The 144,179-nt window shown below is 44.3% G+C and overlaps 1 non-coding gene across 1 annotated transcript; it reads right to left on the minus strand.

The window, feature by feature from the left end:
• Positions 1–66,973: 66,973 nt before the first annotated feature.
• Trnap-agg (transfer RNA proline (anticodon AGG)) lies at positions 66,974–67,045 on the minus strand. The gene has a single exon. It is a non-coding gene; the product is annotated as a tRNA-Pro (tRNA).
• Between the last annotated feature and the right edge of the window lie 77,134 nt (positions 67,046–144,179).

The raw sequence follows: 144,179 nt of genomic DNA on the forward strand, positions 1-144,179 counted from the left end.
TGCCCAATCGGGCAGTAAAAGAAGAGGTAATATATTTTATAATTCGAAGTTCGAAGTTATGAAAGCCGGTTTTAACATTGCCTTCACTAAATGTAGTGTAAGTCATTAACTTATACCTCTCTACGTGTGCAGATACTTGAGGGTTAATAGTTTTAGTACTTCTTACCGTACCATGTTTAGGCATGCTAGGATAATCATTGTCAATGAAATCAAACAGTGCCACATTAGGAAAAATCGTCTTAGTGCCCTGGCTCTTTCGATCTAATTTAAGTTGACAAGCTTTTTATTACATGATGTTTTTGATAATACGATCTGCCTTCTTAATAACGCGATAAGGGACAAAAGCTAGTACATGAGTAGATCTCGGGATAACAAATTAATGCGTCTTAGAAAAGAGTATAAGGAAGATGAGAAATTAGGTGAAATGCGCTAGGCACCCAGCTTTCATTTTGCCGAACCATTTCTGAACCTCACTGACATTCAATTTGACAGACATCAAACTAGGTTCCAGGAGTAACGGTCCCAAATATCAAGTTCTACCGGTGTTGAAGGATAAAATAGTGACCTAGCTTTCGGCTGATTTGTAGCTCGCTGTTGATAAAGCCCTCACCGAAAAAGATGAGAAACTTCAACTTCGTGTCAAAGCTAGCGGTATTACACTTAAGGGAATGAATACATCTGTCCCCTCTTTTGAAAACAATGTCCTTAGATCGATCGCAAAAAGCTTAATCAGGATGAAACTATTATGGTACCAACAGACAAAAGGAACACGTTAGTGTTGCTCTATGGAAAGGATTACTTTAACAAACTTTTTTGTGGAAAATGGTATCCATGCACAGATTACGGTAAAGTCCTTGAGGCACAGCTTGACGATTGTCAATAAGTCTTCTGAATGACCTACATAGATTCAAAATGATGAATCCTAGACGCCCCTTTTTGCGTGCACGAGCTAAGACTCACAAACCTGGCCTTCCTGTCCGCGTCATAGTTAACGCAATTATAAAGCCAGGATATCATGCTTCAAAGTTTTTACTCTAAGTGTTGAAAGCTAGAGTTATTTTTACTGACTCATTTTCGTGACACAGAGGAAGCATCTAGTGGTGCTGCTGCAAAATTGTACATTTCCGGACTATTGTGTTCACTTTCACTTGATATAAAAAACCTCTACTAATGTTCCTCTTGCAGAAACGATCGGTACAGTGCGGGACTCCCTGCTCAATAATCCGTCTGTCATCAGTGGGGAAGCGGATGACATAATGTCCCTTCTGGAGTTACTTACTTTATATAACTATTTTTCCTTTGATAACAATATTTATAAGCAAGCGGAAGGCCCGGCTATGGGAAATTGTCTCTCAGGTTTTTCGCCGGTGTATTTTTAAGCAATCTCGAAAACGGGCATTTTTCCCGTCTAGGAGCTTCGGACTTTCAGATGCTTTTTTATAGAAGGTATGTCGATGACATACTGATCGTTGTTAAAGGCTAAGAAGTGGATTTTGATGCCCTTTTATTCGAATATAGCTGTCTTCACCCAGTACTACCTTTTATCCATGAAACCATGGATGAACAGCGTGTATTAAATTACTTAGATTTATACCTCCAATAAGGTATGTTCCGATATTTATAGGAAACCCTACCACTATCTATTCAGTGATTCACGCTACATCAGCCCACCCAAGGCAGTGTAAGTTAAGCTTTTTTAGGCCGGCGATTGCTCAAATATTTGAAGTACCCCTTGGAATCTATTGAAAAAGAAATTGGCAATGGCTCTGAGCACTATGCGACTTAACTTCTGAGGTCATCAGTCACCTAGAACTTAGAACTACTTAAACCTAACTAACCAAAGGACATCACACACATCCATGCCCGAGGCAGGATTCGAACCTGCGACCGTAGAGAAATTGGCAATGTTTCGTAGCATACGAAAATGGTTTTAGTGCGTGATTGGTCCGTCGTTTATACAACAAATAGCAGGAACGAGTGGAGCTTAAGGCAACACTTTCATACCCACAAACAGTTGGCGCAGATGTGCGTTTAGCTATCCTCTTTATGGGCCCCTTTTGTTATGACTTGGCCAAACTGGTTAGGAATACTAAAGTACAAATTGTGTTCTATAGAAATATGGGAACAAAGTTCCTGCTTCCTCATAATGAGAATCCTAAGTCTTCCCCATCTCGAGATCAGGAGTAAACAAAATTAAGTGTCTTAATTGTAACGCACACTATAGCAGCCAAACGGGGAGGTCCTTTCTAGGCCGTTTCAATGAGAACCTTTTAACAAAAAAGGGGCAACTTAAAAAATATTGTCCCCTCAGGAAACGTTTGAAAACTTCTCGCTACTGTCTGCCATCCATAAATGATGTCGGTATTTTGCATATTGTACAAAAAGCAAGAAAATGAACATCCTCGAAGAATCTGAAATTTCGAAAAGCGTATATTTTAAGAGCCAATGCTTGCTCAATCAACAACTGACCTTTCACAACCAGGGCTACATCGTGGTGGATTTGAATTATAAATTAATATTGTTTTGTTGTGCTTTCTTGTTTTTATCTTATACGATGGAACTAAGCTTATCATTTCTCCGTAAACACATTCTCTGTTTTCCCATCTGGCGCCGCCACCCAGTATGACGTCGGTCACTTTGATTTATAGCTCTGCAGTAGGAGACGTAAACGTGTGCCATAAGGATACTTTATTCACCTGGACAATATTGTAAACATAGCCTGCGTTGTGTTAAGAGCGAGTACGCTAAACACCGGTAACGTGGAACGCTTGTACGATTTTATTCATTATATTACTCACATATCCTGTGAGCAAAGGTTTCGTAGCCCTTTTTTTGTCCTTTATCTCCACCCTTATTTACACGGTTTCTTATGTTTGTTCCGCGTATCGCTCTTCGCCTTGAAGCATATTCTTATTTATTTCCTTAGTGGATGCGTCCTGTATATTTTATTGGATGACTGCCATTTCTGGTCATTGCGGGACGTTCTGTACTCTTCCCAGTGATCTTCGATGTTTTTGCCAGCTAGATGTGTCCTGTAAATTTTGTTGGGCGCTGTGCCATTTTTGGTATTTGCGAGACTTTCCGTACATTTGTCAGTGCTCCTCGAGTGTCTTTATCCGGTGAATTTACCTTTGGTTACGCTCTTTTCACAACTCTGGTCGTGGTTTCCCCCAGTTGATTTATTTAACTGACAATGTAGCTTTATAGCTAATTCCTGGCTCATAAATTTGTACTGAGGAATCTTGAATTTCCCCCAGACATCTGACGATGTTCCCATGAGAGTGAAACGCGTCACATATTAAATAAATAGAAAACAATTTGGAAACCGAGACTGCCTATTCTTTCTTGAGTTTACGAAAACGTATTTCTTGATGAAGCTATCGAAATTTCGATAAGGGTGGAACTGTTTTGGCTTAGAAGACAGTAGACAACATTATGCGAACAAACTCTTATAAGAAATCGTATTTTTATCTGCTGCAAACGCGAGCTCCGTCAGTGATTCCTAATACTACATAATTAGAGCCAATGATACGCGTGATGTTCCGCTGGTGCTTCAAGAGCTAATCCGACACCAGTTTAGGTTTATTACGAGAAACATATCACTAGCTTTAAAATTAACATGTTATTACACTGAGGAGCTATAGAAACTGGTACAATTCCTTAATATCGTGTAGGCCCCGCGAGCACGCAGAAGTGCCGCAAGACGACGTGGCATCGACTAGAGTGCTGGAGGGAATTGACACCATGAATCCTGCAGGGCTGTCCATAAATTCGTAAGAGTACGAGGGGGTGGAGATCTCACCTGAACAGCACGTTGCAAGGCATCACAGATAGCTCAATAATGTTCACGTCTGGGAGTCTGGTGGCCAGCGGAGGTGTTAAACTCACAAGAGTGTTCCTGGAGCCACTCAGTAGCAATTCTGGGCGTGTGGGGTGTCAAATTGTCCTGCTGGTATTGTCCAAGTCCGTCGGAATGCACAATGGGCATGAATGGATGCAGGTGATCCGACAGGATGCTTACGTACGTTTCAGCTCTCAGAGTCTTAACTAGACGTATCAGAGGTCCCATATCACTCCAAGTTCACACGCACCACACCATTAAAGAGCCTCCACCAGCTTGAACAGTTCGCTGCTGATATGCTGGGTCCATTGATTCATCAGGATGCCTCCATGCCCGTACACGTCCATCCGCTCGATACAATTTGAAACGAGACTCGTCCGACCAGGCAATATGCTTCCAGTCATCAATAGTCCAGTGTCGGTGTTGACGTGCCCAGGCGAGGCGTAAAGCTTTGTGTCGTGCAGTCAGAAAGGGTACACGAGTGTGCCTTCGGCTCCCAAAGCGCATCTCGATGACGTTTCGTCGAATGGTTCGCGCGCTGACACTTGTTGATGGCCCAGCATTGAAATGTGCAGCAATTTGAGGAAGGGTTGCTTTTCTGTCCCCTTCAACGAGTCTCTTCAGTCGTCGTTGGTCCAGTTCCTGCAGCACATTTTTCTGGTCGCAGGAATGTCGGAGATTTGATGTTTTGCCAGATTCCTGATATTCACAGGACACTCGTGAAACGGTCGTACTGGAAAATCTCCACTTTATTGCTACCTCAGGTATGCTGTGTCACATCGCTCATGCGCCGTCTATAACATAACGTTCAAACTCACCTAAATCTTGATAAGCTGCCATTGTAGCAGCAGTAACCAAATCTAACAACTGCGCCAGACATTTGTTGCTCTGTACAGACGTTGCCGACCGCAGCGCCGTATTCTGCCAGTTCACATATCTCTGTATTTGAATACGCATGTCTATACCAGTTTATTTGGCCCTTCAGTGTATGATACAACAGACATCAATAACCGTTATAATGTATGAAGGAAATGTCCTCAGTGACTAATTCATCATCGCTCAGTCCACACCACCAAGGATTGACGTTGAAATTTGGGGTGGGTGTTATACTGTATACGTCGTTTACGAAGGGAAATTTCATAATTCCACACCTAAGGGTTTCGTTACATTAAAACATATTTAAAGCTAAATCTACGAAAATTAGTATTTGTTGTCGAAAGAAATATATGTTAGCGGATGAAAGTTGTTACGGAAGTATTATTATCACAAGTACTCAAATGTCATAATTAACAAAGATCTCTTACTCAAGCTAACAGAATAACTTTTTGGTCAGAATTAACTTCAGAAAACGCTATACTTCTGTGGCTTGAAAAGTTTAGATGATTTTATAATTTGTGAATAACATAAAAATTCGATTAAAGAAAAACAAATGAAAAATTTTTGCAGACCACACAGTCTACGCTAGTGAAACAGCAAGCGCCAAGCTGGTAACGAACAAAATTACAACTCCTGCAACCGTAAGAAATGAAAAGAAACTTACAGCAAACGGTTTCACAGTACAACAAGCTGCTCGAAACTAAAGCATAGTGTAAGAGGTAAGTGTTATAGTAGTGGGGTTGATGGTTTGGCAATCGTGGAATGTCGCTGCTGCCGCAAGTTTCGGTGGGATTTGCCGGTTTCCGTCGTGCTTCCCGTCACTTTCACTCCACTACTTCCACCGCAGCTAACAATTTTATAGTAATTTTAGGTGGAGTTCAGAAATATCACCGCCTGATATGTATTTCTCCAGACCTCCAGTTACAGATATACATTCCAAATCACCAGCCGAAGTCCTTATTAACGTCTACAGCCAGTGAGTCATCTCACACGCCAGTAAAGGTGTAGTTACTGTTGATTCTTTGAGTGCGTGCGTTTTAAAAGCCGCCCAGGTGGGAGGGAGGAATCTGGTTTTCCGGAAGGAAGTGGAGAGATGGGAGTAGCAGCAGCAGCAGCAGCAGCAGTATGGCCCGTAACGAGGGCGGGCCGCGCCCTCTGCGGCAGCAGCAGGTAGTTTGACAGCCCGACGCCGTTTTTACGAGACGCCCTTATGAGGCCCGGGAACGCCCCCGGGAATTATCCCAGCCATCTCCAGCTCCAGCTCTCCAGAGCGTCAGCGGCTGGAGGCAGCGCAATATGGACGCGTCCCCCAGCAGGGAGGGGCCGCCAGAAATGTGCCACTTTAGCCACGCTTCCAGTGTGAACATCTTGGGGCCATTTTACACGGAAGGACGTACCTCCAGATGCAGATGCGGCTCGCTTTACATTGAATCTTACGGGTCCCATCACACGAGAGGCGCAGAGATTCATTTCCGGCTCACTTTAGCAGCCGTGTAAGTCGCCTAGTGAAGCTCCGCTATAAACTTTACACTGACTAAAATGTGAATCTTGCACATTTAAGCATTCCTTTTAACGTTCCACTACTTTCGCAGACAGTTTAAACTTTCTATCTTCCCGTCCCCCCCCCCCCCTCCCCCCCCCCCTTTCGATGCTGGTGCATGTTGCACCGAACCGAAGGCAAGTCTCGATTCGTGCTTGGAAGCACATACGATGATTACGACGGTACACGAATGTTCCCGATAAATGCCGAAGCCTTAATTCACAGGCGTGCTCTGTAACGGTGATGAAGTCTGCAGCTGTGCACGTCACAGCTCACACAGTGATTTCCAGAAGAATCCAGATAGAGTAAGGCAAGTTGGTGCAAAGAACAAACTACTGTTCTATCTGGGAATATGAACTCAGGCCATGTATTTTTGAATTCAGGAGTGAAGAAACAGACATGAAGAGCACAACAGAAACAGACATGGTATAGCAGTAAGTGAAACATCCTGTACATTACAAGAGCGTAAGCTGTAGACAAGGATAGAGGTAGTAAAGGAAAACGAAAACTCTGCGCTGACAGTACAGCAGTGAAAGAGGAGTCATTGTCATCACGAAGAAGAGTTCCACTGTGGACATTTACGTGCCGAAAATATAGTTTTAGGACATACTTCGATCCACCAGTGCCGTGGAATCTTACTCTAGACAATAACCTCTCTAAGAAATAATTGCTTTCTTCACCACACTGTCGAGCAAGTTAGTTTCTGTTGTATGATGTCCAATTGTGATCGATAATTATCTTCGCTTATCGTCAATTAACTTCGAAACTAATACTTATCCTCTAAAATAAGTTATCTTTGAAGAAATGTCAAGTGTCCTCTTCACTCCAGTCCCTTACCCGTTTTTTCGTCTAAAATGTTAGTTTACATATTTTCGTGTTCACTGCCACAGTATGCAATGCAGCAGACGCAGAGAAAGCAAGAAATACTGGTTTACTTTCACCGGTGGCCGGAGTGGCCGAGCGGTTCTAGGCGCTACGGTCGCAGGTTCGAATCCTGCCTCGTGCATGGATGTGTGTGATGTCCTTAGGTTAGTTAGGTTTAAGTAGTTCTAAGTTCTAGGGGACTGATGACCTCAGAAGTTACGTCCCATAGTTCTAAGAGCCATTTGAATTTACTTTCACCACTGGACGGCATCATAGGTTTCCCTCTATTCATACAGTTTGGTCTATTTATGTGCGGTTCGTGACGCGTCTAGGCACACGCGACTCCCCCCCCCCGACCTTGCTTCAACGTGCGCATTGTTGCCCACTAGGGAGCCTCATGCTGCCGTTGGGTGTGTCAATGCATCGCCCTATCGCCCTTCGTGCGCAGTGTTGGTACACGTTGTCAAGTGGGCAGCTGCATTATTTCTGTCCAATGTTTATTATTAGTGAGCGGCAGGGATGTAAGTTGCTAGGACCGAGGTCTGCAAAAGTTCAGTGTGACCAACGTAAGGATCGCAAGAAAAATTCATTTGTTTTACAAATATTGATTTTATTTAACAAACGAGATGTTATTTTTCATTGTCTAATTTCAAATACTCTATGGATTTCACAATTGCCGTGATGTGTGGCTCGATTTCTGTCGTAGCCAAGCGCAAAATTCCTTCTAAATTGATACTGGTCCACCGGTTCATATTTTTTGCTTTGCTAAAATTCATCGCGGAAAGAGTTTGTTCGCAACAGCATGTTCAATAAAACATATGACGTACAGTCTCTCTCTCTCTCTCTCTCTCCCTGCCCACTTAGAAACACACACACACACACACACACACACACACACACAGACACACACACACACACACATACACACGCACACTCAAAAAAGAGTCACTACAAAAAATGCCTGCACCAGCGCTATTTCCGCCAAAATTCCTATCCTACATATACGAGAAGCACTCTTCACATCATCCCCACGTGTCATGGAACAATGCACATCGTCGTCAGCACATGAAACATATAGCCATTACCGTTTCTTGGTATTTTATAAAGAAATGTCTACTTAAAATCCATATCCGAAAATTGGCGTATTGGTCTGCTACCCACCCAGACTCTCCAGCACTGGCTGAGAGTACGAAATGATAACGAATCGACTAAATGGTGTCATACAATAACTGCGACTTTGAAGGTAAGATTGTATACCTGGTGATCGGAAACAGTCTGAAAAGTTTGTAATGGTGCTGCATTGGAGGTCGTGCTGACAAATAACTGTCAAGGAAAAAATTCTATACGTTGCGCCGTTTCCGGCTTATTTAACATTGACGTTAGCCTATTAAGCCGTTTTGCCCGCAGAATCAACCATCTGCAAGCGCCAAAATGCAGTAATGCACAGACATATGCGGATCCGTGAGCTACCACCTGTTTAAATGCTTACTCATGTCATTTAAATTGTGTCTTTTTCTGAAGTGATAAATTTAACCTAGGCGAGCAAAAGCTACGTTTGTTCGGTTTGAGGAAGCTAAACGAAGACGACGTTTGGGAACACCACCTCTGGCAGGCTGCTTGAATTTGCGCACGGGACGGCCTGATTGGCCAACTTCAATGCTAAATGACTCGGAAACGGCGCAACGGATCGAAACTTTTCTTAATAATTATTTCCGAGTACAACCTCCCCTGCAGCATCCTTTCAAGCTTTTCAGACTGTTTCTGACCACCCTATCTTTATCCCTTTAACTAAAGATCGAACTGGGATTTAGCGACCTTACCTTCATTGATTTCAAATGTTAAAAGAAAAGTTAGGAAATATAGAAAACAAATTTGATTAGTAAATATTTAGAAACAATCACAACGGCCAGCAGCTAAAATTCAGGGGTGAACAGGAGAATATGGGAACCTTGTCGCAAACTGGGACGTATCACATACAGTGTACTACACAGGTACCGGGGAAGATATTTTCTGAATTAAAACGAAGTAGCGCTTGTGATGTTACAAAATAGAAGTGATGTTGCTATTCAATGGAAAGTTGGAAATTGAGATTTAACTAACTGTTTTATCAATCACAATTGGCGTAAGAATCATGGATTGACCATTGTCATAAAATATTGCATTATGAGATGTGAATAGTTTTTACTTGCGGTTTCGCGTGGCTTGAGGCAGTCACAACTAGCGTGCTAGTGATTAAGAAGTTGCGTTATCGTCTTTCTAATTACTTCATGATCGTAGATACGATCATACCCGGTTGTGAAGTTATTGTTATGACAAAAAAATTTCCTAAGGGACCAGAAAGTTCTTAAGGTCGCAAAAACAACTGTAACATCACACAAAGGAGAAATTCAATATTAAAGCTGATGCAAGAAGACGATAAAACAGTTTTCTTTTTATCAAGGTAACACGCACATTGGACTGCTGATCTTGGAGTCTGTAATATTAGCAAAATGCATAATTAAAATGAAAATAATACTGAGGAGATAATAGAAATGAGCACTGCTAAATGATTCAGTATTCCCAGAACAAATATTTATTATAACTAAAACATATATCGTACCTTAAGCTTAATACTACAATGACGGTAGATTTTTATGTCCATATCATGTCCATTGAGCGCTCTTTTATATAGCCATTGTCCTCTTGAGTCGCTCGTGCTTCGTCACGGTAAGTTATAACAGTTCTTTACACTTCACTCAACTCAGACATACACGTTTTTATACATTTAGTAAAAAATAATTAGATCAGACCGCCACAAATCTGCGTCCGTCTTACTCGAGAAAAACAGTAAAAGTCTTTTTAGCGCTCAAGGCTTCATTTGTTCTCCAGCGAACAAAATAGTGAAGGATCGCATATCCATCCGTACTTTTCTGTTTATATTGCCGCCCAAAGACGACGAATTACACTATCTAGAAAATTCCACCGTCGCCATGCGACGCCTTATTATACATTAATCATTCTTTATAAACAAGTATTTGCCTTCTGGCTGAATTTGCTGTTTTAATTAAGCCGAAAATAGCGAATATCACACGCTGTAGTTGGAAATGTCTGGCTACAGTGTTCAAAGATAAGTAGTTACTACACCGACGTAAAAAGAAATTAGTACACCTGGAAAGACAACGTCGATTTTGATCCGATGGCGGTGAATGCCACCTAGACGACAGTAGAGGTACTGATAATAGTTTCAACGTCGTCCGCCAACAGATAGCATAGTGGTATAGCTACCAGAGCACCATCTGTGTCCACCTTTTAACTGGGAATGCTCAGAGCCAGAAGGCTCAATGTGGTGTAAATGTGTGAAGGAGGCAAGCAGGCAGGCAGGCAGCCATGCCACTGGAGCGCAGTCATGATTCATACAGCCAACTGAACGTATTTGAAAGGGCTCAAATTGATGCCTTCCCAATGGCGGAATGGTCATTTTCGAGAATTGCCACACAAGTCGGACGTGTTTCCTCAGATGTGCAACAACGCTGGTATCAGTGGTCACGTGAAGATTCTCACAGCTATAGACGAGGTCCTGGAGGTCCACTGAGCACAGACGCCCGCCTAAATCGTCGTATTATATAGGCAGCAGTGGCGGATCGTACAACTACCACAGCCCACACATGTCAACACGAATTGTTCCGAACCGGTTATTAGCAGTAGGACTACGGGCATGCACACCTCTAGCGCGTTCTCCATTCACTCCACAACATCCACTTGCACGGCTCTACTGGTGCCGACAGAGAATCGCTTGGAAGAAGGAATGGCGCGCAGTGGTCTTCAGCAATGAAATCAGACTCTGCTGCACACTTGTGATGGTCGTACGACATAAACCTGGCGAACGCTGTATGGTCTGGGATGCGATATGCTACAACTCTCTGGAGGGAACACTAACCAATGTTTGGTACGTGCAGAATGCTGTTAGCATCGGTCTTTTGCCATTTTTGTAACAGGAAAGTGATGTGTTGTTCCAAAATGGTAATTCTCGCCCACATACTGCCGGTGAAACTGAACGTGCGCTGCAAGACGTGCAGCAGCTTTTCTAGATTCTAGCACGTGTGGGATATGATGGGATGTGAAAGGACTCGTGTGACTTGTCAGCCAACAACTCTTACAGAACTACGTGAACAGATGGAGAGACATGGCATAACGTATCCCAACACAGTATTCAGCGTCTGTATGATCGATTGGATGCCAGTCAACGGCTGCACCGCCGCCCGTGGAGGCTACTCCACGAACTGATATGGGTGTTTCAGCATGGGTCGATACCTGTTACCTCAGAACCGCTTGTGCTGTTGATCTTTAAATATACTTCATATACTCTATATGAACTATTGCAACAATAAATCTTGAGTGAAGTGGTTGTTGTTTAGTTTGCGGGAGAGGACCAAACAGCGAGGTCATCGGTCCCATAGGACAAGGGAAGGATGGGGAAGGAAGTCGGCCGTGCTCTTTCAAAGCAATCAACTAGGCATTTGCTGGAAGCGATTTTGGGAAATCAAGGAAAACCTAAATCAGGATGCCTGGTAGCGTCCACCCCGAATGAGAAAATTTGGAAATTTCAGCAGAGTTCCTACGGGTCCAAACTGCTGAGGTCATCGGTCCCCAGGTTTACTCACTACTTAATCAAACTAACTTACGCTAAGGACAACACACACACACACACACACACACACACACACACACATATACCCATGCCCAATGGAGGACTCGAACCTCTGATGGGGGAAGTCGCGCGAACCGTGGAAAGGCGTCACTGACCTCATGGCAATCCCGCGTGGGTCCCGAATGCAAGTCCGTTGTTCTAATCAGCTTGAGTGAACTGGGAATCTCTATATTACGCCCAGAAAAGTTGATTATAAAGTAAGTCAGTCCGTGCGCGACAGTGCACTGTACTAACATGCTCATAAAAGCCGCACACGAAAATGCAATTGTGCAGGTCAACAGATCACACAGATAATAGGTCGGCTATTTGCCATAATCCTTGACCTAGCGACAATTTATATACCAATCGGAAGAACGAATACACTGTAGCTATCCTATAGCACAGGATCAAAATTTAAACACTACACTCTTCCTCCAGCCCACGGAAATTTAGCAAATCCCTTAGTTCTTTTGCATTAGGTAAGATACAATGTGGACTTAAGCGGCTTATAAAAGCACCATTTATTCAAGAGTGCTTCCTGAGAAAACCTCGAAAAACCTTGAATTTTGGACACAAAGTACTAAATGTGAAGATGGCCACTTGTATAATTTCTATTCAAGACTCATATTCGAAATTTTTACCATGTATTCTTAAAATGATATTTTCTGAGAACTTCGGAACTTTTTTTATCGTCATTACGCATTACTGAGATCCGGAGCTTCGAATTTACCTCACTTATGCATGTAAAATACGTACGTAATACCCTGTGTAAGGCGTAAATGTAGTGTTAGGTGACGTAGTGAACACATAGTAAGGGTTCTAGGGTCATCGCAAGAGTTTTGAGGTCATAAAACTATGTTTTTAGTCAGCATTCTTTCTTCCTTTATTTTTTCTTTCTTTCTTTCTTTCTTTCTGTAGAATGGGCAGTTCATACCTACACAAATATGCCGAAAATGGTACTTCAGTGATAAAAAAGGGGTCAAAAGGGTCTTAACGTGCCTGAAAAGAGCTTAAAACGAATGCCAAAAATTGCGTCGAACGGGGAAGACTGCAAATACAGATTTCTGATAACATTTTTATTCTTTTAAGATGTGTATTTGAAGCCTGGAGTTTTCGATGAATTGCGATCGATGAGCAAAGTATCTAGAAAAAATGCAAAGCAGACGATTTTGTGTTAACGTTATACTACGCCTCTTTGTTATTGGTGTGTCTCAAAGTATATAAGATGTCGAAGTATATAAGTAAACCGTAACAAATTTTCTGACTTACTAGATAAGTTTTATACAAGCAGCACACCCTGCTGCAGCAGGGAGAAGAAAGGAACCAGCCGAAAAATGATCTTGTCGGAGCACAGAAAAGGCGAATATGTTCCACTTTAAATGACTCTGACAGAAAAGAGGGGCACCAGCTCCATCATTCCGCCTTTCTCACCAAACAGTTTTTCATGCGAATATATTCGCGCTTTTTATCGCGAAAGAGAGTAGCAGAGAGACAGTGTCAGTGGGAGAGAAAGAGAGAAGAGACATTGATGGCGTGATAGAGAACGTGGGAGTGAAGGAGAAAGACAGGTAGAAAAGACATAGCAATTGGAGCCAAAGAGAGAGGAGACATTGATAGTCAGTGAGAGATAATGGAAATAAAAGGGAAAGAGAGATTGATGGAGGTAGAAGCAGAGGGAGCAAAAGAGAGAAGATACAATGGAAATGAAATGAGTGGAGGCCATACAGAGGCTTCGGAGGAGTCTGGACTCTTCCAGCCTGGCGAACTTAAAACACTTGGTGGAGGGCGCATTTGGGGGAGAAATTTTAAACACGTTGGTATAGGGGAAAAGTAGGTTGGACTCAGAATTAAAAGCTACCGAAGTATGGTTGAGACAGTGTAAGGGGACGTGCATTAATTATGTGAGCTCAAAATTTGAGGGTCCGAAAAAATCTCACCAATATCTCTCAAATTCTCATTCCAAATGGGCGGGGGGGGGGGGGGGGGGGGAGGGGGGGGGGGAGGGGAGGCAATGAAAATCTCGCGTCAAGTTTTTAGTTTAGAGAATATATATTATTACAACCGATGAAATTTTGTTTTACATGATTAATCACGAGCACATACTGTATTAAAGTGCCCAATAGTCTTTATAATCTCTCTGAACCGAACTGAACGCTTTACATTTGGCCATGCCTTACATTTCCCGATTTGAACCAAGTTCTCACATGTGCTAAATTTCATTCGGGAAGTTCTTTGCCTCACCGGTCAAAATTGCTATCAGTCAATCAGTCAGTCGGATATTCTATAAAGGGTATAAAGCCGATGTTACTGTGTTCAACTTGAATTTGGGTCAAAATTTTTACAATGTGTATGTTAAGTTGAACGCCGACAAGTCGAAACACACGTGCTAGCGAGAAATTAAGCTAAGCTGAAGTTCACTGACAAGAACTCTCTTAGTGACCATATGCTGTAAATCAAGAGACTTAAAAGCTGTAGAATCATACGGTTGAAAGGAAGTTACAATCAACGTTGTCTTTGATCTATAAATAAAGTATAAGTAAAATGTCATTTAATGCATACACAATATACCAATAAAAAGTCAATTCCTTACGGGTCCATCAAAACGGTTAATACCATTTCCGTGGAGCATCAAATGGTGCAAATGGCTCTAAGCACCATGGGACTTAACATCTGAGGTCATCAGTCCCCTAGACTTGGAACTACTTAAACCTAACTAACCTAAGGACATCACACACATCCATGCCCGAGGCAGGATTCGAACCTGCGACCGTAGCAGCAGCACGGTTCCGAACTGAAGCGCCGAGAACCGTTCGGTTACAGCGGCCGGCGTTTCGTGGAGCCTTTTGATCCGTCTGTCTGCCCGTCCGAGTACTACTCAAAGCTGGCATGTTTGAAATAAATTGTTTTCAATCTCTCTTTCACTCAATTTATAAATAAAAAGGGTTTTAAAGTGTTTTAATCAATGTTAAAAACAAATTTTAAAAAATATTCTTTACCTCTTTCTATCCGACTACGGAGTAAACTTCACGTGAAGGTTAAGGGGGTGGGGAGTGACATCACCAAATTTTACAGGTTCGCAGGTTCGAATCCTGCCTCGGGCATGTATGTGTGTGACGTCCTTAGGTTGGTTAGGTTTAATTAGTTGTAAGTTCTAGGCGACAGATGACCTCAGAAGTTAAGTAGCATAGTGCTCAGAGCCATTTGAACTATTTGCACCAAATTTTACAGAAAACCTCTCACGTAATTAATGGACGTCCACTAGGTGATAGAGGAGGCAGTGGCAGTGGATTGTAGTGTAAATCAATGAGAGAGAAAGGAAGCAACGGGAGAGAGACATACGTAGACAGTGGCAGTGAGGCAGATGGTGAGTATGAGGGCATAGGTACAAAGAGAGACTGGGTAAAGATATTTTGAACGTTCTGTGTTAAAAACGCGAATATGTTCAATGGCCAAAACTGCGAGTGGTTCTTGAACTGAACCGTTCATCTGCATCAGTCAACGAGGCCGATATCTGCAGAGACAGCCATCAACGGAATGGCTCCCCTGCTTGGGCTCTGACGCTGATCTTTTTCGTCTGCCCGAGTGCTGGCGACACGACTCTGCCCCGCTGCAGCCTGCTTATCGCTGTGAGATGGTCGTGACTTCGAAGGCCACCACATGCTTATTAGTTCAGAAGGCCCTCCGCATTCCAGGACCCGCGTCCATACCTGACCGATAACTGCAACAACACAGTTGCTGTACCCGGCGGAATAAATAAACGAATGTGAATTCCACTTCTGTAATTATTCAGAGGATATCTACATGGCACCACGAATCCACCGTCCTGCAAATAACTCACAGAATCACCACAGCCTGTGTAAGCTCTCTATAAAAAAAAGTTGTCTGCGTGTGACGAAACTGAATACATTGATTTCAAAAATCAAGATATCGCAATGATTGTAAACAGTGTTGTCAAATGAAACTTCACACTTCATGAAATACAAAATTTGAAATAAAGGAAACGAATCTAATTAAATGCCAGAAGAAACTAATTATGTGCTCAACGAAACCTATATAACTAAAATTCAGTACCGAAGAACATTAAGGACGTAGGATAATATGAAATGCAATGTTCGACTTGGAATACCCACGAAAATAAATTACTGTTCTACTCGAAAGAAAATAATTGTTTGAAATTTGCAACACTGTTTACTGAAGATTAATCTGCTTGCTAACAAGACACCTGACAATCCTGACCCCACATTGCTTGCTCAAAAATGCAAGGTGAGCTCTACCCTGAATTGAGACTGACTTACCTGCTTTGTGTCTGAAATACTGACATTCTCTAAAGCGAATACAAGCCAGCAGTTGCAGCAGCTAAACGAAAATAAACCACTCATTACTAAAAACTACTCACTACCACTTTTTTCTGGCTTGTCAGAAACAACCTGTGACTTCGTGTGGAGTAAAGTACACTACACACACCACAAAATATTCAAAACTTCATCTCCAATTATGGAAATTGAGTTTACTGTAAAGAAAATCGATCTTGAAAAATCAAACTTTTGATTATTGACAAATAGACTGCACAACATACGAAGATTCTAACAATTACAAAATTATCTCATTACAAAATCTACAAACTTCTCAAACAGTTGCGTTAACTACGACATAATGAAAACAGATGAAATTAACACTAAAACAGAATGTTATTAGTTATCTAAGGGACAAAGACTTCCTTCAGTTAATAGTTCTGACAAACAGATATTTCATTCTTGCGCATGCGTTGGTTACCTTGAAAAATTCCTCCAAAAATCGTCTCCATCAAAAGAAAAGATTACGTTCTTTTACAAACAAGTCTTCATCTTGGTAACAAGGTATTCCAGATATTTTCTTTCAGATTCACATATATCAAATCCCCTTCATTAAAAATTCGACTGCGCTGCACAAGTGACTGACTAGCAGGTCAACCACATCTAAAACTAAACACGGAGTCATGCAGTGCGTTCATTCATCCTTGTCCCAGTACAGTAAAGGAAAATTATTTACAACAGCAGCGTGGTACCTAATTACAGAGTTATCCCCACTACACCGCCGTGAAAGAGGCGTGGAACCTACTCTTCGCACATGGAAAACGTTTTCTCCTCTCCCTCGTCATACTTGCACTTACGCTTAGGTACTATATCAGGAAAAAAGCAAGTATCCGGTCGATTTAATGGCTGTTTATATCTAGATACTCTTCGAAGAACTATACATTAATTTTAAACGACTACTGTCAGGCTTTTAACAACTACTTGAACAAGATGCTTCTGCATGCGGATTTTTTATTCAGTATTTCAATCAGTTACACGCCAATATGGTCTAAAATGTATAACTTGACAATCACAGCACACCCTTTTTAGTTCATATTCAGACGTCCGCAGTTTTCGAATAAAAGTCACCTACACCACATCGTTCACACAGCATCCTAACATCGCACACGGCTCTGTAGAAAGAAAGATTTATCCTGACAGCCTACAACATATTCAAAAACATTACGACGTGTTTTTTTTAGAACAATGGTGGTTTCGTTATAATTGTGCTACACATTTCAGTATTGTATTTCCCATCCACACGTATCTCCGTTTGTGTGATATTCCTCTGACTAGAATAGCATGTTGGAAACCGATTCTTGTCAGCCTTCAGCGCAACCACAATATGAAAATTTTAAACATGTACGTGTAGATGTTCTGAATCAAATTTCTTTTTAGAATTAAGGAATCGTCTCATTGTCTACATCAAGGACATCTAGAGTGTGTAAACGGCACGGAAACAGTTTTCGAGTAATTGCTAAGCTGGAAATCCATGTCCACTGTAATGAGATAGTGCGTTCTACTCAAGACAAGGTATTAAGATCGACACTAAAAGATGTCCTGTATTTCAGCTGTGAAGCAACAACATCAACGACAAGATCCAATGATGGATTTACAACATCGAAACCAGTCATATAGTTATCTTAGCGCCCGAGCTTCGCTCGTGGAGATTGTCCGACCTGGAAAGATTTTTCGTTCTTGTTTTTATTTAATCCAATTTTTAAGTTGTTCAAAATTGCAACACCATACAAGCTTTTCACGCCAATTAGGGCTATGTAAGCATGATATTTTCCGAATGTACTTCTGACCAAAGAGCGATTCTTGTAGCTGGAGTCCAGACTTCTTGTTAATCGCGCCTTCTGAGTCGCTGTAACTATTTCTATAGCATCTCTCACCCCCAACAAACATTTCTTTATATCTAATCGAGAAGTGAAATACCAGTCGACATAAATTAAGCTTTAATTTTTTTTTAATGTAACGAAACATTTTCTTAAAAGTCCGCAGCTAGTGGTCTAGTGGCTAGCGTTGCTCCCTCTGGATCAAGGGGTCCCGGTTTCGATTCCCGGCCGGGTTGGGGATTTTCTCTGCCTGGGGTCTGAATGTGTTGTCCTCCTCACTTCATCATTACCATCATCATTCGTGACAGTGGCTAGACTGGACTGTGTAAAAAATTGGACAGTGAAAAAAATTGGACAGTGAAAAAAATTGGGACTTTTTACGGGAGCCGATGACCGCGCAGTTCAGCGCCCCACAACACCAAACATAATTTTCTTGAAGATTTTCGCCCCTATTGCAACCCCTTAGGGTTTAAATTTCTAGAAACACTGAAGCAACTTTTTTTTTAAATTTCTTATCAAGAAGTCAGCACAAATTATCACAGATGTAGCGTTAAAAATCCTTTAGTAGTTCTTTAGTAATCATTTACATTCAAAAAAATTTTCATGCCCTATTTTATCTCCTTAGTAATTGAATTTTCAAAAATAATGAAACTTGAAACACGTATTTCTTTATTTCTGACCGAGAAACCAAATACCAATTTTCGTAATCTAGCTTCAAAATTCCTTAATAGCGACATTTAAAAGAATCTTAATCCTCTATTTAACTCCGTTACTCCAATAGAGTTGGAATTTAGAAAAATTCCTTCTTAAGCGACGTCTATAGTATAGGATCCACACTGGGTCCGAATTTCAAGTTTCTATCCTTAGCGGTTTGGGCTGGGCGACAATCAGTCAGTTAGGACAATGCCTTATATATATAGAGAGTGTATGTAATTAGGACTGTGGATTAGATTATAGCAGAAGTTAGATCGATAGCTGAGGATATCGCCACAAAGTACATTATGTCGAGTTTCAGAAAAAAGATTGTTACACTTCTTTTTAGGATCAATTCTTCTACTTTCCTTGTTAACTAAGCTCTCTCCCATTTATTAGACTAACATTTTCTCACACATTATGCAATAAGTTATTGCAAGCAGCCCCGATAATTCATCTGCGGATTGGGCAGAAAAATTTACACAGGTACTTATAGAATCTCGTGGAGTTATTTGCTTTTAATATCTTGTCTGTTGTTAGAGATCGACGATTAAGCTGACGAAATGCGTTTCGCATGTAGTCTGAACTAAAACACTTGATAACAGAAGGCAATATTTTGGTAGTCAATTTTACTTTTGTAATTTTTCGGCATCCTTGAATCATATGAACAGAAACTCCGTGTGACTCACTACTTCAACATAGAACAAAGTTTGCTAATTTAAAATACCGCACGATGGGTGCATCCTGCAGAAATGTTCAATTATTATTGCTATCATTACTATTGTGGTTTTCGAAACACATTTCTTTTCTTTACAATGCTTTTAACTTTATACTTACACTGTACTTTGAACTCACTACAGGTAGCACTTTCGTAGATCTTCTTTAGTCTTTCTTTTATGTTCTACATTTGTTATACTTAGGTACACCACTTAATACACATTTTTAGTGATTGTAATAAACAATGCGTCTGAACTGCTGGTGCTGAGCGCATGGTCTATTCTGCACCGACTAATATCTGTTGCATTCCATGAACCACTGTTCGCTGATGAACGGTGTCCCTCTCAGAACTGAGCTAATACATTCGTTAAACGCAATTCGCCTGTGTATTCACTCGTATCCAGGCATAGGCACACTGCTTAAGACTGTTCCGAGAACGGAGTGTCGCTCTCTCTGACACTAAATCCAGTTGACAGCCAGCTGTGCAAAGCATTTCCTGTGAACTTCTATTCATTACAGGCACATGTTGCATCAAAGCATCATATTATTGTTATTATTATTACCTTGTTTACTGCAAATAATTTGAAGGATATACTTATGATAATGGTTACGCTACGCATCAGTATTTGTAAAACCTTGTAATTATTGTTCAGTAGAAGGTTTAGTTATAGGCAAGTGAGTCGTTGGTCAACGGCGTGATTCTCGCTTCAGGTACAAGAGATTCCGCATTCAATTCCCGACGTACCCAACCTTTTTATGAAAAATAATTTCTTGGCAATGATGAACTAACGATGGCTTAATGCGCTGGCCGATAGTGATAACACATTCTATGTTTTTGGTCCAGCCTTATTAGTGAATGTTTCCGTCGTACCAAGTATCTGTCTATATTTTCAGCTGATCTCAAGTGATTGAATTTACTAATACTGCCGACACGAAATGATCTCCTTTTTCGGTTTCTAAACATGGAAACACACGATGATATCAGAAATTCAGGAAAGTTATTCGTCGCGTACGGACAAACTGTAATGCTGGACACCACCTGTGTACATACACAACCGTACCAGTTATGCCTCTTAATTTATCTGCTTTTCACTCCCGATTTCCGACACTCTAAAACTGTGCCTAAGCTAAGGTGTGGCTGTACTAAAAGTTACACTTCTCTGTTTCGGATTGTCCATCTACTGTCATTATATTCTGTGAATTACAAGAAAGAAATACGTAGGCACAAAGTAATCCGAACTGGAGGAAGGTTTTCTCAACAACATCCGATAAACGACGAAAACAACGCAACAATCGTCATTACTTTGAACGATTCACATGAACTCAAATGCGTCCCAAAACGTGTCTATACTGCTGGTTATGTTTATAGATACCTTTTTGGATTTTAATGTAGTTCCATATTTCTTATTCAAGATCTGTTTTCTTCACACATTCAGCTCTTCTTTTTGGCGGACAATCAATCAGTGCATATTTTCTCTTTCGGAAAGAAAGAAGTTTAGCGTTCCAGTAGGGACACGGGCTGAGAAGCAAAACGGACTGTATTTTTTAAAAGATCTGCCTCATCATTTTCATGTAGTTATTTAGAGAACCCACGGAGTCTGATATGCGCTTTGTCTTAGGAAATAAAGAGTCCACTGTCTTAACAACTGCCATACCTCGCTCACGCATAGTATAGCGTTCACGTTACGTTGAGATGCACAAAGGGCATCTTGGAAAACCACTGTAATTCTCACAAAACGTAGATCCGCCCTGCCTTCCCCCGTGTCAATGTTGCCTGGCTATCCATTCGAGCAAAGCTTTGCCGCTCCCTCCAAATTCTTGGCCATGTTTTCCGCATTCGTTTACTTTCCCCCAATTGGATCCTTCACAATTTCATTAAATTTGCACCCCTCATTAGCTATACTGAACATCTGTCTGCAAAATAGATTCCCCCCTACCACCAATTCTGGATAAGCTGCCGCACCTGTACCAACACATCGCACCATCCCTACACAAACAAACAAACAAACATACACACACAACGAGTATATCCTATCCCAAAGGAGCTTCAACCGATTCCTCCTTCCAGACAGCGAAATCCGCTTCGATATTAACCTATCATGTCAACTATAATGAGTCCTACCTATTCCACTCTACATCCTCTCCCCTCTCTGGCACTTCTTCGCTTCATTCTATGTCCCTGTCCACATATCAGACTCCTTCCCCTTTCTGATATCCCACTATCCACCTCAACACTGACCTTCTTTTCGATAGATGGTACCTAGCAGCTCCCTTCAGCCTTACATAACACCCAACACCTAATGTTTCTCCTAGGCAAAGACATATTTTACCCAATGCGAGTCCTTCAACGCCTTTATGAATACACACAATTCCATTTTAAAGGACGTCAGCGTTTCTGCAACGTGTTTTAAACATATATTATGTTTTTATTTTTATCCTTTAGTCTTTTGTTGTAGACAAAAAAGAATATCATCGGATTTATTTTATACAAATAACATTAAAAGTTATAATTTTACAGTTTTAAAAATATTTGTAAATTTCTCAGTTTTTAATAACATCTGTTTCAACTTTTTGTATATTTTAAAGTTTTAGACTTCGCCTTCAAGGCGAAGGGAATAAAATAGCACCGAAAAGAAAAGTAATTACTTGAATAAAAATTAATTTTTAATATAGCAGGTTCTTAAATCGGACTAAAAAGTATAAATTAATTTCAAATCTTTAACCCCATACAGATAGTGCTGCAAATTTTTTATTGTGAGTTTTTAATGGATATGAAAATATTTTACAATTTAAAACGAAAAAGTTTGTGTTTACAACAGATAATAGTAAGGAGATGAACTATTCATGTACCAATTAGTAAATAATACAACAGTAAGGACATAAACTATTCATGCATCAGTTAGGTAGTGCATGCACCCCTCATTTCTTGTTTTAAATCTTACAAGTATTTTCATATTTATTAAAAATTCACACTCACAAATTTTCGTTACTATCTATATACTGTTTTGAAGCTGTATAGGGCTAGGAGCTATTATTTTATACTTTTTAGTATGATTTAGAAACGTGGTACACTAAAAATTTATTTTTCTTTGTATAACAATTTACTGCCTTTTAGTTGTGTGAGTGTGAAATTTTTCAGTGGATTTTGAACATATTGATGAGATTATAAGAGAGACATGACTTAAATTTCAGATATATTTCAGTTTCTGTTCACCTACTAAAATCTGAAATAGAATAGCGTTATACATACCCACTAATAATCCATCAGTCTGTTTAACTGTTGTTTTCCTAAACAAAAAATAAAAAAGCAAGCCAAATTAATCATATATGAATTTTATAGGAATTTCATTTCAGTGCTGTCGTTATACCTGCAGCTTTGCCCCAGTACACATATTGCACCTATCTCTTTCTTCCCCTCTCTCTGTCCCACTGCTCCTTCCCTCTCTCTCCATCTATTTCTGCCTCTCTCTCTCTGTTTGTCCATCTCCTCCTCACACCTCTCTCTCTATCTACCTGCCTATCTTCTTCTTCCCCTTGTATTTGTCCATCTCATCCTCCCCTACCCCACTGCCCACCTCCTCTTCCCCACTCTCTCTGCTCATCTTTGTGCTGCTTCATATATACGACTTCAAATTCTGATACTACCTACATAAGATGCTGGTCATGCAAGGTAGCCTACACATCAAGTGTTACCAACTTTTTTCACCACACCCCCACCCCTGCCGAATAGGCCGACAAGAAAGTGAATTAATATTGCATTGTCATCCAACTATTATCTATGACTAAAACTTTAAGTGCCTAGCTCAGCAGAAAGTTAGTTTAAAATCAGTTGCAAAATTTTATTGAACAGACAAAGACAAGAGAGCAACGTAATAAACATATGGTAAAAAGTATATTTTAGAAAGAGAACTCATGGTTCCAGCTGCTAGTCCAGATTATGAAACAAGGTCGCAACATGGCTACAGCAACTTCAATTTATCACACTTGACACAGCTCATAATCGGAAACAATGTTCTCCTTGTGAAGGACTATACTGATGATATTCACCACGGCTCAATAAAATGTTCTGTTCTGTGGGGTGTAAAGTTTAAATTTCTGCAGTGTGTGACACACCGGTCACAGTTCATGAGCAGAGTTAACAACGTTGAGGTTCTAAATTGTGATACACTTCTTTAAAACAATGGTGATATTTCCCAAAAAACACAGAAAATGACCAGGTGTAATGTATATGTTTAATTATACATTAGGCTGGTTGATGGAAATTTTTCTGTTACGTAGCCTGGTGCATTATTTTGTGAATTTAAACTGGGATTTTATTACAGAAGATATCTCGTGTCACCACCTGAATTGATCTACCACTTAATTAGCCTGAACATTTGCTTGGAAAGAGAGAAGCAGTTGATGGATAGGTTTCAATTCAGGAAAAATTAATGAGATTTTGACATACCTTCATACTCATCGATTAATTTTTTTCGGTAATAGCTTGAGAAATGCTCTTTTATACGGTAAAAACTATACACTTTCTTGTGTAGATGAGCCTCGATAGGAAACTGGATATATACAGGGTGAGATACTGAACATCAGGAATGCCTTTTAATTTATTTCAAGATTAATTCCTTAAAATGGAAGCACATGAATAAAAGTATATGTAAAAGAAAAACCTTAGCGTACCATGAAGTGATGGTACTGAATATTATTGGTAAAAACGGACTGAAATGCATACATGAATAACACGATCATCTGAAATCTGGAGTGGTGTGGGACAGATAGATTGTACACGCACTCATTCAAGCTAACCATTCATTACACAGAAGAAGTTGCTCAATGATTTAATAAACGAAACAAAATCTAAATTGGGTTACTTAGACACCAGCCTTGACGGTCGAATACTTTAACAGAAAATTTATTAAAAAGAATTATGAAGAACTACGCAGGATTAAAATTAAGAGCATAAATATGAACTAAGACCTGTGAATAATTCTTCCGAAATGTAGGAGCCACCGAAAATCACAAGTAACCATGTGGCTACCCACTAAAAAGATACGATAAAATATACAAACAATTACTACAAGAAATATCACAAAATCAACATTAAATTATGGGAATTTATTTAAACAATGAAACTTTTTCATTCGCAAGCATACAATGCCAAGCTACAATCTCACGAGCAAAGTACATGACTACCAACATACGCAAAGAAAACGAGGAGACGAGGTACTGGCAGAAGTAAAGCTGTGAGTACCGGGCGTGAGTCGTGCTTCGGTAGCTCAGTTGGTAGAGCACTTGCCCGCGAAAGGCAAAGGTCCCGAGTTCGAGTCTCGGTCGGGCACACAGTTTTAATCTGCCAGGAAGTTTCAAAACTCACAAAAATTTGTACAAAAGACTGTGGCCTTGTAGTAACATGACTACCTAAAGTTAAAACCATAGGCATTGTCCATAATCAGTTATACCATTTATTTAGCAGTCTAGTCACAGTCACAGACCCACGTGGCCTCATGCCCATAATCCCAAATTTATAAACAAAGAAAACACTGCTATAAATTCCAAAAATCGCAAAATAATTCTCAATTCCTGCCCACGCAAGATATTCAGAGTTATTCCATAAAACCTGAAAACTACTAAGAAATGAATTAAGGACTCAGTTAAGCTGAAACTTACCCGTACAAAATTACTGCACTACGGACTAAGACTAGATGTTACCTCTTCAACGATTCCCAGCGCATTGAGGCAGCTAGCTACTCACCCGCTGTCCCTTCTGCGGAGCCGAAGTTGGCGTACAGACAATATGGACTTTCTAACTGTACCACCTTAACAAACGCAACGGATCATCACTCGCCGTTGCCTCTCTGACCAAGAAGAATTCCCTTTTGCTGTACACATGAGTTGGCTAAGCCGTCTCTACATTCAGAGAAACTTACTCCAAGTCCAAAGACATACAGACACTCCACCAGACTATTAAACACACTTCCAAGCAGACAACCAGATATATGAAACAAGGAAGACATAGCGTGAAAATGCAGTGTATGATGACTGCTTTTCTGTATCAGATTAAACTCTTAATATGTACGAGCTGCGGTGGAAAATGATTTAAATATTAAATACAATTTAGATACGGTAATTTAGACTGAAATCCATCATGGCTGCATGGCTGCCAGGTATACACTATGTGATCAAAAGTATCCGGACACCCCCAAAACATACGTTTTTCATATTAGGTGCATTGTGATGCCAGTTACTCCATATCAGCGACCTCCTAGGTCATTAGATATCGTGAGAGAGCAGAATGGCGCCTCAGCGGAATCATGGACTTCGGATTTGGTCAGGTGATTGGGTGTCACTTGTGTCATACGTCTGTAGGCGAGATTGTCACACTCCTAAACATACCTAGGTCCACTGTTTCCGATGTGATAGTGAAGTGTAAACGTGAAGGGACACGTACAGCACAAAAGCGTACAGGCTGACCTCATCTGTTGAATGACAGAGACCCCTGACAGTTGAAGAGGGTCGTAATATGTAATAGGTATGGGTCTGTCCAGACCATCACACAGGAATTCCAAACTGCATCAAGACCCACTGCAAGTACTATGACAGTTGGACGGGAGGTGAGACAACTTGGAAAACTTGGATTTCATGGTCGAGTGGCTGCTCATAAGCCACACATCATGCCGGTAATTGCCAAACGATGCCGCGTTTGGTGTAAGAAGCGTAAACACTGGACGACTGAACAGTGGAAAAACGTTGTTTGACGTGACGAAACACGGTACACAACGTGGCGATCCGATGGCAATGTGTGAGTGTGGCGAATGTGCAGTGAATGTCATCAACCAGCGTGTGTAGTGCCAACTGTAAAATTCGGAGGCGGTGGTGTTGTGGTGTGGTCGTGTTTTCCATGTAGAGGGCTTGCACCCTTTGTTATTTTGCGTGACACTGCTGCGCTAGTATTAGCCGTAGGAAAGAGGAAATCTTATTAAAAGTCAATGAACGCGCGGTTGGACGATGAAATCTGGGGCCGCTGGTGGAGTGTTCTAAAAGTCGAGAGCTAGTAGGCCAAGCAATGCAAACATGGCACTCGCGAGAGTGGTGCTGCGGCGGCGCTATTGCCTGCACGATTTGCTTTCTGTGAAGCAACAACGAGGCAGCAAACCGCAGCGTTGCTTGAAGTTATTGCGATGTGAGGCCAGAGCCAAGTGGCGATTTGTAGATGGCTGACGTGTGGGAATTTATCCCTGCCATAGTTTCTGTCTCTCTCTGACACTATGTCAGAAGCGAGGGGAAAAGTAGTTTAAATAGTCAGGTACTTTTACCTTGAGGGAAGTGTGCCATGTCGCGCGAGAATCGGGTCGGACCTGTGCTGATCTACGCTTATAGGGGCCAGTCTGGCAGTGATGTTGTAAATGTTCTGTGTAACGTGTTCTTTATTTCTATGTACTTGTTAGGGCTGTATTCCACCTCCGGGGACACATCACTGGGACGGGATGGAATAGCAGCCGGGTACGTGGATAGTGCACAGTCTGCCTGAAGGTTGGCAGTGACAGTGGTCTGCAGTCGGTCCAGGACGGACCATGTTCGTTTCCCACCTGGTGTACTGAGGTCCAGGCAAGGCGCACGCTGCAGGAGGCTCAGCAGCGCTGAACAGCGCTGGAGAAGGCGGTGAGTGTTGCCATCCAGCAAGCACCACTAGCGGCAAGTTGCGGCACTGCATCCAGGAGGGCGCGGGTTCGTGGTCCGTCCTGTCCTGGGAGCAGCGGGAGTCAGTGACCAGTACATCCACCTTCGTCCCATGGTCGGACACAGCACACCAAATAGGGTAAAGGGCAGTGAGGACTGGGGACTGTAACAGTCTCCGAAATCACGGGCACCAGCACGGTACAAGGCACTATGCTCACCGGGCGGCGACCGGACAGAGCACGGCCGACTTACAACTGAGTGGCCATGTTGACACCAACAGCGGCGTTGGCATAGCGTCAGCATACCAGGATTTGCTGATCCGGCTGGACTCGCGGAACAGCGTGCGGGCGGCACACTTCAGCTCCGCTTCACTCATCAAAACACTGTAAATTATTTGAATAAAGAAATGCTACCAAATACCGCTGTATCACTTGGCACTGCCACTTGACGCTATTGAACTTGCTCAGCCGACAGCTGAAGAAGGTCGTAATGTGTAATAGGCAGACATCTATCCAGACCATCACACAGGAATTCCAAACTGCATCAGGATCCACTGCAAGTACTATCACAGTTAGGCAGGAGGTGAGAAAACTTGGATTTTACGATCGAGAGGCTGCTAATAAACCACAGACCATGCCGGTAAACGCCAAACGACGACTCGCTTGGTGTGAGGAGCGTAAACATTGGACGATTGAACAGTGGAAAAACTTTGTGTGGAGTGACGAATCACGGTACAAAATGTGGCGATACGATGGAAGGGTGTGGGTATGGCGAATGACCGCTGAATGTTATCTGCCAGCATGTGCAGTGCCAACAGTAAAATTCGGAGACGATGGTGTTATGGAGAGGTCGTGTTTTTCACAAAGGGGGCTTGCACCCCTTGTTGTTTTGCACGGCACTATCACAGCACAGGTCTACGTTGATGTTTTAAGCGCCATCTTGCTTCCCCCTGTTGAAGAGAAATTCGGGGATGGCGATTGCGTCTTTCAACACGATAGAACACCTGTTCATAATGAACGGCCTGTGGCGGAGTGATTACACGACAATACCATACCTGTAATGGACTGGCCTGCACAGAGTCCTGACCTGAATCCTAAAGAACACCTTCGGGATGTTTTGGAACGCCGACTTATTGCCAGGCCTCATCGACTGACATCGATACCTCTCCTAAGTGCAGCAGTCTGTGAAGAATAGGCTCTCATTCCCAAAGAAACCTTCCATCACCTGACTGATTGTATACCTGCGAGAGTGGAAGCTGTCATCAAATCTAAGAGTGGACCAACGCCATTTTGAATTCCAGCATTACCGATGGAAGGCACCAGGAACTTGTAAGTCATTTTCAGGCAGGTGTCCAGATATTTTTGATTACATAGTGTAAACCCAGTGTTAATAGCAAATGTAATGACCTCCTATGCTAGTTGAAGGGGGTGTTTCATGGAAACACCTCGTTTAATATTAATGAAGGCACGTTCTTAACTAAACGCTTTGCCTTTTTCCGCTGTCCTAGCATTCTCCACTCTTTACGATCCAGGCATGTTTAGAGTGAGACAACCGCGCGCCAGCGTTCGTAATAACTCGACGTAATGCAGACGCTGAAGAGCAACGTTAAGGAATGAACGTGGCGGAAGGCGGAGCTGGCGTCGCGTTCTGCGAGACGCCTCCACAGGAGCAGCTGCCGCTGCTTTTAGCGCCGGCACGCGCAGTGCAGTGGAGTGGCCGCCCACGCAGCTGCTGCTGCTGCGGGCCCGCTCATTATGCGCGATACACATCTCCCTATTGGCGCAGCGCGGTCCCTCCTCTGAACGCCAGCGGAAACAATCTTTTATTCATGCTATTAAGCGTAACTTGAAAAGCGCGGCGACTTTTAGAGCAGTGCAGTGCTGCGACGCCGTGGCATCTGCAAGCGCGCTCTCTGAAGTCTCCAGGACAGAGAAGTGCCTCTAGCAGCAATGGCCCGCCGGAGGGACCGGACTGAGAGATGGCAGCAAGCGAGGCCAGAAGTCTGCCATCAGGTCAGCGCAGGAACGGGATCGGCTGCTATTCTCATACACAGGGTGCAGAAAAACAAGCTGATAATGAGGAAAGAGCAGGATACGTTCCGCCGAATCGAGCAAATTTTTCCAATCAATCATATGAAATTGTGATGTACAAGGAGCTGGCAAAAGTCACGGGATAGTGGTATGCACATATATAGATGGCGGCAGTTTCGCGTACACGCTGTATAAAAGGGCACTGCATTGGCCGTGCTGTCATTTGTACTCAGGTAGCTCATGTGAAAAGGTTTCCGACGTGATTATGACAGCACGACGGGAACTAACGCACTTTGAACGCGGAATGGTAGTTGGTGCCAGATGCATGTGACATTCCATTTCGGAAATCGTTAGAGAATTCAACATTCCTAGATCCACAGTGTCAAGATGGTTCAAATGGCTCCGAGCACTATGGGACTTAACATCTGAGGTCATCAGTCCCCTAGAACTCAGAACTACTGAAACCTAACTAACCTAAGAACATCATACACATCCATGCCCGAGGCAGGATTCGAACCTGCGACCATAGCGGTCGTGCGGTTCCAGACTGAAGCCCCCAGAACCGCTCGGCCACAGCGGCCGGCACAGTGTCAAGAGTGTTCCGAGAATACCAGATTTCAGGCATTTCTTCTCTCCACGGACAACGCAGTGCCCGGCGGCCTTCACTTAACGACGGAGTGCAGCGGCGTTGACGTTCAGTTGTCAGCGTTAACAGAAAAGCAACAATTTGTGAAATAAGAACAGAAATCGATGTGCGAAGTACCGCGAATGTATCTGTTAGGACAGTGCAGAGAAATTTGGCGTTAATGGGCTGTCGCAGCAGGCAATCGAAGCGACTGCCTTTGCTAACAGTACATCGCCTGCAGCGCCACTTCTCGACTTGCGACCGTATCGGTTGGACCCTAGACGATAGGAAAACCGTGGCATAGTCAGGTGAGTTCCGAATTCAGTTGGAAAGAGCTGATGCTAAGGTTCGATTGTGGTGCAGACCCCACGAAGCCATGGACTAAAGTTGTGAACAATCTCGTGGTAGCTCCACAATGGTGTGTTCTGCGTTTACATGGAATGGACTGGGTCCTGTAGACCAACTGAACCGTTCATTGACTGGAAATGGTGATTTTCGGCTACATGGAGGACATTTTCAGCCATGTTCGCAAACATCGATGGGATTTTTGTGCATGACAATGGGCCATGTAAAGGGGCCACAATAATTCGCGGTTGGTTTGAAGGACGTTCTGGAAAATTCGAACAAACTATTTGCCCACCTAGATCGCCCGGCATGAATGCCATCGAACAGTTATGGACCATAATCGAGAGCTCAGTTCATGCACAAAATGTTGCACTGACAACTCTTTTACAATTATGGACGGCTACAGGGGCAGCGTGGCTCAATATTTCTGCACGGGACGACCAACGATTTGTTGAGTCCATGCTGCGTCGAGTTGCTGCACTACGCCGGACAAAAGGGAGTCCGAGACGATATTAGGAGGACTTTTGTCCCTTCAGTATGATTTCATAATCGATTATCTAAGTAAAATCGATCGCAATAGCATACAAAACTCTTCGAACCTAATCAAAAATTTTATATAATGTGGATTTCTATTCTTTACTATGTAATGATTCCATTGATACAATTCAATTCTTCTGGAATTATCTTTTAGGATTCCTGTAAGACATTCAGATTCTGAATGTTTAAAGCAATTTAATTCATTACGCAGTATTTTCCTACCATGAATTAAAATACTTCAACCATTCGTGCTGATTGTTTCATATATGTGTGAGCGCACAACTTCCAGTTCTGCTGTTTCATGCCAAAAAATCACGTACTTCTGGCGCACGGCAGCTCCAACATCTCGTTGCGGGTGGTACTGAAACTTCTTAGTTTGTTTGCGACTACTGAAAGAACAGCGTGCAACTAAACCTACTGTCTCTTACTTATTTTTATCATTACAACACCGACCTACAGAATTTTCCCTGACAAGGACCTCTCAAACTTAACGTATTCATTTATTATCCACAATCTACACTACCGGCCATTAAAATTGCTAAACCAAGAAGAAATGCAGATGATAAAGGGGAATTCATTGGACAAATATATTATACTAGAACTGACATCTGATTACATTTTAACGCAGTTTGGGTGCATAGATCCTGAGAAATTAGTACCCAGAACAAGCACCTCTGGCCGTAATAACCGGCTTGACACGCCTGGGCATTGAGTCAAACAGAGCTTGGATGGCGTGTACAGGTACAGCTGCCCATGCAAGCTTCAACATAATATCACAGTTCATAAAGAGTAGTGTCTGGCGTATTGTGACGAGACAGTTGCTCTTCCACCATTGACCAGAAGTTTTCAATTGGTGAGAGATCTGGAGAATGAGCTGGCCAGGGCAACAGTCTAACATTTTCTGTATCCAGAAAGACCCGTACAGGACCTGCAACATGCGGTCGTGCATTATCCTGCTGAAATGTAGGGTTTCGCAGGGACCGATTAGAGGGTAGAGCCACGGGTCGTAACACATCTGAAATGTAACGTCCATTGTTCAAAGTGCCGTCAATGCGAACAAGAGGTGACCGAGCCGTGTAACCAATGGCACCCCATACCATCACGCCGGGTTATACGCCGGTATGGCGATGACGAATACACGCTTCCAATGTGCGTTCACCGCGATGTCGCCAAACACGGATGCCACCATCATGACGCTGTAAACAGAACCTGGATTCATCCGAAAAAGTGACGTTTTGCCATTCGTGCACCCAGGTTCGTCGTTGAATACACCAGTGCAGACGCTCCTGTCTGTGATGCAGCGTCAAGGGTAAATCTGTTGACTCAGGGATCTAGACGTGGCTGCACGATCCGTTACAGCCATGCGGATAAGATGCCTGTCATCTCGACTGCTACTGATACGAGGCCGTTGGGATCCAGCACGGCGTTGCGTATTACCCTCCTGAACCCACCGATTCCATATTCTGCTAACAGTCATTGGATCTCGACGAACGCGAGCAGCAATGTCGCGATACGATAAAGCGCAATCGCGATAGGCTACAATCCGACGTTTATCAAAGTCGGAAACATGATGGTACGCATTTCTCCTCCTTACACGAGGCATCACAGCAATGTTGTACCAGTCAACGCCGGTCAACTGGTGTTTGTGTATGAGAAATCGGTTGGAAACTTTCCTCATGTCAGCACGCTGTAGGTGTCGCCACCGGCGCCAGCCTTGTGTGAATGCTCTGAAAAGCTAATCATTTGCATATCACAACATCTTCTTCCTGTCGGTTAAATTCTGCGTCTGTAACACGTCATCTTCGTGGTGTAGCAATTCTAATGGCCAATAGTGTACAAGCGCAACGCAATCTGACTGCTCTAAAATGACAACCTGACTTCAAATAATTAACACAAAAGAACTGCCCTAAATTGGAAGAAATCCTAACAATAACCCGTACTTTTTCATAAGTCACTTACCCTACAGAAAATCTTCCTAACACGAACTAGAGCAATTACAGCAAGCAGCAACTACAGCCAGCTGAATAAAAAGATTCTAACTACTGTAGGCTCTAACTACTAATAGGCATATGGTTAGCAAAACAAAGATTTTGTTGCAGAGCAAACAATGTATTTAGTATATTTTACCTTAATCATGTGACATCCAGTTCCAAAAATTATATAATCGTCAATAATTCCACTACCCAAACATTAGCAAATACATCAATCATCATTTAACAATGCAAGTCCTACCAACACTGAATCTCCATGAAGGACACGACCAAACCGTCCGTTCGCTAACTGCAAGTCCGTCGAACCACAGAGACTCATACCGAGGGTGCAGAGACCTGTCAGTGGTATTAATACAATCTATAGTGCTGCCAACATACAAACATCTAAACAGGCTACTTACAGTACGTGTCACGCAGGTCAGAGCGTTGCCACGATCTAGAGTTACGTGAGACACTGTTGAGGCGCAAGTGGCTCTCTGTCTAGTTCGCACTTTCTGAGCTAATAATGGAATGGTCCAATCAATGTCGAAACACACACTGAGATTCTTCATATAGGAAGAATACACCGAAAGAAAGACACTCAAAATTTTTGCTGCTAAGAAGCATTGTAAGTATTTTTTTTAAAAAGAACAACGATGAAAATTACCAAATTCGTAGCTCGCAGGGTGGCTGGAAACTTGTACACTCCTAGCGGAGCAATAGCAGGCTGTGTGTATACTTATACGAGGCAGGAGTATATCCTCGAGGCCCACGAGAAAGACATGCCGTACAGCGTAGGTCACAATATGTGACACTGCAGGTCTGACGAGTGCCAGCAGTGAGTAACAATTTCAGACTAGTTTAATAATTCTTGACTGTTTGTTTCAGTGCATGCAAGTTCTTGATAGTACACTATAAAATTCAGTCCTATAATGTGTACTTTTTCAATTAAATATTGACTCCCAGTGGGCTCTGCACGAAGCCGAGCGATCACGAAGTGTTGCAGATAAGGCAACCAGTGTGACGTCACAAGTTTGTTACAAGGCGCGTTTATCTCGTTGGCCCCGCATATCCTTGATCGACGTGACGTCGGTAAACAGATAACACAGTTTGCGGTGATCGTGATTTGTAAAGCGAATTGCAGTTTCCGTTGGCAGTCTCCCTAAACAATTGTCGACAGCGGCTGTTCGCTCAAATTTGCATCTCATTTAATGTCCCTAATACTTATCAGTTACTTTTGCAGTATCATAAGTTTCAGTGGAGGTAAAACTGAATTACAGTTCTTTGTCTTAATGTTAAGTAGTGTGCAAACACGGTTTTACGTCGTAATATCTAGCTGTGAACTGCATAACTCTACCTTAATAAGAATTACATCTGAAACAGTTAAGTTTTCGATATGAACTGCCTCTTATTAAAACAATTTACAATACGTCACATTTTTTGGATAGCTTAGGTGTTTCAAATCCGCATGTGTTACCTTGGATATCTGAGCTACGCCCGCTACACTCTTTAGTCACGGCCGACAGTGTGCTAGACAGGAAGGACTGTACAAACCGCTGTCATAATCAGTTACCCATGCAACAGAAACGAGTAACTTCCACCATTTTCAAAAAATACTTGCGGTGCATCTTATTAGGTAAAATTTTAGGAGTGCATTTCTTTCGTTGTATTTTACACGCGTAAAAAATTTCATGGTGCCTTTCGACATGTCGGATTGGACCATTTTTTGCGTAAATTTTTGTAGCGTGCGCTGGTCTGCCGTTTCATAATGCTGCTGCACACATATGTGTAAGATCGCTGCATGCTCTCGGCTTGAACATGCTTACCACGTGTGTTTCACTTACGTTTTGTGCTTTCCGTTTTGTTTTGCAAGTCATCTTGAAGCACAGTAAATTCTCCTGCAGTGTGTTTGTTTACATTGTAATGAAACTCAGCAATACTTTGTGATGCGACTGGAAATACGGCCTTACAGGGATAGTAACATCCAGCTGTGCTTCTCAGAGAAGAAGTTTCTTCTATGAGAAGAAATTTCTAGTTGTGATTGAAATCGCAGTCAAATACATTAAAGCTGTTACTGTCAAAACTGTAACTTCTTATCGCGTGATTTCTTACCCCATCCGTACTGTACAAATTCTAAACATTCTGCGTGGTGTCTGTTTGTTCTATATCGTGTCTCCCTACCACTTTCGCGCAACGACGCTCTGAGCGTGTTTTTTAGGGAATTGACTAGTTTGAGCCTGGGACCCGTTGCTGATAAGGAGACGCCAGACCACACGTGACATGTAGAATTCAGAAGAGTTCAGTGAGACTAGCTATGATATAACCAAATAATTAATGATTTCAGCGTCAGCTCCACTGCACTCCCTGTAAAAGAATCTTAGTACTAACTAAATTAAGTGGAAGGGGTTCAAGGCTTTCCTATTTTTAGTTAGCTGGTAAAATAACGTCGAAAAAGCAGTTAAGTTTACCATTGGAAATTTTATTCTACTCACAAAACATTGTTTATAAATTGCACTACCGATAAAAGGAAATGTTTTAGTACAGGATGGTAAAAACCAACTGCGTTCAACAAAATTGTGAACGAATATTCCCTGAGTGGGTTTCCAAGTTCTACAATGGATCGAAGGATGACCTATGCCATATCACATCTATAATCTAGGTTTAAATTAAGTTTCACAAAAGAGAAAACTATCAAAATGGTCTACAGTGACCCTCAATTATCTTTAATTACTTATCTAACTTGTGGTAAATTACAGTGGCTGATGTGGCTTCTCAATAACTATAACAGAAAAATCATCGCGTTTCAGATTTTTACTTCAAGTGGCAAATGTGAACACCATGAGCTTTAATTGACGATCGACACTAGTATTACGCAAAAAGGGGATGTAACAGATGAGACTTCTGCAGTTCTGAGTGAAGCCTTATGCACTCAAAAATGCGGCATCGTGTGCATTCTTACCTTGTCAGTGTTCGTCAGGGGGCGGCGGGCAGCACAGCTCTGCTCACCTCACCGTTTCAGAAGCAACTCTCTCCTAACTTCTCCTTACTACAATTTTCCGAAGTTGGTTTAAAAAAACTGTCTGGCTGTGTTTTCATCTGACCAATCAGGGTCTCAATGTTAACCTTAAGCTCCACCTACAAAAATTCTGTCTATCCAATTAGAAACGTTATACTTTTCGTGGTGAGCAATGTTTTTAAAGTTTGTAACATAACAGAGACGCAAAAAAGTCTCACGCTAAAACTTGCAGCTGGTGTGGTCCTTTTAGCGTTATCGTAAGATCTATACTGTTCTTCTGGAGGGCTCTATCTTTTAACATTGGCTGGGGGTGGTCCTGATGTAACAGAGATGCGAAAAAGTCTCACGCTAAAACTTGCGGATGGTGTGGCCCTTTTCGTGTTATCGTAAGATCTATACTGTTCTTCTGGAGGGCTCTAGCTTTTAACATGTGCTGGGGGGTGGTCCTAACGTAACAGAGATGCGAAAAAGTCTCACGCTAAAACTTGCGGGTGGTGTGTGGTCCTAGCGGTTAGCTGGCGACGTGGGTGTCCGTCCCTTATCGTAGGGCATTCCAGCTTAACACGGTGCTGCTCTCGGCTTCTGTTCTCGTTTCTCCCCTCGGAACTGCGTCTGTCTCACGGTGGGAAGGTATGACATGCATTTAGGCATTCTTGTGTTAGTCTGTGGTATTCCATTTGCTCACTCGTTACTCGTATTACTTTGGTTAATTTAATGTCACGATTTATTCGGAGCTATGTGACATACTACTGGATTTGCTCGTCATGTCAGGGTTTTCATGGAAGGTGTTGGATTTGCCTGACACCTTACAAAATGTATAGCTTATTACTGTAAGTAGCTGACGACATTATTGTAGCCTGCTTTAAGCGTCGTCGATTTAACTGCCAAACTGCATCCAGTAAACATCACGGAAAGGTCGCATCTAATCTAGTCAGCCATGGATAGGGAATTAAATATGCCTAGATATAATCATTACGATCAGGTAATTAGTATCTGTGCTGTTTAGCATTACTAGTGTCAGCTGGAGCAAGTTTGTTTAAACGCACACGTCTCCGCATGCTTGCTGCTGATTGGCTGTCGCTTTATGACCGAAGTTCCACCACGGTGTATTTCCAATCTGCAGTTATCTTAAAATTTTGCTTGATTCATCAACCACTACCCCCTTCCGACTTTACTATAAGGTTGTTTTTCTTCTAAATAACCTATGTAAGTGTTGTATATGGTGCAACATAACGATAAAACGATAGAAAGTGGGTTGTGGACAAATTCAGGCCAGAAACTCCTGTTTGGAACCGTCATCAAACAACGTTACAGATCGGCGAACTTAAAGAGACAAAAGCCTATTGCGAATCTAAGCCTTCGGCAGCAAAAGAAAGTTTGTACACTGACGAATCGCACAGGAACGCAAGACACATTACATTAACAAGGTCTATGGTTAGTTTGCAATGAATTTGTAAACTGTTTTAGTTTGGAACTTGTACATCGTATTTATACTTCCGTAAACATAAGAATACGCTAAGTTCATTTCTAAATTATAGACTAATTTAGTTCCTTCTTTTATCTAATATAAGACTGAATAAACAAGTAATGGGGCAACGCCACGTAATCAGATCGTAATTAACAAGCATACAACAATAATGTCTTCAACGTATGACTGACTTCTTCTGTACCATTGGTATCTCAGTCTTCCTGTTCCCAAACAAATAAAAAACGCAGTGCCCACAGTTCTGCCCATTAAATAGTAAAATACCAGTGATTACATTTAGTAAGCTAAGAGCTGATACTTAACAGAAGTAGTTTTACGTAATCAGATCGTAATTAACAAGCATACAACAATAATGTCTTCAACGTATGACTGACTTCTTCTGTACCATTGGTATCTCAGTCTTCCTGTTCCCAAACAAATAAAAAACGCAGTGCCCACAGTTCTGCCCATTAAATAGTAAAATACCAGTGATTACATTTAGTAAGCTAAGAGCTGATACTTAACAGAAGTAGTTTTACACATACTGGAAGAAGTAATGGGAGGTTGCTTTGTGGGAGGGGGCGGGAAGGTTGGCGTAAGAACGTCTGTCATGGATGGAGGAAGTTAAAATCATTACGTAATGTATTAATTTTATTTGTAATTATACGCAGCTGTCACTAGCATTGAATTTGAGTATGAAATTTTAAAATATCGTAATTACTCTTTGTCACCGGAATCCACGATCTAATATAGGACTGTGATACGAAAAGTGTAGTACGCGTCTACCAGTTGCGGTGGTGGTGTGACTAACGGACGTGACGTGCAGATAAAGTCCGCTGTACTCCGCTGAAGCGCGCGTGTCAGGTACTCAATCTGAATTAATGCCCATCGACTAGTTCTCACTGCCGTTTAGGATCGAGCGCATTTCACATGTCGATGACACTTCGTTTGAAGTCGCTTCCGCTTCACTCGCAGGTGACGGCACAATCACGGGCTGGATAATATTCTTCCTTTTTTATGCTGAATTCTTACTATATTTTGCGAGATGTGAACGTTGTCCGATTTACAGATGATGTATCACGACAAATACGAAATCAAATGTAATTTTAGAAAGAGCTGTTAATGATGTTTCTTTCTTTGGGCCCATTAGTGTTATTAATTTTTTTTTAAATTCTACAATGACGGATAAAATCAGAACACCAAAATGAAAAAAATTAATGTAGAGTAACGAATTCGGGAATACATTTGTCTAGGTAACGTATGTAAGAGATTAACTTTGCAAGAGATAAACCATAGCAAATGTGAAACTCTGGTACATTAATAACCGGTACAACCATCAGAATGTTGAATGCAAGCATGTAAACCTGTATGCATTGTGTTGTACAGGTGCCGGATGTCAGTTTGTGGGATGGAGTTCCACACCTGTTGCACCTGACCGGCCAACACACGGACCGTTAATACTGTTTATGGATGACGCTGGAATTGTCGTCGATGATGACGCATATTTGCTCAATTCGAGACAAATATGGTGATCGAGAAGGCCAAGGCAACATATCGACACTCTGTAGAGCATCTTGAGTTAAAACAGCGGTATGTGGACGAGCGTTATCCTGTTGGAAAACATACAATGGAATGCTGTTCATGAATGGTAGTGTAACAGCTCGAATTACAGAGTGACGTACAAATTTATAGTCAGGGCATGTGGGATAACAACGAGAGTGCTCTTGCTATCATACAAAATCGCAGTCCAGCCCATAACTCAGGTGCAGGTTGTAATGTGACAACGTGCCATTGAGTGAAGGCCAGACATAGTCAAGGCGCAACGGTAGAGAAAGTGGACGCTTATGCCATCTGTGGGCCAGACTCGAAGGCAAAGCGGAAGTGCTTCCGCCTGGTGGCAGCTAAATTAAAGAACGCTATGCGGGAGACCGTGTCTGGCTTGTGCTGCACTCTGACAGCGAAATAACAAAAGAATTAAACTATATAATATTGTTACTTGTAGTAAAAATATAAATGTAATATTACTTTAATATATGAAAATCACTGTAATTGTATAATGTAATGCTATGGTATGTTTAATTGTAAATAGAGAACTTGGCGTAATGTAAGGTGGTTAGGTGTGGGGGGAATCCCCGATCCCCGAGAATGAGAACACTGTACAGGTTGGCGCGTATTATTGGCCGTAGAAGTAAGTTGGCGTAGCTCTGAGGCAGAACAAGTGTTAAGTGGCGTAGAAGTGACTGCTGGTGTGTGCTAAGGTAACGATGCTAACAGACCATTTCGAAGTGAGCTGAAAACAGATATGGAATTCGTTTATCGTATGGCTACAAGCTAAATGGGCACTAAGACTTGTAAGACGCGGTATTTCGACGGAGATGGGCTGTGATCGGCAAAATAGTACGGTTTCCCGCTCTGGGGTACATGGCACTGCATGGTGCAATGCTGCGTGAATTGCGACGAGTTGCTTGTGCCAACGGCGAGGTTTGAATGGACCAGTAGCCGCATCCAACGCTTTATTGTGATCTCAATAACTGATGAGGTCCATTGGTGAGCTCACTTCGGTAGCAACGAACTAGAAGTTATCTTACAGGAGTATTATTATGAACAGTAGTGGTTATACCGACGCCATTACCAGTACATTCATATTCTGTGAATCAGTTTGTGTAATAGTCACACCAAGTTTCTACAGTGTGTAAAGTTTGGAGGCAATAATAATTTTGTGGTTTAAATTGCATTCGCCGAGTGCAATCAATTATATAAAGGAAATGTAGCTCATTATTACCCCATATCCAGTGATTTCTATGTGCTGCAACATCAGTGAAAAGTTATGATGCGTGAGTATCGGCGTAGCTATATTGCAAGAGAAAATAGTCGGAATTGACGCCGAAATTGCCAGCAGACGCCGTTTCATGCAACGGAGGGAAGATGCCAGGTACTGTGCCATCTTAATTACTATCCAGCTCGATGTGGTGGCTCTTCAGTACATTGCCATAGTCAAAAATTGCTCGGTTCCGTCCGAGAAACGTAATTTTCAATTAGTGTTTTCAGTAACTATATTAACAATCAGCTCTATATTGTTCTTTAATTAAGCGTTCATGGAAATTGCTGCCACCACAGTACATATTGTGCCTTCAGCACAATGCAAGCTCAATAACATTAGATTCAGTAATTATAATTTGTGTAGTTTACATTAATCTAAAACAAGTTCAAGTGTTTATCATGTGTGTTTATGTATTGTGAAACGATTTCAGGCTGTGGTAGTGTTTTAAATGAATAATGTTCTCCTGCTAGGCAATATCAAACATAAAGAATTAAATGCTCCCTGTTCAGTCACTTCAAAGAGATTATCAGTGCTACTAATAATCAAATATAGACGTAAAAATAAGTTGGTTACGTGCCATTATCATTATTTATTCCAAAAATTCCGTGTAGTAGTTCGATCACCATAGGGTGTCTATTCAGACATATTACACGCGAGAGCCGCTTTCCGGAAGTCCGATGCCGCAGGGTCTAATAATAATAACACAGTAAATTCGGGTAGTGGCATCGCAAGGTCCAGTGTTGCAGGCCTCAACTGGCCTCCTTCTGACCAACAAACGGCCATCACTGGCACCGAGCAAGAACCAGCTTTCATCAGGGAACGCAACAGACCTCCACCCTGTCCTCCAATGAGCTGTTGCTTGACACCACATAAGTCGCAATTGGCGGTGATTTGGGGTCAGTGGAAAGCATGCTACAGGGCGTCTGGCTCAGAGCTGTCCTCGAAGTGACCGATTTGTAATAGTCGCTGAGTCACTGTGTGGTGTCCTGTGGTGATAATTGCTGCTCAGTTTGTAGTGGAGATGCAATACGATGCGTCAGGGCCATACCTCAGACATGATGGTCTTCCATTTCGCACATCGGTGACAGTCCTGCCAAGTCTTACTGCAGTCTCTCATAAGGAATATCCAGCTTCTCGGAGCCCTATTACATGACTCCATCAAACTCAGTGAGCTGTTTGCATTCTTGACAAACATCAACTCACCACATTCACTCTCAAAGGTAACTAACGCGCACGACCTTTACAGCGAGTAATTTCAAGCAAAGCTGATTTGCATCCTCATAGTGGTTCAAATGGTTCAAATGGCTCTGAGCACTATGGAACTTAACATCTGCGGTCATCAGTTCTCTAGAACTTAGAGCTACTTAAACCTAACTTACCTAAGGACATCACACACATCCATGCCCGAGGCAGGATTCGAACCTGCGATCGCGCGGCCACACCGGCCGGCGTTGAGTTCTGTCCTCTATTTTTCCGTTGTTTGGGAAGAGCAGCGTACAAATTAATACATGTACTTTAGTACTTATACACTGCCCAGTCACATTACTGCAACCACCTATTAGAAGGTTCAACAACCACATCTTTCAGCACGAACAGCTGCACGACGTGCTGGAAGAGAGTCAATGACGTTCTGGAAGACACAGGCGAAGATGTGGATCCATGCCGACTTCAGCGTCGTGGGCAGCAGCGCTAGGTTTCTCGCTCTAGGATCCAAGGCGCGAACAGCCGGATCGAGGTAGTCCCACAGATTCCCGACTGTGGCTTAATACGGGAGTTTGGTGGACAGGGAAGTACAGTAAACTCATCCTTTTGCTCTTCGATCCACTCTCGTACACTGCGAGCTGAGTGACGTGTTGCTGCGTCCTACTCGTAGATGCCATCGTGGCGAGGAAACACGAACTGCATGTAGGGGCTGACATGGTCCCCTAGAATAGATGCATAATTATGTTGATCCATCGTGCGTTCCAGAATGACGTAATCAACAACGGAACATCACGTAAACACCCCCGAGACTGTAATGCATGTAGGGCCGTTTTTTCGATGATGTACGAAATGTGATTAATCTGCAAAGGACGGCTGTCGCCACTCAGTGGACGCCCAGGTGCGGTAGAAACGCGTAAGTTCCAGCCTCCGTCGCTGACGAACAGCGGTCAGCCTGGGAGCAGGAACAAGGTGCTTGTTGCGGAGGCCCATACGCAGCAACGTTTGCTGAACAGTCGTAGGGGAGACACTGTTGGTAACTCCTTGGTTCATCCGGGCGGTCAGTTGCCCAATAGTTGCACGTCGAATCGCCCGTACACATCTCCACAGCTGTTGTTGTCTCCTCTCATCTATGGCTCGTGGTGCACCACAGTTGCATAGGACCCGGATCTGGATAACGCCATTTTGCCAAGACAGCGGGCGAACAGTTTACAAACTTAGGCATCGCCACTCTCGGTACGCAGCCAATGCTCATGTCTTTTTCTAAATCACATAATTGCTCCGTTTCCGAATCACGACAATGTCTGTACTGTTTTCCGCGTCCCCCCGCCACTCTTTGTATTCCCTCGGCTGCTAACATTGCCACCTGCCGTCGGCAAGGGGTTAGCGCACGTCGACGGCGAGCATAGGCGACATGATAATTAAATCAAGAGCCTAAGCTGTCGAAAAACGTAGATATACATCAACGGCAACAGTTGAAAATGTGTGCCCCGACCGGGACTCGAAACCGGCATCTCCTGCTTACATGGGCAGGGGCACTACGAATGTAGTGTGTGGACATTAAATTTGGAATGTTGGTCTCACGGGGAGCGTGCAAGGGATAAATCCCTGCAGTCGCACTATCCTCTGTGTCCACGGTGGCTCAGATGGATAAAGCATCTGCCATACAAGCAGGAGATTCCGGGTTCGAGTCCCGGTCGGGACACACATTTTCAACTGTCCCCGTTGATGTATATCAACACTTGTCGACAGCTTAGGGTCTTGATTTAATTATCATTTCATTCTAGAGAGCTGCATGGTCACCGATGGTATCTGTTCTTTCGGGCATGTCCGAAAGTACAGATAGCACCTTCATATCGGGCATAGGTGGTGGTCACGTTACTGTGCCTGGACCGTGTAGATTGCTAACAAACATTCTTAGTCGAGTACGTTTCTCTTCCTATCATCTGCGTCCGATGTGAAAGGTACAGGGTTTGACGCAGCGATGACGTGTGGTCCTTAGTCGAGCAGCGTCTATCCTTCCATTTGGCCTCAGCACTTTCTTTTCTTTTCTGCGTTCCCTCTTATCAGTCGCTGTTTGTCGTTTGCTTTCTTCAAAGTAGTTGTTTGGAAACATGATTACTGGTCATGCGCCCGGCACTTCATAATTGGCGTCTTAAAACCATCACTTCTACGCTCTTTGTATGTGCCTCTTCAACGATGCTGACATTTGTGAGTGTATTAGGTTTTCTCAGTGCGAGTGATTAATAGAGAGATTTTGGGTGTTCTAACAGGTTGTTGTTTCCATTTTATGCAGAATATTTCGACTAGCGACATAGTCGTCTTCTTCAGGTTCTGCAAGTTTTGCTGTTATGTGTATTCGCTTCCTGGACTCCAACCACTATGTGAACTATTGTTGGCCTCACGCCTCTATTCACATCCGTGTTAGACTCTAGAAGCTCACTGCACCCTTTGGCACTCGTTTGATTTTCAGAGCTTGCGCGAATTCTCTCAGTGTTTTCCAACTTCAGTGGATGTGACAGCCGGTGAGCTCTTAATTAATTGAATGCCGAACCGAAAGGGTTAATTAAATTGAAACCGACGTGCCTATTTATTAGATTTCCAGACGCCTTACTTCGGTAGGCTTCTTAATTAAGCTGGAAACATCAAAACGGCAAAACACCAGGGATCACACTATTAATTTGCCAGTGTATCTTGTCATGGTATAAGCTTAATCCTCCTGAGGGGCCCGCATCTCGTGGTCGTGCGGTAGCGTTCTCGCTTCCCACGCCCGGGTTCCCGGGTTCGATTCCCGGCGGGGTCAGGGATTTTCTCTGCCTCGTGATGGCTGGGTGTTGTGTGATGTCCTTAGGTTAGTTAGGTTTAAGTAGTTCTAAGTTCTAGGGGACTGATGACCATAGATGTTGAGTCCCATAGTGCTCAGAGCCATTTGAACCTCCTGAGGGCATCACTGGCGATATTATCAACGTGCCGTCTATAACGTCTCCACGTTAAAGACCCAAAAAGAGGCGTTGGAGTTACAACTTAATGGTATACGAGGACCTTTGTTGCAGGATTCTAATCGTGCAACTAGAATACTCGAGATTTGGTAGTAAAATACTCCTGATTCTGGAAAAGGATGCTCCAGCATGGTTAAATCTGGATCAAATTTCCAAATAAATATTTGCACCTGATGAGAGGATGCTCCCAAGATAAGGAAATGTCTTAACTACGAGGGTCACTCCAAAAGAAACGCACACTATTTCTTTTTAAATCGATCTTTTATTCTGCATGTTTGAAAGTTTTACAGTGTGTATATACATCCTTTAGGAACAATAATTTCATTTCTCCACATAATTTCCATCCCTCTCAACTGCCTTACGCCATCTTAGGAACAAGTGCCTGTATACCCGCACGGTAAAATTCTGGACCAACCTGTTGGAGCGTGCACAAGGGAACCATCATCTTCGAACCTTGTTCCACGAAGAGAGTCTTTCAGTTTCCCAAAGAGACGATAGTCACATGGAGCCAGGTCAGTACTGTAAGGCGGGTGTTTCAGTGTTGTCCATCCGACTTTTGTGATCGCTTCCATGGTTTTTTGTCTGATATGTGGCCGTGCATTGTCGAGCAACAGCAAAACATCCTGCTTTTGCCAATGTGGTCGAACACGACTTAGTCGAGCTTGAAGTTTCTTCAGTGTCGTCACATATGCATCAGAATTTATGGTGGTTCCACTTGGCATGATGTCCACAAGCAAGAGTCCTTCGGAATCGAAAAACACCGTAGCCATAACTTTTCCAGCAGAAGGTGTGGTTTTGAAAATTTTTTTCTTGGGTGAATTTGCATGATGCCACTCCATTGATTGCCTCTTCGTCTCTCGTGACAAATGATGGAGCCATGTTTCATCACCTGTCACAATTCTTCCAAGAAATTCATCTCCACCATTCTCGTACTGTTCCAAAAGTTTGTTGCATACCGTTTCTCTTGTTTCTTTGTGAGCCACTGTCAACATCCTGGGAACCCACCTGGCACAAACCTTTTTTAATGCCAACACTTTCAGTATTCTGCTAACACTTCCTTCCCCTATCCCAACGTAACATGACAATTCATTCACTGCGATGCGTCTGTCAGCAGTCACCAATTCGTTAACTCTCTGCACATTGTTTGGAGTGTGTGCAGTACGAGGCCTGCCGCTGCGAGGACAATCCTCAATATTGCCGTGCCCACTTTCATCAAGTAACCTACTTGTCCACCGATTAACTGTACTGCGATCGACAGCAGCATCTCCATACACCTTTTTCAACCTCTTGTGGATGTCTCCCACCGTCTAGTTTTCACAGCACAGGAATTCTATGACAACCCGTTGCTTCTGACGAACGTCAAATGTAGCAGCCATCTTGAAGGCATGCTGTGACGGCGCCACTCACGGGAACAGGCTGAATTAAGCGGGAAGGATGTATCTACACACTGTAAAACTTTCACACATGCAGAATGAAAACTGTATTTTTACAAAAATAGTGTGCATTTCTTTTGGACTGACCCTTGTACCTGAAGACTCACGCCTTCGATGGTGACAATGGTTCAAATGGTTCAAATGGCTCTGAGCACTATGGGACTCAACTGCTGTGGTTATCAGTCCCCTAGAACTTAGAACTACTTAAACCTAACTAACCTAAGGACATCACACACATCCATGCCCGAGGCAGGATTCGAACCTGCGACCGTAGCAGTCGCACGGTTCCGGACTGCGCGCCTAGAACGGTGACAATGGCATTTCTTTGTCCTTCCCCAGGTGCTGGCTGGTGATGGATACGTGTTTTGATGGTATTCAGTTTTACACCAATATTTTTGTATGCCGCAGAGAAGGCTTTCAAGATTAACACTGGTTTTTCTTCGTTCTTATCTGCAACTGCATTATGATCAATACACCAGCAGTTCAGCTGAATAAAACGTTGGAGTCTTTGCTTCTAGTTTCCATCCATTCAGTAAGTTACTGTTTACCTGGAGAAAGATCGTCTTTGACTAACTACATGTCAGCGGCAACATACAAGGAAATAAACATGGGGTCAATCACACATCTTTGCTTAACACTGGTACTGACATGGAATGGATGACCAACAGAGTCGTTAAGAAAGCCAGTAGCTGTCATATCTGCGTAGTGTAATTTCAACATAGAAATAAACACCTGTGGAAAAACATAAGATTGTGATAACGTATATATCGATTTGTAAATGAAAATATGTTTAGAATGATCGATACATTTCACACTCTTAGGAGTATTTCAGTTGGGTTCTATGTGGAAGTTCACTGACGTATTTGTTATTTAGTAAACATTAGTGTTATTTTTCTGTGGTGTCCCACATCCTTACGTACTTCCTCTCTATGAGCCTATGGAACAATGAGTGTATGTAATCCAACCCATTCTTATCTTTATGTCTCATCTCTCTGACACTCCATAGACGACATTGCCATCTTCTCTGTTGTATCAATATTTATTATTAGTGATAGGCAAAAATTGACTTTATTGTCGTTATGTTTATCGTACTTGGTTCTTTTCAAGCTTTACATGTAATTTAAGAGACTCTCAAATTTTAAATATCACAATTCCAAAGTGTCACCTATTTGGCAACGCATTCATCATGAACTCATTACGCGTTCTCGTGTCATTTCGTGTATCGGGGAAGGGTAACGGTATTCTCCAACAGGTACCGGTGATAAATGTAGCTAATAGATTAAGCACCAAATATATATATATATATATATATATATATATATATATATATATATATATATATATATATATTTTTTTGCACGTATTACCTTTACTTTCCGAGAAATATACATCGATAGACAAGTCAATTTTCGTAACACAAACTACTTGGAACAACAGGTATGTAAAGATGAAACAGACTACTTACTTCGTTTAACTGATGTGCTACGGAACTATATTCATTAAGAAACCTAGTTTCTAGCGCAGAAAAGCGTACAGTGGTCAAACACATACATGTTGAAGACACCGTTTTAAGGAGTTAGCTCTGTTAAGACGTACAATAATTCCTTTTATCCTTCAAAAAGTGTGTTGTATTTTCATAATTTCTCGACTGCCTGGTGTAATACAATCCTTTTCTCTAGTAGCTGTCCTTGATGTCGGGTCCTACATCTCCACCAAAACTTTACACGCAGCAGGACACTTCCGCTATCTCAGTGTTCATAAAAGTGTTCAAAAAGTGTGTTGTATTTTCATAATTTCTCGACTGCCTGGTGTAATACAATCCTTTTCTCTAATAGCTGTCCTTGATGTCGGGTCCTACATCTCCACCAAAACTTTACACGCAGCAGGACACTTCCGCTATCTCAGTGTTCATAATGAAATGTAAAATACTCGTAAAATAACGAGCTCTGTTGTCTGCCTGTGAACTCATCTGTCCGAAACCGTAACGAATCTGCTTACATGAAACAGCTACAGCTAAACGTAGTGATTGATAACTATTTTTGCAAGACACTAGCATAATTTACTCAGCCGTAAATTCATTTATGTGGGTTGCGCAAGACATTATGTTTCTTGTATTATTAAAATTTATTCGATTTAGTATACATTCGCGAAAGATATAGTGAAAAACTACTAGCTCAACAAGACCAGTGGCATAGTAACAGATGCAGAGGTGGTGTCAAAGTGTGAAAGGACTCCGTTTTTGAACACATGTAGAGATAATCAGAAGCTGACATTGTAGGCTAATGAACACTGGGTGTGTTATAAAGTGTGACAGAAACGATCTCACGTCAAGATACAGCGCCATAAAAAATCTGGGTGAGGTTGCGGAAACCTGCAGACGAAGATCGCACAGATCTACGCGACAAGAATCGTAGGAAGTTGCTGTCTAAATGTTGTCCCGAAATTACAGCGATGGGAAGGAACAACTGGGTATAAAGAATGGCGACTAACCAACATTCCTCCAGACTTACTGTTACCATCAGTGGACATCTGAAGAACAACCATGGGAAGTATACACTGAGGTGACAAAAGTCATGGGATACCTCCTAATATCGTGTCGGACTTCCTTTTGCCCCGAGTAGTACAGTAGCTCGTCGTGACGTGGACTCAACAAGTCGTAGGAAGTCACCTGCATAAATTCTGAGCCATGCTGCCTCCATAGCCGTACATAATTCCGAAAGCGTTGACTGTGCAGGATTTTGTCCCTTCAATGTTATTTAGGATTCTAGTTGGGAGATCTAGCTGAAAATGGTCTCCGAGTACCGAACATAACCATTTCTAGTGAATGATCTGTACAGTTGGACCAGAGGACCCAGTCCATCCCATGGAAACACATCCCACACCATTATGGAGCCACCACCAGCTTGCACAGTGTCTTGTCGACAACTCGGGTCCATGGCTTCGTGGGGTCTGCGCCACTCTCTGAGTATGCCGTCAGGTCTTGCCAACTGAAATTTCGGCTCTTATGACCAGTTTTCTAGGGTCCAACCGATTCACGAGCCAGAAAAGGCGCTGTAGGCGTTGCCTTGACGTTAGCAAAGGCACTCGTATTGGTCGTCTTCTGCCACAGCCTATTAACGCAAAATTTCGCTGCACTGTCCCAACGTATGCGTCCGTCGTACGTTCCACATTGATTTCTGCAGCTATTGCACGCAGTGTCGCTTGTCTGTTAGCACTGACAACTCTACGCAAACACCGCTGCTCTCGGTCGTTAAGTGAAGGCCGTCGGCTGCTGCGTTGTCTGTGGTGAGAGGTAATGCCTGAAATGTGGCATTCTTCGCTAACTCTTACATTGTGGATCTCGGAATATTGAATTCCCTAACGATCTCGGAAATCGAGTGCCCATGTGCCTAGCTCCAACTACCACTCCCCGTTCGAAGTCTGTCAACTCGAGCGGCCATCATGACGTCGGAAACCTTTTCACATGAATCACCTGATAACAAATGACAGCTCCGCCAATACAATGGTCTTTCATACCTTAAATACGAGATACTACCGTCATCTACATACGTTCACATCTCTATCCCATGACCTCGGTCCCCTCAGTGTAGCTTCTTGTCAGAGTAACTTCACTAAACTTTGGCCACCAGAGCGCCTGTGTAGCTCGATGAATTTATAATCGGACATTGTAAAAACTGTGTGAAAGTACCAGCCTATGAGTTTTGTTTGTCCTGAGATATACTAGGGCTATTAGGAAAGTACGGTCCGATTGATCGCGAAATGGAAACCACTTTGAAAATCAGAAGTATTTTATCTGCAACAGTTAGCTACAGCTTCCAGTCACTGCTCTACATAGTCACCACTACGACTTAGACATTTGTCGTAGCGTTGTACCAATTTTCCAATACCGTCGTGAAAGAAGGCAGCCGCCTGTGCTTCCCGCCAATTATCTACGCTCGTCTACAGCTGGTTGTTAGTGCGAAAATTTTGTCTTCATAGCCAGTAGTTTATGTGAGCAGAGATGAAACACGAGGGAGCCAATTACGGACTGTAGTGCAGGTGATCAAACACATCCCATCGAAAACGCTGCAGGAGCATTTTCATTGTCCCTGCAGATTGCGACCGAGTATTGTCACAAAGTAGGAACCGTATGACAGTTCTGTAAAGTGGACTGAATAACATCAGGCGAAATCTCTCAACAGGACCTCATACTTGGCGGGAGACACTATTTTCTACGCATATCTATGTGCTCACCATGCGATCAGAACTGAAAAGAGCGAAGTGATTTAACAGACAGGCGTACTAGAGACGCTGTAGAACACATACGTGCAAAGCTTTATTAGGTTTTCACAGTGGTTTCCATTTCTTGACTGATCGGAACTTACTTTCCGGATATTAAAAAAAAATGGTTCAAATGGCTCTAAGCACTATGGGACTTAACATCTGAGGTCATCAGTCCACTAGACTTAGAACTACTTAAACCTAATTAATCTAAGGACATCACACACATCCATGCCCGGGGCAGGATTCGAACCTGCGACCGTAGCAGCATCGCAGTTCCGGACTGAAGCGCCTAGAACCGTTCGGTCACAACGGTCGGCTACCGGATATCCCTCGTAATCTAAACTTTCAGTTAGGTGATCGGGTAAGTATACTATGTGAAGCACTTGACTGTAACAAATGAAAAATTTCGGATGGCCAGCTGGATTTCTCTAACAGTAATTTTGAGAGCAGTTTTTGTTGAATGCATAGATGGATGATTCATCTACAAGGAACTGAAAGAATGTGTTCCGGCTGTCAACAGCTCGTTCAGTAGTGTAAGTAAGGAGGGAAGGAAGATTAGAGTTTAAGGTCTAGTCGACGACGAGGTCATCAGAAACGGAGCACAAGCTCGTGTTTAGGGAAGATGGGGCAGCATATCGCCCACGTCCTTTACAAACAACCTTCCGGTCGTTTGCCGTGATCTATTTATCGTTGCACGGAAAACAACCTAACTCTGTATGGCAGGGTGGAATTTGAACCTCCATCATCCCAAATGCATCTCCACTGTGCTACCTCACTCAATTATTTTCCCGTGTGTGTGTGTGTGTGTGTGTGTGTGTGTGTGTGTGTATTCATCAAGGACAATCACTAACTAGTATCTTCAGCTATGTTGTCATCTCATAAGAATACAAAAAGCACCTTATTCCGTGTGTACACAGATTATGCACACGTCACAAGAAATGGAAAGAGCGTAATCATTGTGGCTTTATTATTTTGTTTCGTCGCTTTGAGTATGTTTGTTTTTTATCTTTAACTGTACAATAAAGCTATGTAAGCAATCAAGTTTTACAATTATGAGTTCATGTGCATAAGTTCTCCTTGCAGACATAAAATAGCGGGTTGAAAAGCAATGCCTCCGAATTAGTTACTTGAAAACTCTTACATGTTTATAAATGAAAGAAACTTATAAATGTTGTACATATTTGTTTTTCATGTCTACATATTTACTGCCCTCCAAACGAGAAATCAATTTGCTGATGGCGTCACTATAGAATGTTTGACTGCTGTGGAGCAATAACTTCACCTCTACTGCACCGCGTCATCGCTATCAAAATGAAGTAGTCGAAGGTGATCTTTTAAGTTTCGGAAACAGATGAAAATCTGATGGGACTAGGTCGGGACTGGGTGCAGGGATGAATGATGACAGTGAACCCAACGCGTAGGATTAATGCAGATTTCGCAGCGCTCAGTGTGTGGTGAGGCATTGTCATGTTGAAGGAAAGTGTGCTCCATGTATTGAAGTACTCTTCGAACTTGAAACTCGATTGCAGCACGCTGTTTTTCACGCACTGTTATAGTTACGTTACACCCCGTCATGTTATACTCTATAATTCGGAGCCCTCTTGCGGTAGAGGGCTGTAAATATATAGACATAAAGAATAAAGACGCAGAATGTTAATAATATTTGTTTTATTAGAAAATTTTCGTAAGTTTTCCCACAAAAATTTCGGAAGCATTACTTTTAAGCACGTCCTCTTTCATCTAAGTCTACGTGACTACTCTGCAATTCACACTTAAGGTACTGGCACAATGTACATCGAACCACCATCAGACTATTTCTCTACCGTTCCACTTGTGGATCACGAGAATCCAGTAGGAGTTCTCGCTCTCCACAAGAGAGGCGACGAGATGTTGTATTTTCGCACCGCCACATCTCGTCACACAAAACACTGATTTGAGTAACGAAAGAGGCCAAGACCCAGTTATTTGTCAATGTATAATATTAAACTACGCACTGTAATTATGTATTTTGACGATTTACAAGGAGAATGAATCCAGCTATACCGACGCCCCTAAGAAACTATAGACTAATTCAACGCGCATGTAAAAGCCTCGATATTAAAGACAGTCTCTGAAGACATTTGAATATTACAAAAAACAAGCGCGCAACCCATCATCCACTGCTGGGCGATGTCACTCTCTTTTTATCTCCTGTATAATACGGACGCACCATTACGTAGGCGTCATTATTAGACAGATAAATACTTTCATTTTTTGCATGTGGGACTAGCATGTGTGAAAAACGCAGAGTGGTTAATGAATGGACATTTCTACGTGATTTCTAAACTTTTCAAACCACTCAAGCTCTGTCATTGTTATTGACGTAAGAGTTAACATGTTATATGGACTTAATGTCAAGTTCGTAATTATAGTGTCAATTACTCTAAATTTTCTATGTGCCAAGTTATTTTTACGGAGCCAACCGTGCCCAACGTGTCATTGTGCGGACAGAACAGTCGAGGCCGACGTTAACATACTACTTATATTACTCCATTGTAATATTCTTCAAACTCACTTTCAAACTGGCCCTTAGGTACATTTTGCCGGCCGCGGTGGTCTCGCGGTTCTAGGCGCTCAGTCCGGAACCGCGCGACTGCTACGGTAGCCGGTTCGAATCCTGCCGCGAGCATGGATGTGTGTGGTGTCCTTAGGTTAGTTAGGTTTAAGTAGTTATAATTTCTAGGGGACTGATGACCATAGATGTTAAGTCCCATAGTGCTCAGAGCCATTTGAACCATCTTAGGTACATTTTCAGTGCGACTGACGTCTGGGAATTTCTTAGCATACTTTACTTCTCCAACCGCACATCGTTCGCACAAAGCGACACTTTCTAAACGGGAAAGGGAGCCATGAAAGTATATTTTGCTTCCCCTCCTCAATCTGATGCTTAATAATAATAATAATAATAATAATAATAATAATAATTCCTTACATCAGACACTCTCCAACACCGCGCGGACAAAGCAAGCACTTAAATATTTCCGTGCGACCTATGATTTTTTTATTTTATTACAATGATCGTTTCTCCCACTGCATTTGGTTGTCGACAAAATATTATTGCGTTCGGAGTAGAACGTTGGAGACTGAAATTTCGCGAAAAGTCCTTGTCGCGACTTTGGTTTAATGATTGTCACCCCTAATCGCATATCATATCCGCGACACTCTCTCCTCTATTTCACAATGATACAAAACAAATTGCCCTTCACTGGACTTTTTCGACATCCTCCGTCAATACTTTCTGCTTGCTGCACAGTAATACTCTAGCGGAGGACGGACAACCATGGTGTAGACTGTCTCTTTAGTACTTCTGATGCATTTTGTAAGTGTTCTGATATTAAAACGCAGTTTTTTGGTTTGCCTTACCAGTAACAATATCTCTCCGACCGTTAAAATTTAAGTTATTCGTTACTGTAATTCGTAGGTATTTAATTGAACTGACTGCCTTTAGATTTATCTGATGTGTCGTGTGACCGAAATTTAACAGGTTCCACTTAGTACTCCTGTGGATGACCTCACACTTTTCGTGATTTACGGTCCACTGACAAGTTTCGCTCCGTACAGATATTTTGTCTGAAACATTAGGAATTGGTTTTGATTTTCTGATGACTTTAATAGATGGCAAATGACTGTATCATTCGCAAACGACCTTAGGAGTGTGCTCAGATTGTCTCCTAAATCATTTTTGTAGGTCAGGAGGCAATATATTACTTCTGTTTTACACGATGACATTCCGTCAGTTATCGCGAACCTTTCTGACATGACATCACGAATACTGTCGCACAGATGAAGCGATACTCCATAGGCACGCAATTAGATCAGAAGCTGCTAGTGAGGAACGGTATGAAAAGACATTTGGAAATTTGGAAATATGTAATCAGTTTGAGATATGCTGTCGACAGCATTATTACTTCGTAAGAATAAAGAGCTAACTGTGTTTCACAACAACAACATTTTTTTTCAGTCCGTACTGACCGTGTATCGGACAATCTTCATTACCAAAATGTCCGTTCACACACTTTTTAAGAGTCTTTAGGTGCACCAATAAATAATTCAACATCATTTTAGGCAAATATAGTGTGTCACAGATGTAAGAATCTACACTTAAAGAAACAGTAAATTTGCGAAGTTTCACAGAAACTCTCAGCGAAAAGTTGTCCCTTCAAAGATTGTCGTTCTAATTGTGCTCAAATGAGTGCGCATTAAATAAAATGTTTCCCCAGTGTTTCAGTCGTAAGGCAAACCATTTCGGTAAACGAAAGATTAACGAACTGACGTCACAAATCGGCAACTGCATCCCCCTGACCTTCCATTACGGGCGTCTCCTGCTGTCGACGGGTCCCTTCGCTACGTAACCTCTCAGTTATTGCTACTCATATTTCAGTTATAATTCAATAAGCTCTCTGTTTGTCAAGTTTCGCCAGGTTTTCCTTCCCCTTATCCCTCCCGCTGTCGTCTCTGATACAGGGGGCCACCTCAAGTTGTTATTTCATTAGAACAAGTTCGCGCTCAGCAGGGCTGCCAAGTTACCGCAACAAACTTCAGACAGCTCAGTGTTTGCCGCCACTCTTGCCCGAAAGGTGGATGTAGGTAGCTGATAACTCCGCACCGTTTCTTTCACGTATCTCGTGGAAGAAAAATCTCTTCCTGTTTCAACGGGACTGCGAGTAATAGCTTCTAAATATTATTACTAAAGCGCCTAAACGTAGCAGCACTTTAATTGTCTGTCTAGCGTGTCGCGTGAAACATTTAAAAATGGTGCCTTTTTTACATGTACCAAGACATATGACCACGACATATTGATTATTAATTAACTTTTATTTTTGTATTTTCTGCAAATGCGTAAGTAAATATGCACGTCCTGTAAACCAACACGCCCTCGTTTCAGACTAATGCCTTATCAATGAACTCCCGTACTAGCAGTCTATAAGACTGAAATTTCAAATACATAATAATGTTATATTATGTTCATTCACATCAAGTACCCCACTAAAGTGACATTTTACGTTCAGTAATCAGAGGCAATAAGACAGTAACAGAGAAGGCATCATTCGGCACAATCTGCTTGTTCCACGTCGTTTCAAGAAAATTTAAGAAAACGACTGTGATTTGTGTATTTTTCAGTATGGTTTTCATTACAATTTATCTCCAGAACCAAGTTTACTTAAATTGTGCCCTTGAATACACAATAAAAAGGTGAATTATAGGATCATGCACTCTACGAAAATTACCACCATAACGCTTAACATTATGTTTCACATTGTAACGTCGCGAGTCAATCCGCAATAGTGTTTCCATGCAGTACGGGCTAGTAGCTAGGAGCCGGTGGCGGTGACAGCCGCTTGTATCTCGGCGTGATTCACTTGAACCTGTCGTGGGAAGTGCTACATGTGTCAGTTCCAGTGACAGAATATTCAAGCGCCCAAGAATCTAAATAAACGATACTAAATATTATTCAATTTTGATAAAACTTAATATGTAGCCTCTTGTTATTAAAAAGAAGCTGGTTGCAAAATGTCAGCTTTCTGGCTGGGGTATTTTCAGAATTAGAGAAAATTACCTGAAATACCAAAAACACGACACTAGTAAGATTAAAGTCAGTTCGGATGCATAACAGTTTATCCTTTCCTATCAGTTAGAATCATTACTGAAGTTCACAAAATGTTAGGTCAGTATGTTTGAATTTTACTATTTTTCGTTTTCGTAATAGAGAATTCGGTAAGAATTCGTATTCATTTAATAACTATCTGTTTTATTGTGTGAGTAAATGAGAGTAAATAAGAGAGTGTATGCGGGACATACGTAAAGATTCAATATTATCTCCTGTTAAACATTATGTAACTTGGTCATCTGAAAGTGTGCAACAAGCTGTTGCAACGAAAGCTGTTCAAATGGTTCAAATGGCGCTGAGCACTATGGGACTCAACTGCTGAGGTCATTAGTCCCCTAGAACTCAGAACTAGTTAAACCTAACTAACCTAAGGACATCACAAACATCCATGCCCGAGGCAGGATTCGAACCTGCGACCGTGGCGGTCTTCCGGTTCCAGACTGCAGCGCCTTTAACCGCGCGGCCACTTCGGCCGGCTAACGAAAGCTGTAATTCCCCTTATTTGCTGATGACGTGTTTGGTTTTGTAAGAAGGCAGTCAGAATAGTTATTTGTAGAGTGATGTTTTTCTGAAGTCTTTTCAAGACTATTTTATGTTTGGTTTGGTTCGATGGAACATTTTATTAATATTTGCAGCATGAAATGACGTAAATGCATCTGTGAATGTTGACTGGAGTAAAACAGTTTAGGGGCGAATATTGTCTTGAAAGATTGATCTGACTGGCTGTTCATTTGATCAGCCAATCACAGTGAAGTCTTTCCCGTGTCCTGTCAAGTAGTATACACGCTGTGAGCAACGGCATAGAGGCAGTCGTAGGCTCGCTGTCGGACGAGCAGGTCATGTTGGACGTGTCCGGAAAAGTTATATGTAAAATGAAGAATACAGTGTTATTTCGCGTTTGGTTTATAACGCCGTGAAAGCATGTGCATTTATGGACATATCGTGAAATTTTAAGCTTTGTGAAGTAATTTGTTGGTGAGATAAACGCGTGTGAACTCTTGGCCTTTGTGTAGTGAAATTCCGCGTGGCATGGACAGTATTCAATAACGGAACATTTTTGGCGAGCAATTTCTGATAAAGAAATCCACTGAAAAGGACCGAGTGTGAAACTCACATGTTGTAGCGGAGTATTGACTGTAAAATTACGTATAATTCGGCTTGGACTTTAGCACATTTCAGGCAGTCTTGCGTGTGTACTAAATGGTGTGGACTGTGGAAGGAGGACAGTGATATTAGCTGTTAGTTTAAAAGGCCGGCTGTTTAGTTTTGCTTCTAAAGGCAATAAAGAATTCTTTCCCGTATCTTGACATTTTTTCTAAAAAGATGAAGCAGTCGCCCTCCACCCGAATTTTGTTACAAGAGATTACAGGACTTTTAGTTACAGAAATAATGCGGACTGTGCTAACGTAAGTATTGACGATTTCTTTTTTGCGACGCTGCTTTTAACATCGTCTGAATATTATCTACGTTGCAGAGAAGCGGGTTGGTGACTAGACGCTGTGCTAAGGTAGGTGGAATATTTGTAAGTCATTGACAGTACGCCGAGAGTCAGTTACGCAGTACGCAGTTACGAGCCTTTTAACCCGCCACGCCGCAACATGATTTAAATTTATTACATTTTCTCACATGTCAAGTAGACTTCGGATTTTAGAAAGTTACGTCAGATTATGTAAACAACGTAGTTTAAAAATACACTGACGGAAATGGAAAGTTCTACAACCATAAAGTACAAGTTATTAAACTTTGTGGAGAGGTTCATCATGTAACGGACATTATGTATTTAAAGCTCTCTATTCCCTTCGGAACTCGTGTCCGTTTGCTTAGCAGGGTGGTAACGTGGTAACCCTCCCATGCAGCGGGCCCGGGTTCGATTCCTGGTCGGGCTGGAGATTTTTCTCCGATCGTGGACCGTGTGTTGTGTTGACCTTATCATCATTTCAAACTCATCACCGGCGCGCAAGTCGCCCAATGTGGCGTCGACTGAAGTAACACTTGCACTCGGCAGCCGCACTTCTCCGGATGGGGCCTCCAGGCCAACAATGCCATACGCTCATTTCATTTCCTTTCTGAACTGGTGTCTGTCTTCAACATTAGTATGAGGTATATCTTGCACGTACACGATTACTCTTTTCTTCGTTGAGGCATGGAAGTACAAAACATCCTAAAGCCATCTTGAAAAATTTCTTCCGATTTCTGAAACACATGCTGTGTCAGTTTATGATGATTGCTATCCTGAAGCTCGTACAAGAATATACTTACTCTCATCGCAGCCTTGACATGCTCTAAGGGTCAGAAACTATGGAATTGGCCGTGCCATTCAGGGACCCGAACATTCCTAAAGGCATAAGTGGCGACAGTGTCTGTGTTTATGCAGGAACTGCAATAATTGCAATACGTGCCTTCACGCCTGGAGGAACAGAAACTGTCTCTGAAGAATTGCAGCTGTGGAAATCATGAAATGGACTCACATTTTGTGAACATGTATTAGCGTCAGCTACTCGTGACAAATGAAAATTTGTACCGGACTGGGACTCGAACGCGGACTTCCCACTTGTCATCAGCGGTTGCCTTAACCACTTCGGCTATCCGAGCACACACCCTGAACCGTGAATTTACTTTCAAAACCTTTTCTTAAGAATTTACTTTATTTACTAGCGATTCATCAAGAACATTAACACATTTAATCACACTATGTGAGCATGGAAGTAGTTGCCAGAGAGTAACTGATGAAATCAAAATGAAATTGCTTTTAACAAATGGGAATTTCATTCCTAAGGGCTTTTTTTTTTCTTTTTTTTTTTTAAAGCAGATTTAAAATTATAAGCAGAAAGCACCCTCTAAATATCAAGTTACAATTTATTCAGAAGCAGAAAGAAACAAATTTTTGAGTTTATGAGTTTTCGGGCTGAGGACCGCTCACAACATCCTCTGAAAGACTACACAGGTGCAAATCTGCAACACATCAGATTACCTTAAAGTAAAACTTTTAACATTTCACACAAGCACACCAACTATGCACCCTGTAGGAGGGATGGAAATGGTACAAAACACTCAAATTAAAAGATTAACTTGCCACCCAAAGTGCAACTTGATTTTAACTTCTAAGAAAAGTCTTACGGTGGAAGGGTGGCAACTTTGTATACTAAAATGACTATTTAAATAAAAGTCTATGAAATGCAATCTTGAAACTTCCTGCTGATTAAAACTGTGTGCCCGACCGAGACTCGAACTCGGGACCTTTGCCTTTCGCGGGCAAGTGCTCTACCAAATGAGCTACCAAAGCACGACTCACGCCCCGTACTCACAGCTTTACTTCTGCCAGTACCTCGTCTCCTACCTTCCGAGTTCGAGTCTCGGTCGGGCACACAGTTTTAATCTGCCAGGAAGTTTCATATCAGCGCACACTCCGCTGCAGAGTGAAAAATCTCATTCTGGAAATGCAATCTTGCATAAATTTATACAAGGTTGGCCAAACATGCTCTACAGTACACATATACCGCCTCTCAAGATGATAGGCAAGATACAAATATATTTCAGGAATTAGGCCGTTACACCCAATGCGGGTCGAAACCTCCGATGTCACATAACCACAGACCAAATGCTCACGCAATCGTGATACTAAGCATAGGAAAACAAATGTTATTTCTTGTATCGTCATTTAAGCCCTGCCAGGCCTGATTAAATCATTAACAGCGACAGTGTCTGTCTTTATGCAATAACTGCATTTAATACAACAAGAATTTTCACTTGTCAGAAGTAGCTGACGCTAATACATATTCACAAAACGTGAATCCAATTCATGATTGTCAAGGCATCTATGGGATCTTACATGATGCTGCTGTTGCTGTAGCACGTCATTTGGTACCACAGTCATGAAGGGTATAGCAACAGTGTTTATCATTCTTACGACATACTGGCGAGCATTCACTGCCCTTCAAAAATTACCAAATCAGTCACATCCAGTAACCCCTCGCACTTTGATTCCAGGAGTTGGAGGAGTAAGGGTCTCTAGAATCGCTGCTCCCTAAAAATCTTCGCTGATATTCTACGTGGCGTCGATGCGAACCGCAGGAGAGCTTCTGTAAAGTTTGGAAGGTAGGAGGCGAGGTACTGGCAGAAGTAAAGCTGTGAGGACGGGGCGTGAGTCGTACTTGGGTAGCTCAGTTGGTAGAACAATTGCCCGCGAAAGGCAAAGGTCCCGAGTTCGAGTCTCGATCCGGCACATAGTTTTAATCTGCCAGGAAGTTTCATATCAGTGCACACTCCGCTGCAGAGTGAAAATCTCATTCTGGATACGACTTACAGTTTACGAGAACCCTGAAACCAGCTCCTCGTTCAACTTCCAATTGAACGTCTTACTGGCATGAGTCACCTTGTGAAGGCTGCTTGGAATAGTAGTTAAAATGTGGGTGGTTTTATTAGATACGTATCGACCACACATTTATTGAAAATATAATCCAAAACTACTCTTGTGTACCGTCCCCGAACCGCAACTCTTGTACATACGGTGAGACACAAAACTTAGAGACTCTCACTGTATATTGGGGATACTCTGTACAGTGAGGAAAGAAGAAAACTTTAAATACGCCGATCGACTTCACTCGAAGTACCTACGGGGGAAAAATGTGAGAAGACAATATAAGAGTGTACCAAATGAATTTACGGATTTTAACGCTTTGTAGCGGTTATTCTATTGAACTTACGATTATAAATAACGCATCAAATGAAAGAGCAAACTGAAAAAGTTTTGTTTAAGCAAAGGGAAGAATATGGAACGAGCAAGAGTGACTGAAGAATGGGTTGAAGCAGTGAGAGTCTTGCACGCTAAGCCCCAAGAAATAAGTTCGGAAAGCGAGTCGTGAATTAGTACTTTCAGTGACATGTGTATAGAGACTTTGAAGAATACACTTACAACTACGCCCTTATTGTTTCCAGTTGTTACAACCTGTAAAGCATACACACTAGAGTTTCCATGCCAACTTTGCAAACGAAATGTTGCTGCATGACGATGAAGATTGACTGGATCGTGTCGTCTTCAGTGACGAATCGACATTTCATCAAAGTGGAAATGTGAACACACGCAACGACGTCGTACCCGACCCCCGTATGCAGCAAGGGGCCGGATGACAGAGCTTGTTTTGCATGACCTCCATGTTCACACACGATCCGACACCACGCAATTTCTGCCTTTGGGGGTTCATAAAGGATCACGTGTATGAGCCTCCGCAAGGAATTGGGCAACCCGACTTTAGAAACAGTATTCTTGCAACAATTACTCCAGACACACTGATCAAGATTTTTGAACAAGCCCGTCGATTCGATGTGCGGCGAATGGTGCTCACATTGAACTCTTGTCATAAAAACTGTTTTAGTTGCTCTTTCATTTGACGTACCATTTATAATTGCGAGTTGAATGTAATAAACACTACAGAGTCTTGAAACCCGTATGCTCATTTTGAATCATCCTGGATATTGAATCAACGATAGGTCATGCAGTAGATATACAGTAACAGATTGTAACAACATGTAAATGCTTAACAAAACAGAAACAAAACGGTCTCAGAGAAGGAAAGGTAGCTCTGCTCGTTCGACAACGTTCTGTAATAAAACCATGCTGTTCCTGAAACCAGAAGTTACGAAGTAGCTTCTAGTTTACCCATACTGGCGGTGTCTTCTTCCTCTAACGCATCAACTTCCTCTCATCTCTCTGTTACTTCTAACATCCGTTTCTCTCTCTCTCTCTCTCTCTCTATCTATCTATCTATCTCTCTACTTCTACCTCTCCCCTAAATCCACGTATCGCAGTACCGTAGCACACCGCAGAGGAGCCAAAACGAAGTGCAGTATCGTGCGATAATACGCTTTCATCAGCGCCTGGAGCATTACAACTGTGTCAGACCAATCCTGGCTAAACAGTTAAAGAAACCACATACAAAGATTTCCTGTCGCAAGGTATCTTATGATTATACGTATACGAGAATAAATACGCAACATACACGATAATTGTTTAACATAAGTATGATTCAATAAAAAGTGGGCTCGTCCGGGATTTGAACCCGGGACCTCTCGCACCCTAAGCGAGAATCATACTTTTTTTTTTTTTTTTTTTTTTTTTTTTTTTTTTTTTTTTGTATTTTATAAATTAATTATCACAGTGGACCGGTGGGGGCTCGGGGGGCAAAGCGGGCAGGGGTCGAAACCTGAGGCCTGGCCACAGTGTCCCCCGCACCACCACCGAGCCTGTGGTGCTTAGGGAAGTGGGAGAAACTGGAATCAACAGTAGTGGAAGGCGTTGTTATTTATTTATTTGCATGTGTTTTTGTAATATTCACTAGTAGCATGAAATTATGGGAAACTCATATGCGAAAGATAAAAGAAATATAAATGCTAGGTAAAGAAAAAGAGAGGAAAAAGGAAAAGCAAAAAGAAATAAAATCCGCGCAATCTGCGACGCGCTCTCCCATCCGCGGAGGTCAGAAGTAGAATAGATCGTAGGCGGTTGAAACTCAGACACCGCCGGGGGAGGAGGGGTGGGTGCCCTCTGTGCCAGGCACCCCCCAACTCAGTGGAGGTCTAACAAGGACCGCTCGAAGATAGTTAGCAAATAATGTTCGGTAACGTGGCGTGTTTTCGAGAGCTGCATGGGCTGTTCGTAAATAGGTCCAGAAGTCGAGGCGGGATTTAGGTCCCTCATTAAAGAGATAAGCGACCGCCCATCCTTTGACCCACGTAATAGCATGACATTTGGCGGCGGGAAAATGTCGGTCCTCCGGGTATAGAAACATTCGAGGCTCGACTGTGTCTGGTGGCACCCGGAGATAGCAGGCAATGATTTGCTGCACGAAGCGCCATACATCTTGCAATGAGGCGCATGTCAGACGGTGTTCATCAGTGTCCAGTTGCTGGCAAAGGAGACAAAGAGGGGATTCTGACAAGCCAATGTTGTGCAGGCGCTGCTTCGTGGCAAATTTCCTGTTGACTATGTGATACCACAGCGCCCGGACGTTCGTAGGGAGGAAGGGCTGGTGGACGGTAGTCCACACTATGGGCCACTGTATGGAGGGGTGTTTGGTCTCCATCACATTCCGGGGAACACAGCGCAGCAACAGGCTGTAAAAATCCTTAGTCCTAGGTGGGCGTGTATCTGGGAGACTGGTATGTATATAACTGTAGTCGACGAAAAAGGTCGAAAGATGGGACAAATGAGGCACGATATGGCCGACAGACACTGGTGGTGAGGTGGAAGCTGGTAGGAGGACCTCAAGCAAGCTGCGTGTTAGAGATGTACCCTGGCCCATCCACTGTTTTCTCATGGTACTCATGTACAAGGCTGCAGATCGCATACGGACATTGACGAGCCCGACGCCACCATACCGTGTGGGCAGGGTAAGTGTCTCATAACGGACTTTAAACATTGAACCAGCCGTGAGGTAATAGCCAAAAGCCGCCTGAAGGTTGTGCCCAATTGCAGTTGGCAGAGGGAGAACTTGCGCGATGTGAACCAATTTTGATGCCACATAAAGATTAATAAACGCAACCCTTTGAAGTGTGTCCTGGCGGCGCAAGAGGTTCTGACGGACGTCGTTGCGGATGACGTGTAACAGGCGACGGAAATTCGTTGCCGCCGTGCGTGTGACCGTGGGGGTGAAGGTAATGCCCAGGTACCGGAAAGTCCGCACAAGCGGCAGTGGTGCCACTTCACCCTCCTGGAGGCCTCGTCCAATGTGCATTGCAGAAGATTTGGCGACATTCATGGCACTGCCAGCGGCAGCCCCATAACGGGTAATCAAGTCGAGGACATCCCGAATCTCAGAGCCGGAGCGAATGAGGAGGAGGAGGTCATCAGCATATGCCCGACAGCGAAAAGTGTGTTGGCGTAGGGTGAGGCCAGAAAGCTTGGTCGTCAAGCCCCCAATAAGGGGCTCAAGGGCAATAGCATACAGGAGGGTAGAGAGGGGGCACCCCTGCCGTATCGAACGGCAGATAGGTACCGGCCCTGCTATACGTCCATTGACTTGGACACGTGAACTGGCGCTGTCGTAAAGACGCCGGATGACGTCGAGAAACGGAGGGGGGATGCCCATTCGGGCTGCCACCGAAAACAGGAAACGATGACGCACTTTATCGAAGGCGCTGTCGAAGTCTATAGCGACGACCGCTGCCCGGAGCCTGCAGGCCGCCGCTATCGCAATTAAGTCGCGGCATTCCCCTGTGGCAGTCTGTATGTTAATCTGTCCGCCAGGCGTCGTTTGTTCTGGCGAGAGGATATGAGGGAGTGTAGTTCGGAGCCGCATTGCCAGTAAGCGCGCGAAAATCTTGTAATCGGCATTGAGGAGGGTGAGCGGTCTGTAACTCGTGACCATCGAACCACGGGCTGGTTTGTGGACTGGTATAATGATGCCCTCAGCAAAGGCGGGTGGGATTGCTTGGTCAGATGTTATCAGTTCTTGATACATAGTCGTCCACCGTGGGGCCATGAGGTCCCGAAAGGTACGGTAAAACTCAATCGGTAAGCCGTCAATGCCGGGCGATCTGTTGACTGCACCTTTGGCGATTGCGTTGTTGACTTCGTCTAGCGTGACCGCCACTGTCAAAGCATCCGCCTCCGTGTGGGGGAGGGTGCGGGTGACGTAATTCAAAATGGAGTCGTCTGCTGCAGTTTCAGCGTCGTCATCACTATAAGTACGACGGCAGTGCTCGACGAATGCGCGGACGATGTCATTCTGAGTGGTCACCTGCGTTCCATGAGGCGTTGTCAAAGTGCTGATGATCTGCCGACGACGCCTTCGGTTGTCGGACACTATATCATGCATGGATGGAATTTCTAAATCCGCGTGATCGTGGCGCCGCGTCCGTATCACGACCCCTTGCAATTTCCGGCGTGCCAGCGCAATTATCTTCGCCTTAGTTCTTTGCCGTTCCAACTGGTTGTCCGGGGTTGGCGGTTGAGCATCCAGATCTCGGAGAATCGCGTAATAGAAGTCAACAGTGGTGCGATGCCAGTCGGCCATGTCCTTCCCGTATCTCATCAGTGTCCTCCGGATCGCCGGCTTGGCGCAGTCCAACCACCATGTCAATGTCGAGCGGTAGCGGGGAAGGCGTCGTTCGCAGGCTGTCCACGTGTCAGTGACTTGTTGGCGACACGCTTGGTCATGCAAGTGTGAGGTATTGAGTTTCCATGGCGCACGGCTGCGCCATACTGATTGCGGCGGAAGGAGGACCGTACAGATGTAAGCGCAATGGTCGGAAAAGGCCAGCGGCCAGCGTTCGGCGCCCCGTATCGCAGATCTAAGAGTTTGTGAGACATATATCCTGTCTAGTCGGCTTGCGGAATGACTTGTAAGAAAGGTATGGCCAGTAAGGTCGCCGTGTTGTACTTCCCAGGTATCGTGAAGCAGGAGGTCTCGCACCACTATACGTAGCTCCTGGCATGTAGTATAGTGGGGAATCTGATCTTTAGGATGCAGAACGCTGTTAAAGTCACCTCCTAGTAGGCAATGGTCATAACGCCCCAAAAACAGGGGAGCGATTTCCTCGGAATAAAACTGGGCTCTTTCATGCCGTCGTTCGGTGCCTGAGGGAGCGTAGACATTAACGATGCGTGTCCCCATGGCAGTGAGTGCCATGCCCCGAGCTGATGGAAGGAAGGCGACATCGGTCACAGAAATCCCGTGGCGGACGTAGATGGCCACCCCGCGGCCGATAGGATCACTCGCGGAGGCGTGGGCGGTATAGCCATTAATATCCGGGAGACTAGCCAAGTGAACTTCCTGCAGAAGGGCGAAATCAATATCCGAAGCCCAGAACATCTCCTGCATAAGGCGGATTTTCACCCTGGAACGGATGTTGTTGGTGTTGATGGTTGCTATCCGGTAGGCCTGGTGTCGGATTGCTGGAGGCTGGTCCACTCCGCCGTCCGCGCAAGGGTGTGGGCGTCGCAGCGGAACGTTATCCCGCTGGGCCACAGGGGAGTCTGGGGAGAGTATGATTAGTGGTGCGGCCGTGACGGCGCAGGGTCCCGTAACGGCTCCTGCTCCGAGACCTCCTCCTCGTGCCACGCCGTGGAAGCGGAAACTGGTGTATCGTCCATTGTGTCTTCAGAAGATGTAATTGTGCGTGGTGTCGTGTCGCCTGTGAGACGTTCATGATTTAGTTCAGCGTCAGCACGGGGCGCAGGCACACCGATAGATGTCTCCGCGCTCATGACGTTTTCGTCAGCAGTAGCGGGTTCTGAGGCTTCGTGCTGGTCGACGGGTACGTCCTCCTCGACTTGTAACGTCTCCTCTTGGCCGGAAACGGTGCGACGTCTTCGCTTGCGACGTTTCGGGGAACGTTGTTTCCTTGTGCGACCCTCCGTGTCCGACGACGGAAGGGAGTCACGTCGTTCTGGCAGAAAGGCCGCTGTAGGAACGATGAGCGAGTCGATCTCCATCGTGTTTCCGAGATCAGGGTCAGCGTCTGGTTGCGTCGGCATCTTCGGAGCGGCGTCAATGGCCGGCCGAGGCGGCGGGTCGTCCGAGGCGCTCTCCGTCAGTGTCTGGTCGGGCTCGTTGGTGGCGTCGTTTGTGGTGACCGGGCGACGTTGCAAAGTGGTAGGAGAAACCAGAGCAGCGGCATAGGTCACCGGTAGCACTGTAGGTTGCGACGTGGGTGGTTTTTCGGCAGCTGGAAGTTGCGTAATACGCCGTTGTAGGCATTCGGATCTAAGGTGGCCTTCTTTGCCGCACCCGGAACAGGTCCGAGGCTGGCCATCGTATATAATTATGGCACGGCATCCACCGATCTGTAAGTAGGACGGGACGTGGCTTCGGAGATCTATGGTGACCTGTCGGACCCCGTTTAGGACAGGATACGTCCGAAACTGTGTCCACTTCTCCGCAGTGTGGCCGTGGACTGTGCCGTATGGGCGTAGTGCCGCGACGACTTCCTCAGCTGGAAGTTCGAATGGCAATTCGAAAATGCGTATCGTTCGCATACCTAAGCCTGCGTGGTCGACGGTTACCTCTCCCACATTGCCATCAGCGTGACAGAAGCGGAGCCCCAGTTTGGTCTCACGTAGTATGCGTTCGCACGCCGCGTCGTTAATGATTTTCACATAGACCGTGCTGCTCACGATGGACAAATGTATGCCTATAATATCGGTCGCCGGGATCTTCACTTCCTCTCGCAGAAAACGCTCCACCTCAAGTGCTTTGGGTCGGGCATAATCGTTGCAGTAAGTAAATCGGAGTGTTGATTTACGGTAACGGTTCGCCATGGATCGTACAAGGTAAGCCGGCACTTAAGCAACGGCCGTCAGAAAGTAAACAAGGCGAGCTCGCGAGCCGCACAAAGTCAACACGTACGCGTCCGCTCTGTTGCCCTGCCGAAGGCAGACTGGGCCAAAACGAAGTGCAGTATCGTGCGATAATACGCTTTCATCAGCGCCTGGAGCATTACAACTGTGTCAGACCAATCCTGGCTAAACAGTTAAAGAAACCACATACAAAGATTTCCTGTCGCAAGGTATCTTATGATTATACGTATACGAGAAGAAATACGCAACATACATGATAATTGTTTAACATAAGTATGATTCAATAAAATGTGGGCTCGTCCGGGATTTGAACCCGGGACCTCTCGCACCCTAAGCGAGAATCATACCCCTAGACCAACGAGCCACGATGTGGGTGGGCTTCTGCTGAGTGTTTTCTCAGCGGAACCGGTTCTGTCCGGTTGGCCGACCGCACGTGTTACTGGCGATAAAAGCCAAGCACGCTACACGGAGAGACACGCTGCGCCTTATCCGAAACACCGGGCCTCCTTGTTGATCGACGTTGCAAGGACATCAGCGAGATTTCGACACAGAGCGGCTAGTGTAGCACAGCCCATGCCAACCAGCATGAGCTCCGAAAACGTTAATTGTGCGGTTCCCAACTCGCTGAACATCCTGAAGGCCATGGATTAAAGCGTATGAAACATTCCCTGACTTCTTAACAGCACTTGATTCTTTATCACACCAACATTTATTGACATAACTATGGTCGTATAGCGTAACAAACAAAATTTGTGACTCGACTGACAACATATTGCTAAGAAGGACGCAGCCCGTTACCCTCGATAAACAGTCAACGACAGATGTAGAAATATATTTAGGCGTGCTCAAAGGAAGTATGTTAGTATCCTTGTTGTTCATGTAGATTTCAAAGTGGTACAAGGATTGGCAGAAAATTATGCCTTGGATTACAGCGTAATGCACATAAAACAAATATCAGCAATAACGCAAATACCGGCAGTGAAAGCCTACATTCTATGATTAGGGTTTTGCAACTTGCTTTAAATGTACAGAAACGTAAAAGTGTGCCCTTTACAAAGTACAGAAAGGTAGTATCCTACGACTACAGTATCACTCATAGCTGGAACCAGTCAACTCCTACAAATATGTAATAATTGATATGGATAATGAAACGATCACATAGGCTCAGATGTAGGTAAAGTAAGCTGTTGGCTTCAGGTCACTGGCAGGATACTGGGAATTTGTAGTCTCTAAACGAGACTGTTTATGAAACAGCTGTGTGCCCCACCTTAGAATGTTGCCCTAGTGTGATAGACTCGCACCAGATACAGCTAGGAAAAACAAGGGATACTGAATGAATACAAAGAATGCCGGTCCGAGTGCCCAGAGGTTTGATTCACGAGGGAGCGACACAGAAATGCTGCTAAAAAGCTAAGTACTCTCTGCCATACAATTAACAGTGGTCTGCAGATTACGCTTTTGTATGTAGATATAGACATCGTGTTGCATCTTTTTCGGTGTTGATAAATGCAGTTAATTAACTCCATTACTGACAGACAGATACCTACCTTTATCTTTACGAGACGCTTCATCGGTAACCGATAACGGCGAATGAAATTGCAGTTTGAAGCCAATGCGTCTCTGTAGGCCACGCAGCAATGGGCCGTGGAGCGATAAGTTATTTGCGAATTTTTGGTAAATCGTACAGCCTTGGTGGTGCAGCAGAGAGGGGAAGGGATATGTCGGGAAATGCGCCGCCATTCTAGCGAAGATACACATCCTAAAAGCGGAAAGGACTGCCATTCGAGTACTACAGAATGATCCTGCAATAGGTGTTTTGCCTGTGGACGAAGGAAGTTCCGCTGTCGGAGTAAAATCACAAAATGTACAACTTACTCGAGGATACAGCATAGAGGTAGTTAAAAGGAAACCCGGACAACAGCGTAAAATGGAAGACGATCGAGCTTCAACGCTAGTCCCTGCAGAAGGAAATCATAGAGAAGCTTCGACCACAGTATATTTTAACGGCAATATGCATACCTACGTACCAGTTGGTCAAACATCTAGCGACAGTATTAACGCCTCGTGGGCACATGTGAGCACCACATCAGAAACTCTATACATTTGAGGCACTGAGAACCATAAAGGTTCAAAGCACAGAAAGTTTCGAGAAAAATAAATGTTTTTGAAAATCAAACTTGCAGACAAACCATCGTCCCCATACGCCTGAACCTATTCCTTTTTTTTTTTTTTTTTTTTTTTTTTTTTTTTTTTTTTTTTTGTTAAGTGTCTGTGTCCCATAATTACTATGAAAAAATAATATTCTCACTTTATGTTATGAAATATTAATAAATATTTAAACTGTATTTATTAACAATGTTAATTCACAAAATTTACGTATAAAGACTGTTGAAAATAGTGTCTTTTGACAGTTGTAAAGTTTGTAATTAACTTGAAGCAGAACATAAAGAACAGATACTAGATGCCACACACACACACACACACACACACACACACACACACAGTTATGACCTATTGAAACACTTCATGGTCCTCGTTATCACCATTTTCATTAAGAATATTCTGTGGCTGCTGGCGATTCAGATAAAACTGCCGTTACACCTCCGATTATAAAATACTTGGGCTACGTACCTGATGTAGACACTAAATTATGTTGTCAAACCTAGATTACAATTGAGCAGGGCAACAAAATTATGCTTTGTGCTTTGGGCCCATATGAAAATGAATATTCATGAAATTGATGACACAGCGTTTCATTAATGTTCATATGTATAGTGTGGGGCTACAGATATAGAGCAAGTTGGTTCATCATCAGACCAACAAATGTCAGGAGTATGCATACATACTACAATCTAAAAACGATAATGGTGTACTTTATGCCCTTATGGTTCTCAGCACTTCATTTCATTCAACTGGAGCTTCAATGTTGTTTTCCTTTTCACGAAAGTGCCCCATGCTGATTCTTCTAGCTGATAAGGGAAAAATTCAACCCAACAGTGACTAACCTCTTCGAATTCGTCCTCACATCTGCGTTCTTTCTCGGCAATACCGACTGTTACGAGCAAACGGTTTTCTTCGGCATGAGATTCCCACTGTCACTGGTTGTGGCACACTCAGTCATGTAGGATTTCGAAGAGAAAGCTCTGAGAAAGTTATACGGAGGCTCATATGCTATTTTCAGATATGGTGATGACACAGTTGAGCTGTGCCTACAAGGGACTGAAAGACTTCAAGTGTTTCTCTAATCTCTGAACTCTCTGTATCCCAGAATCAGATTCTCTATGGAGATCGAAGGAATTGGGGAAATCCCTTTTTGGATATAGTAGGGTGACATTTCTAGTTTGGAGCCATAAGATTATATCCGAAGCTTCACTTCATAGTTGGGTTGAAAGTGTAACAGCTGAGGTACGACTTCAGAAGTGAAATGAGAGACAGACAACGTATATCGTACATGGAACACCATATCTGTGAGAATCTTCAAATGGTTTAAATGACTCTTAGCACTATGGGACTTAACATCTGAGGTCATTAGTCGCCTAGACTTAGAACTACTTAAACCTAACTAACCTAAGGACATCACACACATCCATGCCCGAGGCAGGATTCGAACCTGCGGCCGTAGCAGGAGCGCGGTTCCAGACTGAAGCGCCTAGAACCGCTCGGCCAAAACGGCCGGCATGCCAAATCTCTTAATCTCATTTATTAACCTTCTATAAAGCATTATTCAAATTTAATTATCAATCGTGCCAACTGACCTATCAGTAATAAGCTATCATCCACTCATTTCAGATATTTGTATAACGGTTTTCATTAACTTTAGAATAACAATATTCTCAGGGAGCCCTTCCTGCATTTTCGGCTCCCGCCAAAAGTTCGCGTCAACTAAAGTGATCCGGGCTGACCTCTTTAGTATGTCAGGAGGGGCCATAAGGTACATTTCGCGTTGTATGCCACACGATTAATACTCAGTTGCGCGAGGTATAGAGTGATATTAAATAATAGCGACTTTGCGTGTACAGCAGAGAATACCAGAGTAGATAGTACCTTACTTTTGTGGCTGTAATTTCTCCAAGTTACTTAATGTACAAGACTTATTAATGTTTCTAGTGTGGAGTAGGATACGTGTGATTTTGTAGTTAGGCGTTTTGAAAATACATTGTCTATAATTCGATACTTTGTATGCAACGTGATTCGTGTGACAAATAGAAAAGCATCTGATATCCTGAACTGAAATTTGATAGATTATTTCATAGAGTTCAGAGCCTTAGGTATCTCATTAATTTCTTACAGTCTCATCTCAAGGAAAACCTATTCACGACCTGAGGGCTAAACCCGCACTGGGACAAGGACATCTTTACAAGACATCGGGTTGGTGAAATCATTACAGCCGGCCGCTGTGGCCCAGCGGTTCTAGACCGGAATCGCGCCGCTGCTACGGTCGCAGGTTCGAATCCTGTCTCGGGCATCGATGTGTGTGATGTGGATAGGTTAGTTACGTTTAAGTAGTTCTAAGTCTATGGGACTGATGACCTCAGATGTTAAGTCCCAGGGAGCTAGGGAGCTCAATCACCTTAAGGACTTATTCAGGAGGAACGTATACGACGAGAGGCAAACCCGATGTGCTTTCAGGCAGAAGGTACAGGCCCAGAAAATAGAACACTACGAGGATGATAAGATAATAACGTATGTGTCATACGACAGTAAAATACTGAACAAAACCAGCAGAATCTTCGTTAGATGTGACATTAAATGCATTGTTTGTTCACCTCCGAAACTACCGGCCGGTGTGGCCGTGCGGTTCTAGGCGCTTCAGTCTGGAACCGCGTTACCGCTACGGTCGCAGGGTCGAATCCTGCCTCGGGCATGGATGTGTGTGATGTCCTTAGGTTAGTTAAGTTTAAGTAGTTCTAAGTTCTAGGAGACTGATGACCTCAGATGTTAAGTCCCATAATGCTCAGAGCCATTTGAACCATTTGAACCTCCGAAACCAGTTGCACTATTAGGCACAGTGAACGATGCCTTCGACCTCCGTAAACGAGATGTTTACCGTATTCCGTGGAAATGCCGTAAGGCATACGTCGGGCATATTGTTTGGACAGTCGAAGAAAGGTGCCAGGAGCTCAGGCGGCACACCAAACTGAAGCGTCCAATGAATTCCGCCACCGCAGAGCAACGCATAACACCAGGGGAGCAGTGAAGTATGATCAAAAGACCTCGTAGCTTCGACATTGTGTTCTAAAGGATACTGTTAAAGTACGAGTAGCCGACGGCCTGATCAGTAGACAGTAGCTCCACTGTAAGTTGCTTCACTGTCCGTGAAGCGTGAGAGTCAGCACGTAGCCACCTGAAATCACATCGTGGGTCGAGAGACACTTCCGCGCCCGAAGCAGCGGCAGAAGCACTGGGGGACTGGAATTCGCGCCCGGCTTCCGGCGAAAGCCGAAAGCGTCGCCCCTCCCCCCCCCCCCCCCCCGACCCAAGGCGCCGTGCGGCCGCGTGGTGAGGGAAGGAGTGGGACGCGTTAAAGGAGGCACGATCTAGCACAAACACTCAGACTTCAAATGTCACTTGAAGATGATGCAAAGTACACTGTCGAAATATCGTTTTACACAGACGACACCAACCGGCTCGTCACCCGAGAGTAACACAAACAGCTGGTTCGCCGAGAAGACTCAAGATCACACGTGACTATTGTTGACAGAAAACTACTCCTGGTGTTATACCATAAGTACATCCAAACAAACCTCCCACTCTGCTTGAACCGTCACAGCTGATATACTGTGTGGTACTCTTTTGTGTTGCTGTTCGCCTTTTTATTGTTGAGAACTTTAGAGATACTTTGTCTGCCCTTAATTAATAGACTGAAATTTTAGGCAATATTTATTACTTTAGAAATAAGCAGTCTTATTAAAAAGTAAGAACTAGTAAATAACACCAGCAATCTTTTTCGCTTAATAAAACAGTGCTCGTGTTCGTCTAGCTCTTGAGCTCGTAAACAGAGCATTAGCTTAAGCTTGGATCCTAATCATACTGTATTAAAGATGTAACAGGCTTCCGTTTTGTAACAGATGAAAATGTGGTTTATTCTTAAGACATAATTACAATAATGAATTCACTTACTTTTAGTATAGTTTACAGCAGGAGGAATTCCGGTAATGCCATTACACATGCTTTGCCGTAAGAACGCATTAATATTACTTTCATCTCTGTACCTTGAACAGAGTGCGAGTTAGTGAGAGCTGAATAAAACGCTAGTCGGCCGAAGTGGCTAGTTCTAAGTTCTAGGGGACTAATGACCTCAGACGTTGAGTCCCATAGTGCTCAGAGCCATTTGAACCACTAAAACGCTAGATTAAGAGCGTGTTCTTACTTGTTCGTTGGCCCGCATCTCGTGGTCGTGCGGTAGCGTTCTCGCTTCCCACGCCCGGGTTCACGGGTTCGATTCCCGGCGGGGTCAGGGATTTTCTCTGCCTCGTGGTGGCTGGGTGTTGTGTGATGTCCTTAGGTTAGTTAGGTTTAAGTAGTTCTAAGTTCTAGGGGACTGATGACCATAGATGTTAAGTCCCATAGTGCTCAGAGCCATTTGAACCATTTACTTGTTCGTGATGACTGTGCTTGGCACTTCCACGTGTTGCAGTCCAAGTGTGAGTCCTGTTCTGATTTTGGAAACGTCACAAATCTGGATGCTAAGATATGATCATTTCAAAGCTGTCATTGTCAAAATATGTTGAGCACGGCAGGATCCTGTACAATCAATTTTGTGAAACACATATTTGATTCAATCAGTAGTTGCTTATTCCTTTCTCCAAGACAATGTACCGAGGAACAGAAAATAACATCTGCCAAACTGGGATACTTAGTTGCTTCCAATTTTATTTTCGGATAGAAAGTTGGAACATCCGATTTTTGTTTAAAAAAGGAAAAATCAAAATTTAAATGTCACAGTCATGGTGAAGTGTATTTTCTGGACTTTTCTAAGGCATTCAGTTGTGTAACTCACGGTAATGTCAGCGAGAAAATCAAATAGGATAGTGTTAGGAACCTGGTTACTAACTGATTCCATTCTAGCTAGAACAGGCATGGCCAAACAGCGTTTCGCGAGCGCAGGGGCTCCCCGCCGCGACCCTGTCTAGGGCTCCGAGCGCAGTGGCCGCTGCAGCTGAGGGTTGAAGAGGAACAGGCAAATGGAGGCTGCAGCCGGACTCATTCAAAGCAGTTTGCTGGCAATACTACACGTATTATATTAGATTTACGTTCTGCGTTAGGAACAGAATGGAGTCTATACACTTGGCCAAAAAAAAAGTAAAAAATAGCAGCCACATAATTCAAGGCAGAACGGGAATTTCCTTGCATCCTGTATCATTTAAATGGCATGAAAACTGCTAAATATGCCATCACACCATTACAATCTGGAAAACTTACTGTAAAATCATTACAACACCAGCCATAAAAACGGTATACGCGCTTGTTTTCTGACGATCAACAGAGAAAGGTGGCCATTAGGGAAATATCTCAGTGAACAGCAAGTAGAATGGTGACAAATATTTTGTGGTCGACATCATCAATTATATGAATTCATCAAGGGCCTTAGGCCAACGGGAGAACTATTTGGTAACAGATATGGCGTATAAGTGTGACGCTATCGAACAAAAAGTAATCCTATAGAAAACCCAGCTTCAAGTTCATGACATGGGACGTTTCCTGGAATTCGAATCAAACATTTGTGGGCCAGACATGACTATCTCTCAGTAACTGAAACATTTCGTCGTGATTTGTTAAAGAGATTCCAACACACTGCACGACTGGAACTGTGTTTCAATTTATTTGTCAGACTGTTCTCACTTTTGGCTGCTGAAGTACCTCATTACTTCCATCTTGAGCTGACAGACACACAATTGAGCATCCAACTCAATGACCTGTTTGTCCAATCCAAGAATTTGCAAGATTTTCATAAAATGTGACCCTAAGAGCAAAATCCTCGACTGCACAGAAAAACTGCTAAACTTATTTCAATGTTTGTTTCGACACATGTGTACGAAGGTATTTTTTTCTGTTACGAAACTGACAAAGCGCAGCTAACGTTAGGGTTTAACATATTTTAAGATTGTAATTTGCATAACTCCATTTCTTTGTAACATGAAGCATAGTTCCAGATATATTTCATATTTCTAAAATTGAAATGTATATATATATGAGCATCGTAATTTAATGTTAAATGCCTGTATGTGTAGGGTTTTGCAGTTACAATCACCATATTAACATTATCTACTGTTCTTATTTAATCAAGTAATAAAAGTTATTGTTTTAGCAGAAAAAACGAAAGTTGAAAATAAACACACATGATAAACCCCTGCTTATAAAAGAGTGCTGCAATATTCGCCTTTTAAAAGTAGTTGCGTTGCATCGCATTGCAAACACATCTTCGTAAGTTCCGCGCGCGTGGATCCTTCCCCGTAGGGGAGTCTCACTCACGCAGCTGCTGGGAATTGCGCAGTGGTGGGGGAAGCCAGAGTGTTGAGCAAACAGCCTCATCTGCGCTCTAGCAGCGCGAGTGTTCTGTGGGAGCGCAAATCCTGGCCAGGCCTGAATTAGAAGAATGTAGAGCGTTGGATTGCGAAACTCGGTCAGTGTACGTAGTGAATTAACGTCTCCAGAGTGGGAGTTAAGCAGTATGTGTGAAGTACAGAGATCAATACTGGATCGATGTTATTCTTGGCATACAACTGTATAAAAATTTGCAACCATATTTACAAGGAGGTAAAATAATCAAAAAATGGTTCAAATGGCTCTAAGCACTATGGGACTTAACATCTGAGGTCATCAGTCCCCTAGACTTAGAACTACTTAAACCTAACTAACTTAAGCTCATCATACACATCCATGTCCGAGGCAGGATTTGAACCTGCGACCGTAGCAACGGCGCGGTTCCGGACTGAAGCGCCTAGAACCGCTCGGCCACAGTGGCCGGCGTAAAATAATCACAGTTACAATAAAGCCTAATGCAGACTCTTTAACACTATACATGCAAATACTTTTTTTCAAATTACCAGTCTCTATGAACTGACTTTGGCCGGCCGGTGTGACCGTGCGGTTCTAGGCGCTTCAGTCTGGAACCACGTCACCGCTACGGTCGCAAGTTCGAATCCTGCCTCGGGCATGGATGTGTGTGATGTCCTTAGGTTAGTCAGGTTTAATTAGCTCTAAGTTCTAGGCGACTGATGACCTCAGAAGTTAAGTCGCATAGTGCTCAGAGCCATTTCAACCATTTTTTGAGCTGACTTTTACTAAATTTAGATACAATATAATACAAGCTAAACGCTAACCAAAATTCTATTAATAATGAATGACGGGAAAAATCAATAAACGAAGCAGAGTTTACCTATCTCTTGCATTGGTATGTTCACAAGAAAATCAACTGGAAGTTGCATGTTACGGATCGCAATTATCTAAGCTTTGCAGTTTATGTGTAACGGGTTTAAGCAGACTTTCGACTTTTGCTCGAACTGAGTGATTGAAGTTCTGTTGAAAGCTGTGCGCTTCGACCCCTGTATAATCGAGCTTCTAATTCAGTGCTGTCTTCTTCCTGGACTTTGAATACTGTTAAGACCCATTCACATTATTTAGCATAGTGGTAACTGGAACAGGATATTGTCTTGTTAAAGAGTGTGCATTCTGAAGAAATGAAGGAACATGTGAGACAGTACGCACATAACGACTTATCTTAGAAGACAGACTGAAGAAACACAAATAATGCAATATTGACGTGAATACTCTCTGAAGGAAGCAGGAATAAAATACAACTTGTGGTATGTTATCTACAACTAGCATAAAAACCAGACAAATTATAAGAGTGGAATTACAAGAAAGGGAGACAATAATTGAGAAGGGAATGAGACAGTGTTGGAGTTTATTCCTCACATTGTTCAACCTATAAATTGAACAAATAGTAAACAAAAGCAAGCAGAAATTGTTGTGCCTGATGAGAACGCACTCGCCAGTACAACGCTGAGTTCAAGAGAAGCATTTCTGAATAACAGAAATTTGAACAGCTAATACAAAATTAAGTGTTAGAAAGTCTGTTCTGAACGTATTTGGAGTGTAGTCTTCTAAGGTAGTGAAAAATGGACGATAAACATCGCAGACAAGAAGAGAGTACCAGCTTTTGATATCTGGTGTCTCAGAAATAGTCAGTTTGGTAACGGTGGAAGTGTGAGGAGTAAAAGTTGTAGAGGAAGAACAAGGAATGATCATAGTAGGCAGGTTGAGGCAGATGGTTTCAATAGCTAAGCATAGCTGCCAAGTCTTGCACAGAACGCAGTAACTTGGTGAACTGCTTGTATTCAGTCTTCGGACTGAAGACCACAGCAACACAGCATCTGGGACGTCTTTCTCTATCGTAGCGCAACACGTTCAGTTTTGTACATTTTGTAGATTTCGCGTGTTCGAATACCAGATGTGTACCGTTGTTTTTTATGGAACAGTGGTGAAGTTGCTACTTCTATGGTGCACCTCCATAATAAAATTCCATGCTTTCCAATCTTTATGTATACATCAAAGTACGGAACGCTAAGAACGAGTAATATGCAAAAAGCACACCGTCCAGTTCACACAGATTTTTCGAAAAAAGAACAATACAATTTTTTTATGACGTTTACAGCAGTGGTACTATTGGAGAAACAGTTAAAGGATCTCGCGAAAAAAGCAATGTGAGTTTCTCTTCATGTCCAACAAACGCAGCGTATGAATGTGACACATCTTTAGATCGAAAAAAATATCATGTAAATAGCGGACAGCAAACGTCATAGAATATGAAAGAATCATTGGAGCACTTCTGAAGAATCAAGTAACCGTTCCGTAACTTTAATGGTCTGCACGCTGCCAGACGATAAAATCGAACTGCGAGACACAGCTGCATGAAAAGACTGTTAAATACAAAAGAGCGGCAAATTTTACTTCGTCCCCAGACGCTGGTAATGGAGTCAGCGTCTTTAGTGCTGCAGCTGGTGCGCTGCCTTACTTAGGGCCCTCTGTTTTAAGCCCTACTACTCTTTCAATTATGCCCGTCTTCCTTCCGAGCGTTTTAGTGCTTTCGTGTTAACGGTGCGGTTCGTCCAAGTTCAGCTCAGCTGGCGCGCTCTGTTCTCGACTTTAACAGACTGTCCTCTAGGATTTACTTCCTCGTCGCCCGGGCCCGTCATCTAAGAGCGGTGCTATCTTACTCACGAAGCAAATTCGACGTTAGAGATTCGTAACGTTTATCGCAGTAATGCCTTCGTACCAGAACGTACAGCACGTGGTAAGTTAAGTTTCAGGTCATTGTTCTATCGCCCCGACTTTCATAGCTCTCTTCTCAACTATACATTAACTTATCTGTTCCTTTCTTTAGTTTCTCAAGACCCCACTCCCCCTTTTATTCTGTACTCGCCGCTGAAGATACAGTTCACTTCGTTTCAGATGATATTAAAGATAAAACCTATTTCAGTATCACCAACTTCCCAGCAAGCCACAGTGAACGCCCGTACCTCTTTCCATCCAAGTGCTTTATTTTTAATTTTTTTTTTTTTTTTTTTAGCTGCCGATTGATTCACCATTTACTGTCTAAAACAGGCCCTTTGTGGTACTCAAAATTCGTAAGCGGGCTTTTAATCAATACAGAAGTGATGAAGAAAATACAAAAACAATTATAAACAAAAACCTAACGTAATATAATTTTTCTTCCAACTTAACTTATCCTACAACTAACCTATCGCAATAATGGGTCAGCCCAGTGTCACTGGCAACCAGTGTAGCACCCTAACCTGAAATGACTGCCAATAACATCCATAGTCAAGTACGTCACATCAGGCACTAAAGAAGTCCATCTAAATTACACTACTGGCCATTAAAATTGCTACACCAATGCTGATGATAAACGGGTATTCATTGGACAAATATATTGTACTAGAACTGACATGTGATTACATTTTCACGCAGTTTGGGTTCATAGATCCTGAGTAATCAGTACCCAGAACAACCACCTTGATAAGGCTGGGCATTGAGTCAAACAGAGCTTGGATGGCGTGTAAAGGTATAGCTGCCCATGCAGTTTCAACACGATACCACAGTTCATCAAGAGTAGTGACTGGCGTATTGTGACGAGCCAGTTACTCGGCCACCATTGACCAGACGTTTTCAATTGGTGAGAGATCTGGAGAATGTGCTGGCCACGGCGGCAGTCGAACATTTTCTGTATCCAGAAAGGCCCGTACAGGACCTGCAACATGCGGTCGTGCATTATCCTGCTGAAATGTAGGGTTTCGCAGGGATCGAATGAAGGGTAGAGCCACGGGTCGTAACACATCTGAAATGTAACGTCCACTGTTCAAAGTGCCGTCAATTCGAACAAGAGGTGACCGAGACGTGTAACCAATGGCACCCCATACCATCACGCGGGTTATATGCCAGTATGGCGATGACGAATACACGCTTCCAATGTGCGTTCACCGCGATGTCGCCAAACACGGATGCGACCATCACGATACTGTAAACAGAACCTGGATTCATCCAAAAAAATGACATTTTGCCATTCGTGCACCCAGGTTCGTCGTTGAGTACATCATCGCAGGCGCTCCCGTCTGTGATGCAGCGCCAAGGGTAACCGCAGCCATGGTCTCCGAGCTGATAGTCCCTGCTGCTGCAAACGTTGTCAGACTCTTCATACAGAAGGTTGTTGTCTTGCAAACGTCCCCATCTGTTGACTGAGGGATCGAGACGTGGCTGCACGATCCGTTACAGCCATGCGGATAAGATGCCTGTCATCTCGACTACTAGTGATGCGAGGCCATTGGGATCCAGCATGGCGTTCGGTATTACCTTCCTGAACCCACCGATTCCATATTCTGCTAAAAGTCATTGGATGTCGACCAACGCGAGCAGCAATGTCGCGACCCGATAAACCGCAATCGCGAATGGCAACAATCCGACCTTAATCAAAGTCGGAAACGTGATGGTACGGTATGCATTTCTCCTCCTTACACGAGGCATCACAACAACGTTTAACCAAGCAACGCCGGTCAACTGCTGTTTGTGTATGAGAAATGAGTTGAAAACTTTCCTCATGTCAGCACGTTGTAGGTGTCGCCACCGACGCCAACCCTGTGTGAATGCTCTGAAAAGCTAATCATTTGCATGTCACAGCATTTTCTTCCTGCTGGTTAAATTTCGCGTCTGTGGCATGTCATCTTCGTGGTTTAGCGATTTTAATGGCCAGAAGTGTAAAATGTATCACTACCTTCATATTGTGTGTAGTGTCACTTTGTGAGCTTAGGTTCGTGTCATGTATCCGCAATATAACTAACCCTTAATGACAATGAAAATCAACCACGCGGACTTATCAATATACATATAAATAACCTGAATAACACGAGAATATCAAAACGATCTCCAAAATATCACAAATTTAACTCCAGCTCATCTGAAGACGCCTCAGCAAATCCCGACACAGCTGGCAGCCCTCCGACCCTTCCTTGCTGCTGCTGATCCGTCTGTTACTCTCGTCCCTATGCTGCAACGTTACCCTTGGCCTCCATTTGGTCTGTTGTGTAAGTACATGTCGAGGTCCCTGTGACTGAAACAGTCTTCCAGCCTAAACACACTTTAACAAGGGGACAAAAACGAAGGAATTATTCGAAAGGGTGGGAAATCACTAGTTGTGATGTACATGTACAGACAAACAAATGACTACAATTTTAGAAAAATTCGATGTTCTATTCAAGAGAAAGGGATTCAAAAACTGAGCAAGTCAATAATGCCTTGGTCCATCAATAGCCCTTATGCAACCAGTTACTCGGTTAGGAATTGATTAATAGAGTTTTTGAATGTCGTCCTGAGGGATATCGTCCCAAATTGTGTCCAATTGACGCGTTAGATTGTCAAAATCGCAAGCTGGTTGGAAGACCCTGTCCATAATGCCCCAAATGTTCTCAATTGGGCAGAGATCCGACGACCTTGCTGGCCATGGTAGGGTTTCGTAAGCTCCAAAACAAGCAGTAGAAACTCTCACCATGTGCGGGCAGGCGGTATCTTGCTTAAATATAAGCCCAGGATGATATGCCATAAAGGGAAACAAAATGGGCGTAGAATATTGTCGACGTACCGCTGTGCAGCAAGGGTGCTGCGAACGACAATGAAAGGGTTCCTGCTACGAAATAAAATGGCAGCCCACACCATCACTCATGGCTGTCGGGCCATATGGCGAGCGACAGTCAGATTGGTATCCCACCGTTGTCTGAGGCGCCTCCATACACGTCTTCGCTGGTCTTGAGGGCTCAGTGTGAAGAGAGACTCATCGCTGATGATAATTCTACTCTAGTCAATGAGATTCCAGGCCGAAGACGTGTCTGGAGACGCCCCGGACAGCTATAGGATACGAACCAGATTGTCGCCCGCCATATGGCCCGACGATCAGCAGTGGTGGTCTGGGGTGCCATTTCTTTTCATAGCAGGACGCCTTTGGTTGTTATCCGACAGCAAGGTTGCTAGATCTATCTCCAATTGAAAATGTTTGGAGCATTATGGGCAGGGCCTTTCAACCATCTCGCCATTTTGACGATCTAACGCACCAATTGGACAGAATTTGGCACTACATCCCTCAGGAGGACATCCAACTACTGTATCAATAAATGTGAAGTGGAATAACTGGACGCTTAAGGGCCAGAGGTGGATTAACGCATTACTGACTTGCTCAATTTTTGAAGCTCTTTCTCTTGAATAAAGCATCCAATTTTTCTGAAACTGTAATGATATGTTTTCCTTGCATGTACGTCACATCTACCGATATCGATCCCATTCGGATAATTCCTTCGTCTTTCTTTTTTGACTTAGAATGAATATTTCAGTCCCAAGACAACCAGCTTATCGAGATTACTTAAATACATAATTTTCATCTCCTCCTTCCACATATTTTCTGCACTATTGAAGCCTTTGGAAGTCCTTTCAGCTGTGTTTCTCCTCTCGCCGTTTACCCTCTTCACTATGCGACTGGAATAGCTATGGTTTCCTGAAATCTTCTCTAGCACAGTTTCCAATGAAATTTTAACTTCCTCGTTTGCCTCTCCCGACATAAATTAAATCTTACTGCGTAAAATCCTCCTACCTGATTATTAAGAATTTTTTCTGTAGTTACGGTGCGTGAATATTGCGGTGCCGTGCTGCCTGGCAAAGAGGTAACCACGATAACGCTCCAAGTGCACAGTTCGGCAGGTCACCGCCTCTTCGAAATATAAAGATGGAGTTATCCAGCGGTCAGAAGCGAATACCTTTCTGCATTACAGCCACTCTATTTCTGCCCTTCCTTACTGCCAGTTATAGTGCTCAGACATTAACGTGAGCACAAGAACGCCATTACTAAATGTTCGAAGTGTGGGAAAAGTCTCCATTGTCGATGAGTCGCAATTATGTCAGTACATGCTGTTGTAGATAGGGTACCAGTATGTTAAACGCCATATCAAGGGGAGATATCTTGATTAACCACAAGGCACCATTTTAATAGGTGGTGGGGTAATTCTCTTGTGGGAGATATTTACAGCCCATGTGATTCATTATCTCTCCGTAACAAACGTACCTTTGTTCGAACGTGTGCATCCGGTTGTTTACATACAAGAACCTGCAAACTGACTGAACCTTGGTAGCTCTTTCACAAATTAAAACTGTGTGCTGGAATGGGACTCTGACTGGGAAGTTTGTCTTTCGTGAGCTGTTGCTCTTTCCAGCTGAGCTGTCCAAGCACGGCTCTCGAAGCACTTTTACGTTTTACTTTCACAAGTACCTCTCTGCTAACTTCCAGACATCAAAGGAGATCTCCTATACACTTTGTCGGACTAGCACTCCTGGAAGAAAGGATATTGTGGAGAAATGACTTAGCAACAGCCTTACAGACTGAACTTTCCGAGAACGACTTACGACCCGACAGTACAACTTCACTTCTGCCAGTACCTCTGTGCTACCTGCCAAAGCAATTGAAGCATGTGGATCAAAGCTTGAGCCTCAGTCCAGCCCAATTCTAATTTGACAGTAAGTTTCTAAACAATGCACACTCCGCTCCAGAGTAAAAGATTATTTCTGGATACTGTAACTGGTTCGAATGTCTTGAGTATTTATCAACCTCCTTGGAGGTTGCGATAATGTAGTATGTATGGTGGGGCAGCAGGTATGTAAAGATATCTGGACAGCCGTAGTTACGTAAAAATCCGGTGAGGAAACCATACACAGTTTCTTATTACAAGCAGTACAGCAGTCAAAACACCGTGTTGCCTCGGTCAGCGCTCAGCCGCGCATGCTGGCCCTGGACTTAGCTGTGTAGTTAGCTCAGAACGCGGCCTCAGGTTGCGACTGGCTCACCAACAAAGAGACACAAAAATTTTTTGTGTCTCTTTGATCTCAACATTGCCAGAACAATCGAAACTGGACGTATCACTTCATAAATTTGCGATCTAGACAAATAAAGTTTATTCTGTAAAGAGCCTTTAAACAGGACTATAAGCGACACAACGTGAGTGGATCTTTATGAAATGTTAACAAGGTAACAGCGCCGCAGACCCTCGTTCCTTCGTTTCGCAAACGTCTGCCCTGCTGTACCAAATGTAACTCAGAAAAGGGTCGCTTGAAGGGAATCAGCGTGTGGTCTGCTGTTGTAGCTGTCAGACAACTTGTTTATGAAGCTATTCAGACTTTCCCAACGCATACGGCAGTCGGAAAAGAATATATGGTTTCCCTTTGCAGCCAACGAAGACCAAAGGGGTGAAATACCGTATAACACAGGCCTGTGTTGCGCAAGTCAGGGTTCCCCACAAACTTAATTACGTGTGTGTAGACAGCTCATCCATCCCGGGAATCGAGAACCTCTACCAGTTTTGCCTGTTATCGGCTAGATATCGGTCACTGAAATTATAAGAGTTTCGAGAATGTTTTAATTTCAAGTCTGAAATAGAATAACAAGTGACAAAAGAAATATTTTTGTGTGATATAATGACAAATCAACAATTCTCTGATTCTTACTTTTACTTTTACTGTGAGCCCTACCTCCTTTCCAAATTTCATGATTCTAGATTGACAGGAAGTACACTAAAGCTTTTGATGAGCGATTTTTCGAGTGTCTACATCTACATAGATAATCCGTAAGACAAAGTACGGTGCTCGGCGGAGGGAACCCTGTACCACTACCTGTCACTTATTTTCGTGCTCCATTCGCAAATCAGCTTCAAATTTCGATTCTCTGAATTTTCTCAATAGCGTTATCCGGAAAAGAGAGTCACCTTCCCTCCAGAAATTCCCATTTGAGTTCTCGAAACAGCTCCGTAACGCTTCAGAGTTGTTCGAACCTGTCGGTAACAATTCTAGCAGCCCGCCCCTGAATTGCTTCGATGTATTCCTTCCATCCGACCTAGTACGTATCCAAAACACTCAAGAAGTACTCAATAATAGGTCGCATCAGCGTCCTATATGCGGTCTCTTTTACAGGTGAATCACTCTTTCCTAAAATTCTCCCAATAAACCGCAATCGACCATTCCCCTTCCCTACCACTGGTCTCACATAGACGTTCCACATCATACCGCTTTTGCAACGTTACGCCCAGATATTTAAACGACTTGACTGTCAAAAAATGGTTCAAATGGCTCTGAGCACTATGGGACTTAACATCTGAGGTCATCAGTCCCCTAGAACTTAGAACTACTTAAACCTAACTAACCTAAGGACAACACACACATCCATGCCCGAGGCAGGATTCGAACCTGCGACCGTAGCGGTCGCGCGGTTCCAGACTGTAGCGCCAGAACCGCTCGGCCACCAGCGGCCGGCACTTGACTGTCAACCAGTACACTAGTAGTACAGTATCTGAAGATTATAGGTTTGTTCTTCCTTGTCACCGCTCTTGATACGTCTACCTTCTCATGAGGAAAAGGCGTCTTGACAGATGGACGGACAGTCCGATAGCAAATGTCAATTTTTTTATGTGATACAACTACAAAATAACAATTTTCAGATTTTTTCCTTTATTTGTACTATGAAACACTGCTTCTTACCTTTCCTGATTCGAGGTCAATGTGAAACACCCAGCTGGTTTTGGTGAGTGAGTTTGCGGATATCAAAATCCATGACGTAAATAGCTCTATCTTTTGCTTGCATTGACTTAGAAGCTTCAGTTTTTTACACCGGCATCGAGCCGTAGATCTTGAACGTGACATAACTTTCAATGAATTACGTCTAGCCGTCCTGAGGAAACTGGTTTTTAACAGTCGGTTGGAGAGAGAGACAGACAGATGGACGGACAGAAAAGCATCGTAATCGTTTCCATTTTTACCGACTGAGGTGCGGAACTATAAAAGTTACTTGTTTCCGTCAGAAAATCCACCGCATTGTCCACTATAGTTCGGCGAAACCCACTGCTCGACATATTTGCAAAAAAATGGTTCAAATGGCTCTAAGCACTATGGGACTTAACATCTAAGGTCATCAGTCCCCTAGACTTAGAACTACTCAAACCTAACTAACCTAAGGACATCACACACATCCATGCCCGAGGCAGGATTCGAACTTGCGACCGTAGCAGCAGCGCGGTTCCAGACTGAAGCGCCTAGAACCTCACGGCCACAGCAGCCGGCTAACGACATTTCAGTTCGATTAACCTTATCATACTTTGAACCCTAGTTCGTACATCCTCGTTTTAGTTCAGGTATACTCGTCTCGCATTAGTAACGTCAGGTGTTCTTGTTAAAAGTGATGTATTGATATTAACATACAATGATGTGCAAAACTTAATAATGAGAATAAGTTTCTCATGATGCACCACCGTCAGGTAACATGATTCAATGAATCGTGGACAATACATAGGAAGAACTGCTCCAGTACAGTACATAACGTAACTGAAACAAAGAAGTAATGAGACGAACAGAAGTGACACTTTTATTAAAAAATAATAATAACACTGAAGTTACTACGATTTGTGATGGTCCCCTGGACATTACAAAAGGCGGGGCGTGGTCCTTTGTAGAATGTGTGGTCACTATGGACGACAATACATGTTGTGCAATGTGCTCCCATGCTGACCGAAAGGTTGGCAAGGAGCAGCTGTGACAGGGACTTCCATTCCTTCACCAACGCGATTGACAATTGCCGGATGGTCGTTGGTGCACATGGACGTGGTGCAATACGCCTTCCGACCACTTCGCACACGTGCTGGGTGGAATGGAAGTGCCGGCCGCTGTGGTAGAGCGGTTCTAGGCACTTCAGTCAGGCGCCGCGCGGCTGCTACGATTGCAGGTTAAAATCCTGTCTCGGTCATGGATGTGTGTGATATCCTTATGTTGGTTAGGTTTAAGTAATTCAAAGTCTAGGGGACTGATGACCCCAGATGTTAAGTCCCATAGTGCTCAGAGCCATTTGAACAATTTTTAGTATTTTAAGTTACTTTATCTATCTCGTCCTCAAGTTTACGGAATTGTGTATTACTGTAGCATCACATGGGACGTGCTGCTAACATGGCGTCCTACCTTTGTTGTATAATAACTTTGTATTCGCTGCGCTTGAGATGTCTTCCGATTTTAATAGAATATTATAATTGCAATAAATGGGGGAAGGATGTTATTTGTAATGGAGATGCGGCGCTAACTTAATTAAAAACCCGATCGAAGCATAGTACCGAGTTTCACAAGGGCTGGTGTGCTGCGTCATCACTAAAACCAACAAAAACCCAAATTACGAGACACTTTCTTTTACTACTATTGTAGAGTGGTTTCTAAGACACTCTACAACGTGATGTACAACCCGCGACTTTTTTATCAGCGACGTCTAATTAAAATTCACGTTACCGTATTAAAATCCCTATTACGATTCCTTAGGGAACACGTTCGAAATTGATTCCGCGTCTGCAGAGGCTGGCCGCGGCAAACAGTAATTGTCTTCCACTTGCTCCTCATCAGCATGTCACACCGTCACTTTTCCACTCGCATTATTTAACAACTTTGCAATCATATTGCTTGAAGCGTCTTTTGATTTTAATCGATATTATGAAGGCAATAAAACGGAGGAAATATGTTACTGATGCGATTGCGGAGATTTCACGATCCCTTGAATCGTAATGGGACGGAAGTTTTGTGAACTTCATGGCGGGCCGCTACGTCATTACTTCTTTCTCTGCTTCTTCTTCCTCTTCTTCTTCTTCTTTTCGTTAGCCTTTACCCGTCTAGTTGCGGACTCCGCTGTACTCAGGTTTCGTCAAATTTATTTGAGTATTTAACTTTGTGGCTGGATACCGTGGCTTTCGCCAGAGTCGCCAATTACGTGATGGAGGGAAGACGGGTGCGCTACCCCTCTGTCAATTGTGTAAGTTTTGTTCTACGTGTGATCGAATTTTAAATACTTTTGTCTAGTACCGGGTGGTTATAATTAAACTGATAAGTGTCCCGTGTGCTGCAGTGCGGGGTTTATATGAAGTTCTTATTTCAATAGGGCTACAAGTCCATTTTTGTTCATTTTTAGATAGAGAGTCCTAAGGTTAAATGAGCGCTGAAAAATCTGCAGTTGAGATACCAGAAATATTCACGCATATGGCTTCTTGCTAGAAATGAACCTTTTTTTCTGTTTGTTTGGACCATTAATTTCAGAAGCATTATATTCAGAAAAGTGGAAGTAATGGACTTGTACCACTACTGAAATAAGCCCTTCATATATCGCAGTACGCATTAATCGCTACGCTCGCGGAGTCTGTTGAAAACACATAATAATTTCACTTTCTGCCACTAGGTGAAACTATGGCGCTATAACAGTCAGACAGTGGTGTGCGTGCCGGAAAAGGGGATGAACGATAGAACACATCGTAACGGTGGTTCCGGCTAGTTTATTAGGATATGGTCACAACTTACAACAGGTGTTCAGTATTGTCTTTCGACTCAGCCACATGCTGCATCCATAACAAGGTAAGGTCGACAGTTGCTCGCAGCATATCCAGTGTAACCAGAGTGATATGTCATTATATGCTGTCCTTCAGATCAGGATGCGTCCGGATATATCCCTGATAGACACGATGTTTCAGATATCCCCACAACCAGAAGTCACATGGATTTAGGTCGGGGATCTGGAAGGCCACTGAAATTGCCTAGTGATGATGCAAGCGTTACCGAAGGGTTCTCAAAGAAATTCTTTCACCTGGAAAGTGACATATAATGTCGCCCCATCTTGCATGAAAACGATGCTGTCGACGTTCGTGCAAATGTAGAATTATTTGTAGGACAAGAAGGTCCTTATAACGTACAGATGTCACTCACTGTAAACGTAACAGGCCCACGAAGAAGAAACGAACCGAGAATGAAGGAGCTTGTGTAACCACACCGCACACTCACATAAACTGAGTGCAGAGGATGTTCCTGCACAACATGTGGCAGAGTAAAACTCCATTTCCGACAGTTTGCGCATTCACGACGCCTTGTCTCGTCCGCCCAAAGAATATTTCCTGGTCATATTTCATCTATAGCCATGCGCTTCAAAAAACGAAGGGTAAAGTCCCGGCGTTGTAGCTTATTTGGGGTTTCATTTGGTGCACATTCTGGATCTTTTAGGGATACTAGTGTAAAATACACCGTGAAAGCTTTTGAACTGATGAACAAGGGAGAGAGAATTCCCGTGACACAGCTCGAGCACTGGCTGCAAAATTTGAGGCATATGCTGTGCGGTTGGCTATACCTACAGAAACTTCGTCAACTATTGCCATGAGAGTGGACTGCCTCCCTCTCCATGGTCCACTACCTAGTTCACTTGTTTCTTTTAATTTCTGGATTATATTCCTTACTCCATTTATTAACATGGAGTCTCTTCACACATGTTTCTGTCGACTATATTCACGAAACGCATTGCTCGCGTTGCTGCCATTCTGATAAAGGAACTTCTCACCACCCGTTGCGTTACGTCTGGAAAACTTAAACGTTCTAAACACTTTACAACAACAAAATCATCAAGTTTCGTCAAGCGACACACAACATAGCCTAGTGCTGTCAAAACAGATAATGGACATGAATAGATGCAGGTGATCAGACAGGATGCTTACTCAAGTGTCACCAGTCAGAGTCGTATCTAGACCTAACAGGAATCCCAGTCAACAGTCCAGTGTCGATGTTGACGGACCCAGGCGAGGCGTGAAGCCTTGTGTCGTACAGTCATCAAGGCCTTCTGCTCTGAAAGCCCATATCGATGATGTTTCGTTGAATGGTTCGCACGCTGACTCTTGTTGATTGTCTAACACTGAAATCTGCAGCAATTTGTAGAAGGGTTGCACTTCTCTCACGTTGAACGATTCTTGTCAGTCGTCGGTGGTCCCGTTCTCGCAGGAACTTTTTTCGGTCGCACCGATGTCGGAGATTTGAAGTTTTACCGGATTCGTGATATCAACGGTACACTCATGTAATGGTCGTACGGGGAAATCCCCACTTCATCGTTACCTCTGAGAGGCTGTGTCCCATAGCTCGTGCGCCGACTATAACACCACGTTAGGGAGGACGACGGCTCAATCCTGCGTCCGGCCATCCTGATTAGATTTTCCGTGATTTCCCTAAATCGCTCAAGGCAAATCCCGGGATAGTTCCTTTTTAAGGACACAGCCGAGTTCCTTCCCCGTCCTTCCCTAGTCCGATGAGATCGATGACCTCGCTGTCTGGTCTCCTTCCCCAAACAACCCAAGCCAACACCACGGTCAGAGTCACTTCAATCTTGATAAGCTGCCATTTTGGTTGCCGTAGCCGATCTAAGAGCTCCTCGAGACACTTGTTGCCTTATAGAGGCGTTGCCAACCACGGCGTCGTATTCTGCCTCTTTACATATCTATGTATTTGAATACGCATGCCTACACCAGTTTCTTTGGAGCTTCATTACATATGTGGTAGAAAGTGGGGAACAGCCCATCATTTCCCTTAACGAGCATGGGGAACTGGCTAAAAGCCACAGTCAGGTTGGGTAATTCAACAGCTGCAGTCGTTAACCCGCTGTGCGGATTCGTTTCAGCTCCAGCTCATCTTGTAAGTGAAATACTCCGACAGAGATCAGACAAAACTAATTAAAATCACACACAGTGTGACGGTGGTTGGCCGACCATAGAGAAAAAAGGAAAAAGCCAACCACTGAGAACACATTAAAAACTCAGTTTCAAATCGGAGGCCAAAAGCCAGAATCAACATTAAAAACAAACACTCAAATTAAATGATAAAAAACCCCTGCTCGAATAAAACGTAAAACTAAGCTAGACATAGCATTGTTGTCAGTTAAAAGGGCAGGGAGCGTATCAGGCAGCCCAAATGGCTGCCTGAGCATGGTTAAAAGTGGGCAGTCCAACAAAATGTGGACCACCGTCAAAGCCGACCCGCATCGACATAGAGGTGGATTCTCATGCCGCAGTAGAAAGCTATGCGTCAAGCGGGTGTGGTCAATGCGGAGCCGGCAAAGGACTACTGAGTCCCTGCGGGTGGCTCACAGGGATGACCACCACACAGTCGTTGTCTCCTTGACGGCACGGAGTTTGTTGGGGGTGGTCATACCGCGCCATTCAGCGTCCCATAGCGCGAAAATTTTACGGCGGAAGACTGCTCGCATATCAGTCTCCGGGAGGCCAATGTCCAGGGTGGGTTCACTGGTGGCCTGTTTGGCCAGGCGGTCAACATGTTCATTGCCTGGGATACCGACACGACCGGGGATCCACACAAAGACCACAGAGCGGCCGCAACGGGCAAGAGTATGCAGGGACTCATGGATAGCCATCACCAGACGAGAATGGGGGAAACACTGGTCGAGAGCTCGTAAACCGCTCAGGGAATCGCTACAGATAACGAAGGACTCACCTGAGCAGGAGCGGATATACTCATAGGGCACGAAAGATGGCAACCAGCTCAGCAGTAAAAACGCTGCAGCCAGCTGACAATGAATGTTGTTCATAGTGGTCCCCTAGAGTCAGAGCATAACCGACACAACCAGCAACCATCAAGCCGTTAGTGTAAACAACGCCAGAGCCCTGATACGTGGCCAGGATGGAATGAAAGCGGCGGCGGAAGGCCTCTGGATGGACTGAGTCCTTCAGGTCCTGTGCCAATTCGAGCCGAAGGCAAGAGCGAGGCACACACCACGGGGGTGTATTCAGAGGGGCCCGGAAAGAAGGTGGAACAGGGAAAACCCCAAGCCCGAAGAGAAGCTCTTTGATGCGGACGGCGATCGGACAACCCGACCGGGGCCGACGTTCTGGGAGATGGACGACTGACTGCAGGAACAGGACACGATAATTTGGATGCCCGGGCAAGCTAAAAACATGGGCAGCATAAGCAGCCAGTAATTGTTGGCGTCGTAACTGCAGTGGAGGGACACCTGCCTCCACAAGTATGCTGTCCACAGGGCTGGTCCAGAAGGCACCAGTGGCAAGGCATACCCCGCTGTGGAGGATTGGGTCCAGCACTCGCAACGCAGATGGGGATGCTGAGCCATAAGCCAGGCTCCCATAATCCAGATGGGACTGGATTAACGCCTGGTAGAGCCGTAACAGGGTAGATTGGTCGGCGCTCCAACAGGTGTGGCTCAAGCATCGCAGAGCATTTAGATGCCGCCAACACATCTGTTTAAGCTGCCGGATATGAGGCAGCCAACTCAACCGGGCATCAAAAACCACCCCCAAAAACCTATGTGACTCCACCACTGCAAGAAGTTCGCCGTCAAGATAAAGCCGCGGCTCTGGGTGGACAGTGCGTCGCTGGCAGAAATGCATAACGCAGGTCTTGGCTGCCGAAAACTGGAACCCATGAGCTACAGTCCAAGACTGCACCTTACCGATAGCGCCCTGGAGCTGACGTTCAGCAGCTGCAGTGCCAATAGAGCTGTAGGAAACGCAGAAGTCGTCAGGATACAAGGACGCTGAGACAGACGTTCCCACCGCCGCAGCGAGCCCGTTAATGGCTATTAAAAACAGGCAGTCACTTAAAACAGATCCCCGTGGCACACCGTTCTCCTGGACTCGGGAGGAACTATGGGAGGCCGCGATTTGCACACGGAAGGTACGATACGACAGAAAATTTCGGATAAAGATCGGCAGAGGGCCCCGAAGCCGCCATCCATGAAGCGTAGAAAGGATGTGATGACGCCATGTCGTATCGTACGCCTTTTGTATGTCGAAAAAGACAGCGACCAGGTGCTGACGGCGGGCAAAGGCAGTACGGATGGCAGACTCCAGACTCACCAGATTGTCGGTGGCGGAGCGGCCTTTACGGAACCCACCCTGAGACGGAGCCAGAAGGCCCCGAGACTCCAGTACCCAATTCAAGCGCCGGCTCACCATCCGTTCAAGCAACTTGCAAAGAACGTTGGTGAGGTTATTGGGACGGTAGCTGTCCACCTCCAAAGGGTGCTTGCCAGGTTTCAGAATGGGGATAACAGTACTTTCCCGCCATTGCGATGGAAACTCACCCTCGACCCAGAGACAGTTGTAAAGGTCGAGGAGCCGTCGCCGGCAGACCTCTGAAAGCCGTTTCGGCATCTGACAGTGGAGGCGATCTGGCCCAGGAGCGGTATCAGGGCAAGCGGCTAGGGCACTGCGAAATTCCCACTCACTGAATGGTACATTGTAAGATTCTGGATGGTGGGTGCAAAACCAAAGCCTCCGACGTTCCACCCGCTCTTTAATGGACCGGAAGGCCAGGGGGTAATTGGCAGAAGCGGAATTCAGAGCAAAATGCTCTGCCAAGCGGTTTGCAATGACGTCGGAGTCAATACAAACTGCTCCATTCAGTGAGAACGCTGGGACGCTGACAGGGGTTCGATAGCCATAGAGGCGTCGAATCTTGGCCCAGACCTGCGATGGAGAGACATGGAGGCCAATGGTGGAAACAAACCGCTCCCAGCACTCCTGCTTGTGTTGGCAGATAACGTGGCGGGCTCGCGCACGCAGCTGTTTGAAGACGATAAGATGTTCGATGGAGGGATGTCGCTTGTGACGCTGGAGAGCCCGCCGGCGATCTTTAATCGCTTCAGCGATCTCAGGCGACCACCAAGGCACAGTCCGCCGCCGAGAGGACCCAGAAGAACGGGGTATGGCAGATTCGGCGGCAGTAACGATGCCAGTGGTGACCAATTGAACCACTGCATCAATGTCATCATTAGAGAGAGGCTCAATAGCGGCAGTGGAGGAAAACAAGTTCCAGTCAGCCATATTCATAGCCCACCTGCAAGGGCGCAGAGAAGACTGACGCTGTGGCAGTGACAGAAAGATCGGAAAGTGGTCACTACCACACAGGTCGTCATGCACTCTCCATAGGACATACGGTAAGAGGCTAGGGCTGTAGATCGAAAGGTCGATGGCGGAGTACGTGCCATGCGCCATGCTGAAGTGTGTGAAGGAACCATCATTTAAAAGCGAAAGATCGAGCTGTGCCAATAAATGTTCAATGGTGGCGCCTCGACCTGTCGCCACCGACCCACCCCACAGAGGGTTATGGGCGTTGATGTCGCCCAGTAACAAGAAAGGTGGCGGCAATTGGGCTATCAGCGCAGCCAGGACATGCTGCGCGGCATCACCATCCGGTAGAAGGTAAAGACTGCAGATGGTAACAGCCTGTGGCGTCCACACCCGAACAGCGACAGCCTCTAAATGTGTTTGTAGAAGGACAGACTCGCTGTGAAGAGAGTTAAGGACATATATGCAGACGCCACCAGACACCCTTTCATAAGCTGCCCGGTTCTCATAATAACCCCAATAGCCATGGAGGGTGGGGATTCGCATTGCTGGAAACCAAGTTTCCTGAATAGCAATGCAGAAGAAAGGGTGAAGGCTGATAAGTTGTCGGAGCTCAGCTAGATGGTGGAAGAAACCGCTGCAGTTCCACTGGAGGATGGTATTGTCCAGGGCTCAGAAAGGCATGAAGGAATTGGGGAGGCCGTTTACGCCATGTGTTCACTCACTGCCACCATTTCAGGACCCGCGCGAGTGACATCCATGGCGTCTAAGGGACCAGCGAGATCAAGGTCCTCAGCGGACGCCAGGATCTCGACCTCATCCTCAGACACAGAGCTCGAAGGTTGCGGTGGGGTCGGTGCCATCGCAAGTTCTTTGGCCTTAGAGGTCTTTCGCTTGGACTTCTCTCGCTGAACCTTGGGTTTCACCGTCTGGGAAGGCTTCACCGATTCAGTCTCCGGGACGGAGGAGGATTGCGAAGCCCTACGACCAGCCGCTGGTGGGGACTTATGCCACTGTCAGGCGTCATCCTTCCTGCTGGTGGAAGCCTGGGAAGGCAGGGACCCAAGGGAACCCTTATGGGCAAGAGTAGTTGAAGAAGTTAGATGCTTCTCTGGCTGAGAAGCAGGGACGGACGTCCCCGATGGGTGGGTGGATGTTGCTCCTGAGGTAGGTGGTGCAGGAGCAACCGGTTGGGTAGAGCCCCCGACGGGCAAGGGGGCAAGAGGAGTTGTACTGCTCATCGAGCTGGCTGGAAGTCTTGAAACTGATGGGGCTAGCACATTTGTTGTAGCAGCTGCGTAAGAAGATGTCATTCTCACAGCATGTAGTCTGTCATATTTCCTTTTGGCCTCAGTATAGGTCAGCTGGTCCAGGGTCTTATGCTCCATGATTTTGCGCTCTTTCCGAAAGACTTTGCAGTCAGGCGAGCAAGGTGAATGATGCTCTCCGCAGTTGACACAGATGGGTGGCGGGGTACATTGAATATTGGGATGTGATGGGCGTCCGCAATCTCGACATGTGAGGCTGGAAGTGCAGCGGGAAGACATGTGGCTGAACTTCCAGCACTTAAAGCACCGCATCGGGGGAGGGATATAGGGCCTGACGTCACAATGGTAGACCATCACCTTGACCTTCTCCGGTAATGTATTACCCTCGAAGGCCAAGATGAAGGCACCGGTAGCAACCTGATTGTCCCTCGGACCCCGATGAACGCTCCAGAAGAAATGAACACCTCTATGCTCTAAGTTGGTGCGCAGCTCGTCATCAGACTGCAAAAGTAGGTCCCTATGGAAGACAACACCCTGGACCATATTTAAACTCTTATGTGGTGTGATGGTAACGTTAACATCCCCCAAGTTGTCACAAGAAAGTAACCTGCGTGACTGGGCGGAGGATGCCGTTTGTATCAGTACTGACCCAGAGCGCATTTTGGACAAGCCCTCCACCTCCCCAAACTTGTCCTCGAAATGCTCGACGAAGAGCTGAGGCTTTGTGGACAGAAAAGACTCCCCATGAGCTCTCGTGCAAACTAAGAATCGGGGCGAATAACTGTTACCTCCATCCTGAGACTTACGCTCCTCCCACGGCGTGGCCAGGGAGGGGAACGTTTTCGGATCGTACTTCTGAACATTGAGTTGAGCCCGAGAACGCTTAGAGACTGCTGACGGCTGGCCGCCAGCGAGAGATGATGTACCATGCTTCATTGCGGGTCATCCGCCCTGATGCCACCTACTCCGACCAAGGGCCCTCCCCACAGGCACCACCCAGCCGCAGCAATAGGCACCTGGCAGGATGGCCATTGCCGGGAGTCCTGATGCCCCAGGGAGACGGGCATCTACTCCTTGGCACACGTGGGGAGTTAACGGCGCAGGCATCAGTAGAGCGATCCCTGTGTAGTCAGGGGGCTACAACCAACAGGGTACATGGCAGCCCCTCCACAACGGACTGGCTACCGTGCTGGATGTTAGGTGACATGTCGTCCATGGTCGTCGTCAGTGCAGAAAGTGGCACTGCACAGCGCAAGGTGGAAAGTGCACGCAGGAACGTATCCATGCCCAAGAGATGGAGAGCAGGCAGGACTGCAATGCAACGACGAATAAGCTGGCGAAAGTTCTCAACGCAAAATGGACACAACGCACCAAGTAAGGCGCCCTTCCCCAATTGGCTCGCTCTTTAGAAGAATTTAGAAAGATGGAGGTCAAACCCGAGAGGGGACCATCACATAAGGCCGAAACGTTTGAGACTCCTTTTAGTCGCCTCTTACGACAGGCAGGAGTACCACGGGCCTATTCTTACCCCCGAACCCGCAGGGGGCTGTATTGTCATATCGCTGGCTTAGTTGTAGAATATCTTTGCGGGCACTCGCGTCTGTCGAGTCGAGCGCGGGACATGGAACTGTTATGTTGTGTTGTGTGTAGCTCTGCATGTGAGAGGCATTGTTACTATGGAAGTTGAAGTGTTGCTACAAGTGCTATTACAGTAAAGTGATAAAATAAGCAAATGATTCAGAGGAAAGTGCGTCAAGAAGTAATTTAGAAATGTGCAGTGCTGCTGATAACGTATTTGTGTATTCACTCGTTGCATGTCGTACCGTACTGTATCATTCATCCGCGCCGTGTTCGGTCTCCCAGAATGAACTAATGTAATAAAAAAAAATTAGTTACCATAAAAGAATGCTAACAAGTGCCAGTGTCTTGTAGCGAGCGTGAGGTCGTGCGTTCGATCATCGCATTCCGCATTATCAACAATCAACCGCGCCGCGACGGTTACGCGCACGCTCCTACAACTGAGAACTGTGAACTGTAAATTTAACTTGTGAACAGTGTTAAAACTTATTACTAGTGTCAAGGAGGACTGGCACCAAATATCTGTGCATGTGTGACGAGCGTAAAAACTTCCGTGCTGTCATTCGGGTTCCGCATCATCAACAATCGCCCGCGTCATGTCGGTTACGCGTACGTTCGTCCGAGTGATATTGTGGACTGTTAATCATCCATTAATTGGGATAAACAGTTATGAATTAGAATTTAAACAGTGCAACCTGCGATTTCCTTTAATTGTCTCAGAATATTGTTGTTCATACCAGACGTTGAACAGTGTTGTGTTTTAACGTTGAGTGGCTCCCCTCAACCCGCTTGCATAATTCGATAGATAATTTCAGGCAAGTCAGCAGCAGTGTGGAGCAGAACAGTATGACCGCCGCGGGATTATCAGGTACGTGGTGTGGACAGGGCGCACTGTTAAGAAAAGTCCAAACGACAACCAGTTTAAAGCACCCCCACCAATTACTACTCCCGGGCGTGTTACAATCTGCCTGTTTCACTAGCCTCTATGCTGCCTGTTCCACTATACGTGCACGTCCACTACACTTTTACTAAAACCAAGAAAAGGGCGAATTATGAGGTAACAACTTTTTAAAACGAATCTATGGCGGTTTCAGAGATGCTCTAGTCCGTGATCTATATTTTAGAATCTTTCGTTAAATTCTTGCCGCCTACATTGACTTTCCCATGTCACAGACCCCTGGACTCAGCTACGGGGGGGACACCTGAAATTGCTCCCGTGTCTGTGGAGATTGACCACGTCAGACAGTATCCTTTTCCTCGCGCCCCTCACCAGCATGTCACAGCACTGCTTTGCGACCCATAACGGGAGCTTACAGGGTGGGGTGGAATGCCAGAGCAGCCTGTGGTCGCCGGATAAGCGCCGGCTGAGTGGTGCACAGTGCGGCAGTCACGGTTGCGCCGGCCGCCGCTATCAGCCATTGATCTGGTGCGGCTGGCTACTATCGGGCCTCCACGCTACGTGATCTCAACTAATTGGGTTAATTACGGCGCCCTCGCCGCAGCCATTGAGGCACAATTTATTCACGGCGACACGGCAACAAGCGGCATTCAAACTCGCCGCTGTGGTCACAGCGCGGCCGGCGCTCAGCGTTTTTGTCTGTCGACTGGTACGGCGACAACAGCGTTACTCTGCCCTTCCATAATACCCTCGCGTCCAAACTAAACACTCTGTTTGCGGCGTTGAATTTGAACTTGCGGCTTCAGACCTGTAAAAACGTAGCAGAACGCAGTTCAGTATCGCAAGGAGAGCTGATTTGTTTTATAGGTAGCAAATTGTCTAAATTTGAAGAAAATCTGATTGATGTATCACCTGGAGATTCAGGTAAAATAGATCATTGTTTGCTATCAGTATAGAACGAAGTCATAATTAACAATCAAAATGAAATTGTTATAGCAGCGTTAATGGTAGTCATGAAATGCATCCGCAGTTGTGAATACGAATAACCGTGAGTTGTATAAGGGAAAGACGATAATGAAAATCTGTGTCGGACCGGAACTGGAATCCTGATTCTTCCCTAACCGCCAGCGGTCGCCTTAATAGCTTTGGCTATCAGTGCACGACTGTGGCCGAGCTGTTCTAGGCGCTTCAGTCTAGAACCGCGCTGCTGCTACTATGGGAGGTTCGAATCCTGCATCGGGCCCGGATATGTGTGATGTCCTTAGGTTAGTTAGGTTTAAGCAGTTCTAAGTCTAGGGGACTAATGACCTCAGATTTTACGTCCCATAGTGCTTAGAGCCATTTGAACCATTTTTTGAAAATCTACAATGTAGTCAAACCCCAACGAGATTTATCCTTGACGATCTACCGCTTGAAAAGAACTAAACTTTGTATAGGATGCGATACTGGGATGCAAAACATTAAAAGATATTTTCCGGGCAAGAAAAACAATACTCTGCTGTTTGTACACTAAAATGTTCTAACAATACAAAAAAGTACTTCTTTTGTCGACACTGTATACTCTGCAAATATTAGCGTGCTACGTGAGCAATGGGGTGCACTGTAGTGTTTCAGAAAACACCCGGTTTCCAATATTTGTGTGCATGTTAGATAACGGATTGTTTTCGGATTTCTAAATGCTGAAGAGAGGAACTTGATCCGCATTCATGAAGGGCTTCAGAAATTTTCGGGGCAGCTAATGATTTTAGAACAGTTAGGAACTGCGTTTGGTGGTATAAGGAAGCTGCAGGGTGAAGAAGGGAAATGTTGACCAGACACTCATTCAAACACCCAGTACGTAGTTGGCGCTGTTCACGCCGAGCAGCACGTGACAGGGTATCGCAAGCTTTCCATTGCTAAGGGTGACATAATTGTAATAACTGGGTTACTCACAGGTTTGTACACGCGCCGAATCGTGAATTCTGACCAAAGAGAACAAAGAAGAAAGGGAATTACTTACCACACAGTTTCACTTACAATACAAGATCGCACAGGAGGCTTATGGCCATTATACCATTAAACGAGCAGCCAGCAACATTGCTTCAAATCGATGTTAAAGATATCATTTAATACGATGCTTTGTAACAAATTTGTTTCAGACGCTCTGATGATGTACCTTGCCCAGAATGTTTCGATGAGATTTTCGTAAGAAATGGATTCTTTTTATTCAGCAACCGGTATCAATGATAAGGGCGTACTCAGTTAACCATATTCTTGTTACAAGGCTTCATAAGAGAAGAATTAGTCTCGAAGATTATATGTTGCGAAGGGAGGGGGGAGATGTAAGCCGTAAGAGATGAGTTCACCTCTGAGAACCTCACTTTAAAAAGTAATTGACTGAATCGCATCGGCCGGCCGAAGTGGCCGTGCGGTTAAAGGCGCTGCAGTCTGGAACCGCAAGACCGCTACGGTCGCAGGTTCGAATCCTGCCTCGGGCATGGATGTTTGTGATGTCCTTAGATTAGTTAGGTTTAACTAGTTCTAAGTTCTAGGGGACTAATGACCTCAGCAGTTGAGTCCCATAGTGCTCAGAGCCATTTGAACCATTTTTGAACTGAATCGCATCGTGTTTACGAGTTATTCATTTCAGATGTTAAATGATTAAATGCTCTTTCCATTCAAAATAGATGTTGACAATGAGTATCAGTATGACGAGTAACACCGACGAGCACAAATACACTCTTGTGTTCGTTGCGGTATGGAAGCTGACAGCCACTGAACGTCGTCTCAAGGAAGAGATCACCTAACATGAAGTACTAGTACATTCTGTTTCAGTTTGTATGCGAGTATACAACTTCCCGTAGCATTCCAGACATTACCTATGTGTGAAAAAATCATGGTACCAGCATATTCCTCAACATACATTCCTCAAGATACATTCCTCAAGATACATTCCTCCAGATACATTCCTCCAGATACATTCCTCAAGATGTTGGCGGTGTAACTGCATTATGGCGTCTTGCATTATCCTGCTGGAATATGCTATTTGTTACTCTGGTCAAGTAGGATAACCCTCAGCACTAAGGTCCTGGTGGGACCTAGCGCCCCAGCCCCGCCAGCCTGCCGCCGTCGCCTGTTATCGCTGGCATGGGGCTCCATGATCCACTCACTGGAAAATTTGTGGTGGTAAGTTCCTATGGGACCAAACTGCTGAGGCCATCGATCCCTAGGCTTACACACTACTTAATCTAACTTACGCTAAGGACAAAACACACACACACACACACACACATATGCCCGAGGGAGGACTCGAACCTCTGACGGGGAGAGCCACGCGAACCGTGGGAAGGTGCCCAGACCGCGAGGCTACCCTTCGCGGCGGTCGACTCAGTGCCACAGAGCCAGCCGCCATCTGACTCCTGCCCAGGAGCAGCGGATCGAATTCCGAGCAGAGCAATCTTCAAGGCCCACTGCGGTAAATGCACTCGTGCTGGAGTGGTCCATCCAGAGGGAGTGCTACTATCGCCCATATGTCACTGTCCAAATGCCACCATTGGCCATTGTCGATGAGGAGAGGGGTGTTTGCTCACGGAGCCACAAAGAAACATGTAACACAGCTAAAAAGGACGTTGTTTGCTGCCAACAGTGTTTGCATTCGGTCACATCGACCCCACCACTCTACCCCCGGCCACCTTTCCAACAGTGTAGTTGGCAGATCACACACTGCTCACCGACAAGAGGATATATATTGTTCCAAAAACGTCATGTCAAAGGTACACTAACGCACTAAGGCTGTAACATAGCAGAAGAGTGTCAGAGTAGCTGAAGGAAGTCCGTCCGCAAAGCAGGAAGTCAACACTTCACAGTAGTCTCCATCAATCAGACTGAAAGCTGCGTTCACTAATGACACAGCGATGGCCGTTTCAGTGATTTACTACCCGTACCAACAGTGACGTAACTTTTTACTTCGTCATTGTCTAACATTAAACGTAACAGTAGCTCCTAGGCACAGAGATGTCAACTCTGCCATCCGCTCCCAACAACAGCGCCCATGATGGATAATCGGCTACCCGCAATTCGTCTGAAGGTGCACTGAGAAAATCCAAATGCCAGCCTGACCGGCGAAAAACATTTCTCTTCCTTGCAAAGGCCACCAGGCAGGTACGATAACTTAACGCAAGCTTCACCTGTAATAATTTTTCATGCTTATGAAAAAATTTCCCCGAGCTTCGAACGCCATTGTTGAACGCATCGCGTTGTTTGGTGTTTAGAAGACAGATTCAATCAACGAGTCGAGAGAGAGAGGAAAGAGGGAGACAGTCTTACATGAAAACGCATGATTTCACTGCTGCTTGCGATAGGAACAGCTATCGTTTGAGATAATTTTAAGCTGGAAGAGATTTGAGAACGTTAGCTACCTCATGTTGAACTGGAGTGAACGGCTATAAGCAGTCAAAAATTTGCTTAAACAACTGCCTCTATGCTGCAAAACACAGTGTTTTTCTTTTTTTGATTATTTACCTGTTCAATCTGCGACACCAATATGTAATATTCTGTGGGCATCGTTTGTTGTTCTGAAGTTGGATTAATGTAAAGTTTGAGTTTTACGTGGTGCTCCGCTGTGAGACATTTTATGACCTGACAGCAATAACAAAACATCTATCAATGCTAGTGGCATCAAGATCCTCCATGACCGTAGAATCTATTTCAGGCATTCCGCAGGGAACTGTGTTCGGACGTTCGCTCTTCTTGTTGCACCTTAGCTACCAGGCAGACAGTATTATCAGCAACTTAAACACTTTCCTGATGAAACACTGTGAAAAAACCTGCAGATTTCGAAAAGATGCAAGGATTGGCAACTTGCTTTAAATGTACAGAAATGTTAATTATACACTTCATAAAAAGGAAAGAAACGTAGTATCCTATGACTACAGAATCGATGAATCACAGTTGTAAGCGGTTAACTCATACTCATACCTAGGTTTAACAATCTGTAGGGATAAGTAATAGAACCCCGACGGGTTCCGTTGTAGGCAGGGAAGGTGGCAGGCTTAGTTCATTGGCAGAATGCTGGGAAAATAAGGAAAATACAGTCAGTCTACTAAGAGGACTCCTTACAAAACACTCGTCTAACCTGTCCTAGAAGTTAGCGAGCTGCGTACCGAACAGGACTAAGAGGGAACATCGAAGGTATGCAAGTAAGAGTTGCATGAATGGTAGCGGTTTGTTAGACCCATGGCAAAGTGTCACGGGGAAGGTTAAAAAAACCTGAATTGGAAGTTACTTGAAGACAGACGATAACTGTCCCATGAAAGCCTGCTTACATAGTTTCAATGACCACAGCTCCCTGCGTTTGTCTCCCATAGGTATCACAAAAATACGATTCGACGAGTTACAAAAATGGCTCTAAGCACTATGGGACTTAACATCTGAGGTCATCTGTCCCCTAGACTTAGAACTACTTAAACCTAACTAACCTAAGGACATCACACACATCCATGCCTGAGGCAGGATTCGAACCTGCGGCCATAGCAGCAGCGCAGTTCCGGTAAGAGCGCCTAGAACCGCTCGGCCACAGCGGCCGTCTGACGAGTTACGAAGTGCACAGTGGCTTTTAAGCAATCATCGTTCCCTATCTCCATATATTAATGGAACAGGAAGAAATTCTAGTACGGGTATAATGAGAAGTACCCTTTGCCATGCACTTCGAAGTGATAGATGTAAATGTGGATGTTTGATACCACGTAACACAGAAGTGACAAAAGGGCTGAAATACAGCGAGTATAATTACACGGTCCAGTCACATGAATGTGATCACTGCCTATGTTCGACGCCAACATACAAAAATTATTCACTTATGGCATGTAACAACTCTAACGGTGGAAAGTATACAAAGCGTGTCGAGGGAACGTGCGCAATAGCAGTGCAAGCTTTCGGGCCAATGGCGGAAGCATTTCCGAAACGGCTAAGTTTCTAAACTGTTCGAGTGCCGCCGTGATTGAAATACACCGTGCATAGCAAAATGGCGCTATCCAAAACTGGTGGTGAGGCAGCCGTGGTGAACGACCGGCCACAGATGACAGGGCTGAACGACGGCTGTGGAGATGTGTACAAGCGAGTAGACGTGCAACTGTCGAGCAACTGACCGCCCAGATGAACCAAAAAGCTACCAACAGTATCTCCTCAACGACCGTTCAGCAAACGTTACTGCGTATGGGTCTCCGCAGCAGACGCCTGGTTCATGCACCCATGCTGAGTGCTGTTCGTCTGCGACGTAGGCTGGAATTTTCACGCCAATACCACAGTTGGACGTTCACTGAGTGGCGACAGGTGAAATTTTCATATCATTCAAGTTTTATGCACCCTCAGACAGATAGCCCTTGAGGTGTACGTCGTGAAACGTCTGAAAGCAAACACCGTCGAACAATAGCCGGTCGGAAGAGCGAGCGTTATGGTTTGGGGAATTTTTTTCGTGGCACTCCCTGGGTTACTTCATCATTCTCTAAGGCACAGTGGATCAATACAAGTATGCAACTAACACTGAGAACTATTTCCACCCCTACATGCAGTTTGCTTTTCTTCGGCACGAGGGCATCTACCAGTAGGGCAATGCTCGCAGTGTATGTGAGTGGTTCGAAGACCAGCATGGATTTTCCGAACCCCCCTGACCACCAGATTCCCCTCAGCTGGGCAACTCGCACCATGGATAGTCAATCGAGACACCTAGCACAGCTGGCCATAGGACTGGAGTCGGTACATTCCAGTACTTCTTTGACTCTCTTGCTACACGGTTCGCATCGGTTCCCGCTGCCAGAGGTGGTCATTCAGGTTTTTGACAGGGGGTAACTTTAATGTGACTGGGCAGTGTATGTACCACGAACTACACTAAGGGCGCAGGCCACCCCATAAAACTCGACATTTGAATTAGTACAGTTTCAGAAAAATAAGACGACCCATAGAAGAGAATAGAAGCTTTCGAAATGTGGTGCTACAGAAGAATGCTGAAGATTAGATGGGTAGATCACATAACTAATGAGGAAGTATTGAATAGGATTGGGGAGAAGAGAAGTTTGTGGCACAACTTGACCAGAAGAAGGGATCGGTTGGTAGGACATGTTCTGAGGCATCAAGGGATCACCAATTTAGTATTGGGGGGCAGCGTAGAGGGTAAAAATCGTAGAGGGAGACCAAGAGATGAATACACTAAGCAGATTCAGAAGGATGTAGGTTGCAGTAGGTACTGGGAGATGAAGAAGCTTGCACAGGATAGAGTAGCATGGAGAGCTGCATCAAACCAGTCTCAGGACTGAAGACCACAACAACAACAACAACATAGAAGCCGAATCATATATTTGTAAATAACAATAAAAAAGAAAAAAATATGGTGTTTTGCAGAATGCTGAATTCCTAAGAAAACAAATTTAATTCGCAGACGTGGATAAACGGCAAGAGGAGCGTTTAGCCTCGTCAAGATGAGAGTCCATAATCCTGTAAGGTCACGGTATTATCTGAGCAAAGAAATTGTTACCGTCAAATTCATTCAAAAAGCTGCTTTGAAGTTTTAAAGATAAATGTTTGTTTCCATTGCGTGTTAATAAATTCTTACATTTCTTAAAACTCTGCGCGACTCCTGATAACCTGCGCCAATGTTAGGAGTCTGCCGCCGGATATAAAAGTTTTATCCGGCCTGCACAGCTAGGATACTCTGTAACGGCCGGAGAAGTTTCAGGGCTTATAGTACTTTGGATGGAAAATATCTGAACCCCTGTTCCGCTGGAGATTACGCTCCCAGCGATCGTAATTAATAATGTAAATTAGGAGCAAAGTAGAGACGCCTCTTTAATCTGTGGCTTCCGTCGTGTTCAAAGCCTCAACTGGATGAAAAGTGCAGTAGCAGTAAGGCGCATCACAGAGGTACATTGTGCAAACAGCAGCATCGCAAATGAAGCACTACCAACAATATGCAGAAAGCTCCCGTACTCTGCGATAAAACAAAATTCAACACTAGGCAGACATTTGCCAATAAAATCGTGTTTAAGGAAGGGCAAAAGAAATCTGATCTACAGCTCTTCAAGCTAGTGTTTCTCTTGCAGCCAATAACATTTTGCGAAAGTAATAGTAAGGATTTAGCAAATGAACAAAGCATAATACAAAACTCATGTGAAAATGATGAGGAGAAGCATCGGAAACAAGACCGTTTTACTTGCTTTTGTGTCAGATGTTTCGACGTGTCAAGTTCGATTGGTATCAAACTGAGTGAGATCTTGCTGTGGTAAGTAATAATGAAGACAGTTCTGGTTGGAAATTGCATTTAACTCACACATTAAATCGTCTACTGGTTTCAGCTTGATGCCTACCTTTTTTAAGTAAAGTACATTTGTGTGAGACTCCTTCGGATATCAGCACCGCACCGGGTGGAAACAGCTTCATCCATACACAACATCTTTCAAGCCGTAAAAGCTAGGTAGACTTGGAAAACGCATTTTTGACTCTGTAATGCCGTTGACTACCGACAAAGGTAAGACCATAAGGAATATATATGCAAATATGTGGCTAACTCGAGCAATATTTGAGTAGCAGAAACCTGTACGTCATACTGTACGACGAATGTTTCACAGAAACAAAATTAATATCTGGTGTATTCCAAGGAGTCGTAATAAGACCTCTGTTGTTTTTAATATGCTTTATCTGACCAAAAGTACCCAGAAACCGTTACATAATGCTAATTGGCTACCATATGTCTCGAGAGGCAGATCAGCCAGCATAAAAAAATGGTTCAAATGGCTCTGAGCACTATGGGACTTAACTACTGTGGTCATCAGTCCCCTAGAACTTAGAACTACTTAAACCTAACTAACCTAAGGACATCACACACATCCATGCCCGAGGCAGGATTCGAACCTGCGACCGTAGCAGTCGCGCGGTTCCAGACTGCGCGCCTAGAACCGCTAGACCACCGCGGCCGGCAGCCAGCATAAAAGAACGCGTGGAGTGTTGTGTTGTCATTAGAGAATCAGTAACAACACAGCGGTCGTCGCGAGAGGACATTGATTTCGGGAGTAGACTAGTCACTGGATCTCACCCGAGTAACAAATGCATCAGGGGACGTTTCTACTCTCTTCAGGCTTCCATAGTTGATGGCTGGTGAAGTGATTATGAAGTGCAAAAGCGTAAGAACAAACACGTATAAATCAAGATCAATGTAGTAACGAACGGGCACCGACGACCATTGCAGTGGGTGAAACTTCCTGGCAGATTAAAACTGTGCGCCGGACCAAGATTCGAACTCAGGACCTTTGCCTTTCGCGGGCAATTGCTCTAACCATGTGAGCTACCCAAGGACGACTTACGCCTCCTCCTCACTGCTTTACTTCTGCCAGTACCTCGTCTCCTACCTTCCAAACTTTACAGAAGCTCTCCTGCGAACCTGCGAACCTTGCAGAACTAGCACTCCTGAGAGAAAGGATATTGCGGAGACATGGCGAAAGGCAAAGGTCCCGTGTTCGAATCTCGGTCTGGCACACAGTTTTAATCTGCTAGGAAGTTTAATATCAGCGCACACTCCGCTGCAGAGTGAAAATCTCATTCTGGATTGCAGAGGGTGTTTGTAAAAAAAGTCTGTTGACATCAATGGAAGGAATTACTCGTGAGTTCCAAGTCCTGCCAGCAGCCCATCTAGAAAAGTCACAGTGCGTCGGAGGTTAAAACGAATGTGGTACAATGACCGAGCAGCTCCTCATGAGCTACACATTTCTGTACTCGGTGCTAAGCAACGCTGAGGGTGGTGACGCAACTGGGTGACTGTAAACGAGTGATTAGGAATGCTGAATCATGCTGTGCCGAATTGCAATCCGACGGAAGGATTTGGGTTTGGCGGTTGCATGGAGAACATTACCTGTCATCATGTGTAGATTCAACAGTGAAATACAGGGGAGGTGGTGTGGACGTGTTTTTCGTGGTTACATGTGGTCCATTTACCAAGTTTAAGAAAATGCTGAATGAGGAAGGACACGAATATATTTTACAGCATTGCGTACTATGTACAGTAGAAAAAGACTTCGTAGAGAATGATAGTATCAACATGATAATGCAGTCCGTGAGGCTATGGTTTCTGAACAACAACATTCCTGAAATGGAATTGCCGTGAGTTTCTTTCTGAACCTAATGGAACACCTTTCGGCTGAGTTACAACGTCCAATTCACTCCAAACATCAGCGTCCTACAACACTATCTTCTCTGGTTCAGACTCTTGAGACAGAATGGACTGGCCTTCCTCCACAGATATTCAGACCTCTCACTGAATGCATTCTCAGTAAAGTTTACGCTGTCATAAAGGCGAAGGGTGGGCACACCCCATATTGATGTCCACTAACAGATGTCTGGAAACTTTTGATCAGTTAGTGTACTTTAATGATTTATGTGACAGGATCAGCATCCCTATAAGATTTTCCCCTGAAGATGACACGTACAAGGAAGAGCCGTCGTTGGAAGAGATTAAGGAGTTGCAGAAGGTCTGGGACAAAATTTTCACTCGTTTTAATGACTGGCAGCTCTCTTCAAATACGTCTATATCTAAGATATACCTACAGAAAAGAAAAAGGTGAAGTACAGTCACTTGGCACGAATGGATGCGGAACTCCGTAGGCAAGGTCCAGCTGCTTAACTGGAAGGGGTTTCCCTGTCCTCCACGCCCAGATGCACCTTTCCGTCGCGACGTACGAGAGTTGTGTGTGTGTAACCCCTCTGTTAGGCATAGACTATTGTGATTACTTGCTTGTAGTGTAGTGTCATGTTCGTGTTGGAGGTGACGAAAGAAGGGCGAGGATGAAACCTGGTCCTGGCACGTAGTCTATTCCTCTCGAATACCACCAACGGGACCGCCGAGGTTAAGATCCCCATCCGATGATTGGATCATCATCACCAGTGTCGGATGTCGACACTTCATGAGACACTGCAGATAGTTTGGAATTAGTCTAGGACATTGGCGCAAGACTAATCATCAGGAACATCACGCCCCTAACTCTTCTGTCTGGTAGGAAAAGTGAAAATTGTCAATAGCACATGGCATACCCGGACGGCCACCAGTCCAAGTACTGGCCACATCTTCTCGTTTGTAACATTCGTGACCTGGTTGGGCCCAGTGGGTTCACCTTCATTTATCTTCTTTTTATTTCTTTTTCCACATTTTTTCCCCACGTCTCCAAGTACACCTAACTCTTCTAGATCTACATCTACACGGATACTCTGCAAATCACATTTAAGTGCCTGGAAGAAGGTACATACGTCATCCACTCCTAGAATTGATGATGAAGCTGCGAAAGGGGTTGCAGAAAGCCGTCTGGAGAAAGTTCGAGAAATATTGTTGGTATTTAGGATTCCTGACAATTGCACAATGTCAGCCATTAACATATTGCAGAAATCGAGGGCTGATTTTTCACTGGCACCAAACTGGTAGTGAAAAGCATGCTCGCTAATCCAAGTCATTGAGTGGGTCTTCACCAGCGGGAAGTAGTTTGTGTCTGGCAAGAGAAGCATTGGTGCGGTGATGCTGTCTAGAGTCGTGCGTGTGATGAACACCAGCATCTGGAGGACCAAACGCCAAACACCGTGCGCCTCGCTATGGCCACCGTCATCTTGCAGGCCACACGTGGCACTTACTGGCGAAGCTGCCAGATATACCCGGAGAAGGCGATAGGCATACCTGCTTCCCATTAACCGTCACGTACAAGGTCGATTGGACATGTGACGTAAGATTAGGGCCGTGCGCTGCCCGCCACATGGCATTTCACTGGACGAGAGTTGCGAATGTAGAGAGGCATACACTATTTGGGCAATCAGTAGATGTGGTCGGGGTGTAGCTGTAATAAAGAACAAATAGTTCAAGTAGAGAAAGGGCGCTGGGACGTTTGTCAGCGATATTGTAGGAACGAGCGAGCTCGGGGTAAGGGTCCTTCTCAATAGGCTAGTGAGGCAAGTAATAGTACGCCACTACATACTGGCATATGTGCTTGCAAAGAGGGCTGTTGCTCGATGTTGGGCATGACAAAGACTGAAGCAGCCTTTGGCCTTTGGGACGGTGAGTGACCCATAGCTGATTTTAAATAACATGCCTTGACTCAAAAACGAACCAAATGCTCCCAGCACGCATCTAGCCATCAATAGTCGGATGGGAAGTTTGGGAACATGAGGGATTCGCGATGCGACATTAACGTTAGCATACCGGGACCATTGCAGCATGTCTAGGTATCGGAGTCAGTGGTCAAGGATTTTTTCATAATGTGGGGCCACAGTCATAATATATTTCTTTAAAGTCAGTAAAAAACAGTCTAATGGCGGTACTGACTTTAAAGGAAGTGGTCAAGGAGCTCCACCCGCATCTACTGTTAAGAGTCACAGATCGCCGCAAGTCGGCAGTAAAATCAATGCCCTGACATCACTCGCAGGGGAGCGACGCATTCATCAGGCAGCCCATGACTTATAGGTGGCGCGCGAGATTTGCGCATGTTAATGACGCTGCCTGAACCAGAGCTACAGAACCCCACCCATGCCAACGCTGCATGAACGTTGATGTCGTTGCGCAGGAGGAGGACAACGTCGTCCGCGTAGACCGTGAAGCAAAAGTGTGGCCACCAAGGGTCATTCCAGTGAGACGTTGGCACAGGCCGCAAAGTAGCAGTTCCATGGCGAAAGCGTACAGGATCATGGGAATAAGGCATCCCTGCCGCACCGATCACTGTACCAGGATGGGCGGCGTAAGACGCCCATTGTACTGCATCATAGCAGACGAATTATTCACTCCAAAAAGGTATCATCGCGGCCAGATAGGAGTGATCAGTCTTATCGAAGGCCTGTCTGAAATCAAGAGAGGCCAAGACTCCCGCCTTGACACGTGCCCAGGAAAGAGTAATGATATCATGATATCGACATAAGGCAGTCCGGATGTTGCGATCGCCTCCGACAGACACTTGATAGTGGGAGACCACAAAGCGGGCGACCCTTCTCAGGCGTGCCGCCAGAAGCCACGTACAGATCTTCATGTCAGAGTTCAGCAGCGACAGCAGGCAATAGTCACTGATGCAGGTTCTACAGGAACAAGCAACCCTTCGAGGAACACACCAGGAAGCTCTACTACATAAGACATCACGTCACGGCATATGGCCGCGCGGTTGGGGGCGCCATGTCACGGATTGCGTGGCCCCTCCGACCGGAGGCTTGAGTCCTCCCTCGGGGATGAGCGTGTGTGTTTTTCTTAACATAGGTTAGTTTAAGTAGTGTGTAAGTCTAGGGACAGATGACCTCAGCAGTTTGGTCCCTTCGGAATACACACACACACACACACACACACACACACACACACGCACGCACGCACGCACGCACACACGGCAAATGTCCGTCCAGGCCAGCATCAGTAACTGGCGGTATGTCCTATACAATTCTAGTGGGAAGCCATCGCGTCCTGGCGACTTGTGAGGCGCGCCGACCAGTAGCTGCATAGATCTCTGTCACGTCCTCAAGAAACTCCATTTGCGCATTTCGTGGTAGCTTGGCATAAGTAAGGCAAGAGACCCCTTCAGTCACGTGCTGAGGATGATGGTGGTCTGCCACTATTTGACTATAGTCAGCGTGGAGAGCATTTCTGATCTCAAGTTGCGTATTGACACAGCGACCATCGGCCAAAGTTCCAGCATGGATAAGCCTACGTCTGTCCTGGCGTTCAGCAATGATGTGATACATCGACGACCCTTCGTGGTCCATTCTGTCCATGGTGAGCACACGAACAATCTTCGTTTTTAGGTGTCCCTTCGTGAGTGCCATGATCCGTACTGTCGCGCGGATCACTTCTTGCTGATGGGCAGGCGAGTGTGGCATTGTGGAACAATCTCGCTGAACGCAATAATAATAATCTTGTGAGTGCCGCCTCCCTGCTGTGATCTTTCTAAGAGCCAGCTTTGCGCACTGCAGCCAACAGGAGAGTGCGATCAGGCAAGTCCCCACCGACGGTTGCAGATGTCCACGTTGCCTCCACGAGCTGTCGGCATTCAGGCAAATGTAGGCGGGTCATGTTCAATTTCCAGGGGCCCCGCCCATGCCATACCATCAGGCGGCGCAAGCTGATAGTGCATATATAGGCCACATGGTCAGGAAAAGCAGTGGGCTATATTTCAGTAGCCTTAGTGCCCTGAACAACGGAGCGCTGTCTACACAGCTGGAGTGGCTAGTGCGTGAAACCCTTCCTATTTCCATGTATATACTCTCACATATCTACGAGTCGAAAGTTGGTTGTGATAGTGGAGAGCACTACACACGGATTGTAGTATGGCAATGGGTGCTTTGGCGCCTGGGTGGGGTAAAATCCCCACCGAAGATCAAGGCGTCCTGACGTCCCGTAAAGAGGGGCGCGACCGCATCCGTGATGGAAGGAAACCGTTCATGGCGACGGCCCGAATAGGAGTTGGCGTAGACGTAGGAGGGTGAGCGTCACACCCTCTTGCGTCAGATAGCAAAGCGACATCTTCGTAAGTAGGCATCAAGGAGAAGAATTGCCACGCCACTACCAGTAGCACACGCGTAGAAGACGTAAGCGATTTGTCCGAAAGGGCAGACAAAATCGGTGACTAAACCTCCTGGAGGAGAGTTATGTCTATACCTGCCGCATTCAGTGTATCTTGTAACATCGTAAGCTTATGGAGCGCGCGGATGTTATTGACGTAGAGTCGCCAGTCGGTATTGATGGTTATCCACGTCCGTCTGGAAAGTGCCGCCTGTTCCGACGAGAGGTGGCCGTCCAGGGTAGACCAGTCTCTGCATCCATCTTGTTATCAGTTACTGTATCGTGGCTGCGCCGACGCCTCCATCAGGACCTGCCCTCCTGCGGCACCAGGCGGTAGCACAGTGGCGTCCTCTACTTCATCCGATGAGGAGTATCTTGGGGTATTATTTAATAAACAAGGCAAAAGTAATGATGAAATCAATATTAGATGTAAGAAAGGACGAGATGAAAAGTGTAGTTTTGTATGGAGTAGAATAAACTGCTTGCCACTGACATGGATTACTTAAGACGAAGCTCAAACGGTATTAGGATGGATAGGATAAAAATGACAAGCGATAAAAATGGATAGGGATATCTGTGAAAACATCCAACGAAAACAGCTGATATGATTTGGCCAGATGAATAGAATGAATGAAGACAGGATACCAAATGGAATACTTTGATGGATCCCATCCCAGAGGAAGGAAAGGGGTCGCCCACGATGCAATCAGCAAGACGATGTGTAGGTGGCACTGGAACCAAGGAATATGAACGTCGAGGAAAGTCAAGACAGGTGAAGAAGGAGACTGGAGGCGGAGGAGCGACGCCAGCCGTAGATAATTTGCCGCAAGACGAAGTGGAAGAGGGAAGTGTAACAGAAATACTCGGGCAATTTAAATGGCTGTCCTTGGATGACTGATGACTTAGTTCTCATGAAACTTGTTTGGGTAAATCTTTTTGGATTTCATTGTCGTTTTTACAGCACGTCATTTCTGATTCCTACTAATGATTTCATCATTACTTGTTCCTTATTTATTAATTAATACCCCAAGATATTTTGACTTGTCTACATATACAATTACTTTTCCATCTACCTCCAAATTACTTACTTTTCCTGTTCCAGCACAGCTCAGATCATCTTCATCTCCTGCTAGTACAATCCGATCGTCAGAAAAGAAAGGCTAAATATCTAGTTATCCTCTACCGTCACTCACAGAACCTAGCATATTGTATGACGAGCTTGCAGGATACAACTTCGAATTGTTCTGTGCAACTGTTCGCCATCGTTACAATTTCGCATAACTTATATCGACTTGTTATTATCCTAATAGCGATCTCTGAACTATTTGGATATAGATTGTCATGCATACTTGATAAGGACTGCAAACACTAGAACAATATCTAGATTTGGTCTGTCAACTGTATTTTATGCAGTTCCCGTTACCCATGGATTGCATTTTCCCAGAATCCTTCCAACAAATATAAATCTTCTGCTCGTTTAAACTACTACTGAATTTACGTGTTCGTACCAATTAATACTCCTTGTTAACATTACTCCTTCACTTCCACGTTGCGACGCGTTGGTTGATAATTTTAGGGATCATTCATTAGGAGAAGCTTGTACGACCATTACGCTGTCACCTACGCGTATCTGGCTTATGGATCATGAAAATAAGGTCAGAGGGACTACGGCGCGTACACACAGTCATTTTTCCCTCGCTCAAAACGCGGATGTAAATTGAAAGAAAACCTGTAAAATTGGTACGACGTATTTACGCCATGACCTGTGAAATGACTTGTGGATTAGATAAAAGTTATGAGCCAAACACTATAACCCATTCATGACCCCTTCCCACCACAAGACTGAATGCCGCCTTGTGCACTTTGCCTGCCAAGAAATCATAGAAAACAATTTTATTTTGCCCCTGACCTGTCTAAATATCCGGTATGAATGATTTTCCTTATTAGGCGTCATTGATATCCACAACTGTACCCTATTAAGAACTCTAGAGAAATCATCACTGATAAGTTTTATCCACAGCTATTTGATTACTGTATGTGGAAAAATGAAGACGAGTTTCACATAGTCGATGTCGTCAGATCCAATGTTAGTTGCCAAGTAGTAGATCACTTTGTCCCAGGTGTGAAATTATGCCAGAAGTCATAGTCGGTAGCAGAGCTCCATAATAAACCAAGGAGAGTAATAGTTGCTGGTAACTGCGTGAGCATACACACTCTGCTTACTTCCTTTTATGTGAGGATGACCCTTGCTCTTCTACAGTAGCTTGGCATAGGGCTCTGCTTGAGGGATCTGGAGTAAATTGCAGTCAAGAGCGGAAACATTTCATTTGCATTCCCCAAATAGAACGTGACAGGTATTCCCGTAGATCCTGGCACCACAGGCCAACAGTACATCCAAAAAATGTATATTGTACACTTAGGTGACAAAGGTAATGGGATAGCACCTAATATCGTGTCGGACGTCATTTTGTCCGGCACAGTGCTGTAACTGGACGTGGCACTGACTCTACAAGTCGTTGGAAGCCCCCTGCGGAAATGATACTTCTACAACAGTTCCGAATTGCGAAAGTGTTGCTGCTGCAGGATTATGTGCACTAACTGACCGCTGATCATGTATTGACGTAAGTCGATGTGGGTGGCCAATTCAATCGCTCGAATTGTCCGGAATGTTTTTGAAACCAATCGTGTACAAATGTAGCTTGGTGACATGTCACCATAAAAATCCCGTCGTTGTTTCGGAACATGAAGTTCATGAGTGGCTGCAAATGGTCTCAGAGTAGCCGGACAGACCAAACGACCGAGTACATTCCATGTAAACACAGCCCACAATACTATGGAGCCACCACCGGCTTGCACAGTGCCTTCTTGACAACTTGAGTCCATGGCTTCGTGGGGTCTGCGCCACACTTGAACCCTTACATCACTTCTTATCATCTACACTCGGGACTCATCTGACCAGGCCACGGTGTTCCAGTCGGCTAGAGTCCAACCAATATCTTCGTACATCCATAGTTGAAATGGAGGACAATGGGACGTCAGCTGGTATAAATTTATATTAAAAAAGAAAGGAATTCAAATGGCTCTGAGCACTATAGGACTTAACTGCTGAGGTCATTAGTCCCCTAGAACTTAGGACTACTTAAACCTAACTAACCTAAGGACATCACACACATCCATGCCCGAGGCAGGATTCGAACCTGCGACCGTAGCGGTCGTGCGGTTTCAGACTGTAGCTCCTAGAACCGCTCGGCCACACCGGCCGGCAAAGGAACTCCTCCAGCTGTATTTAAGGTGTCGATTTTATTTAGGAAACTAGTTTCAACGTTGTAACTAAGTCATCCTCAGGCTCTTTAAAATATACCATACATACAACAACCAACCTATATGGTCACGAGGGCAGAAGAGTGGTTGCAGACAATGTGCTGTTAGCAAAGATACTCACGTCGGTCGTATGATACGATGCCCATTAATTCCCAATTTCGCCGCACTGTCCTAACGAGTGCGTTCGTCGTAGTTCCCACATCCATTTCTGCGGTTTTTTCACGCAATGTTGTTTGTCTGTAATCACTAACAACTCTACGCAAACGCCGCTGCTCTCGGTCGCTTAACGAAGTCCGTCGGCTACTACTTTCTCCAAGGTGAGAGGTAATGCCGGAAATGTGATAGTTGGTTCAAATGGCTCGGAGCACTATGCGACTTAACTTCTGAGGTCATCAGTCGCCTAGAACTTAGAACTAATTAAACCTAACTAACCTAAGGACATCACACACATCCATGCCCGAGGCAGGATTCGAACCTGCGACCGTAGCGGTCACGCGGTTTCAGACTGAAGCGCCTTTAACCGCACCGGCCGGCAATGTGATAGTCTCGGGGTATTCTTGATACTGTGGATCTTGGAATAATGAATTTCCTAACGATTTCCAAAATCTAGCTCTAACTACAATTCCACTTTCAGTGTCTGTTAATTCCCGTCCTGCGACCATAATCACGTCCGAAACTTTTTCACGTGATTGATCAGAGTACAAATGGCGGCTTTGCCAACGCTCTGCCCTTTTTATATCTTGCTTATGCGATACTACTGCCATCTGTATTTTTTCCGCTATCGAATGACTTTTGTCACCTCAGTGTATGAGTTTCCCGAAAGCAAGTTCTTTCTCGGGTGCTGCTCTTCGGTGGGTAACTAATGTGTCGCGAAGAGCCAGCTGCCAAGACGAGGAACTCTTACGGGATGCGGCCAGCAGGTCGATGTGATCCCAGCCACCGGGTCCAGGCTATTGATCGGGCAGTGCTCAGCAGCGGGTAATTGGCATCCGCGTATGAAACGGCCAACCGCCCCTGCGGGCCATACATACAGAGCAGTACGGTCAGTGCCGCTGCCAACGCGGCCGGAGAAACCCTCACGGTGATCCTGATCAAGCAGCTGTCGCTTGATGGCTGCAAGCTTCCTCACTTCCGAGTTACTTTGCTCACGAAAAGTATTAAAAAGATGAGACTTCGGTTGATTTAATTTATTTTGTCATACAATGCAAGCTTTAACGGCCGTTATTTGCGATATTGCTGATATTTGATTAATGGATACAAGGCCTGCCCAAAGTTTCGTCTTCCACTGCTGAAGACATTATCAGGCATTTTCAGCATGAAAGATCATCCATGATGTATGGGTTCCGCTGGCCTCTGCCGTGTAGGCGGGGCACTTAAACGAGATTCATGCGTACGATCGTCTTCAGGCGGAGTAGGACGTACCCTTTTCTCACGAGTATGAAAGTGTTTTGCGCATGCGCAGGCGATCGAATGGGGAGCCCAATTAACAAACAGCGCGAAGCTCTTCGTGAACTGTGTATTCTGTTCATCGAAACAGTGTAGTTCGTTTGATAAATAGTTAACGTGTGAAACATCTGCTATAAACATTCACTGGAATTTAAACTATAAGACGCTGATTCGAGGAAGTTAATGTAATTCAGCTAACCTGATCTATCTGGAACTACCCTTAAAAAGTATGTTCTTGTTCACTTGCATGCGCATTCAAGATTTAAGTAGAGGTAAGCCATAATGTATGTTCTTATTAGAGAAAAAACTAATCGAGTAAATTAACACTGTCGACAGAAAAGCATCATTTCTACTGGTTTGTCCATCTTCTCCAGCGTTCACAATGAGGTCGTTTACACATTTAAGCGACTCAATTCCACATAATCTGCATGAAAACAGTTAAATACAGCGACACAGTGTACGTTTAAAATACAAATAAATATAGTTATGTTTGCAAAAGGACATGAAATCATTGGTCTATAAAAGTGAATTTAAGATGTTAACAACAAACTTAGACATGGAGAGTAGATGACAAGATAGGTACGTACCCTGTAAACTCTTTTTGTAGTTGGAGCATTTGTCGCGTGGAGAGCTGCAGCACACGACGACTTTCTTGACGTGTTTCACGTCCCTTGTAAAACGGCTTAAGACCGCGCAGTCGTGCCGACGTATGCTATGGGACACATACGTGTGCAGGGGGAAGAGTTGGGGTTGTCTGTTTTATTTAGCCCGAGGCCCACACTTTGTCTATTTCAATCCTATTTCTTTTCTGTTGGAATTGTTTTCGTGCTTTTGAACTTCCATAGCCTCTCTGTACATCCAGAGCAGTAATTAGTATGGTGAATCTTGTTCAAGCCGCAGTGTCCTGGAAACGAATTTAGTGGTTTTACGGTCCTTTCATTTTTAAGAAAAATAAAAGATCGCTTCAGCAAAGTACTCAAACAACACGGTGTTGACAAGATGTTTAAACCAACAAGAAATGTCCGCGAACACTTGAACAATGCAAAGGACCTACGCCCGTCACAGCAGGAGTATATAAAATTCCATGCACTTGCAGTCAAGTGCGCATAGAAACTACAAAAAGAAGCATTAAGACCCGACTCAAGGAACACAAGAGATTTTGTCGCCTCAGCAAGACGGATAAAACAGTAGTAGCAGATCACGATCTAGGACCGGAAAACGACCAAATTCGTTTCTCTGACGCTGTGGTTTAGCAAGATCTAATAATTACTAAGACAAGATGTTCAGAGAGGCCATAGAAATTCACAAACACAAAAACAATTTCAAAGTAGTCGAGTTGTGACCCCTAGTACTAAATGAAACAAACAGCACAACTCTTCTCCACTATCGGCTCCATAGCACGAGTCGGCGCTACTGCGCGGTCTTACACACCCATCTGATAACTTCACGAACCGACCGTTGCGTGGATATATATAAACAGTTCGGCTTGCTGAGACTGTTTTGAGTCTTTAACAGTTTTCTGGGTCATTTAAGTCCCTGATGAAGTCTCCAACGGTGGAAGACGAAACGCTAGGCAGAGGATTATGCCTTTCGTCCATGGCCTTATTCCAATAAATCAAATATCAGCAAATCATTATCTTTTTGTCTTGCTTTTTTGACAGTCATCTGAATATCTGAATATCACACGTGTGTCAATGAAATGTACCGGGAATTTTATCCATATTTCTCAAGTTTCTTGAAGGAAACTTGGGCGTCCCTCTTCCAACACACGTTAACTTTTTACTTCTCTAAATAAAGAGACTGAAACTTAGTGAGAAACAGATGGTTTTACTACATATTCGTTTCCTACAGTGGTCTTTATCCACGCCATAAAATGGTCCTAAAAGTGTTACTCGCAACTGCCAGTCCGCTTGTCACATTTCAATTGCGGCTGAAAAGGAAAATCCCTATTCATTACTTTAGGGAGTGAGGAAGTAACGACGGAAAATAAAAAGTTAAATGTTTATAATAATTGCATGTATAAGGTTAGTGCATAAGTTCGTAGCTTTTTCCCGTAATTTTAATATACACAACAGATGCAACTAGCAGATACTTCAGTCATCAATCATATATTCTCTTTCACTACTTACGACAGTCTGCCAACGCTAGAGTAACTTTTCGGCTCCGCGATTGTAGAAACCACGTAAATTTTAGGCAAACAACTTGTCGAGCCATATTTTTCTTTAAGGTTGTTCGACACAGTGCGGAAAAGGTGAAAATCTGAGGGTGTGAGACCAGGTGAATGAGGTGGGTTTCGAATGACATCCACATACAGCTCCTGTATTGTGTATTTTTGTCAGTCTATCATAAAGAGGTCGGGCCTTATCATGTAATACACTACTGGCCACTAAAATTGCTACACCAAGAAGAAATGCAGATGATAAACGGATATTCATTGGACAAATATATTATACTAGAACTGACATGTTATTACAGTTTCATACAATTTGGGTGCATAGATCCTGACAAATCAGTACCCATAACAACCACCTCTGGCCGTAATAACGGCCTTGATACGCCTGGGCATTGAGTCAAACAGGGTTTGGATGGCGTGTACAGGTATAGCTGCCCATGCAGCTTCAACACGATACCATAGTTCATCAAGAGTAGTGACTGGCGTATTGTGACGAGCCAGTTGCTCGGCCACCATTGACCAGACGTTTTCAATTAGTGAGAGATCTGGAGAATGTGCTGGCCAGGGCAGCAGTCGAACATTTTCTGTACCCAGAAAGGCCCGTACAGGACCTGCAACATGCGGTCGTGCATTACCCAGCTATAATGTAGGGTTTCTCACAGATCGAATGAAGGGTAGAGCCAAGGGTCGTAACACATCTGAAATGTAACGTTCACTGTTCAAAGTGCCGTCAATGCGAACAAGAGGTGACCGAGACGGGTAACCAATGGCACCCCATACCATCACGCCGGGTGATACGTCAGTATGGCGATGACGAATACACGCTTCCAATGTGCGTTCACCGCGATGTCGCCAAACACGGATGCGACCATCATGATGCTGTAAACAGAACCTGGATTCATCCGAAAAAATGACGTTTTGCCATTCGTGCACTCAGGTTCGTCGTTGAGTACACCATCGGAGGCGCTCCTGGCTGTAATGCAGCGTCTAGGGTAACCGCAGACACGGTCTCCGAGCTGATAGTCCATGCTGCTGCAAATGTCGAACTTTTCGTGCAGATGGTTGTTGTCCTGCAAACGTCCCCTTCTGTTGACTCAGGGATCGAGAGGTGGCTGCACGATCCGTTACAGCCATGCGGATAAAATGTCTGTCATCTCAACTGCTAGTGATACGAGGCCGTTGGGATCCAGCACGGCGTTCCGTATTACCCTCCTGAACCCACCGATTCCATATTCTGTTAACAGTCATTGGATCTCGACCAACGCGAGCAGCAATGTCGCGATACGATAAACCGCAATCGCGATAGGCTACAACCATACCTTTATCAAAGTCGGAAACGTGATGGTACGCATTTCTCCTCCTTAGACGAGGCATCACAACAACTTTTCACCAGGCAACGCCGGTCAACTGCTGTTTGGGTATGAGAAATGAGTTGGAAACTTTCCTCATGTCAGCACGTTGCAGGTGTCGCCACCGACGCCAACCCTGTGTGAATGCTCTGAAAAGCGAATCATTTGCATATCACAGCATCTTCTTCCTGTCGGTTAAATTTCGCATCTGTAGCTCGTCATCTCCGTGGTGTAGCAATTTTAATGGCCAGTAGTGTAGTATCACTTCACGCAGTCTTCCTGGTCGTTGCTCTTGGACTGTGTCTGCAAGGCGTCTCAGTTGTTGACAACAGCCGGCCGCGGTGGTCTCGCGGTTCTAGGCGCGCAGTCCGGAACCGTGGGACTGCTACGGTCGCAGGTTCGAATCCTGCCTCGGGCGTGGATGTGTGTGATGTCCTTAGGTTAGTTAGGTTTAAGTAGTTCTAAGTTCCAGGGGACTGATAACCACAGCAGTTGAGTCCCATAGTGCTCAGAGCCATTTTTTGTTGACAACAGATGTCAGCGGCGATGCTTACACCTCGGGCAAGCAATTCGTAGTACACCACACCGTCGTTGTTCCACCAGATGAAAACATTATCTTTTGTGGATCGCGCAGATCTTTGTACTGTGAATTTCTGCTTCGTTTGCTCTCAACGATTCCTTTCTTTTCCTAGAGACACCAAGTGTCGGCACCAGCAACGATACAGAATGAGAATGGTCGGTGTGTTTCACGAGCCAATTGATAACGAGCAAGCAGAGATGCATATATGGCCACCCGCTGATTTTTGTGATTTTGGTTTAAAGTATGCGGTACCTACACACCTGATTTTTGAACCTTCCGCATTGCATGCAAATTTGTGAGTTCTCGAGTACAGTGACGTGGATCATTGTGGGTTAATGCGTTTATACGACCTTTAAAATCTCACGAACGTCTTCCTGGACATCGGGTGCCACTACCGTCAAAATGGTCATGCCTAAAACGCGGAAGACCATGTACTTGCATTGCTCTGTCCCATACAAGCCGCCACTGCCCTCGCAGTCGTCACCCCTCTATTGAAATCAGACAGAAGAGTATGTCGGAGATGTTTCGACTTCTCCATTTGGCACTCCATTTTCTAGCGTCCACAGTTCCATTCATATCTCCAAATAACAAAATGACAACACGTAAACTCAAATAGCAACACTGAACTACACATTAAAAATGACAGACCATAAGTAAACCCAAACCAACGGGATACCAAAAGGCAAAACAAAACTCTACTAACTTATGCACCAACCTAATATATTTAAAAAAAAGTCACATGAACGGAAGTAATATCCTCAACAGTCGGCACAGTTCAGAATATAAATCTCCTCAAAGCTCCATTATTTATAAATTCCTTTTCTGCAGCACATTGTTCAAATAATTCAAAAGACGGTTTAGCTCGCCTGAAAGTAGAAGGTTTTAGTACTCCACTCGCCACGCGCATTTAGGATACTGGCTGCGCAAAAGATATGTGATTCCTACTGAATCTCCTCCACTGTATAAAATCTTCTCGCCTTTAACCCGATTTTAATCCTGAGGAAGGTTAAGAAAGACGCTGCTAAATCCGGTGAATATAGCGGATCAGCAGCAAGTGTCATCCTCCTTTTGGTTAAAAATTCCTGAGTAATGTACGTATATCGTCAGCGATCGTGCATTGGCATGCTAGAGTTCCCAGTCGTTCGTATGCAATTTCTGACATTTTGTCCTCATGTCCTCCCTCAAATGTCTTAGAATATCGCGATAGAAATCATTGTTCACCATGCGACAGTACCTACCGGTTCCTGCTAAGAAGCTGCTCATCCAAACAGCACCACATAAGAGCAAATCAGTTACCTGCGGTTACTTGTACTTTAGATTATTGGACTACGCACGGTTCTGTTTAAAAAGAGTAGCTCGATGTAGCCATAGGGTCGAACTGCGCATGTCTGCTTTCATGTCCTGCAGCTAAATCGCAGCAAATAGTATCCTGCAGCACTGATTCTGCATTGGTTAGAATTGCGCGTTAATAAAATACACAGAAATACAAAATAAATGTTCAACGAAAAACTTAGTAACGAGCGTTCCGTTCTAATGTTTGCAATTGATTAGACGACAGAGAAATATGCTGAATAACGTTTATTCGAGAAAGGACATCTCAGATAAACGGGAAATAGTCCTACGATATTCAGTTCAAATATAGACAGAAAATACCCTTATAAAATGCAGTAAATTTAACGGTGAGAGCCATACGAGAATGGTAGCAAAATATCTAAACTAAACAGTCACCAAAGATACGTGAGAACTAAGTCCACTTCGTAAGCATAATATAGGAAATATTCATTAACTCAAAACAGTTCAGCATGATGAGTTACAAATTGACACAAATGATCCAAAGAATAGTAAATCATACAGTATCCCCAGTTCCATAACAAAAGCGACAATGTTAGAGCCCTACCTGGAGTTCATTGAAATCTCTCGAAATATGAAGTCCCTTCAGAAGTTATAGCGCGGCAGTGGCTGTTCGGCGCCCAGAATCAAACACCTCCGCGATCGAGAACCACTTGTTCCCACAGGTAAGTGTGCCTCCTTCTATAACACGTCGAAAAGTGCCCAGAATCGCTCCGTTCAGCTCTTTACTCGAGAAGTCTCAGTTTCCACTTGACTTTCATAGTGTTTAGTCACTGCCTGCATTCTCAATTGGCTGAAGGCCGTCCCAAACAAAAATACATCTTTCTCAAGTTCCATAGACATGACCTGACTCATCTTGATCACTTTCTGGACTAAACTACTATACTACACCAATATTTAAATGAAGTAATGCTATAAACTTTCTGTCGCACTCAGACCATTTACAATAAATACACTCCTGGAAATGGAAAAAAGAACACATTGACACCGGTGTGTCAGACCCACCATACTTGCTCCGGACACTGCGAGAGGGCTGTACAAGCAATGATCACACGCACGGCACAGCGGACACACCAGGAACCGCGGTGTTGGCCGTCGAATGGCGCTAGCTGCGCAGCATTTGTGCACCGCCGCCGTCAGTGTCAGCCAGTTTGCCGTGGCATACGGAGCTCCATCGCAGTCATTAACACTGGTAGCATGCCGCGACAGCGTGGACGTGAACCGTATGTGCAGTTGACGGACTTTGAGCGAGGGCGTATAGTGGGCATGCGGGGGGCCAGGTGGACGTACCGCAGAATTGCTCAACACGTGGGGCGTGAGGTCTCCACAATACATCGATGTTGTCGCCAGTGGTCGGCGGAAGGTGCACGTGCCCGTCGACCTGGGACCGGACCGCAGCGACGCACGGATGCACGCCAAGACCGTAGGATCCTACGCAGTGCCGTAGGGGACCGCACCGCCACTTCCCAGCTAATTAGGGACACTGTTGCTCCTCGGGTATCGGCGAGGACCATTCGCAACCGTCTCCATGAAGCTGGGCTACGGTCCCGCACACCGTTAGGCCGTCTCCCGCTCACGCCCCAACATCGTGCAGCCCGCCTCCAGTGGTGTCGCGACAGGCGTGAATGGAGGGACGAATGGAGACGTGTCGTCTTCAGCGATGAGAGTCGCTTCTGCCTTGGTGCCAATGATGGTCGTATGCGTGTTTGGCGCCGTGCAGGTGAGCGCCACAATCAGGACTGCATACGACCGAGGCACACAGGGCCAACACCCGGCATCATGGTGTGGGGAGCGATCCCCTACACTGGCCGTACAGCACTGGTGATCGTCGAGGGGACACTGAATAGTGCACGGTACATCCAAACCGTCATCGAACCCATCGTTCTACCATTCCTAGACCGGCAGGGGAACTTGCTGTTACAACAGGACAATGCACGTCCGCATGTATCCCGTGCCACCCAACGTGCTCTAGAAGGTGTAAGTCAACTACCCTGGCCAGCAAGATCTCCGGATCTGTCCCCCATTGAGCATGTTTGGGACTGGATGAAGCGTCGTCTCACGCGGTCTGCACGTCCAGCACGAACGCTGGTCCAACTGAGGCGCCAGGTGGAAATGGCATGGCAAGCCGTTCCACAGGACTACATCCAGCATCTCTACGATCGTCTCCATGGGAGAATAGCAGCCTGCATTGCTGCGAAAGGTGGATATACACTGTACTAGTGCCGACATTGTGCATGCTCTGTTGCCTGTGTCTATGTGCCTGTGGTTCTGTCAGTGTGATCATGTGATGTATCTGACCCCAGGAATGTGTCAATAAAGTTTCCCCTTCCTGGGACAATGAATTCACGGTGTTCTTATTTCAGTTTCCAGGAGTGTATAAATATAGGTTCTTCCACAAATAAACAAGCGAGTACTCTTGCGCAAGTGCGCTCATGATAAATGATTACAGTTTGTCATTAAATATTGTTCAAACAGTTATTTACGTCTTCTTGTCAGAAATGTGTTTTGGTAGTATCTTACAAAGATTGTGTATGCTAACACATGTGATGTAGCACTTCTCAAATTACCATGATTTTGTGTTACCAGTTGTAATTAATATTAAATAAAGTTACTGGCAAAATGGTAAACCTTTCGTTCAATAAATACACAACTACGACAAAATATGAGGTATACCTGCTGCATTCATTTACTGTGTAACTGTGGAGTATATTTAAGCAAAGAAAAAAGACATAAAAGACGTTATGTGTCAATAAATAAAATAGATACAGGTCAGTGGCTTTCTGGGATGACAGCTATCGTTCAGTGCTATCATCTGACATATTGTTTGTTCAAATCGCTTGAACCGTTTAAAAGTTGTTTATTCAGAGGTTCTTTGTGAAAATGTTTATTCACTGTGAAATATTAACTTTTTGTAGTTTTAAAGATATTGAAAACGACGTGCCCCTCGATGCGCCTCATTTTTTCTGAGGTCGCTGATGTATTCAGATTTGCCTTAAAACTTCACTTTGAATTATTATACATTCTTAAAGAGCTATAAGAAGCCATCTTTCGGTTTGTTTGTTAGACCATTGCTTGAAGCATAGCCGATCATCTTAAGCGATCGACACGTCGTCCATATTCCCCGTACCGGGATTTTTCCCGCATTTGACCTTTTTTTACTGCCGTTCTCGCAGGTGGCTCGCCTGCATACCGCTTGCTGCTCCTTGCCCAGGGCCATACACGCAAATTCACCTTACCTCCTACCAACTCAAGGCGGCCAAATCGCTCGTCTATACACACGTAACGTTACCATCATTTGACCAGGAGGAAGTGAACTCTTTATGCAGCAGCCCCCATAGTATACATAGTGTAGGAGATACTGTAACAACCCAAAAATTATTTTAGACATTATTTTATTTTACCATTACTAGTTCTGGCCCTGAGACCATCGGAAGACGGCAGCGTTGATCTCTTGGCATGTTTTACATTTCTGTCCTAAAATATAACACAGATCTTGTGATTACATAGTTTACAAAGGGTTCTCCATTTCTGATCTAAAATATATAACAAAGTTTTGTAATTACATAGTTTACAAAAGGTTTTACATGTTACATAAACTATATACATTTTACATGCTTCACCACAAGATGTCCTTTACATTTTATAAGAGAGAGGTTAGAGTCTCTTTTTCAGTCCATGCTGATTCATGAGTTAAGCTAAATAAAAGATGGCGGACACATATGTTTACATCTGCTAATGATCTGATGTGCCAAAGAACATGAAATGTCCATGGGTTTGGCATACTTCTTGGCCTATTGAAAATATCGCTACAGATAATTTTGAAATGGTACATTTAATTATTTAGATTTAAAAGTTGCTGGTAGTGCTCAAGGAAGAATATTTTCTCTGTTATTTATTATTATTTCTACCATTTCGAAATGATAAGTGCCGGCCGTTGTGGCCGAGCGGTTCTAGGCGCTTCAGTCCTGCCTCGGGCATGGATGTGTGTGATGTCCTTAGGTTAGATAGGTTTAAGTAGTTCTAAGTCTAGGGGACTGATGACCTCAGACGTTAAGTCCCATAGTGCTTAGAACCATTTGAAATGATAAGTATGTATGAAATTCTGAAGGCACATTTGGTTTCTTAACTCTAGTCGATCATTCAGGATGCAGTCAAGTTTACTGTGAATGTGACTGAATACTTTTAATTCTTCTAACAAATTCATTTGTACTCCCTTTTCTGAAAAACGTAATATTTCTGAGTTTTCGTCGATGCCTGTCTGTATCCTTTCCTATAGGGTCAAGTGAGCAGCGGAAGTTGGTTTATTTACGTTTTAGAGCCTGAGAGCATCCATGTGTTCTCGGCATTGCACATTGAAAGTCATATCAGTTTGGCCAATGTAAAATTTGGAGAGCACAGAACAATTTAGTTGTTAAAACTGAAATAATTACGTAATAGCGCTAAGGATATAATTTCAATAATCTCACTAGACTGATGTTTTTGAATTTAAGTAAGTCATTCTTAATTATTGAGATTATTTCTTATATTGGTATATTTGCATACAACTTAACTATATCAAAGGATGCAAATCTGTGTGTGTTTGGTATAAGAATTTCTTTGATGCTTTCTGGAAGCTCATAGCTCTAGTTTACATAAAAATTATCTTCAAATGTAAAAGCCTTGGTGAGAATCTCATTGAGTTTTTTTTTCCTGATCTGTAGAAAGGGTTCTTTTGGAACTTCACAGTCTCGCACATAGGGCAACGTTCTTTGTGAATATTCGGTTGCGATCGAAGTTTTGGAGCCGAGGAGTTCATTACCGTGCATTTAGATTTATCAGTTGAGCTTAGTACGAAGTTACACTCTGTGAAGACTTTTCTTAAGTTGGTTCGGAATTGATTTCTTTTATACATTCCATGACCCTTGCTTTCCTTTTGTTGTTCATCTTACAACATCGTTTCAAGACATTACCCATTTTGTCCTTTGCAGTGTCTGACGAAGTTACATCGTCAGCAAACCTCATCGCCTTTGTTTATTCTCCCGGAATCGTTATTTTCCGTCCAAATTTCTTGTGGGTCTACTGTACTGTTTCTTTCACCTTTAGGTTGAATAACACTGGGATATACTACAACGTTGTCTCACTCGCTCGGCAGTTATTACTTCCTTTTCATGTTCTTTGACTCTTAGAACGTATAATGGCCGAAATTTTAGGGCTATTACAACATATGTAAAATTGCACTTGAGTCTGGCATTTGCATATTAAATAATAATGATTAGGAGTGCCAGCAGAAGAACTCAAGGAGATCAGTCATAAGAATTTATTTTCGTAGGTCTTTGGACGACAGTTGCACGAATAAATTTACAAATTACATTATTCATAAGAAAGCTAAATAATAATTTGCCCATATTTGTTGTGATCTCCAGTCCGAAGACTGGTTTGATGCAGCTCTCCATGGTACTTGCTTCATCTGCGAACAAGTACTGCGACCTACATGCTTCCGAATCTGCTTACTGTATTCATATCTTGGTCTCCCTCTATGATTTTTAACCCCAACACTTTTTTCCAGTACTAGATTGGTAATACCTTAATATCTCAAAATGTTCCCTATCAACTGATACCTTCTTTTAGTCAGGTTGTTCCATGAACTACTACTCTCCCCAATTCTATTCAGCACATCAACATTAGTTACCCATCTAATCTTCAGCATTCTTCCGGTGCACCACCCATCAAAAGCTAATTGCCTCTTCTCAAAATTGTCTGACGCCGATGTTTCACTTGTGTTCATGGTGTAAGACGTGTATATTTCTATTGTATATTGTCAAACCACAATTTGTGAAATATGTTTAAATTTTATTAATAGGATTCAGTAGGAATAATTAATATTTGTCATGTTGGAAATAATTGTGGTAGCAGGGAATGTCTGCACCAAAGTATTGTTGGCAGGAGAGACCGCACATTGATATAATTTTAAAAAGGGTGGGAGAGACCGCGTATGGATACATTTTAAGAGAAGAGCGGGAAAGACCGCGCACTGATAAATTTTGTAATGGTAGCAGTGATTGTCTGCACCAGAAAGCATTGTTGGCGGGAGAGACCGCACTTTAGCGTTCGTAGGAAGTCAGTAGTAAGTGAGATGTGAAGCGAGTCGGTAGCAGGTCTGAAGCGAGAGGAGCGGTGTGCCTGCCAGCCACCAGCTATGATTTACAAGAGTTTATAAACGGATGTGCAGAGACATCAGCTAGCCATTATCATAAGAGGAACTAATATTATTGAATTATTTTTTTGAGAAACTCAAGACTACTGAAGGTATGTTTGCGCAATGCTAGTTGTAAGATTATTGTAAAAAGTATGTCCCATTTGAACGTTTGTAAGATCATTTCATTCAGAATATAATTAATTTTTGCCAGCAATATTGCGTTACTGATTATAATCCACACCAAAAACCATCAACGTAAAACTTTGCAAAATTTTATTTTTGTCAAGAAAAAGTTTAACTATGAATTACGTAACTTCAGTCAAATTAATTAAACAATAATGTCAGCTTTGCTACTAAAGAATAACATCAGCTTTGGTAATAAATACAGCCACTTATTATGACAGCCCGCCAGCAGCTAATACAGTAGAGTAAAACAGAGTAAGTATATTCATGTCGCAGTTCGATATAGCAGTCAGATGGCGATCCAGTAACAGTAAAAAACGTAAGGAACAGTTTTGGGTTATTGCAGGAAACGACTGAGGGCCACGACGACGACACATTCTATGTTTCGTCGAAATAATCAGAAAATCACTTTTAATAAGCAGCATTTAAATTTGTATGCGAAGATTGAGAAAGAGAATTAATTTCAAAGGGAAGATTTCGTTTGTTATTATTAAGCAAGAGATAGAAATCCTAAGGGAATGTTTCCTAGGTTGTTGTTGAAGGGAAGGATGCGCAACAAAAGAGATATAGAGGAGACGGAAAGGTTTCAATGGCTACAGTTCATACCAATAATTTCAGAAAAGGCTTCCTGATACTTAAATCTATATTCCATGTTATCAGTATCTCTTCTCCAGAAACGCTCTTCTTGTCATTGCCAGTCTAAATTTTACATCCTCTCTACTTAAGCCATCAACAGGTTTTTTCATGCCCAAATAGCAAAACTCATCTACTACTGTAAGTGCCTCGTTTCCTAATCTAATTCCTTCAGCATCACCTGATTTAATTCGACTGTATTCCATTATCCCTGCTTTGCTTTTTTTGGTGCTCATCTTTCCTTCCCGTTTCAAGACACTGTCTATTCTATTCAACTGCTCTTCCAACTCCTTTGCTGTCCACGACAGAATTACAATGTCACTGGCAAACCGCAAAGTCTTTATATCTTCTCCCTGAACTTTAATTCCTACTCTAAATTTTTATTCGATTTCCTTTACTGCTTGCTCAATGTACAGACTGAATAACACCTGGGATAGGCTACAACCTTGAGTCACTCCCTTCTCAATCATTGCTTCCCTTTCATGTGTTTCGACTCCTATAACTGCCGTCTGGTTTCCATACGAGTTGTAAATAGTCTTTGTCTACTATCGATTACAAATTTCTCAGGCTCGTTACCAGGATGTTTAAATCGCGTTTGCTATGAGACACACGGAATTGGCAGGCGGACCTAGCTGACAGCTGAAGTGCGTTTTTACCGGGCGCAGATCCAGCTGTTATCGGCGTGGAACATACCGCGTTCCAGAAGACTGGCGGCGCCTCGATAGCGGCATGTAGTCAGTGGGTGAGGCGTGTTCTGACGGCGGCCAATGCTGCGTGTTCCACACTGGAGTCGCGATGGAGGGCGCTCAGCATCCAAGCGTGATCTATCGCAAGATATTGTCAACTTTCCGTATGACCGACAAGTTTCTTCTTTCCCGGCTCTATCACAAGCGTTCGCCTCAGGTGATCCCTTTGCGTCCTTCAGAGATATTTCCTGGGCGTGGTCATACCTTCGACTGGCTGGCTCATATTCTCTTTCTGGCCAATCACATTATTGTTCACTATCATTGTTAAACATTTCTGTACCGTCCACAGGTTCCAAATACCCGTAGAGTCTATTGTGGGTGGAATTCCTTCACTGGACAAGCTCCATGTTGCCAGTTAAGAATAGACAAGTTGACCAGCGCAGATAATTCACGACCTCTCCTAATTATCAAAAAAATGTTCAAATGTGTGTGAAATCTTATGGGACTTAACTGCTAAGGTCATCAGTCCCTAAGCTTACACACTACTTAACCTAAATCATCCTAAAGACCAACACGCACACCCATGCCCGAGGGAGGACTCGAACCTCCGCTGGGATCAGCCACACAGTCCATGACTACAGTGCCCTAGACCGCTCGGCTAGTGCCGCGCATCTCGTAATTATCACCGGTAGCTAATACAGTAATGGAGATCGGAAAGTTTAAGGTTGATGTGGGGTATGAGCGCAGTTTTAATAGGAGCCAGTGGATTTAGCACTGATGATGTACATGATGTAAGTGAGTTACCATTTATGTTACACCACTAATTAATCTTTGAGTAACATTGAGATTTTAAATTGGCATAAAAATAGCATTTTTCTTTAAAGGTAATGAATGGATGACGTGGTAAACCGGACGGATTTAAGGACTTCAAGAATTCTGCTGGCTACAGTTCAACGTTGTTTATTTCTTCAAGCTGGACAGAATCAGTTCTGAGGTAAACCTTTGCCTTTCCACGAAAAAAATTGGAAATGACATATTCATTAATTGTTACGCAGTCTTTGTCATCGCCATTGAACAGAATTGCGAAAAATTTTGTTCATTGATTTCTGTCGCATTGAAAATGGGGGTAATAAAACCATCGTAATTACAATAAAAAATTTTATGAATTTTAACCGCTTCATTGAAGATACCCGTTTTAAGTAACCATTCAGTAAAGACGGGATCACCATAGGTCCTCCTATTTTGAGTCAATTTATGAATTTTAACATGAGACCGTAAGGGTGATCGTTTAACTGTAATTTCGGCAATGCCTGTTAGATTTGCATTTCTACCAACGGGTAACACATGAGGGAAATCTCCACCGAACAATAATTTTGCCTCCATTACGGAAATTATTACTTATGATGTCTCTTACTAGTTGATGTACAACGCTTATTAGCGCATCTTTAATAACCACTGAATCTCGCTCCAAATGATGAGGCCAGAGTCAAGGAGAAGTTGTGCATCCTTGGTGCGAGTGCGAATTGATAAGACCGACATGTTCAAGATAGTTATACATTAGTAAATAGTAGTTTGAAAAATCGACTTTTATGTGTGTCCCCATGGCAGGATATTGGTGGCAGTGCCAGTCCGTTCAGCTGTTAAATCAACCTTGGTTTAACATATTGAAATATGACGCAAAGTTTTGTATAGAAATGTTTTACCGTAGACTCCCGTTGCGCAAATAAAGTAACAACTGAAAGTCTTATTTCTTACTGAATGTAAGACATTATCAGCTATTTCCTTCGTTTTGTTTTTCGTAAGCTGCCTTCTCTTTTGTACGTTCTTGTTCTACGTTGTAGGTTTCCGTTGTGTGTTGCGCGACGTTCACATCAGGGGTCAGCAGGTTGAATTGTTGGAAAGATTTGCCATGATACTTTCAAAGATTCCCTAATTCTGGAAACGTGAGGTTGTAGACTTCAGATGACGTGTGCTCTCTCTGCAGATTTCTAAAAGTGCGTTCTGAAATGTTGTCCACAACTCAGGTATATTGCAGGAGAATAGGTTATGCACATGATGGCGAAAAACCATCCGAGTTGCATTGGCATTTGGTGCCTGGCAATCTCCTCCTAGCATTTCTCCCCATTGGACGTCATTAATCTCTGAATGAGTTCCACAGCATCCCATCAATTGCGCGAAAAACTTCAAAAAGGCTGATGTCCTACGCCGTGCAGAAATAGTGCTAGAAGGTTGCACTTTTCTATGTCGACTGGGTTGAGAATGTAGACGCTCCCAAAGCACTTGGTGTTTTTCTTGCGAATGATTCATTGTTCTTTTGACCACACAAAACATTGTGGAATTTCGTGGTAGGGGTACCTGCATGGTAAACTACGCTTGCTTGCGTACAGAATCTAAACAACTGTAACAGTTGTCGTGGATCTTAGTTAAACGTACTGTCAATAGATCGTACCTTCTACATTGTTTTTACAAAAAGATTTTCAAAATGAAGTTTTCAACGAAAGCAACAACTTCAGGTTATTTGTGTATTTTTCTTCATTCGTGGCGAACGAAATCTTGAAAATGATGTCTCAGTCGTTAATTTTTATTAGGTAATACGGGAGGTAACACGTACCGACAAAAAGAGACACTGTTGAGAAATAATATATGATGATAAAGATATCGTGCGTCCCGTCCATTTGTTGTCTCCATTTCCTCCTCTGCAAAAGCCTCCTTTCACTTCAGTGCGTTTTTCCAACACTCCTCCCGGCCAGAGTGCACACCCAGACGCTAAAAGGCATTCGAAGAAAGCACTCTTGTCCCTTAGAAAACTACATGCCGTCATTTGGAATCAGCGTCTCACTTCCTACAGAGGAATCCAATTTTGCCTCGTCTGTCACACTGCAAACGTCTTAACTCCAGTTTCAAAAGCGTCTCTGACTCTGCGTTCCTTCCACTCTTCTCACGAGCATAGAAAAACAATCTGGCAGACGACAACCTGGATGACTCGGAAAGGGCCACCCCCTCCCCCTCCCCCCCTCCCCTCCCCTTCCCCCCCCCCTCTCTCTCTCTCTCTTTCTCTCTCTCTCTCTCTCTCTGGTCCGATGGCTACCTTCCTGCCTTCACATAGGTCTGAGTGGTGTTGGCTAGATTGCTACCCTCGTACCGATTAAAACTGCGGTCTGGTTTCTGTACTAATTGTAAAAATCCTTTCGCTTCCTGTATTTTTTCCCTGTTACTTTAAAAATTTCAATGGATATATTAGAGTCAACATCGCGAAAAGCCGTTTCTAAATCTACACCGGTGAGCCAAAATATTATGACCACCTGTTTAATAGCGTGTTGTTCCACTTTTTTAAGACAATTTTGCTTGGCATGAACTCTGCGAGTACTTGACAGGATTCCATAAGTATGTGCTACCAGGTTTCTATGCACAGATCAAGCAGTTCCCGTAAATTACGGTACGGTTGTTTCCGGGCACGCAGCTGGTGCACCCGATACGTGTTTCACCGGGTAGTGACCAGGTACATTTTCTGGCCAAGAAATCAGTGTGAGTCCACTATAATGCTCCCCAATTCACTACAGCACGATTCAGATCTTGCCACACGGACTGTTATCTTTCTGTAAGGTGTCATCGCCATAGGGAGAGACTTCAAGCACCATGCAGGTGGTCCGTAATAATGTTCACGTAGTTCGCTGCTGTCACGATGCCTTCTATTACCGCCACAGATCCCATGGTGGCCCAACTCAACGTACCCCATAGCATAATTCTGCCCACGCTAGCTTGCATCTGTGGCGCGGTGCATGTTTCGTGCAGCCATTCGCCTGGATGACGGCGTGTAAGGACCCAACCATCGACCTGGTGTAACAAGAAATGCGACTCATTCGACAGGCGACACGCGATAAAAACTCAGTGATGCTGTGCTCACTGCAACCGTAACTGCCCATGTCGTTTGGTCAACACAGGAACACGTAGGGGAAGTGTGATGTGTAGCTCCATGTCCAACAATGGCCTTTGAACGGTGTGCTCCGAAACGCTTGTGCGTGTACCAGCACTGTACTCTGTCGTCGGACGTACCACATTTCGTTGGCTATCCTGGATGACACAGTGGGGGATCCTCCGACATCTACGTTTTGTGATGAGACATGGTCGTCTAGTACCATATAGGCTACTGGTTCTTTCACCATCGTTCAGCCACCTTCCATAGGTTTTCACGACAGTGGTACGCCAACAGGCGACCAGTTTCTCCGTTTCACAGATTCTCGTTTCTAGCCGCAGCACCACAGCAATGTGGCCTTCGTCAGAACCACTTAGATGAGTGGACTTCCGCATTTGCGGCCCGCGTCTTCGCTATAATGACTGTCCATTCGTCTCTCTTCCACTTACATACTTTCCTTGCTGCGTCACGCGCCCGCAACACCACCAGCAGGCATGCAGCCTCGTGGTCGACAGTGATCATAATTTTTTTGCTCATCAGTGTACAATTTGTATAAAGTAGTTTTCCCTTTCTTCAGTCGATCTTGCGAATTTAGTCTTGCGGTCAGTACTTCCGCACGTGTTCCTACATTTTTCTGGATGTTCCCAGAGTTGGGCTTCTACCCGATTCTCCATTCACATGTAAATAATACGAGTCACTATTTTGACCTTTACAGTTACAGGATAGAAAATGAGATGCAACTGTTATTAACATCAGTCTAACAAAACAAAAGTGGAGAATTAAAAATTATCGTTATACGTGGAGAAAATGACAAATCTATAGTTAAAATGTCATCGTTGCCAATAATAAAAAGTCACTCGAGTTGAAAATCGAGCTGAGATTTTCAGAGAAACCCCGTATTTCCTTATTACAAGAGTGGTAGACAATCTAGCTGTCACAGAACCTGACGACAGCTACTATAACTTGTTCATCATAAATTCGTAACGCCCGTTCAGGACAGTCAGTGACTGGTCGTAGGGCTCAGTGGACCTTCAACGCATAGGGCTACTACTGTGCGCAGCACAACTATAGTAAACGTTTCGTAATCCTGGAGCTATCTTCAACTACGAGCATGGGTTTGAAATTAAGCTCACAAGAGCCTACAATACTCCTCTGTATCGATGCAAAATCGTGACGCTCAGCGACGTAAGCCATCGGGTTCAGTGACGATTCTAACAGCAAGGTGTCGACACATGCGAGATATAAGCCAGAGTTCAGAAGTTCGTCTGAGATGTAAGGTGGGTTAATTACGTCACTTTGGCGCCAAATTTCAACACAACTATACCCAACGCCATCGTCGATCTGTCGTAGGATAGGAAATTAGGCATATCCCCTCTTACCCACATTTCACCCTCCTTCGACGTCTTTGCGGTGGAGGTCAGAATCGCGAAACCCAGATTGAAATCATGCACTTTATAGGTGGCCGTCGACAACTTTCAGACAGCTCGCCGCTCCCAATCGACACGAAAAAGTCTTAGGGAATGGCATAAAGAGTGTCGATGAAACCACTCCTTTTCTTGGGGCGTTGATTCCTACAAGTTTCGCAGTCTAAAACAGACGTTCGCAGAGTGATGAACAGGACGACTTTCTTGACAACATCTGACACTGGTTACACCCATCGGACGATTCAACCTTGCTCTAAAGACATCGTGGGCCAGCAACCACATTAAGCACGATCGCGCCCTTTCGGAGTGCAATGCGACCACAGTTTTGATCTGGCGTGCAGGCTGGAACCACTAGGGACCGTTCAACACAATTCGATGAAATGTGAAGGTGATCCAAAGCAACAAACGGTGCTTAAGCGTTTTCAGCCCTCCAATTTCGCACTATCCTGTGGCGTGATCACGGGTTGGTGGTACACTGACACAACGTGATTAAAACGGCAAAGTTGCCCTCTGAGATCACTCCGCTTGGCAACATCGTCGTTGTCATCCACCAAGCTCTTATGAACGGTCCCTAGTGATTACGTTCAGCACACGAGACGAAAACTGCGGTCGCATTGCACTCTCAATGGGTGACATCAGGGTCAACCGTAAACAGTGTCGACGTTGTCAAGAAAGTCGCGCTGTTGATCAGCGCACTGCGAACAGTCGTTTTCGGCTGCAATATTGTGGGAATCAACGCCAAGAAAAAGGGTGGTTTCGTTGAGGCCCCTTATACCACCCTGTACGGCTTTTTCGTGTCGATTCCGAGGGGCGGTTTGTGTGAATTGTCTTCGCCTGTCACTCATAAGAAATCTGTCGGGCAGCGCCGTTCTGAGCTCCACTGGACAGGGATCGAAAGAAAGGCGAAATATGGGTATAAGGGTGTGACTGTCTTACCAGCATGTGACAAGTCGACGGTGGTGTTGGGCAGAATTGTGGTTTAATTTGGTGCCATTGTGATATAATTAACCCACCTTACACATGACCTTCTGAGCTCTCGGTTTTGTCGCATGTGTGAACACACAGCTAATAGATGCGTCGCCCAGCCACAGGACGACGCCGCAGGGTGCCAGGCTCTTGCACCATTGCAGAGTAACGTTGCAGGCACCTTTGAGTGAAACTGCAAACTTAGGTGTCGCAAAGGAGGACAGTCACAGAGCCTCGAAAATGTGATCCGTTAATTGTGTTCTGCAAAGCGTAAGTCATTCGCATTCACAGCTCTATATATCCCAAGATATTACATGTACTAATGTGAGTGGTTGGTTTAGGGAGTAAAGGGACTAAACTGTTGGGTTATCAGTCCAGATGAAAACCATACCCCAAATGAATCCTATCACTTAAAATCGGGGAAAGAAACAAAATGCGTAAGACGAACTGTGTAACTGCACAGAAGGAGAAAACGGTTTAAGCAAACCAAAAGTGAAAGCAGTAACTGGAAGGGGAAAAAAACGGTAGAAAGCGCTAAAACAATATAGCAGATGGCCTGCACTGGCTGGTCCCAAGGGTAAAGACGGGTGAGCCTATCACTCTGCAATACACTAAAATCTCCAGCCAAAAAGGACAAAGGAAGAGAAACATAAATGGTAAAAGGACCAACGTGAAGTCGAATGGATAGCACCAAAAGGAGCGAGGAAGAGTTAAAATGGTGGTGGGACGAAGGCCTGGGAAAGAAGGCCAGACGTCCACCCTTGGATAGATTATTAATCTCCCCTCGCCCCCCCCCCCCCTTTCTAGAATAAACTTAGAATAAACTTAAAGCCAGATCAACCGTTGAGGCATTGTCGTCTCACACCATAGGCAGCGCTTCTACAAGGATAAAAGACCGCCTAAGGGCGGCCAGGTTGGGACAGTGCAACGAAATGTGGACTGTCGTCAGCCGAGAGCAGCACCGACACTGGGGCTGGTCGTCATGACGGAGGAGGTGACCGTGAGTCAGACAAGTACGGCCGATGCAGGAGCCGGCAAAGGACAACAGAGTCCCTGCGAATGTCTCGCATGGATGACCTTCACACATTCATATTTATAGCTCGTAACTTATTTGCAGAGGGAAACCATTCGGTATTGCAGGTCTGGCGATCTCCAGAGTCGGTTTACCGGTAGCCTATTTGGCCAGTCTGTCAGCAAGTTCATTTTCCGGGATTCCGTCATGTTCTGTGGTCCAGATGAATTTCACTGAACGTCTACGGTTTTCGAGGTCATGAATAGACTCCTGGATTGTCATTACCAGACGATTGTGAGGAAGCACCGGTCAAGATACAAATATGCTTGAGTTTGAAGAGAATGGTAAGGTTACCAAGTTTGCATTTTATCCTCTACAAATGTTGTATGAGTGTCCCTCTGGCCATTCGGCATAAGTTCAAGCACGTCCTATACCTGTCGGTGGTCGATACAGCAGTACTTATGCGTTCTCTGAGTTGTTACAGCGTGCATGGTAGTGGTGGCACGTTAACACTCTCCTTACTGTACCCCTAAAGTGACCCGGGGAGCCGGCCGAAGTGGCCGTGCGGTTAAAGGCGCTGCAGTCCTGAACCGCAAGACCGCTACGGTCGCAGGTTCGAATCCTGCCTCGGGCATGGCTGTTTGTGATGTCCTTAGGTTAGTTAGGTTTAACTAGTTCTAAGTTCTAGGGTACTAATGACCTCAGCAGTTGAGTCCCATAGTGCTCAGAGCCATTTGAACCATTTTTTTTGACCCGGGGAGCGAACATGCTGCGATGAACATCCATGCTGCAATGTGGGCGAGCACTGTCTTGATGGAAGATGAAATTCTCGGAAACAGAAGTTCGTTGTTGAAACAACGACAACTACCGCATATTGAGGTAAGAGATACCCGTCACAGTCTCCCCACAGAAGAAAAACGATCTATTACAGCTTCATCTATGTGACATGGGACAGAAAACATAAATCCTCGGCGAACCTCGTTCTCGCGCCACAATTTCATGCGGATGTTCAGTGGACCGCTGTTTCACATTGTGGTGCTTAGCCTTTCTAGAGAAATGGAAGGTTGTTTCGTCCCTGAATATCAACATAGAGGCAAAATATTCATCCTCAAGATGTTACTGCATTGTGATGCAAAACTGAAGGCGCCGGCCATAATCTTACGGTCTGAATTGTTGCACGAGCAGCATACGGGTACGGTCTGAATTGTAACCGCTGTCGCAAAATCTTTCACACAATTTGCTGTGGTGTTCCAAGTTCGTAGCTTGCGGAGACCGTTGATTCTTTTGGACTGCTTACGACTACACTGGAAGAATTCGTACAATGTAACAGTCATTTCGTCGTTGTTCTAGCGTCAGTAACACAATAAGGCATGCTGAAGCATTGAAAGACTCCGTTGTTTTGGTCAATTACCATGTTAAAACACAATTTCATGTAGTTTTTGTTTAACATTTCAATGGACCGTCGGTCGTATTCACATGGTCTTGTAGTTCTAAGTGCTGTGAAAATGTGTGAACTTACTTCGTATTCTGTAATGAAATATACGTGCGTAAAACCATTAAAATGCAAAGGGGAAACAGATTGTGTTTAATGCCTTCTCGAAGAATTTAGAAAAATAATCAGTTGCCACCGATACTCCTAGTTTCAGAAACAACGTCTGAATGAACCATAGTGTCTTTACGGGTGCACGACTGCGAAAAGAAAAACAGCGCACAGGTAATCTGACTTCCGTAGCTGCAGTATTTGGTTGTATGGTGAAGTCACATAATACGCCATTACGTCGCACATACCTCACACGTATTAATTATCCTATGTACGCGACTGATTTTTCTGCTACTCGTTCCCTCTAGTGATTTTCGTTTTTCGTGTAATCCTTTGTGAAGCGTATTACAAAGTTTTCCTGGGCATTATTTACTAGCTGTTCCCAGCCATGTGTTGTTGTAGGTCATTCTGCTTAAATACAAAAGAAAGAAAAGAGAAAGCACACGTCCCTAATATCTATGGGATTTGGATCTTCTCTTCCATGTCTCTGTCCATCATCTCCTCCTCCCCGTTTCCCCTCTCTGTGTCCATTTTCTCCTTTCCGCTTTCTGTCTTCTTTTTCTCACATTCCTCTGTCTCCTCTGTCCACCTCCTCTAGCCCCCCTCCCCCCTCTGACCTGGAGCCTTGTTTGTTTTTAGCCGGCCAGGGTGGCCGAGCGGTTCTACGCGCTACAGTCTGGAACCGCGCGACCGCTACGGTCGCAGGTTCGAGTCCTTCCTCGGGCATGGATGTGTGTGATGTCCTTAGGTTAGTTAGGTTTAAGTAGTTCTTAGTCTAGGGGACTGATGACCTCAGATGTTAAGTCCCATAGTGCTTAGAACCGTTTGAACCATTTTGAAGCTCCTACGGGCTTTTGGATGAGAGGTGTTTGATCATTCACTATACAGCCTGTATTTGGCGCCGAGCGGCTACCACCTCTTCCCGGCATGGCTCGCTACACATCGCTTTGCTACTGACTCCTAACTGCAAGCCGGTATAAACCAGTCGTTACAATTGCAGGCTGCAGATTTCTACAGAGACGGTACTGAAAAATGTGTACAACGGTACGATGAGTGCCTCAATTTGAACAGCGATTACGTAGAAAAGCAGGTAGTGAATGTACACTTAAAATGTGTATAACAAAATTTGGCTTTCCACATTGGTAAAAAATTTTTGTGTCAAAACATCTCTTACTTCCTCGACCGCCCTCGTAATCTGGCGTTATGTCGTGGATTTGAATAGACGAGGTATTGTATGCCCCATGGACAAAGGATGCCAGTCTTCACACTGCAGTGAGCCAAGTCAGTTATGGCTGAGCAACAATTGTTTTCCTCTAAATACATTTCAGCCTTTTTTTTAAATTGTCATTCCCGTTAATTGACGTCGTATTACCTGCAATATGTCATTTCAGGTCTCACATGCTCATTGTTTTGTTTCTCCGAGTAGGATCGGATAATCTTCAGCTTTGTTAACTTGCATCGAGAGTATTTGTAGTTACAGGGAGGATCTTGGAATGAATCAGATCGCCACGCAGGATTAGCCAAGCGGTCTAAGGCGCTGCAGTCGTGGACAGTGAAGCTGGTCCTGGCGGAGGTTCGAGTCCTCCCTCGGGCATGAGTGTGTGTGTTTGTCCTTAGGATTATTTAGGTTAAGTAGTGTGTAAGCTTAGCGACTGATGACCTTAGCAGTTAAGTCCCATAAGGTTTCACACACATTTGAAACAGATCATGTTTCGAGAATTCATGGAGTGAATATATTCTCGAAATGGCTAAAGTAAATAAATGAGTAAATTCAAAACAGTAATTAGACCTTTTGCAGTACCTCTAAGACCGCAGCTCGTGGTCTTGCGGTAGCATTCTCGCTCCCTTCGCACGGGGTCCCGGGTTCGTTTCCCGGCGGAGTCAGGGATTTTTCGTGCCTCGAGATGACTGGGTGTTGTTGTGTCGTCTTCATCCTCATCATTCATCCCCATCACGGTCGGAGGAAGGCAATGGCAAACAACCTCCGCTAGGACCTTGCCTAGTACAGCGGTGCGGGCCTCCCGCATCGTCCCCTACGCTCCTCGGAGTATGGGACCTCATACAGTACCTACAAATGATATCCGTTTTCCTTTCTGAGGACGAGAACCCATTGCCGTACTAGGAACAGGATTGTGTTTAAATTTTGGGTCAAGGAACTGACAGATCTGATTAAAAACTATTGCGTTAGTACAAGTTACGGTAAACACTGATACGGTTCAACGAATCCTGAATCCCTTATTCGTTGGCGAAACTTAGAGCAAATAGATTGCGACAATGACTCGGTAATAACGACAGACTTCCCACTTAGCTGGATGGATAGAAACAGACAGGTAGGCTACAAACTTACCTCAGGATCGTACGTATACACGACTGTGATCCACATCGTGAGATTTATGTTCCGCAGGAAGAAGAAACCAGGGAGTCAACAACAAACACAGAGGGTTCATAGCCCTGTGTTTACCTGCATGTTAAACAGCACAGGTAGCGGGTTGAAAACAGCGAGCAGGTATCCAGCGTGTGAGCTTGTGGACGCTGAGCGCGGCTGCAGAAAGCCAGCGCGGGTCTCGTGGTGGCTGCCGGCAGCTGAGTGCGCCGCCTGTTGCTATTGCTGTGGCTGTTGCTGGGGTCGCGACATCGATCTGGCCGCCTGTTGCCGCTGTATGCCCACGTCTGCTAACTCTTCCCCCACGACTCCACCTCGCGCTCTCCCAACGCAGATTTCACTGCCAGCGTCTCTGGTCGCATTCGTCCGTGGAGCACGAACAAAATGTAACATCGCCCTTCCATTATTATCACGCAGGTTGAACGAAAGACTCTTTTGTTTATTATTATGCAAATCAAGTAATACGGCAGATAAAAATTACAGATATATCATTTTTCGACGTAGTTCGAATGGAAGTACATGGACACAGAGTGAGAAGAATTCTTTGCATAGTGTACCACTGTTTTCACCTCTTCATATCTTCTTCTGCCGGCCGGTGTGGCCGAGGGGTTCTAGGCGCTACAGTCTGGAACCGCGCGACCGCTACGGTCGCAGGTTCGAATCCTGCCTCGGGCATGGATGTGTGTGATGTCCTTAGGTTAGTTAGGTTTAAGTAGTTCTAAGTTCTAGGGGACTGATGACCTCAGAAGTTAAGTCCCATAGTGCTCAGAGGCATTTGAACCATTCTTCATATCTTCTGAAACTCTTGACTACCAGCGCTTCTTTGAGCCGCCCGGACATACGCTGAAGCGCCAAATAAACTGGTATAGTGTGACGTCCCTTCCCTCCTTCACTCGCCGGGAAGAGACGTGACTCGTTAACGATGTTCGTCTCCATCGGTGTGACGTGGAACAGCACCTGTAACTCTCGTCAGAACACAACTCCTCGCGTGGTTTAGAAATATTCTGTTATCTGTGCGCAACCGTCTTCTCAGCTTGTGCGAACTAATAAACTGCAGTCGTTTATTTTTATTTTTATGCCCGGTTACTTCCATGGTGAAATAAAATCTTGATTCTAGATTTCATCATTACGGTCGTTTTTCACATCATACATAGCGAGGATAAAAATTTTCTGTCTACTATTCCGCTGCTATGCCGTTGCTACGTTCAGTTATTAACAACGGTCCGACGTAACTCCAGAGATAACTTACATTGGATTTTTTTTTTTTAATACTGGTTTGAACTAATCACTCTTCACTGTTCATTATCCATGTACTCACTTAGTCACTTAAAATGGTTAAAGAGTTAGGCGACACGTAATATTTACCTTTTGATTCAGATTTTATTGTTCTTTCTGTAATTAATTGTTTGTCCTTACAACACATTCATACCGATATGTCATTCAAGATTAACTTTTGTTCAGTTCAGTAATCATGACGCTGACGACAACATTTGACTATCCGTCGTACTTTGTCTTTCTATGTGTCTTCGTTTTGTTTTTCTGTCGTGAATCCATTGCTCTCAAGGTTTATAACTGTTCATCAGTACGAAGGCTAAGTCCGATACACCAATATCACTCAAATTTAAGTCTAACACTCGTCTTACTATACCGTCGCGTTGAGAACGGTAAAGATTAACTTCCATCAGTCGAATGACTGAGCAATACTTCAGTCTCTACCTCAAGAATTATCAAACTTCCAAAACAGAAACAATCTAATAGCGTTTGCGTCCAGAAAACTACCGCAAAAGTACTCTAGAGTGACTCAAGCGCAACTAACTGAACATTTCCATATCCGAGTTGCATTGTAGTCGCAGTGAATTTCCTTTTCGATACAGCTACAACTCTCTTCCATGGTAAATGTTATCTTTGACTGAATTACTTTCTTGGATTTAACCTTCGTTCATATGATTTTGAATTTACTCTATTGATATTTGATAAAGAATCTAGGATAATCCTTTCCTTTTATCTCCCACGCCCGGGATCCCGGGTTCGATTCCCGACGGGGTCAGGGATTTTCTCTGCCTCGTGATGACTGGATGTTGTGTGCTGTCCTTAGGTTAGTTAGGTTTAAGTAGTTCTAAGTTCTAGGGGACTGATGACCATAGATGTTAAGTCCCATAGTGCTCAGAGCCATTTGAACCATTTTTTTCATTTTATCTCCCCTTTTTGTATCCTGTTCTCAGTATTTGAATAATATAAGTGTTAATCAAAATATTACCTGCGTAGATTTTATTGTCAATAGTTACCGTCACTGTCAAGATGACCCACTTCCCTACTTTCCATAAGGTTTGTTAAAGTTTTCTGTCCTTGGGACGTTACAATAGGCAGTATAGATAGATATTTATAAAGAGGCAGAATACGGCGCTGCGGTCGGCAACGCCCTAAGTAAGGCAACTAACGTCTGGCGCAGTTGTTCGATCGGTTACTGCTGCTACGATGGCAGGTTATCAAGATTTAAGTGAGTTTGAACGTGGTGTTACTTTCGGCGCACGAGCGATGTGACACAGCATATCGGAGATAGCGATGAAGTGAGATTTTCCCGTACGGCCATGCATGTCAGCAGGGCACTGTTCAAGCTGATGGAGGCACTGTAACGCTGTGGGCCCGCATCTCGTGGTCGTGCGGTAGCGTTCTCGCTTCCCACGCCCGGGCTCCCGGGTTCGATTCCCGGCGGGGTCAGGGATTTTCTCTGCCTCGTGTTGGCTGGGTGTTGTGTGATGTCCTTAGGTTAGTTAGGCTTAAGTAGTTCTAAGTTGTAGGGGACTGATGACCATAGATGTTAAGTCCCATAGTGCTCAGAGCCATTTAATCATTTTTTTGTAACGCTGTGGGGCGTGTGCCGTTGGAGTGATATGGGACCCCTGATACGTCTAGGTACGACTCTGACAGGTGACACGTACGTAAGCATCCTGTCTGTCACCTGCATCCGTTCAAGCCCATTATGCGCTCCGACGGGGTTGGGCAATTCCGGCAAGACAATGCGACACCTCACACGTCCATAATTGCTACAGAGTGGCTCCTGGAACACTCTTCTGAGCTTAAAAACTTCCGCTGGCCACCAAACTCCCCAGACATAAACATTATTGAGCATAACTGGGATGCCTTGCAATGTGCTGTTCAGAAGAGATCTCCACCTCGTCGAACTCACGAATTTACAGACAGCCCTGTGCGATTCATGGTGTCAGACATTACTCGAGTCCCTGCCATGTCGTGTTGCGGCAATTCTGTGTGCTCGCGGGGGCCCTACACGATATTAGGTTCAAAATGGTTCAAATGGCTCTGAGCACTATGGGACTTAACATCTGTGGTCATCAGTCCCCTAGAACTTAGAACTACTTAAACCTAACTAACCTAAGGACATCACACACATCCATGCCCGAGGCAGGATTCGAACCTGCGAGCGTAGTAGTCGCGCGGTTCCGGACTGCGCGCCTAGAACCGCTAGACCACAGCGGCCGGCACACGATAGTAGGCAGGTGTACCAGTTTCTTTGGCTCTTCAGTATATAAAGCCACTCGGGGCAAGATTTGGTGAGTAAGGTGGACGTTCGAGACATTCAGATTTCATGTCGTGTGTTGCTCCTACGTGATCGTGATGCCTAGCGGGTGGTTTCGGTTGCTCTTGTTACTTCTGCCCATTGTGCCTTTGTCATTTTAGGTTTCGATACGGTTTCCGATCGTGTAAGTGACAATTTTGGACGTGATCGGGTTTACTGTTGAGACTAGTAGACCGTTATCGAAGTTGTTCACTGGCGCCCCCGATTTTCATGCGTCGGGGAGCGTCACAGCGGAACCGGCTCCCGATGTCTTTCTCTGATCTCTGG

The sequence above is a fragment of the Schistocerca serialis genome, chromosome 2 (genome assembly GCF_023864345.2).
Source record: "Schistocerca serialis cubense isolate TAMUIC-IGC-003099 chromosome 2, iqSchSeri2.2, whole genome shotgun sequence".
In the NCBI taxonomy this organism is placed as follows: domain Eukaryota; kingdom Metazoa; phylum Arthropoda; class Insecta; order Orthoptera; family Acrididae; genus Schistocerca; species Schistocerca serialis.